Source organism: Lytechinus pictus, chromosome 9 (genome assembly GCF_037042905.1).
Source record: "Lytechinus pictus isolate F3 Inbred chromosome 9, Lp3.0, whole genome shotgun sequence".
NCBI classification, from domain to species: Eukaryota; Metazoa; Echinodermata; class Echinoidea; order Temnopleuroida; family Toxopneustidae; genus Lytechinus; species Lytechinus pictus.
Window position 1 is genome coordinate 18,787,914 of NC_087253.1, and position 121,896 is coordinate 18,909,809.

Here is a 121,896-nt window from a genome sequence, read left to right on the forward strand (position 1 = left end):
ATGAAGTAAATCCCAATATTGCATACAATCACTCTAATAATAAATTAAAACACTATTATAAAAAAATATCCCTTTAGGTAAAGTTAAAACCCAACGCAATAAACCCCAAAATCCTTGGATGACAAAAGGTCTACTAAAGTCAATACAGACACGCAATCGGCGTTTGCGCAATCCAACTGATAATTCCTTAAAAACATATAAAATATATCGTAATAAACTAACAAAATTGATTCGAATATCCCAAAAATTGCACTATACCAACAAAATAAATAATGTCAATGGAAATACAAATATAACTTGGAAAATTATTAAAGAAGTCTTGGGTACAAAAACCGACCCCACCTAACAAAAACATTACTCTTAATGGATCTAAAATACTTATTCCAGTCTTTATGCAAACTCATTCAATTTTTTTAACGAATATCGGACCCGAATTAGCAAATAAAATAGATACTCCTGATGCACATTTCACAGGTTATCTCTCAGATCCAAATCAGGAATCTTTTTTTTGTAACCCCGACAAACCCTTTTGAAATTATCAATATTGCCCGTACCCTTCACAATTCTAGATCTTCTGGTTCTGATGGCATCAGTATGTTATTATTTAAGCAAATAATTCACCCTCTTGCTAGCCCCTTGGTTCACATATTTAATAACTCCTATCTCAAGGCGTTTCCCCAGATTTATTTAAGATAGCAAAAGTCAATCCAATTTTAAGAAAGACAATCCTCACGAAATAGGTAATTACCGTCCTATCTCTTTACTTCCAACAATATCAAAAATTCTAGAGAAATAGTATACACAAGATTTTACAAATTTATCAACAAACACAATTTTTTAAATTCTAATCAATACGGTTTTAGAAAAATTATTCAACAGACTCAGCTTTACTTCAAATTTATAACAAAATAACAAATGCCATAGCAATAAAAAACACATAATTTGTATTTTTGTGATCTAAGTAAAGCATTTGATACTCTTGACCACGATATTTTACTCTCCAACTCAATCATTATGGAATACGAGGCCAACCTCTCTAATGGTTTAAAGATTACTTGAATAATCGAAGGCAATATGCCACTTTTAATAATTATGACTCTGATTCTCTTTTATTTCATTGTAGTGTTCCTCAGGGTTCGATTTAAGGTTCTCTTTTATTTTTACTCTATATTAATGATATTATAAAAACCTCCTCTTTTTGTCATTTGTCTTATTTGCTGACGATATTAATGTATTTTATTCTCATTAAGACCTTAATTCACCCAACAACGTACTAAATCGTGAAATTTACAAGGTATCTAACTGGTTCAAGGCCAACAAACTTTCCCTAAATACAAAAAGACACATTTTATGTATTTCAGACATCAGTCCCATAACATCAAAACACCGATTTACATTAACATTGGCGGTACGCCTTTAGAACAGAAAAAACAATTCTAAATTTTTGGGTGTAATTATGGATGAATATTTGTTTTGGAACCAACACATACACCATGTTCCAATATCCGTTTCAAAAAGTATTGGAATCATTTCAAAAATGAAATTCCTTCTTCCTCATAAAACTTTATTCTAATTATACAATTCGTTAGTTCTTCCATATATATCATACTGCAATGTCGTTTGGGCAAACTGTGGCTCTTCTAAACTAAACTCTATATTTAAACTACAAAAAAAGAGCTATCCGTATGTGTACAGGCTCATACTCACCCATTGTTTCACAAACTCAAAACATTAACAATATTTGATATTAATATGATTCAAGTTGCAATATTTATTTTTTATTATTTTAATAATCAACTTCCTCAGTCTTTTAATAATATTTTAGGTTCAACAGGCCTGTCCATTCCTACCCAACCCGCATATCTGGAAACCACTACCTTACCAACCCCAAATTATTGATAACCCACAAATTTATTCGACATTATGGTCCCGATAGTTGGAACAATCTTCCAGACAGTATTAAATCATGTTCAACAAATTACTCCTTGAAAGCTACTATTAAACGTAACATTATTACATCTTATGCAGCCCCCTCTTCAAGTTAATATCTCAACTGCTCTTTACCGCACCTACACCTGCACCGCACCCACTTGTTCAATGAAGAACTATTATGTACATTTTACTAGGCCTCCATCATCATCAAGCCTAATCGCTCACGATGGTGGTCTCCTGCATTCCTTTAAATAATCTTGTTTTGAAAAATGTATAATACATCTTGTTGAAATTTATTTACACTATTTATACTCTACGACTATTATTATTTTGCTGTATGTATTACCTTTGTATATTGTATATATGTATTTTGTAATTATGATACTGATATGAATGCAGAAATAAATAAAATAGAATCAATCATCCCTTAGGCAAAGCGAACAAGATATATGATGTCACAGATGTACAACTCCCCATTTGGAAGCTAAAAGTGTACCCCATACCCACTGGCGGATCCAGGGGAGGGGGCACAGCATTTTGAGAGGCACAATTAAATTTTTAATGTTATAATGCCGTTAAAACTGAAGTGTGCCCCCCTCTCCAATAGAAAGTGACGACCTTTTTTTTTCTTAATTTTCCAATTACCCTTCATAACCTTGTTTTTTTGTTAAAACCCTTGTTTGTTTTGTTTTTTTTTGCTTGTCAAATTTTTCCTCGGGAAAATGTGTCCCCCCTTTCGAAAAATCCTGGATCTGCCCAAGCCATACCTATCTTCTTGCTCAATAAGTGCAAATACTTAATCCATGATATAACGATGTGCATACTGCATACCATGGCCTCATATAAGAAAGCAGTTGATCTTACGATAGATGATTAATAATGGGGAAATTTAGGTGAAATATGTATCAAAATAATGGGTTAATTGTACATAATGTGACATCACAGGTCATGCTCTCATTGCCAATGGGTGAGTCTACAAACTAATGCTCATAACCTTTTATTATTATTAATGTATTATTTCTCAAACTTTACTGTTAAATTGACTTCTCTTTTCAAAGAAACAATTCAATGAAAATTGAATCAAATTCAACATGTTCAAAGGAGAAAAAAAATTGTTAAAACGTTTTAATTCAACCGGTTTCAAGTCTTTCTCTTTGAAATCTAAGATGCAATTCTCCTGCGCTTCCCCTATTGTATAATGGTTACGAACCTGTATGCGTTTAGTAAATCTTCCTGTATCCCGAGACATGTTGTATACACTTATATGGTATTCTTGTCTGAATTGATACAAACACAAAATACAATTCCTTTAATGGATTCAATAATTTTGGTGATTTGAGGACAAATATGAAAACTACAATTGAATTGCTATCGTGGGTCTATTAATATCAGTAGGCCTACACTGTTAGAAAATTTATCCTTAAAATAAAAGAAGTTCCTGCAGCAGAGTCTCGAGAACACCTGTAATCTTACCAGATTGCGTAATCTTACAGGAAATTTGTATTTGGTGTATGGAACCTTACAAATTTCCTTTAATAAAACACCCTTTCCCCCTTTTAAACAGACCTGTTCTGTTAAATTGCAAAGAAAATCCTGTTTTATGAATATACAGAATGATTCTGTTATACTTTTTACAAAATCTTCTCTTTTTTTCTGTAAAATCAGAGTTTTTTAACAGTGTACTTGATAATTGTACCTGTTCAGGAATGATGTGGGTTTATTTTAAAATCAAGCAATCAACGCTGATTTTTCAAGTCACCCCGCAACTCTGCCTTCATGGTCACTTATGAATATCACTCAAAATGTTATTAATTGGATACAAGGTACTCAATAATCCCCCAGTTATAAATTTCCGAGCTTTTACAAGGCAAACTCCGCAGACACACCCACAAGCTGCGCAGTTCTAATGATACTTCGCTTCTTCAAGTTCAAATCCACCGTTTTTACAGGAGCCCTTAAAGCGTATAGAATAGTATATTTACATAGTTTTTATGCTATATAAATATGTGTATCATAATGATAATCATATCAACACCTTTCCGGTTGTACACTGCAAGACCTGACCAAACCTGGCTTATTGGGTAGCTCGAAATGGAGAACTGGACATGTATAACGAGATTGGTTAAAAGGGTTAATGAGATACTAATAGATAAGATCCGTAATCCTGTTATAGCATTAACTTAGAATTTTATTCATGAATAAACCTTGCATTAAGATGTATGCAACTAAATGTATCTGTTATGGATTTCAGAATGCTTATCTACCATACGACCATCCGTGGCTTGGTGGTAACAAAGTTAAATTATTGCAAAGCAGAGGTTTTTTTGTTGCTGCATCACATGTCATAATGTTGTTACGGCTTGTCAGTGATGACTGCACCGTGACATAAACAATAAATACATAGAACATGAAAAAAACTTATCTAAACAGAGTACAATACAAAACAAGGGGGAAATCAAATGGGTCGGGGGGGGGGGTAACTTTAAATAAAATATTTCTATGTCATTTGAAACAGAAAATAAATCGTCAAACCAATCATCCCACTACTAAACTATAAAGCAAATCACAAAATTTAGGGACCAGACGTAAGTTTTAATAGTTTTATCAGGATTTTTCTTCTGATATTTATTCATCTTTATCAATAATTTACTGTGTAAATTTTACGTCTGGGAATAAGTTTAATTGTTTCTGTATTTTTATCATGTATGTTGCAATACCCTGTAAAGCATGTGTAATTCGGTTTTTTACTGCGATGCATGTATATTGAACAAACCATTAAATGAAATTTCTACATTTCTTCAATATTTCAGCAACAAAGATTAACATACTCTCTTCGTTCTATCTGATCCGTCCTATATCATTCCTAAATCTGAAAAAAAAAATCACACTAGCATTCTTTTCAACCCCCCCCCCCCCCGTCTTTGGAACAAACTCCCTCCATCTCTCCGAAACATCTCTTCTCTCAGAAGCGGATCTAGAGGGGGGGTTGGGGGGGTTGCAACCCCCCAAAAAAAAAAAAAATCCGGGGACCATTTTTTTAAATCTTATCTTTTTTTTTAACTTGTAATTTTATTTTATTCTATTTTATGCAAGAAAACGCCATTTTCACACACAGATTTTCAAATTTTTTCCCTACTGTGGCAGGGGGGACACCCCCCTCCCACACCCTCCCCCCTCGCTCGCTCCGCTCGCTTGGACTCGGTCGCTACGCTCCCTCGCATACCACCCCAACCCCCCCCCCTTTATAAAAAGCTGGATCCGCCCCTGTCTCTTGACCTTTTCAAAAAAACTTCTTAAAACACACCTTATAACTATAAACCTTAACTTGTCTTTTGCCATCAACAGCGCTTTGTATCCTCTGGAAAAAGCGCTATATAAATCCAATTATTATTATCATTATTATTATGACTATTTGAAGTTTTTAAAATATGTTGTTAAATCAGTCCAACACGAAGTATTTACATTGTCGGTAATCTTCATCCATGTACAGATATAAATGCAATTCAATGCCTTGGAATAATTGAGCTTTTGTGAAACAGAAATTCAAAGAATAATATCAGTGAGGGTTTGAGGAAATTGTACAAATGATAAAAATGATAAATATACAGCATTTTTAGAACGCTGGTTACATAGACAAATTTAAATATAAGTTGGAGAGGATTAACGAAATACAAAATTATATAAACTTAAGATACCGAAAATTCAAGAAAAATGCATGAAGGATTATTTAGAAAATTTCAAGGAATAATGTTAAAATAACAACAAAATGAAAATTATGTGCGTTTGAACATTGAGAAAATATTTATTACTCTAACTTTGAAGTAATTTCAAAACTCCCTTCCAATGTAAAAAAACACAATAATAATATCCCTACTCATATATTCTAAGTTGTCTTCGTCTTATGAATTACTTCTATCTCTGCATCGATATAACTTTCACACAAGCATGATCAAAGCACGAATAAAAAAAATTGCCTCTGCTCTGTAGAAAATGCTGTTCCCCCAAAAAAAATATTTGGCAAAAATGATCCATGAGGTTAATAATTTGTCCAACCAAGATTGAGCTTTCCTACCATTATTATTTGTCCGACCAGTGTCATGACAATTTTGCCCATTCTAAAGTCATTGCTGCTTATTTTTTAACCTAACTGGACAATATGCTTCCCGCATTGGGTAAAATACTGCCCCAAATTGGTTGGACACATAATTACCCTCGTGCTGGTTAAAAGTGTACGCAATATGTTTTTTTACAGTGATAAAGGATCTGCCATATGAAATTAACTTTAAGTTCTTTTCTGTTATAAGTTGAATGATTTGTAGTCAGAGAACATAAGTCGGGCTTTTCATATTTGCTTTTATGATGGCTGATTAAGGTTGTCCAATGATTGGTGGCAATTGAATTTAATACCTACGGCATGATAATTAAAATCATTTCTAATATTTTATTTATTATTATCTCAATTTAGAACGCTACTTACGATGGTTAAATAAATTTTTTGTAATAGAATTGATGTTCTTCTTACCTAACGCTTTATTCGGAGACGCCTTCTTGGAAACAATTACGCTTCAAAAAATATACGTCCGAAATTCGGATTTTATTCCTCAAAAATCGCAAAATTAACACGGTCCCAAAGAAGGCATTTTTTAAAATGATTTTTATTTTTGATATCACTATTCAAAAGGGACAAGTTCTTGTTTGATCTGAGTTTCAAAGAACTACTCAGGCATTGGATTCAACTGTGCCTTCATAATCGCTACCAATTCAGAGGTAAGACGGATGTGTTCACGCCCATGTGTTCACGACCTTGACGATATCTTTGTTTTTCCGTTGCAGTTATTGCACCGCCAGAATTATCAATCAATCTAAAATTGTTTAAATACTTGTATCAGCTGTTGGTTAAAACGAAAATGCATGCAAGATGCATGGATTGGGACTATGTTCTAAATCAAAAGCTGATCAATTGATATTTTAAAAAACTTTGGGGTTGGTTAAAACTAATTTTCAAAATGCTGTCACGGCCGTTTTAGCTTTAAAAAAATACTTTTGACGAGATGTTCAAATTTTGAAAAATCATGAATGGTGACTTCGCTCACTCACTACACACTGCAAAAACTCCGGTATTGATTTAACACCAGCCCGGAATCTATATATGTTCACACCAGGGAAGTGTTAAACAACACCAGTTTCGTTTTGGTCTAGGTGTTTATTAAGCCAGTTCGTAGTTCCTTTCTGCGCATGATCAAAAGATTCTACGCATGATCAGAGGAAGGTCATTTGTACTAAAGTGACATGGTGGTTTAAAATCTAATGAGATAAGCACCAACTTTGATGTCTTGATTATTCATATATTCTTTTGAATTGTGGTTTTTATTTACATCCACAAAAAACCACAACGCGTCCACGAACAACTGGTTTTCACAGTTTGCCAAGTACATTGTGCAACATGCTATGATATGCATTCAAAGTAGGAATGCAACAAATACCTTCATAAAGTGTTCATTGGTGTGCTATTCTAGTCACCTGGTCTATTCAATTTCTTCATCCTGCTATGTAAGGCAAGCTTACGTAATATTTTGCTTTGAAATCTGCCTATCATAATGAAAGAAATGAAAGGTCATTTGACCGAAAATTGTCCATGAGTAACTACGAACTGGTCTATTAATGTATTAAAACAGCATCGGTTTGATTACAATCTGGTGTTGTTTCAATACTTCTCTGGTGTGGACATAATTCCGGGCTGGTATTAAATCAACACCGGAGTTTTTGCAGTGTATTTCTTTTGTATTTTATTATATGAAATACGAAATATTATAATTTTTTCCTCATTGTCCTGTAAAACAAAGTTTTATCCCTCCCTGAACATGTGGTATTACCATTGTTATAACATTTTATGGTTCAGTTAAGTTGGTCCTCATTGTCAAATTTGTAAAAATTGAAATATTGTACAATTCAAACAATAAAAAACAAAAAGAAACAGTGAGTGATGGACATCATCGACTCTCTAATTTGCATATCACTTGACCTTTAAATTTGCTCTCGCAGTCTAAGCCTCCACAAGGAAGTGCCATATTGACATTTCGTGTGATGGGTCAAGCTGCGCAATAAAAGCGGGAAGCTAAAAGACGGTCAATATATATAAACAGCTTTTCGATTTTCGACACTGAACAGTGCACCGCTGATCATGTATGTGTTCGGTGTTTTATAATTGAGTTTTCATTCATGATTCATGTCGCTGTTTAAATTTGAAACTCAACATTGAACACACCATAAGTCGGTCTGGAGTCGGTTCGCTGGTGTAACTATATCAATCAACCTGTTTCAGACGACTCTCCCACTTTCTCTGTTACATGCAAGGATTGCAAGAGCGATAACATCCATCTATTTAGTTATTTCATCTTTAAAGGGATGGTCCGGGCTAAAAGTATTTATAGGTTAATAGACTAGAATTCACTGAGCAAAATGCCGAAAATTTCATCAAAATCGGATAACAAATGACAAAGTTATTGAATTTTAAATTTAAGTAATATGTTGTGAAAACAGTCGTCATGAATATTCATTAGGTGGGCTGATGATGTCACATCCCCACTTGCTCTTTTGTATTTAATTATATGAAATTAGGTTTATTCAATTTGTTTTCCTCCAAGAACTAGAAAAATTGGATTGACAACTGATTTAGTGCATTAGATATTTATTGATGCAACTTATTTCATTATAAGGGAGACATATCATTCGCACGTGTATGAAATAATGAAAAAAACATGTTTCAATCATTTTTGCCTGCAGCATATACATCTTTTCAATTATTCATGGGGGCTGAGCATTATAAATCACTTGCTATATCAATGAATAACCCATTTTGGGCACAGGTATTGTTGGCCTTTTCAGATCTTTCCCGCCTTATTGTTGATGACGTTGCATGTCAAGCCCTTTGGAATAATCCAAAAATTAAAATGAATAATAATGTAATATTTTTCAGGTCTTGGTGTGCTAATGGGGTGCGTTTTGTTAATGATATTTTGGGAACAGATGGAAAATTTCTCTCATATTTTGATTTTCAACGCAAATACAATGTACACGTCAATTTTCTTCAATATCATGGCCTGTGCAGCGCCATTCGATATGGTTTCAATAAACATGTAATACCAAAAGCTATGGAACCTATTATTCCAGAAGCATTATTTTTGATAATTAAAGTAAAAAAAGGTTGTGCTCACATTTACAATATTTTTTTGAAGTATAAGTTGAAAGATTGTAAAAGTCTCATCAAATGGAAACAGACGTTTGACTTTGACAACACGATATGGAGGTTCTACTATCAAATACCTTTTTATTCAACTGCAGATGTCAACATGAGATGGTTTCAGTTCAAAATAGTGAATAGAATTATTTATATGAAAGATGCTTTGTTACGATTTAAATTTGTTACAGATAACTTATGTACCTTTTGTTATAATTATGAAGAAACTATTATGCATATTTTTTGTTCTTGTGCCCACACAAACGAAATATGGTCTCAACTCGAAATTTGGTTTTCTCGTAACAATTTGAATATCAAAATTTCAAACCAGAATAAACTATTCGGTTTTTACGGAAACAACAATGGTGCTCTTAATTATATTTTTATAATCGTTAGAAAAGAAATTTTTGCAGCAAAATGCAAACACTGTCTTCCAGTTTTCGACCATATTTTGTCTGAAATAAAATCTTATTATGGTATGGAAAAGTATATATATAAAACAAATCTGAAAGAGAAGAAATTCATAAAAAGGTGGTCATCTTATACTTTATTACATTAAGTATATCAGATATCATTCTAAAATACACACATATATATATATATATATATATATATATATATATTTTGTATGGATTTTTTCTTTCCTTTGCACTTTGATTTTGCTTTTTGTATACAAATGTTACGACAATTTCATGGAATATTGTATTGTACATATTCAACTTGTGTGTCATATACTGTGTTAATTATTTAATCATGTATTGTCAAAAAATATGTATTATAGTGATTTCAATAAAGGACCCCTGTGGAAGGGTTTTAAAAAAAAAAAAAAAAAAAAAAAAAATTATGATTTTATGTAATAACATAAGAAAACGGAAAGTGGAGATGTGACATCATCAGCCCACCTAATGAATATTCATGACGACTGTTTTCACAAAATATTGCTAAATTTTAAACTTCAATTACTTTATTATTTGTTATCCGATTTTAATGAAATTTTCGGCATTTTGTTCAGTGAATTCTACTCTATGTATTAAGATATAAATATTTTCAGCCCGGACCATCCCTTTAAGGATATTTATAGCATATAATGATTAAGAATATTCCAGAATGTCTCAAGCTTAGGCATGCCTATTTAATGAGGTAGAGTAATTTTTGTTATTTCTGGAATGTACATAGTATAGATATATGGACTGCTTTGAGAGGCATGGTTGTTTCTAGAGGCTCACGGGGACCGCAACGCGACTATGCCCGAGGGCTTTGCCCGAGGGCATGGTCTGGCCGATGCGGTACCCGCGAGCCGAATTGAAACAACCATGTCTCGAATATAAAAGTAGTCCATATATATTTTATGAACCGAATTATTAAACATAAACGTTAGGGCCTGGTCTAGGTTTAGATCTAGTAAAAGTAAACTAAAACAAAAAAGCCTGCCCCTGGCCTAGGCCCAAAGCTAACGTAAGGTCTAGACTAGGCCCTTACTTAGCCCTGCCCTGAAGTTAGGTCTCAAAATCGAATATCAAAGCAGTTCCCGAGCAGTTCATACCGATAGGCCCTACTACTAGGCCTAGGCTAGATATTTTTAGGAACCAAATTAGGGTCTGATTCTGAATAGGGTCTAGGGCCTACAGTGTAGCTAGATCTAAAGTTCAGTCTTAAAATTTAGACTAGAGTATAATCTAACGTTAGATCTAGTCGACTTAACCTACGTCCTAACGTTAGATCTAGAGTCTACTCTTAACTTCTAAGCTATAACGACAATTAACATTAGATCTACCCGTCCTAACGTTGTCGTTTGTCAATACCTAACTGTCCCAGGCTAAGGTTAAGTAACGACATGAACGAGTTAAACGTTTATTGTTAGACAGTGCAGTGACCGTCTAATCTTTTCACCTGACTCACCTTTTGCGAGCATGCATTTGAGCGAACTTCCCCAAGACTTGATGATTGATATACATCCGTTATGTCCTTAATAAGCTAGTTTTTTTTTTTTTTAATAAATGCTATATATTTTAACAGGAATTAACAAGCAAAAGTCAAAGATCGGCATCGTTCCATCGATATGTCATATCGTTGCGCGCACTTGCGCAATAAGCGCGTAAATGCGCGAATTGTCTAAAACTTTCCATCAAATCGCGCGGATATTTCCGTAATCACCGCAGAAAGCAACATTTTGCATGCAATCAAATGGGGATTTCAGCCAAATTTTGCTATGCCCGTCGTTAAGGGGCGGATCAGGGGGCAACGGGCAGAAATCTTGTTAACTATGCCCGTTGCCCTTGGTTACCACCTTAGTTTGTTGTTTTGAAGGCATGGTCGTTTACATGACCTCAGTTTTGACCAATCAGAGGAACGGATTATTCGACATTCTTAAAGAGAGGTTTATAAATAGACAATATAGACTGCTAAACAATAGAGCCTGCCAGCAGTGGAAAATCACAATGGCCCGAATTCACAAAGGTCGACTAAAGTTATACCGGGGTTAAATTTAGTCGGGGGTTAACTAATACCGGGGTATAAAGTTAGTCCACCGCGCTATTCACAAACGGTGGACTAACTAATCCATGGACTAACTTTAGCATCCGGTGCTAAAGTTAACCCACGGCTGAGTTATACCCCGGTGCTAACTTTAGTCCATGGATTAAATCATGGACTGAAGCTGGCATACTATTATAACACTGCACTGAGCATGCTCAGTGTAATAAAGCAGTACTGAGCATGCTCAGTGCCGTATTTTAGAGTTTCGTCTGCTAGGGCCATATGAAACGTCGCCATTGCATCACATGAGTTAGGAAGCAGAACTCAACCCCAAAATCATGTATCAGCAGCATGAACTTGAATTTCTTAGCAATGAGGTGTTGACAACGAACATTGTCATTACTTATTTGTTAATATTGACCAACTTAGGTTCGGATCGCTAACGTTAGCGCTGCCTGCGTGCGAGCTAGCTCGACTGCGCCTGCAGCATCGTACCGTATAGTATCGAGAAGTTCAAACTCCGTCAATGTACGTTACCGTGCGGTAGGTGCACTGCAACGTGAAGAAGTTTTAACCTTTTTTAGACAGCTGCAGCAGCCGGCTTTTTCGAGGGGGTTTTCCCCTTTTTTGTTCAATTTCTTATTTCTCAATTGGTTAGTGGAGGCAACGGAGTCCAGCGGAACTATGACAGAGACCAAAGTTTTTTTTTAGTTTTGCCTTTTTGTTCTAATATGAAGTCCAGATCGATCGCCATCGTATTACAGTGCAGTTAGACGTGGATCTAGGCCTATAATAGCGTGCCGTTACTGCGTTTTAGGCCTGAGGAAGTTACTTAGATCTACGGAAAAATAAATCTAACGTTATTACATCTAGATCAAGTGCACATTTGTTTGAATTAAATCATAACCAATCTGATTGTATAATCCTTCCTACCTTATCGAAGTCCGGTGGAACTTTGCCCGGAGCTAGCTTTGATAGAAAATGGAAATATGGGATTGAATCTTTGTTTGGGTTATGTACTTGGTAAATGGTGGGGCCAGCGTCGCGTGGGGCGAAGCGACATGACCTTGATCTGATCTCGCGTCCACATGCACAAGCGTGCCTCTTTTCCTTTCCCTCAGAATTGACTTTCCCATTCGAAGTAATATTTTCAATTCATTTATTTATTCTTGTCTTTTTATATGGTGTATCTCGATAAATTGATTAAAAAAAAAAAATTAAGCGAGCAAAATTTTTTTTAGATAGACGTTAAAATCCAAGTTTGTGTTAGATTTTCACATGATATCAAAAAAATATTCTATTTCACCCTCATTTCTTTTATCTTTTTCTTGGTCGTGAATTTTTTTTTTTTTTTTTTTTTGGGGGGGGGCAAGAGCCCCAAGCCCCCCCCTTTCCTATTCTGTACGTCAGTTCTACAAACATCTCTAAAAGGAGCTGAGATACTCATTAGTAGCTCCTCCACACTCACTGGTCACTCTTGCAATCGCATTATTCCCAACCTAAGCTTAACCTATATACTCCAGTTTGCTTTGAAGGGGGGGGGGGGGTCAAGCTATTCACCATGCTTGCAGTACTTTTTTCCTTAAAAGAAAAACAATTTCCTTATCAGAAAAATAAAGACTTATCAATCCTGGATAAGTGTAAAGGGTATTTCACCCAATCATAATAATATATTTGAAATTAGGGAAATATCAGTGGGCTAAATATGGCATATCAGGTAAAATAAAAACTTGCGAGCAAGGAAAAATATTCAAAATTTTAATATCAAATATCCAATTTTGTGATAGATTTGACATAATATTCAGAAAATAATGTGTTTCACCTTTCTTTCTTTTCTTGGTAATATATATATATATATATATATATTTTTTTTTTTTTGGGGGGGGACTTTTTTCCATGGTCAGTGGTCCATGGTCCGCCCTCTATACTTTCAAACTGAAGGGACTAAATTTCCTAAAATAAAATAACTTTTAAACAAAGATTTATGCTATAAATATAACACCACTGGCAATTCTCTCAGTGACACATGTAGCTACCTTTACTCCTTTCATTTCTCATTTGCTTCAATCACATGTACATTATTGTGCATCTTAACGTGCCAAATACTTTTCTCTCAATTAAGTTCTATTATAAATAATTTTGCATTATGCCTTACAACAAGTTTCTTGAAGTATATCCTCCTGCACAAGCAAGCAATCACTTGACTTTCTTCATACACAACCTTAACCAACATACCATTACCACCACCCCTGTCTTACACATAACCTTAATCTCTCCTTAGCACATTTTTTATCTGAAAGTAAATAAAATAAGACTTTCTTATATAAATTTATTTTTTGCCTCCTGCAAGAACTATGAACCATGCAGCATATGGACAGAATTGATAAAAGAATTTCATTTTTGTTTTCTCCTGACACAATTACTTGAAAACGATATAAAAGGACAAGTCCACCCCACAAAGTTGATTTGAATAAAAAGAGAAAAACACAACAAGCGTAACACTGAAAATTTCATCAAAATCTGATGTAAAGATATGAAGTTATGACATTTTTAAAGTTTTGCTTGACTACAAACTTATATGTACATCCCAGTCGGCATGCAAACTATTTATTTTTATTATACGAGATGAAATATTCAAATTTTTCTCTTCATTGTCAAGTGAAACCAAGATTAGTCCCCCCCCCCCGAACATGTGGACATCATTGACTGTCTCATTTGCATGTCACTGATCTGTGCATATAACTGTGTTGTGAAAAATAAGCCAAACTTAAAAATGTCATAACGTTCCTATCTTACAACCGACGCGGATTTTGATGAAATTTTCAGCATTATGCTTGGTTGATTTTTTTTCTATTAATTCAAATCGATTTTTTTTTTCTGGGGAGGACTTGACCTTTAAAATCAAAACTTATATGTACATGTGTAGTAGACAGAGCAGTTTATTTAGTGCATTACTTTTTAAGGTAGATTGAAATTATTTACATAATGATACGAATGATATGTTTACGTTTTCAGAAACTCTGAATGAAAATAGATAAACAACGGATTAAATAAAGTTTAATGAAGATTTTAAACTCTACAGCTAAAGCATGGATATCACAAGTAATTTGTCAAATACCTTTCTGAAAGAAATTAAAAGATGATTCTATAAAATAGTAATATCAAACAAATGATAATAGCTTGCAATGTATTTATAGTGCTTACTACAGAAATGTATCTTAGGGCCTATGAAAATAGGTGAAAAAGGGATATTCAGCAAAAATGATATTTTATAATTTAAATTTGATAAATTAAGAAGATGCATATGCTAAGGAAAAATGAATCTTTAATTAACAAAGAGGTTTTGAAATTGAAATCATGAGACTTAAAACATTGATTGTTGATTAAAACAAAATTGGTATAAAATAGACTTGAATTATAAGAAAGACCAAGTCCATCTCATGCCAAACTTAATTAAGCATGAAAAAAATGTTGCTTATACCTCTCATGTCCCTGCTTATACATTAGCCCATCATATGTGTCATTTATATCCTGGAATTCACGTCCCAAACCTTTTGTCAAACAAGAAAAATGTTGTGAACTTGGGTTTTTAAAAAGCAAGATGGTCATTTGATCACTAATGATAAATCGGAATGCATGAATACATCCTATCAACCAAGCACTAGCGTACCTACGGGGGGGGGGGGCCCTGCCGAGCCACAACCCATGCAAAGGACGTATACCTGCCCCCCTGACGAGCTTGAACACCTTTTTTTTTGCTTGTCAATTTTTTTTCTGGTACGAAATCCTTTATTTGTGATTGAAGACCTTTTTTTTTTTTACTTGTAAAATTTTTCGGCCGAACGGTTTTGCCCTCCCTGTGGAAAATCCTAGGTACGCCACTGCAACCAAGCTACAATTTTTTATCACAAGTGTCCACTTTCATGCACAGATAATCCAATGGAATGCTTATACCCGTAGCACACCATCCTTTTCTATTGACAACAGAATGCAGGCAGGAATTCAGGGGGAGCAACGGATACCTGCAATAAGGATCAAAACAAAATGAATATTAGAAAATTTGATCTTCGGTATTCTTTCTGGAAATATATCTTCATTGATCAAGCAATTAATACCTCCTTTACCTGAATAAGCAAAATGCATTTTTTTTTTTTTTTTCATTTCTCCTGCAATAGGAAAATTAGCAGATTATCTATATTTTTTTCTTCAGTGAAATCTTTAAAATTGTCTTATTTCACATATTAAGAGTATAAAATTACAATAAAATTTGACCAACAACAAGATTGAAACTTGATAAAAGACAGTATGTAGTAGGGGCCAATATATTTTTTCTTCATTATCACATACCTCTAGTAGGTGTTGGATACAGAGAATATCACATTGAAAACTGAGTGAGTATACCAACCTATACATTTACAGAAGACCTGTTCTTCCTGTTAAGTACTGGGCTTGTTCCCCATCAGGACTCCTGATGCAGACATGGCCTTGATTGGCCCCAATCGATAGCACCTATGACTCTTGGAAACCTGTAGCAATCATCAAATTGTCGCTGGGTGGTTTGAATTTCTCGTCATCGGAAACTTCATTGACTGTTACTCCTTGCTATTGCCTCAGAAAAATCTTTGATGATTCTGCACACGGATGACTGTGATATAGTTGCTTCGTCTGCTTGCATCTTATAAAAGGTACCTTTAATTATCGAATGATAAGTGATGTTATGTAATTGGTTTATTGATATGAAAGCCAATTGATACGTTACCATTTACGTTTGCAAACATTGTGCTTCTGTTATGACCTGATGTTTATGATGCACTGGAACTGCTTAAAGAGATATTTCTTCGATTCATTAAAAAAAAACTCTACTGCAATAACAATCCATGCAAAATGGAGAATATCTCTGTTAAGCTGAAATGACATACCAATATTTATTTTTGGGTGGTTATATAAATCATCCTTCATGATAATTTCCCACTTGAATATGACATATTTGTATTAAAAAATGTTGCTACATTGTATAAAATGAGAGAAAAATAAAATCCCCACCTATTTCCAACCCAAAGGGTTACATGTTTCATTCCGACAAAAACCTTTGTGTGAAATACCCCCAACACTCCCCCTCCCCTGTAAGGGGTTACTAGTACTCCTGGCTGAAAGCAGAACCAAAAATCATACAATTTGGATGATTAATAATGAATATTAGGTTTTGCATTAATTATTTCTGTGAAACATGTGCATGTTTTCATGAATATGCAAGAAATAGCCTGATGATGTCACATCCACACATTTTCCACACATGAATGTACAAGGGTTCCATGATATTTGCTCTGGCGACAATTACTCAATGGAAAATCTGCATGCTAAGCAAAACATAAAACTTAATTTTCATGACTAGATACTTCCAATCCTTGATCCTTACATTATTCTGAACTCGCAATAACTATCTTAAATATATAATCAGCAGTCAACCCCATTTTTACATTCCTGGAGGAAAACAAATAATGATTATAATTTCAGATCACTAGAGAACAAGTGAGGATATGAATATTGCATATGAGATACACAGAACTGTTTCCCCCAAGTTATGTAAAACTTTAAAACTGAATCAATTCATAATTCTCCATCCAATATTGATGGTTTTTGCAAGTCGAATTGTTCTTTATCAAAATCTCATCATTTTTGGCCTGGAAAATCACTTTCATAGAACATAATTTGACCCCCCCCCCCCCCCCCAATTACCCTCTGCTTTATAGTTCGCACATGAAAACTCACAAATGACATAAAAGAAAGTCCTGTCAAAACCTGTAACATGACAGGCAATGTGTGATTCTCTCTGTTGGTACCCCACTCTGAGAGGTTCATCCTCGTAGTATTCAAATGGATTCTTCCTGTCTCTTAATCCATGCTGTGGTCTTTCTATGTGTTGCTGAATCTGCATGGAAGTTGAAAGATTGTGTTGAAGAGTCACCATGAATGGGCAATTTACTCTTTGAATTTCATTTAATTCAAAAGTGTTTAAAATGAGGAACAGAATGTGAAAGATTATACAGAAATCCTTAAAAAAAGATAGGATAAAAATTCTAATTGACATGAGTAGCTTTTCTATTTACCTACTTGTAAAAGTGAAGTAGAAAAACCTGCCAATTGTTGCTGATCATCATAATTGATCAAACCAGGCACGTCTTAGAGATGCTTCTATGAAAACTGATTAAATGAATCACTTTCAATTGGTTTTAATAAAGAAGGCGAGGCACTAATTTTATGGAACTTTGTTTACACAAATAGAGGTTATTGCTTGCGAGTGACTTTCGAATAACATATTTTCATGAATCTTCATCAAAGTCTCATTAAACCTTTTTTTCTACCCCCCCCCCGGCATTCATCAGACTGACAATGCTTTCTTTCTCTCTTTTAAATAAATATTCAACAAAATGTCAGGATTAATTGGAGATCAACAAGCCTAGTGACCAGTAGACAAATATATATGTTAATAACACACAAGCAAGGTCCCCCCCCCTCTTCTTTTTTGTCAATTACTATGACAAGAATGAAAAAGTAACATACATGTCACATGATACATTTACAATTACATGATGAATTCAAATCCCAGAAATAATATTTTATTTATTAGAAAAGGCCATTTTAATGACATTTAATTTTTTTTAAATATGAATTGATAAGGCATACCTCACTCTCTTGCAAGACGGCACAGCAGTTCAAAATTGTGAGCCATGTTTGCTTTGTCTTGATTGAGCACAATCTGCCGAGTATGTATGGTCTGTTGCTGATATGGAAGAAAAAAAATAATGAAAAAAATATTTATTCATCAATCATACTGCAATGTCAAGGTATATCAAAGAAAAAAATAATAAAGCAGCTACAAATGTAGATTGAAAAAATCCGCTGTTTCAGAGGAGTCTTTCAACATTTTCTGATTTTTTTTTGGTGGGACGGGATGCTGCGGAGCCACATGAAATTTCAGGGGAGCATATCCCTGACAGAAATAAACCTATTTATCGGTCTACTACAAATGTAGAGGACTGAGGATCAAATGCACTTGTCTGTGGTCTCATGTGAATATAACATTGGGACTCCTTGTGAAAAAAAATACTTGAAACAAAGAGGGTGGGGTAGAGAAAATAACCCCCAAAAGAGAGAATTTTCAAAGTTAGACCTTAGTTAGATCTACTCAAATAATCAGTTAGGCCTAGGATTTCCATTATTTTTTAATGTTTTGACGACACCGTAAATCTATAAGTGATCGCAAATGCAATGCCGAAGGTCAGTAAAACTTAGTTTTAGTAAAAGTAAAATCAGCTCATTTATAGCTGTTGGAGTAAACAGCGGTGAGTGGAACCCAATCTTTTTTTAAATATTTTTTTCAAAAAATAATTTAATCAGGGCTTAGCCTTAAGTTAGAGTTGACCCTTATTAAAATATTTTTTTTACTCCAACGATGTTGTAGGACTAACTCTAACATGGCTACCAGGTAAGCTTCATAGCTTGACCATCTATCCAAGCCAAGACAAAGCCAGCCCAGAGTAGAATGTCTAAGTTAGACCGGCTCTGTATTGTAGTGTTTAAAAAAAACTTAGGGCCTATTTGTATTGCTGCTCTCCTGGACTTGCCTTGGCCTTGCTTCAGTCTCAGACAAAATTAGATGCACAGTAGCTGTGTTGGCAGGGCCAGGAGGAGTGGCAGGGGTATCGTAGACAACAAAAATTCCATGAAAATCACACGAAATCGAAAATCACTGCCTGACATAACTAGCAAATAGTATCGACCTTTCAATCACGCCTACATGGCCTGTGTAGGCTAGTGTACGCTAATTGCGTCTCGCACTGCACTGCTCATAGATATGAACGCACACAAAAGTACATGGCTGGGACTCTGCAGCTTAGAGACGCGACGATAACAATGATTCAGATACCATTTCAAGTTTTCGACAGTGGCGTAACAGGCGGGGGGGGCAGGGGGGGCAAGTTGCCCCCCCCTGGCGGATTTCACCGGGAAAAAAAATGGAAAAAAAAAAAGGGAGGGAGTAAGAAAGGGGAAGGAAAGGGGAAAAGGAAAGGAGGAAAAGGAAAGGGAAAAGGAAAGGGAAAAGGGAAAGGGAAAAGGAAAAGTGAAAAGAAAACGAAGAAAATATATTTTTAATGGAAAAGGAAAGAAAGCGGGAAAATGAACGAAAGAACATTTGAGAAAGAACAAATCATTCCAAAATAGGCCTATGTAATGCAATAGAATGATGGGAAATAAGTTAAAAGATGACAGAGGCAAACAATAACGGGAAATGAAGGTAGAATGTAATTAGTCAAAAGCTAAATTGGAAAACAAAGAAAAGGGACAAGAAAAAAAACTTAATAACATGACCGGGCTGCCGAGGATAGAAAATAAAGAGCGGGAAGAAAGATGGATTGCATACAACATTGTGCTATAAGCTTGCTAAATTCAGTATGCAAATAAGCTACTGGGGCTTTGCCCCAGACCCCACGCAGTAGGGGCTCTTCATATTAAACATTCAAATGGCTCTATAACGCCCCCCTGTAGGGACCCTTCCTACATTAAGCGTTACGTTCAATCACTGGCGTACAGGCGGAGGGTCTTCGTTCCACACCCAAGAGGAAATAAAAGAAATTATAGGAGACAACGTATAATAAAATGAATGGAAACAATGAAATGTGTTATTTGCTGAATATAATGGATATCTATCACATAATTAAAATTTAATTTCAATAGGCATTTTTTGTCAGCTCGCTTTGCTCGCTGGCGACTTTTTAAAAACTTTCCCACATTGCTATGTTTTGCCCCCTTAAAATATCAACTGGATTAAATAAATGTGTTGTGTGAAAGCTATATTCTGTATATACCCGCGATTTTATTAGAAATAGCGGCAATCAGCGAGGTTTAAATGGCTTTGATATCATGAAGTTCCGGGGGCTCCAGACGGACCCCAACCGCAAAGCACTGCCGTATATGATTATGGAAGGGTTGGGCCATGGTCCCCAAAAGTTCTACAACCAAGAAAAAAAAGGAAAAGTGTAGGATATGATTTTATTTACTGAATAGAATGTCAAAAAATATCTCAAAGTTAAATTCTCATGAAAATGTGATTTTCTTTCTCGCTCGCTTCGCTCGTTCGGGACTTATATCAAGCAGCTTTTTATAGCACTTGTGCCATACTGCGCCTCTCGTTTTTTTTACTCTTCACGCTACTGCTGCAAAGAATCATGTTCAGAGTGGCATACAGACCACTAAAAAGGAATGGAAAGAGAGAAGAGTGAAATATATTATTCTCTGGATATCATGTCAAAATCTATCACAAAATTTGATTTTTGTATTAAAAATGTCAAAAATTTTGCTCGCTCGCTTCGCTCGCTCGCATCTTTTTTTAAAGATAAATTCTGCCTGATACACAATGTCTGGCCCTCTCAAAATCGTCGCCTCATTACACCATTACGCCTGTTCATACCATGATATGACCGGGAAATTTTTGGCTCTTGCCCCCCCTGGCCACCGACCCCTGTTACGCCGCTGGTTTTCGAGTATACTTTTTGGAAAGTTGAAGCTATCAATAATAGTTACAGATGGAACTGAAGGCTCTGTCATGATTTAAGCTCCAAAAAATTATGTGATTCACTTACAATCTCGGTCGAAGTCGTGAAATATGAAGCTTTAGATAGGCCGATCACACCGAATCTCGTCTCTGTCCAAAAAAACTTTTTTCTTGCAGCAAACTTTTCCGCAACCGCAATGCTGCTCTCTGATTGATTAAAACCGTGGACTAACTTTAATCCACCGATTTAGTCCACCCCAAAGAGCTGACTAAATCGTGACGTCAAATGACGCGTTTTATACCCCGGTATAACTTTAGTCCACCTTTGTGAATCGCAAAAGTTAGCCCCTAGGTGCTAACTTTAGTCCATGGATTAAAATGACGTCAAATGACGCGTTTTATACCCCGGGTATAACTTTAGTCGGCCTTTGTGAATTCGGGCCATTAGGATTAGCTAGTTTGTTTACATTGCTTATTTCACTGAGGTCATTCAAGTGTCTTCTAGTATTGAACTGCTCTAGTAAGAAGGAAAATGTTCTTTTTAAAGACAATACTAGAAGCTTCCATAATAGTGGACGTTTATATATATATAAGCTGGCAGTTTCTTCATCATATCAGATCAGAATTCACAGTTTAACACCAGACTTTAGGTCAGAGCATAGTTTATTTCCAACTGGAATACAACATTTATCTTCTGTGGAATTATTTGCAAGCCATTAATGAACTGTTTGCAGTTACTTTGAGAGAGGAATTCTCTGTTCTCATCGAGATCATCAACCTCTTTCAATGAACGCTTTTCAACCCATGGATTGCTGATATTGACTGTTAAATTAACAGTGTTAATCATCATCAACATCGTCTTCACAGACATTTCAACTTGTTACAGTAACCAGGACTCTTGTTATTCGTCGTGTTTCAACATCAATTTGCCAGCCAACTTGGAGAGATATATATATATATATATATATCATTTAGAATATACATTTGTGGACTAATCAGAACTGACACTTCAACAGATGTAAGATTATTATTTTTTGTTTTGTTTAGTGTATGGTTGATCTATTTCCTGTAATAAAAAAAGGGAAATCAAATTTGAAACTAAATTTTCATCGTTATTTGTTGCATTATCGTAACATCTCTAACAAGATTCCGTCTTACGATTGATCCAATCCATCTCGATTGTATGGAAGTCCATCCATACCATAATATTTTCTACAAGAAATGTGCACACATCTCCTTAGTAGGCAAAGAGAATCACACTATTTGAATGTAAATAGACCGATGAATGTATGAATATACATCATATCTAAAAAATGTTTTGTTGAACAAATTTGCATTTTAGATGTTGACGTTCCTGGCATAGTTGTGGTTGATCGGATCAATCGCAACTCTTCACGGTAAAGTTTATCCGTTTCTTTCCAATGACACCGCTTTCTTTAACTTAACCGTCAATATACAGTGCGTCCCAGAAAAAACGAAACCGAGATTTAGCGATGATTTATCATAACTTAATCGCAAATACAATAGACAAATGACCTACCATTGTAAAGCTTAGAATCTCCTCTTTCATCTGATATTACTTAGATTATTCCTCATTCACGCATGAGTGAGCAGAAACAATTTGAAGAAAGGATACCATAAACTCATTTGGCGGGGGGTATCTGAATTTTAAAAAGAAAATCACATGCCTAAAAAGTTCAATATCTGCTCTTTAATTTGATACCTTAATCACAAAAAATGGTCAAGAAGTAAAAAAGTTACGTTCTCTCGAAACAATGCTTGTATTTCCATAATTTCATTAAATAAACGTGTTTTCACCGGTTACCCACAGAAGCAATCGCATGGTTAACAAAAGACTTAATGCATGGCTGATCGTCAACAAAACGGAGTGTCGAGTGAGTTTGAACGCTAGCCTGTAAAACCTCTTCATTTTATGAAATTATTGAAATTCAAGCCTTATTTCAAATAACAAGAACTTTCTTATTTCTTGACCATTTTCTGTAATTGTGGATATCAAATGAAAGAGCAGATATTGAACTTTTTAGAAATGTGGTTTTCTTTTTGAAACCCAGATACAGCCCGCCAAATGACTTTTTGGTATCCCCTCTTCAAATTGTTTTTGCTCACTCATGCGTGAATGGGAAATAATCTAAGTAATTTCAGATGAAAGAAGAGATTCTAAGCTTTACAATGGTAGGTCATTTGTCTATTGAATTTGTGATTAAGTTATGATAAATCATCGATAAATCTCGGTTTCGTTTTTTGTGGGACGCAATGTATAATAGTAAACCTCATTTGGCACAAAATTTACTAAGCAAATAATGTTTTTTATTTTAAAAGTCGATTGGGGAAAATACCTAAGGCGATAGCGGTTATGCAGCGGTTTCAACAAAACCCGACGACGTTATTTTTTATTTGATCATCATGTTTACAGTCGACTACTAACATGATTAAAAGTCACTGATGCTCAACGAGTGGTTTGTGCAGTGAGTGGCTCCAACAAAAGCGTATTCAATCTAAATTGTTTTACCCGCTCGTGCCTTCATCATGATCCGCTGACGCAGCCTCCATTCATTATATTATTTTGTATATGAGATTTCACTCTAGGCGTGTCTCACTTTGACCCAGATGGGGTAGGGGCTGATTTTTTTTTCAACTAGAATAGTACAAGGTCTTTTTTTCCAAAAGAGGATACCAATCTAACATTCAACAAATTTGTGCCTTTTGGTGTATCATCCATCCAGCAGATCTTTCCATAATCCTTCGACTTTTTTGTATCATTCTTGCCCCCATTTTCTTTGCAATTATATAGGGATATTTCATTCCGAGATGCATGACGGATTCAATAACACAGTAAATGTATTGGAAAATGCCCGTCAAATGACAAAGAACAGCTGGGATGTCTTTGTCGAAAATTGATGCACCGGAGTAGCAGTTTCGTCCTACATTTCGGAGGTGACGAAAAATTCGTTTGTCCAGAGTCTGGGACGAAACTGCTGTTTTGATTCACCAATTTTCGACACAGATCTCATGGTTGCTCTTTGTCATGGAGTACATTTGACAATAAATTTACTATGTTCTTGAATCAGTTCTTCGACGCGGTGCAAAACTCCCTATGTTGAAACACGTGGGAATTACGTCACAAATAGGGGGCAAGGGACAGGATCTCGATTCACCGTCTATATGGTTGTTGGTAAAGCTACAGAAACACCAACGTAGCCGAATTAATAGCAAACCGATAATAGCCATTCGAATTAACCTAATAGCTTTGATTGGTCCGAGGTGGTTTTCGTAGGTGTGACCATAAAATGGTTATTAAGACTTACCAGCCCTACCACCACTAGCGTACCTACGGGGGGGGGGGCCTGACGAGCCACAACCCATACAAAGCACGTATCCCTGCCCCCCTGACGAGCTTGAAGACCTTTTTTTCTGGTACAAAATCCTTTATTTGTGAATAAAGACCTTTTTTTTTTTTTTTTTTTTTTTTTGCTTGTCAAATTTTTTGACGGACGGTTTTGCGCCCCCCCCCCTGTGGAAAATCCTAGGTACGCCACTGCCTACCACACAACCACTCACTCAGTCTCACCCACCCACACGTATCCTCACCCTCACACACGCTCACGCACACGCTCGAAATGCCCTCATGGACACACACACACACGCACAGCTTTATTGCGTCAACCATGGATGGTAAAAACAATTTTGGGACACACTTCATGCAAGCATACACGTACACGACCTCACACACGCCCACCCTCTGCCATCCATGTAACACACAATTACTCTTAAAAAGTGAAATTCTTAAAGAAAGAAAATTTAATAAATAGAGAAAAACTCAAACAAGTTAAAATACCGAAAATCAAATCCAAATATGATGCAAATACGAAAGTGTATGTCATTTACAAGTTCATATAAGTTACCCAAAACATCAGGACAACGATGAATTGCATGTCTTATACCCTTTATATTAATACTATAAGAATATCCTCCTATCTATCATTTAATCCATTTATTAAAGATATATTTGATACAAAAAATTCTAAAGAAGTAGCCAGTGTGTGCATCATTCTTCCCTATTTTTCATATCGACATGGATATGCGTGTAACTTTTATGTAAAAATGATTAAAAAAACATTGAATACCGCTATTTTCCTATTTAACATCCGAATATGAGGGAGTCTCATTCAGTGTTCTTTTTGTCTTATCTTCCTTCTTTGTATGCTTTCATCATCATGTTTGGATGGATTTGTCCTTGATGAAAACATAGTCTTGCCATTTGCTAAAGGTTATGTATACCAGTGGAAAGCTAGTTTCATCCTTTTTCAAGCAGTCTGTTTATGTCTGGGTTTTGCAAAGATTTAAAGATCACGCCAACACAACAAAATAAAAACGGATTTAAATTAATTTCAATGAATAAGAAAGGAATCAAGTATAACACTGAAAATGTCATCATTTATTAAAATTGAATGTGAAATGAAAGTTTCACATATTATGCACAGAATAATTTAATGGTCATCACGAATGTGCAGGTGAAAGAATACTGGAACATCATAACCACTATATTTTTTCTTTTGTATATTGTTATTTCAAATAACAAGTACTTCGATTCTCTCCTCCAATTATTCATTTCTTGTTTGTTTCAGTTCTCAAGGGAATATACAAGTTACCCAACCGTTTATCCAAATGATACTGCTATAATGTTAATGATAATAAAAATTATTTTAATAGAAACAACAAACGTTATTGAATTGAGCTGTTTCATTAAAAACAACATCTAAAGGTGTTGCTCGTAGGTTGGAAAGGTTCAATTTTACAATTAAAAAAGTCAGAAGAAATAGTATGTTTGTACAAAGACCCCGGGACAAAGACGAGACGCAAATTGTGAGTCAACTATTTGAAAAATATACACACATTGATGAAGTGCAAAAATACGACTTATAAATGACAATAAATAAATATTGTCGTGTTCAATATCGAAATACAGAAACAAACAAATAGGGCGAATAGAACAAGAAGATATTTACAAATAAAAGATATAAATTGTCAATATTTTGATTCTTGATTATTTATAATAAAAACAAACATTTAAAAACAAGAATATGAATGGTTTGGTAAAGAAAAAGTTAATAAAGCGATTGTCTTAAACAAATAAACCAATGCATGAATTAATAAGGAATAAATAAAGCATATTACTTCGAGTGAAGTCAAAATAAATATTTTTAATAGAAACAATTATTTCGAATCGTGAATGCAACGGTATTTATGTTGAAGGAAAACCTGATTTAGAAATCTCAACATGCCAAGGTATAGATGTGAAGACCAATACAAAAAAGTATAAAGTATTGCTGACTCAAGATATAGGCATATGATAGATTTGAAGCTGCTGAAAGGGATTACTCTTCAAGGTACATAGTTCGTAAGGCAGCCCCACCCTCAATCGGATAGAATACCCTATAATAATTATTCCTACTGCTTCTTGATTAATGTCATGCCGTACGCAGCTGGGCCAGGGGGTAGTTGCCCCCTTGGAAATTTTGAAAACTGTTATTTTGTTGCTGAAAGTTTTCACCAAACTCACCAAAAGTGTTCATAAAATCCTTCAATTTCATTTCAGAGAATGCAGAAGCGCCCCCCAAAACAAGCTCAGTCGCTCCGCTTCCTCGCTTTTGAGTTTCATCAAAAAATTTTATCGTTTCTTGTTCCCTCCTCCGGGAAAAAAATTTGCGTTTATCTGTTGTTTTATTTAAAATAAAACAACATATAAAATACAAAAAATGTACTCCAACGGATTTAAAAAAAGACTCATTAGTGTTCACACTGCATCACTATGGTTTTTTCGAATACCGAAGCTCTGACACAACTTTTTTTTTTAAATAAAACGCACATTTCGAGCCTCTTATAAATATTACTTTTCTATTGACTTTCCATTGTTATCTTTTGAATACAGCTAGCATTATTTTTTATTGCATATTATTTATTGCTTTTATTCTTCACAATTCTTTGCGTTTTGTATTCCTTAATAACAGTGGTGTCAATATCGTTTATGCTTCACCTGGTAATTTGAAAGCGCTGACCCATAAGCTCTCATTTTCATTGTGTCGTACTTTCCTAAAGTACACAATATTCATCCATGTGACCTATATTTCTGTCAGTATTTTGTATCGATTAAATTGAACTTCGAACTCCCTTTTTACAAAGCCCTGGGGCCCGTTTCATAAAGGACTTGCAACTGTTGTAACTTTGCCATTATGGCAACTACCATGGTAACCTTGATTCTGATTGGCTGCTGAGCCCCGTTGCCATGGTACTTGCCATAATGGCAAGGTTACAACAATTGTAAGTCCTTTATGAAAGAGGCCCAGAGGACATTACTTCTCCCAAGATCTTCTTCGAAGCGAGTTGAATTTTGATAATTCATTAAAAATAAAAAAATCTGTATTTCTTGATTTCAAAAATTTACTTCTTTATATTGTAATTATTGGTATCAAGATTGCATTTATAACCAATAAAGAGGAATAAATTATAAAAGGTCTTGACATACGACGGCGCCGCCGTCGCCTAGTCCGTTGCTGAGCGAAAACTCGTTATTGCCGCCAGAATGTGCGGCAGTTAATAAACCAGTTCGGAGATCCATTCCGCGCATGATCCGGAGATTCTGCGCATGATCAAAAGAAGGTCATTTGTATTACATGTGACATGGTGGTTTAATATTTAATGAGATAAGCACAAGCTTTGATGTCTTGATTTTATTTTTTTATTATGTTTTTTCATTAGATCCACTGAAAACAATAATGCGTCAACTAACGACTGGTATTTCACAGTTGGGCAAGTACATTGTGATAACAGCATGCTAATGCATTCAAAGTAGAAATGCAACAAATACCTTCATAGAGTGTTCATTGGTGTGCTATTCTAGTCACCTGGTCTAAGCAAGAAGTCTTCTTGGTCTAAGCAATTTCTGCATCCTGCTATGTAAGGAATGCTTATATCAGTAGCGGAGCCAGGGCGGGGGGCACATCCGGTCCCCTAATATTTTTTATGTAAATATGCCATTCTCACACAAGTGTGTCCCCCCCCCCTTGAAAGTCACAGCACATATTTGTTTATAATGGGAATATGTAAATCATACACAGTACAAGGACCTTTTTTGTGTTTTGCTTGTCAAATTTTTCTCAGGGAAAATGTTCCCCCTTTGGGAAATCCTGGATCCGCACCTGGCTTATATGATATCTTGCTTTGAAACCTGCCTATCATAATGACAGAATGGGCAGGTCATTTGACAAAAATTGCCTATGAGGTAACTCCAAATCTGGTCTGGAGCAAAAGGTGTTTTCGCCCTCAACGTTTCTGAATAAGACATACCAAAGTCGGTGCTCACATACATCAAATTCATAGCACTTGAATTTATGGTCACGAACCAAGGGACAAAAAACCGGGGGCTGGGGTTTCAACCACTACATTTTTGGTCAGTAGCCATGTACAAAAAGCATGAAAAATGACCATTGAAGGGCAAGTCCACCCAAGCAAAATGTTGATTTGAATAAATAGAGAAAAATCAAACTAGCATAACACTGAAAATTTCATCAAAATCGGATGTAAAATAAGAAAGTTATGCCATTTTAAAGTTTCGCTTATTTTTAACAAAACAGTGATATGCACAACTCAACGACAAGCAAATGAGTCAGTCGATGATGTCGATCACTCACTATTTCATTTGTTTTTTTATTGTTTGAATTATACAATATTTCATTTTTTTACAGATTTGACCAAAGGGACCAACTCGACTTAACCTTATAGTATTAAACAATGCTAATTCCACATGTATAGGGAGGAATTAATCACTGTTTCACTTGACAATGAGGAGAAAATTAGAATATTTCATATTTCATATAATAAAATACAAAAGAAATAGTGAGTGGATGACGTCATCAGTCTCCTCATTTGCATACCAACCAGGATGTGAATATAACTGTTTTGTGAAATTAAGCGAAACTTAAAAATTTCATAACTTTCTTATTTTACATCCGATTTTGATGAAATTTTCAGTGTTATGCTTGTTGGAATTTTCTCTTTTTATTCAAATAATTTATTTGTTGGAGTGGACTTGTCCTTTAAACAGTGATTCTTTCAAAGCCCCCCCCCCCCCCTCCCCCCACACACACACATTATCAAATTCGTTCCGCTGCCCCTCTAGACTACAGTGATTTTGTTCATCCATAAATGAAGGTATAACTTATGCTTCAATGTGATCTTTGAAAAAAATAGAATATCTTATACTTTGTTTTACTACCGGCATGTATTTAACAATTCTTTTTTTCCATTTTGGGTTTATTTCGTTAATGTATTTTATCAATGTATTATTAACGTTTTTGTGTAATTGTATACATTATTAGATTTAAAGATCACGCCAACAAAACAAAATAAAACGGCTTTAAAATGATTTCAATGAAATAAGGAAAGCCAGGCTACTTGTATGCAGCGCTTATAGAATTTGTATTAAGCGCTATATAAATGTCGGTTGTTATTATTATCAAATGAATCAAATATAGCACTGAAAGTGTCATCATTTATCAAAATGGATTATAAAATAGAAAAAGTTAGAATATTTTCAGTTTCGCATATTTTGCACAAAATAATTTAATGCTCATCATGTATGTGCAGGTAAAAGTATACCAATGCATCATAACACGCATTAATTTGTGTATATTGTTTTTTGAAATAATAAGTATTTAAATTCCCTCCTCCAAATAATTTAAATATTTTTATTTTCATTTCTCAAGGGAATATCTTTAATTCGTTATTATCATAATCATCATGATACGCTACAGATTCACTGTGTCATGTTACCTATAAAATTGGAGATAGTTCATGTTCCTTCACCCCCCCCCCCTGCCCTCCTCAATGAGTGTCTGTGTACCATGACATTTGCTCCGGCGACAATTGCTCCTTTCTAAATTTCACACACTAATTGAATGACCAACTTCAACACTAGGTTTAACACTATACCCTATCCTAAACCTAACTAAAAACCCTATTGCAACCCTAACCCTACATCTTAGACGAAAATAACCTGGAGAAATTGTCGCAGGAGCAAATGTCGTGTCACCGGTTTTCTGACATCGTCGGCTTCCACATTTGTTTTGCGAAAATAGGCGAAATTAATCACTCCAGGGGGATGTTTCACAAAGATTGAAGTTTGACTTGGGGAGTTGCAAGAAACTTGCGATCGATTGCAATTCTATTTTTGGTCCCTAAATAAATTATAACTCTTGATGTTAATTATAAATTTGTGAATGATTGCTGAACTGCTTCTTGTGACAAGGAGTGTAATATTATTTTCTATTTCTAAGATTGATCTATTGATTGTAAAATTGCAACAGAAAATTGCGTTTGATTGCAAATATTTTCTTGCAACACCCCCTTAGAGTCGCACTATAATATCGGCGCATACATGGTATGCAGCGCGCAATCTTATCGATCAAAAGTTCGCAGCGTCCTCTTGGCAAATCTGACCAATGCGGTCGACCATGCCTTTTATATCGCAGGCAACTAGGCATGTAATTGTGACTCAAAGTCATACTTAAATCTCTTTGAAACACCCTCTGATCTTCCATCAAATTATAAAAAAAAAAATCAATGGTCCGCTTGTCACGACAGACCTCAATTCTTTTATCAAAAGTTGCTAGGTGCATTTGCCTCTTGATATTTTGTAATACTACAGTCATATTTTTCCTTCAAAAATTATTTTGAAAACATTTGAAACCATTGACGAAAAAACTTAATTTTCAAAATAAGCTGTATATAATTGTTATCCTAACTGGTAAGTCACGTAGACGTCATCAATATCTATGTCATTATACTATCTTTATTTAAAACACAAACAATGTTACTTTCCCACCGTGTATGACAGAGTACAGACTGACAAATTTATGACTTCCGGTTTGCATCTCTACTTATTTCAAGAAGAAGTTATTAACGGCCCTGTGTTTACTACCCGTTATGAGAAAAAAAGCCCATTAGCAAAGAGTCAAATTTGAATGATATTGTTTGCACGTTCTAAACTACCATTAACTATGCAAACATGCGATTTATTGCCGTTTCCCTTGAAAAAAATCTCATTCGGTCATGTGGCAACTGGCATTTAACGAATACAACTTTGATGGATGTTATAACGCATTTCTAATTAACGCCTTTGCCGGAGACAGGTCGACAGAAATTATTAGTTGTATTGTTGTCGAGAAAAGAAGCTATAATCAATTGGTATATGAGAGGTAAATTATGCACACTTACAGCCAAAGGAGAAATAAATAAGTATACCTTCAATTGACGTAATAATTTAGATATAATGATAATTGCAACCTCTGTAGTTTTCCGTGGTAATTACTGTTGCCCTCTTGGCGAAAATATGTTGTTACTTGGAGTCTAAGATTTGACGGCCTTGATTAGTACAACTGATTCATGTTTTCTTTTGCCTTCATGAAAGCGTTAGAACAAACGAATAGATACTTGATTTTGCCAAAGGAACTCGTACATATTCCATCACGTTGCAGTCCGCCTTTGGAACGTTGCACATTGAAGGAATACATTAAGCCCAAGACACTTCTCTTTAACCAGAAAATGCCAGGTATTAAAATTCAGACAAGCAAAAAATAAAGGTCATACTTCATTTTGTGTTCCATTAATCATTTTCTTTTTGGTTGATCATTTTGTATTATTTTCCTTTGCAAAAACGTGTACCTAAGTTAATAAGAAAATATCGATCGAGTGTGGCAGTTGGGTAAAGATATCAGAACTCTGCGCATGCTCATACGTGTGAAAATTCGTTATTGATGCATGATAACCCCTGAAAGCCGAGAAGCAAAGTGATCTGGTATTATAAGTATGACAATTTTAGTTGTAGATAAAAAATAATCTGTTTGGAGCGTTTTACTTGCCAATATTTGAAATCAGGGGATCTTAAGCAACGTTGTGTGCAAGGCTAGAAAGCCGAATAGGCAAGGCCGGGGTGCGGCCGGGGCCAGGTTACCCGAGACCAATGACAAGGCTACGTAATGGTTGGAGTCTGGCCTCGAGGCCAAAGTAAGCCTCGAACGAGGAACAACTATCTAATCTTAAGTAACAACTAAATAAATGGGCATCGGAGATGAACTCATGTAAATGATGAACTATACTGTACATGCATTCCCAGGGAGTGGCAAGGAAATATTATATTATTTTCGAAACAAATTTGTGGCATAACTAGGAAAGATATAAGATTGTATTTGCGACGTCATAATGTGAGAGAGGGCATTCTGTGCGATGCTGGCCGACATCATAATAATGACTTTATAATTCGTATTCATAGTGGACTAGTTACCTAGATTGTGAAGGACAATCAGATGAAATGGATTTAATGCCGTTTACAGACAATGAATTATTTAACAGCGTTTTATCGACCACATCGCCAAACATCTATTTTTTTTTTATTGAGACCAGGGCCCCGTAACACAAAGGTTATAGATTACTCGCTATAATGAACTGGCCTATCAAGATCATCGTTACATGCTCATTGTACTTAGTAGACTGGCTAGGACAAATCAAAATTGTTCTTTCAAATTAGCGTTTGATCCCTAACCTTCGTGTTGCGGGGCCCAATATACCTAACTGATGAATTAATAAAGCTAGACGATAACACGCCCATCAAACGCCATATCTAATTCGCAATTGTCGTAATGAGTTTGACATGTCCACATTTTATACGTTGTGTAGAGTAAATTGCGAAAGCGGAAAAAACCGAATGGAAATTCATGCAGTCCGAAATTGTTAAATTGTGCAATTTCTTTTCTTTCATTATTTAGAAGGAAACATGGTGCCTATGCCTTGTACAGTGTAAACATTGAAACTCAACAAAATTACAAATCATTTCATCAGATCACATAATGTGTAACAGGCTATCATTAGTAACAGTGCGGGTTCAGGCAGTTTAAAATTCACAAACTTTTAACCTGTACAAGAATAAAGGAAGGAAGAATAAAAAAGTTATGAACGATCTACAATGCGCTAATACCTTTATGTTGGGGATAAATTAGCAATGGGAAATGATACTACTAGATTTTGAGGATCCAGTCGGCCTTTGATGTTCATGGCACATCATGGATTTTATATAGGCCTATATATATATATATATATATATATATATATGTATATATATATATATATACATTATGTATATGTATATATATCTTGTCAACCTGATTTCCAGGGGGTGTTGCCGTAGCACAAGCTTCCCAGGGCTTCCCAGGGCCATGGTGCGAGTACTGTGAGAGTCATTAATATTTGGTTTCTAATTTTTCTTTGGAATATCCCCATATTCTCATCCCCCCGACCTATTTGTTCTATATCCTATATATTTCTATTTGTTAAGCATTCATGCTCTTTCACCATGACACTGGCAAAATAAATGCAGGCGTCATTAATAAATCATTCTGGTGCATGAGTGTAGTTGCATTAATGAATTGATCTTTGATGTCTGAAAAGGAAAATCGTGCCTGGCACTGAAAACTGCGAATAACGTCGAATGTAATTCATTAGGTCTAGGAGATCTGGTGGGTGTTTCATAAAGCTGTTCGTAATTTAAGAGCGACTTTAAGAACAACTGGTGAACCCTTTCTTACGCGCTAAATAATCACCACTGAACATGTAATGGTGAATAACATTTACCACAAGAAAGGATCACCAGTCGTTATCAAAGTCACTCTTAACAGCTTTATGAAATGGCCCCGTGGATATTGGAATAGAAAGTGGTGTATGCACGTACATGCATTTTTGTTTTGTTTTGAATACTGTTTTTATTCTGATTTCATGAACAAATAGTTACATAACATTTCAATTTAACATTTCAAATCACATATAATACTTTACATTTCATATTTTCACTTTTTTCACTAACTTAATATAATCATGAATCATATATATTTTAAAAGAAATCAATGAAATCAGTTATTATAAAAATGCTTAAACACCAATCTCCCCTCTCCCCCCTCCCCCCCCCCGCCCCAACACACACACAAACACACCCTTACACACAACACACCACTGTCCAGAAGATCTGCTCACACTCATCATAAATAAATCGTGTTTATAAGTACAAAACAATTCGATGAACAATTTTGAATATAACAAGCTCACGGGAGAAGCATTACATATATTGGAAGTAAATAAAGACTTACAAACTTAACCTTGTCATAATTTTACTGTTTCCCATTTTTGCAAGTGCCGCCCTAATTTCCCCATTTTAATAGCTATTTTCTTTTCTTGATCCTTATATTCTAAAATACGTTTATATATATCGCCAATGGTTGGTAATACCCCCTCCTTTCTTAATATAAATAATATATATTTTACCATTTTTTATTCTATTTGTATTGCCTGACAGACCAACAAATATATCCCGCCAATTCAAGTCCTTTATTTCATCTAATTCAAATCGCTGTGTCAAAGTTTCCCATATCAGTTTAACCTTTAAGCAAGACAAAAATATATGTGAATATGTTTCCGTTTCCCGTTTACAGTACGAACAAAGATTATCTTCAACAAATCCGAATCTAAACCAATTAACTTTAGTGGAAATTGCCCCATGCAGTAGCTTAAATTCAATTCAATTCAATTCAATCATTTTATTTTCCACTTGAAATTCTCTCTGTCTCCCAATCAATAATGTTATTCTTGGTCTAAAAAAACATTCACCAATTTCTTTCTCTGTATAATTATAATTATTTTGTCCATCTCTTATCTGTTAATCATATGACTTTTGTAATTCTTTAATAAAATAATCATATATTTTTCTTGATGGTACCTCCTGAAAGCTAATTTCCCTCCCCAACAGAAGCAAGTTTATATTATAGTTAATTAAGTCTATCTCACAAAATTGTATCGAACCTAAATCATTTCTCCAATCACTTGGAATTGAATGATATATTTCACCTATTGTAAACAAATGATCACTTTCCATACCGAGGTTCAAAAAGTATGCGACTGGTTTAACATGTCCATCGTCAATGATATGCTCTAATAAATCTTTATCAAATATCATTTTATTTTCTATACAAATATTCTTATCATTGAAAATGATTGGATTTTTAGAACCATTAAAATGTCTTAAATTATCGATCTCTTGCCAAGCATCTAGCATTTCCAAATAATACGATGGAATCTTCAACTTACTTTTTATCTTTTTCATTTCATAATCACATAGAAAAATTAACCTTCCTCCTACTGATCTTAGGGAATAATAAAAAAATAATTTCCACCCCAGATTTCTTTCTCCATACAAAAGTCTTTTTACCCACATTATACGCTGCGTTCTAACAAATATTTCAAAATTTATCATTTTAACCCCACCACAATTATAATTCAGATATATAATTTTTTCTTTTAATACGATCTTTCCCTCCCCATACAAAATCAAATGATAATTTCTCGATTTCTATATACACCCATGAGGGGACAACAAGGATGGATGAAACATAGTTTAACTTTGTCAATGCATATGTTTTACTTAATATTTCTTTATAGTTCAGATCATCTTTTAATCTAAAATCAACTGAAAAGATAACTCCTAAAATTTTGACCTCCCTAACATATTTGCCAAATACAAATACAGGGTCATTTGTTTTCCATTTTTCCTTACCCATGTATATATATTTTTTTTCCTTACCCATGTACATGTATATACACACTCACCCGCCCCCCCCCCTCTCTCTCTCTCTCTCACTCTCCCTCCCGTGCGCGCGCTCTCTCCCTTTCTCTCCTATTTCTGCTTTCTTCCCTCACGCACATTGCACACATTGTATATCAGTAGCACTCACTCACACACTCACAAACATTCATTTTTCAACGTACACAGAGATACACCCTCACGCACACACACTAACGGTAATAAAACACCATTATTGTGATGGAGGAAATTACCAGCGAGTGATTAATGCATGAGCAGCGAAATTAAATTCTTTTAATAAATTACTTCCAATCGACGATATGAATAACTAGACGAATGATAATATTAATACAGAAGCCTTGCAGCACTGCAATTCAATATCTATCTGTTCCAAAAAGAGGGATGCAAGGAAAGAAATGAATGCTAAAAGGGTGAAATATGATATATATATTTCTAATGTTATGTAAAAATCTATCACAAAATTTGATTTTCATTTTAGAAGTCCATGCTTGCTTGTTACGCTGGCTCGCATTTATTTCAACACACCAAAGAGCCGTTGTGTAATCGTTCTGACTATCGCCTTGTAACTAGAGGGTAGAGCGTTCGAATCCCACTGTGGCTTGGCATCCTTTGGCAAGGCGTTAATGGAGAGAGAAAGAAACAGGGGCCGCGGAACCGGGGGGGGGGCGTGGGCTGGGTGGTCTTCAGCCCCCCCACTTTTTTCAAAACCATGTAAAAAAAACCGTCAAAATGACCATCTGAATGTGATTTTGTTGGCTTGGTCAACCCCCCCCCCCACTTTCAAAACCGTTCCGCGGCCCCTGAGAAAGAGAGAGTGATATAGATAGAGAGAGAGAGAGGGGGGGGGGGTATGTGTGTTTCTACAACTCCCGATGCTTTCAGTAGAATGATGTTCAACCAATTAGAAATACGCATTTGGGCGTTGTGTTTAGTTTTATTTAGTTGCATTTGAATACGACTCTCCCCGCAACCGGTCTTCGATACCCGGTCAGAAAGTATCATCATTTTGAAACCCTCATCATACGTGTTGTTGTTTAGCTGATGAGGATTGTTAATTTTTGGTCACCGGTGAACGCGTTCTGTTATCTATCTTTTATCAGCCACATGAGTGTATATTGCGAGATTTAATACGCAAACCGTACTTTCAGCTCTTCATATTTTCGCCACTTACTTACATCGCCTGTCCGTATTTTCGCCTCTTCACATCTTCCGCTCTGACACCATAACCCTAACTTCAAAATTCATAGTAATTACATTTCAATCAAGAAAGAAAAGAAAAAAAGTAGAAAATTTAGAACATCGGGTGACTGACGTCACAATGTATTATTGTTGAAATGTGACCAGTGATGGCCATGTTAAAACCACTTTTCAGACTTCTTTTCGGCGTCCTGGTGTGTATACTTCCACACGGTAAGTATTCTTTTTGTTCCTCATTTGAATTTGTTTTTCACTCATACAAGTTGAATTAATGATCTCGTTTCGTCCCTCATAAAATAAACTAATTTAAATAATTATATGATGATATGGAACAACAAGGACCAACGTTTTGTGTAACCAATGCTGGGAGAATAGTTTTCAGAACTGAAGTAGTTTCCCTGGGTAAATATACCTATATTATTATTAATGCTGAAAATGATCCCGTGTATACAGTGTGTTACTGTAGGTGCGATTCACATTTTTAGAATACTTAACCGCCCTTTCACACGGTAAAAAAAATTGTAATTTCAATGATGATTCCAGTTAAAAATAAGGCTAATGACGAATTTTTAGCACGTGTGAAACCAAACTAGAATCACAACGCTAATCACAATTACGAATTCAAATTTTACTCCGGAGGTGAATTTTAGTTAAGTCTCACTCAAATTACGGTACGAATTTTCCGTGCGAAACATGTGAAAGGTCCGATGATTCTCAAGACGAATTGCAAACATCATTACAATGATGATTCAAGATTCACATATGAAAACGCCCTAAATGTAATGTGAAGATAATTTCACACGCTGGACACCTCTAAACTATGTTTAAAGTGTCTTCAAAATGTTGCTCCGTGAGTTTGAGATACACTGTACTGATTTTATACAGCGTGAAGATATATCACATTGGTTCCCCACACTGTGAATACGTATGGATATACGATTCGAATATTTCGGAAATATCGTATCAAAAAAGAAGTTTACACTTTGAAAAGCCCGGGGAATTAAAAAATATACAACATGTGGGTATTTTTTCACATATAATCTTGGGGTTGGGTCTCATCTATCCAAGGGGAGGCGCGATAGCTCAGTCGGTAGAGCGGTGGATTCGTATTCCGGTGACCCGGGTTCGATTCCCACTTGGTGCGCTAGTGCCCTTTGGTAAGGCATTAATCATCATTACAAGGTCCTTCGGAGAGGACCTTAAGCCGTCGGTCCTCTGGTTGCTTGCTTACAAGCATTCATGCTTTCTTAGCAATCAGGTAAAAAAATCCCCACCAATCAATTTTGTCAAGTTTTGACAGAATGTTACTCTTGAGTGAGCACTGTCCATTTTTGTAAAGCTCGCAGAAATCTGTTTGCGCAGAAATGCTCGTTTTCACGCTGTGTCAAGGGGAAAGGGCGAAATCAAACTTACCCTGCGAAACATTTCTCACATATTTCCCTTGCCTTTTTAGTCCATTGAAATTAAACTGATACATTCAAGCATTTTGTAACAATTTGCCACTCAAATTGAAATTTCAACACTTAATAAGCAGCACAACCTTAAACCTTTTTGTGCCAGCTGGATCTGAGGACATAACTGAATCTGAACAAATTTGTTATATCATACATCTCCAGCATTTGTTACTAAGTTTTTATCATTTAAAGTGATTTTACATTTAATTTTTCATTTAATACTTGTTTTCCACACTTTTCAAAAGCTTGACAATGATTAATAAAATGAAAACCAAGCGTAAGCAATTTCATGTAAATCACAGCTCAGTGTAAAGCAAATATCATCACGATGGCCTCTGTGTGTGTGTGGGGGGGTGGGGTGGGGCGCAATGCCTTCTTCGAAGTGCTTTGGGCAAGGAAACAAGTTAAAAAGGTAAAATAAATCTTCAAATCAATTTTACTAGCTAAATTCTACGTGTTCTTCATGATTAAGGTCTACTTTTATTCACATAACTCTTTTAAAGTTCTGCGCAAATCATTTTTCACTAACTTTTCAAAAGTCAGTGGCGCTCACTCAAGCGGAAATATTTTTCGACAGTTATATCGTCATTTGCTTAAATGGATCTGTACCAATGTTAAAATGTGGATAAATCCTCAGGATATTACAAATACAATTTTACAGAATTTTTTCTAAGTGTAAACTTTTTTTTGATACGCACTGTAGAAACCTGATCTAGTTCTGAAGATAAAAGTTCAAATTATTATAAACTTTTAACGATTTATCTAAAATAACCCTTTAAATCTAGATACCTGTCTTGTTTCATGTTATCAAATTATGTTTTATTTATCGATCCAAGTTATTATACATGTCAGTTCAATGTTCATGTTACTACTAGTATCACAATGATTAGGATCATTTCCATAAAGAAAATTGATGTATTCAATATTGTTCATACTGATAAAATAACACCAAGGAATAAAAAAAGTCGTGTGGACACTTTTAAGATATATATTGACCCTAAAATATACATGAATAAACCTCCTGGGGAGATTAATTCGACACATCATAATAAATGGGAGGAAACTGGGATGATGTTTTCGGTCAATTTTTTCACTTGTGTAAGCACTAAAATAATAAGAATTTTTTTCGGGTGAATTTTTTTCCGGACATCATTTTTACAATATGTCACAGATACAGATGACAAATTGCAGCTCAGATTTTTCTTCAGTCAAATGAATGTTAACTAATGCCCTTAAGCTTAGCTATGTTTTTTTTAGTTCGGGACTAACAAAAATTGATATATTATTCGTATCCTTTACAAATCACAAGATAATCACGATTTCCTTTTAAAAGGGCTGAAATTCTCAAAAGGTCAAGCGATATGCATACTTTCTGAAGTTTGAGGTTTCTGCGATATATGTTTGCACACATCTTCTGTCATATTGATTCATGCTCTGAAACGTGAGTAAAAATTATGTCTTAGTACTGTTTACCCTAAAATTGAAACCACCCCGTCAGAGTTGACCCCCGTCTTACAAAGAATTACGGTTATATGATCAACCAAAACTAAGGAAAGCCAGGAATATCAAAATCTAAAATGTATGTTTGCTCAAAATATTTATAGATATGATGTATAATCATTCGTTGTTTTCTTTAAAATTCAGTGTACTTCTCTTTGTTTACAAAGGACATTGTGCAAATTTCCCGGAGGAAAAATTATGACATTGTTGGATTTCCATATAGTTTAAGGTGATCAGATCAATGATAACTCTTTGTAAGACGGGGACCCTGGTACATCCCTGTTGTAAGATCAGTATCGCACGCGGGTAAGTTCACAGTGAGCTGACATACATGTATATCTACGACTCCAGATTGTACGTACGTCAAAATTGTATACCTTTTTGTTAGTGCTAATCATTCTACAAGAATCGAATCGACCAAAAAAAAAAAAAAAAAGTTATCAACTAAAATTTTAGGGGGGGGGATCGTCCCCCCACCTCAAATTTAGTCCCCCCCCCCCCCCCCCCCGCTTCCACCGCCTATGGGTACAACATAAAGATAATATTCACTCGGACAACAGGCTAAAATTTAACAGTGTGAAAACAATCCAACGCTGTGGACATTCTTTCTTAGTTTTAACAATGTGTTCACGCTGTGAACTGGGTGAAAATATTCACACTGTCAATGCTCAAATTAAAAGGTGTGAAGATGAGTTCACTTTGCGTCCCACACTGCGAACACATTATGTGGGTCGGTGGGGGCACCGTTACATTCAACATGCACGGTGTAAGTTCAAATAGAAAGGGAGTCACACCATTGCATTTGATATGTAGAAGTGGCTCTACATCTGTGTATAAGGTAAGATATGAATCACCACTAAGACCATCGTGAGAATTCACCATAAATAATGCAAAAATCCCAACGTGAACTTCCCCAAAGTTTTCTTCATTTCCTTCTTCTTCTTCTGCTTCCTCTTCTTCTTCTGCTTCCTCTTCTCGGGTCACTACACAATTTATGTCCAGTGAAGGGTGCAATATCTGGCGTTCGCTTTGAAAGACTCCAGGGGTCCGTTTCATGAAATTTAATTCAATGAAAAAATTACATCAACAGTTAAAAAGCTACCTACTGAAATCCTTTAATGTGATTGGCTGATACTAAACTTGTTATAGAAATTATGCATTTGTTATTCTAACAAGTCTTTATGAAACTGGCCAGATCGTTGGTAATGTACGTCTCTGGTAGAAGGGGGCTGACCAATTTTGATTCACTTAAATAGAGAAGGTGTAATCAATCAGAAATGAATGATACATCTCATAAAGCATTAAAATAAGTCAGCGTAAGAAATAATATAGAATACAGTCAAAATTATCTTAGTAGCAACCTGATTATTATAAAATCGTGTCTTTACTGGCCACCTAAATTGTCTCCCATTTAAAGGAATATGTGTTATAGACCCTGTCTGTAATTGCTACCTCTCAACAGTCACTGACAGTGGTAACTTTTTGTGTTCCCCCCCCCCTTGTTGACCTTATCAGACAGGTTTGACTTTTTATACTAATAGAGATAAAGGTTAGGCAAAAATAAGACCGGGCCTAACACATAACCTTGAATAAATACGTTGGAGAAAGTGTGGATGTATGCTCTGCCACTATTCCGTGGTAGCACGATGGCGTCATCCAAACGAGGACGCCTATATATGATTGTAACCGTTTTACCATGCTCACAGCCTCATCATTCATCGTGATTCATATTCTGAATTATTCAGTAAAGAAAGATAATTAATAAGGATAATAACATTAATGACGATGATGATGATGGTGGTGGTGGTGGTGATGATGATGATGATGATAACGGCAAGTAGAATGGTAATAGTACCATACCAAATTAATTGAAATTAATTTAGAATAATAATGATAACAATAATGGAAATGATATTAATGATAAGAAAAAATAAAACAAAAAATGATAACAGCAATCACAATTAAAAGTGAATATCATTTCGGGGAGTAATTTATTCTGACGTACAATCATGATTCAAGAGCTTTTTAGTGAATACTTTCCCAAGCATCTTTCCATACGATACAGATTCTATATTCCATTGCTAATTTCAAAATAATTATGAGCTTTTTAAGGTTGCTACCCTTTTAGCCTAAATTCTACACCATGTTTGTACATGAATGGAACCTAAAACATTTTTAAAAGCCTGCCTTGAAAACATATAAAATCTCGTGATGATGTGAAATTAATAGTGATTGCCATTAACGTAACAAACCAACGTCAAGTGTTTAAATAATGTAACTATTACATACATCATTTCGTAGTCATTAAGGTGTTAACAATGAAAGGTCCCATTAGTAAAGAGTTAGTGCAAGGTTGTTGCTTGTAAAAGCTTTCTGAATGGCTTTCAAGGTACCTCTACTCTCATTTTCCTGTGGATTTTGTCCATGGCCTTTATCAAATGGTTGATTATATGTTTTGTTTTTTTCAAAGAGGAATGACTCTTCACGTCTGTTGAACTTTATAATTTTTTGCAAAATACTTATCATCGTTAACAGGATCAGGGTGTGTAGATAATGCTTGCACTTATAACATTGAATGATTTAGTGGGGATCTGAGCTTTGAAGTCATTTTCATGATTATTATCAATACTATATTTCTAAAAAGGTTTTCATCATTTCTCTCATAAATACATACAAGTTGTTTTCAGCAAAAGCCTACAAATTCATCATATTATGCCAATACGTTTACATACGCGTTAACATGGGTTGATGACAGGTAGCGAGAATAAAATAATAAAAAACTATTATTCAGCATCAAGCTATCACCAATGTCATAAATGCATCAAACAATACATAGTATTATAAATGAACTCAAAACAAGATCATATACAATCAGTGGCGTAACTACGGGGGTGGGGTAGTGGGGCACCTGCCCCCCCCCCATCGGATGGCCAAAAAAAACGGGGAAAAAGAGGGAGGAAGAAAGAAAAACGTAGTGGGTTAGAAAAAAATATTGTACAGTATATCATATTATGTTATATTATTATATTGTATTATATTATACAAGAAATATTTTTTCATGACTGTATGAAACATAATTTGCTTAGGGCCTATGTGTTCATCATTCCTGGTGATTGCATTGTCTGTTTAATGAGATCATGTTTTACCAAAACATCCCGTTTTCTAGTCAATATGCACCCAAATTGTATACATGTATTTCCTCGCACTTCGAGTTCTTATTGTTTTATGTAGTGACATATGCTTCTCTTTTAAGGACTACTTGAAGGAATTGCCCCCCTTTTAAGGTCTGAATATCGATTATGTTTAATGTAGTTAACATTAATAAATAAACATAAAACATTTCCAATCTTACGTTCGCATTTGTGGGTTGGTGAGATATGTCTGCTCTTCATAAATTCATTGAAATGTCACTTTTTCTGGTCTGATTATCAAATATTTTTAGCTCGCGCTTCGCGCTCACATCATTTGGTTAGTAAAATACGTATGGTCTTAGTGAATTCCTACATACGAGCTTTAGAATGCCCCTCTTCGGGTCTGAATTTCAAAAATTTTCAGCTCGCGCTAATATTTGATTAGTGAGATACTTATCATGTTCACGATTACAATGAATACAAAAAGTGCTTCAATGGTTTAGGTGTAATTCTAACAAAATCAGCAAGCGCTTGGCGCTGGTATTACTATGGTGAGATATTTATGCTCCTCATAAATTCCTAAAAAAAGTTCCTAAAATGTCCCTGTTTGGGGTCAATATATACAAAAATTTCAGCTCGCGCTTCGCGCTCTCATTTTTTTAGTGAGACAGGTACGTAATATCATGATTAAAAGATTTGCTTATAATGTCCCTTTTGGAGGTCTGAACATCATTTTTTCAGCTCGCGCTTCACGCTCTCATTATTTGATCAACGTATATATTAGGTCAACATACTTGGCAATTGAGCGCGCTTCGCGCGCCCACTAAGTGGTCGACTCAAGATTTTTGCTGGTGCCCCCCATGCCGTGACCCGCGGTACGCCATTGTGTACAATTCTTGTAAAATAAAATAAATATTTTCATATTCTCGCATTTATGCCCGGAAAAATTCAATTACAATTTAGATCGACATAGTTTTATGACATCTGTGAACTCCTTTTCATTTATTTTGTTTAAAATAAAGTTCCTTCGAGGTTTTTTTTCTTATTTTACTCATTTCCTTCATCAGTTTTCCCTTCTCATGAAATAAATATCGAATACTGTTTGTGATCTCTGCTTTATGCTGCAAACAAAAAAATTAAGAAAAATATGCCCCTCTTGGAAATAATCTTCGTCATTGATTGGTTTAAAGCGCATCATTGATTGTATATATATATATATTTGTTTATATATAATAATCACAAATGGTTTAGAAAATGCCGTAAAAATAAAATCGTAGATTTTAAAAGGAGCATAGCTCTCAAAAATGAAAGGTAAAGTTACACTCGTCGTCAGTGCCCATGATGTGACAAAAAAGAGAATTCAAAATCCGTTTCTGAAACAGTCGTGAAAAACACGTCTGTTCATGTGCATACGGATTGTGAAACTCACCTTTCAAAGAAATCAATGCGCTCAAATGGAGGAAGCGCACTGTAAAAGACGCATCTAAAGACGCGTTACCATGACTGCAAGATAACAATGGTGAATCTCCGGCTCCAAAACAGGAAAATCTGAAAAGGCCTCACCGCCAACAGTCGGAGTTTAGCAGTAAAATGTACCTGAGTAAAATAGAAATAGTCTGCTTCGGCATATGGAATAAAATAATCACAAATGGTTTAGAAAATGCCGTAGAAATAAAATCGTAGATATTAAAAGGAGCATAGCACTCAAAAATGAAAGGTAAAGTCACACTCATTCATTACCTTTCATTTTTGAGAGCTATGCTCCTTTTAATATCTACGATTTTATTTCTACGGCATTTTCTGAACTATTTGTGATTATTTTATTCCATATGCCGAAGCAGACTATTTATATTATATTATATATATATCTATATATGTATATATATATATATATATATATATATATATATATATATATATATATATATTTATTTATATATATATACATATATACATAAACAAACAAGTACAATACATATATATATATATATACATGTATATATGTATATACATATTCTCTCCCAATTAATGGTAAATTATGTCAGGAAAAAGATAACAAGCCCCCCCCCCAAAAAAAAAAAAAAAAAAAAAAAACACTTGCGTATGACATATTCCCCTTAAAAATCGTTATGACTCTTAAAGGGAGGGGCACGGGTCAGATGTGCCCCTACCTGGATTTGGGCAATTAAACATTTAACCTAATTATTCATACGGTATGCATCACATCCACTTAATGAGAGACAAGAAAGAAGCCTCCATTAGTCTTTGCTATTTACATTTTATAATCGAATGCGCAATGTCACTGTTTAAATAAGGTCAGCTTAACACGAATGAGGTTAATAACGTTCAATTTTCTTGATGAAATGGGGGCGGAGACAACCAATTTCTATGATTTATCAAGTAGTGGTTAAAGGAGGGTAATAAAAAGAAACAGAGGGAGGAAAGGAAAATAGTATCTGTCAGATAGATTTTAGTCGTCATATTCTAATGTCTGCTCATTTCGGTAGCCCTTTGTAGATAAATATTTATTTGTAAATATTGAATTGATTCTGGCCACACTTAAGTGGAAATTTCTATTTTGGAGCCCCCAACTTTTCAAAAGTGATGCTCCTCTAGAAAGCTAAAACGACTGTATTCTTATTAAGAAGTATCCTTATTCAAAATAAATGCCAGTTTTTGTAACGATTTCAAAATGAGTTCGAACTGAATCCAATAAAATGGAAACCCAAGTGTTTGTATATATAAATTTTAAAAAATATGTTCCTAATAGCTCTTGGAACAAAATATATATTTGCTGAGAAATCAGCGAAATAAGCACGGAATTCCATAAAAATGTCAGGCATTTCTCCAAGTAATATTAAGACACTGTCCCACTTATGCCTTTTTGGGTGACCAGTGATCATCGGAATTATCGGTTTTCAGCTAAAATTTCATGATTTCACAAAGATAAGTTTATTTCAATGTACCAGATCCAAATTTATATCAATAATGTGACAATTAACGTTGGTTTTAAAGACTTTCTCATGAAATAATTGTTTGCTGCAAATACTTTCTTTTACCTTTAACTGCCCGATTTTAAATAGACTCTATCTCACTTATTTTTATAATAAATTCGGCAATCAACGTGTAATTGACCGTTTTTAAGCTTCTTTATTCTCCTCCTTTTCTTCTACTTCTTCTTCTTTTTTTCTTCTTGTTCTTTATCTCTTTCTCTTCTTCTCCTCCTTTTTTCGTCTTCTTTTACTTCTTCTTCTTCCTTCTCCTCCTCCTCTTCTTCTTGTTTCCTCTTCTTCTTCCTTTACTTCTTCTTCTTCTTCTTTTCCTCTTCCTCCTCCACTTATTATTATAATTATTATCATCAATACAAATATTATTAGTGTTATCAATATCGTTATTATTATTATTATCATTATCAACTATTTTAATTCCTCTTCTATTTTTTCTCCACTTTTTTCTTCATCCTGTTTATTGTGATTTTTTGTATTTATCTACTCACAGCTTCATTTTTTGGCTCCATGCACACTTAGAATGTCGGGCAAAATACTCTCCACTGTATTGGGTTATAGGTTGGTAAACATATATATATATATATTCTGGGCAATTATTATCCAATTGAGCAAATTTATTACCCAATGATTAGTTTGTATTACCCATTGTGGACAGATTTTATCCAATAGTTCTGTGGACAGTATGTTGTCCAGGGTTTGTTAAAAGTTTGACATTTTTGCCCAATTATTTTAGGAGTCTATAATGATCACTTGTTTATCTTACTTTTCTTTTACTCTGTCATTTGCAATATCACTTAAGTGGAAAAATATCCTGTCATTTATTTATTATTCATCTGTAAATTAAGTATGATCCACTTTTAGATTTATTCTACTCTTGTCATCGACCGATCAAGAGGCTTGCTTTTAATAACGACTTTTTAATGGAAATAAATCTAATATACTCGCCAAAGCTGTATCTTATGGTATCTTTGAGTTGTCAAAACGACACCAAATATCATACATTGTCTTTTGACATATGCCCTCTAATCAAATTCATTACATCTAAATCTAATCTCGCGCTCTATTTCAGTAAATCGTGCCTATAGTTAAATCACAAAAATTAGCAATGTTGTCGTGAGTCTTATCAAACACCGTAGAAGTGATTGCTTTGAGACTAACATGAAAGGATTCTGTAATAAAATCATTTGTCTAATGAAGCCATGTGATTGACATCGAGTGATTTAATTTAATGTGTACATAATTGAGAAACCGGTTTTATGACAGCTCTACAAATAGACTCTTAATAATATAAATCTCGTGTAATGAGGGCACGGGATTGGTGGCCTGGGCATGCACAGAACAGTTTAAATAGTATCCCATGGTGAAAGCAACAATCGCTTGATTATACCAAAAATCGTAAACCTCATATTCCTCTCTTTCGGAATAGAAGGTGGTTTAACGTTTTTTCATAGTTGTATCGGTGCTCATGAAAAATAAACCTATTCCCTGGTTTAAAGTGAACAAAACCATACACCATTTTTTTATAATCCATCCATTTCATCACATTATTCATCTCCAATTTTTTTCAAGTTTGAAAAAACAAAATATAGCTAAAAAGTTATCACGATCATCTGTATCATTATTTCAAAGACATGTCAACGAAGCCGAGAGCACACCGATGTCAAATCTTTTTATATTTTTTAATGACAGTTCCACCGGTCGGCTATGTTGTTATTTTTTGTTGTTTTAGAATTCCTTTTTCGCCAGAAATGCCCAATGTAAATTTTGTGAACGTATGTTAACCTGTCTATTTGTATTTGTCGGAAATTTTATAGACCTACACACACAAACACACACAACTATCTGCTGGAAGCAACGCACCATCACAGTGAGTTCAATTAGTAAAACTCAAGTGAAATCACTCTCACACAGTCACACTCTTAGATTTGAGCAGCATCTTAACAGTAACACTTAGCCTACTCTAAGAATAGACTGTGAACACTCAAACTTTCGAGGTGTCCACAGTCTGACTGTATCTCTACACTGTTCATTTGAGAATTTTACCGTGTGAATCCCATATTTTACTATGTGAACACACTGTTACCTGCTAGAAAATACACTGCAGCCACAGTGTATTCATATAGTGGACTATGTAAAAAAAAGTCATTCGCACTGTTGAAATGCTCAAATCCAACAGTGGACACCTCGACAGTGTGACTGTTAAAAGCGTGTTAGCTTGGTGAATGTGAATATGTGATTCACAATGTTGACATGCTCAAATTCATAAGTGTAAAGTTTATTTAACATTTGAACTATATGATCACTCTGTGGCACACACTGTGGGACACTGTGTTTTTCATTATGGCAAAACACACTGTGAACACAAAGTAAAGTTAGTAAACACATTGTAATTTTGTAAATATACTTTAGGCACACTGCAAACACACCTTTGACACACTGTGAACACACTGTAAGCACACTGTTAACATACTGTAACCACACCGTTGACACACTGTGAACACACTGTAAGCACACTATTAACATACTGTAAACACACTGTGAACACACTGTAACCATACTGTTAACATACTGTAAACACACTGTGAACACACTGTTAGCATACTGTATACACACCTTTGACACACTTTGAACACACTGTAAGCACACTGTAAACACACTTGGAACACAATGTGAACACATTGTGAACATACTGTAAACACACTTTGAACACACTGAAAACATTCTGTAAACACACTGTGAACACTCTGTAAACACACTGTAAACACACTGTGAACACACTCTGAACATACTGTGAACATACTGTAAACACACTGTGATAAAATTGTGTGATAGTTTGCTCTTTATAGTAGGCTTTGTACTACTTTCCGTTAATGGGGAATACCGTCTTTTTCCTTTTACAGTCCGAGGACAATATGACTGCTACAATATTCTGAAGCCTCGTGAGTGGTATGGAGACGAGGACACGTTTTGCTTATGGGATAACAACTGCCGTACATGCCCGTCCGAGGGTGATTCTGATTATGGCAGCGACATCCTTCCATTCTATGAGGACTACTTCGTTAACCACACAGGTAGAGAGCCCTTTGCAATCCTAGCTTATACATAATAGATGTATATATTATTTATCTATGTTTTTTTTTTGACACTTAAATGAGAAGTTCACTCTGACAAAAGGTTTATGGTACAAAAAAAAGAAAAAAATTGTTTAAAAATAATGCCGACGGTTTGAGAAAAATCAATCAAAGAATTTTAAAAAAAATTGTTGAAATTTTAACTATTTGATTTGTGACGTCATATGCAAACAGCGTCCCCACCTATCGTATGGTAAAAAATAATGAAATGTCATTTTCTCAGAAAATTAAAAATGGTTTTTATTGTACCTTCATTATATCAATAGACGGATCATTTTTTCACCCGTTCTTCAAAGAAAACAACAATAGGTCATCACGAACCATTAAAAAATTGAATTTAGGCATTTTATATTACATAACATGTGGGGCAGCTGCTTGTTCATGAGCTCAAAAATTCAAAATTTTAAATTCTAATAACTCTCAATCAATAGATTTTCTTCAAACCTTCACCAGTATTTTTTTATTATTATTTTTTTTTTTAATACAAACTTTTATACAGGCCCTTTGGAGTTATTGCTTTGATGTTATTATTTTACTTAACACATAGTGTAGTAGCTTTCACGGTAACCATGTATCTTTCTTGGGTAGGTGTTGGTCTGCAACGGGCCCCTGGGGCCCGTTGCAGATAGAGTTGCGTTTAAACGCAAGTCAAAAAATCAATCGCAAGTCAAAAATACGCGCTGTTGATTGGTTGAAAATGAGGTTGCGCATGATTTTTAGAGTTGCGTTTGATTGCAACTCTTTCTGCAACGGGCCCCTGAAAAGGACCACCCAAACTCTAACTTAACACATACATATGTTTGTAGATGTATTTACTCTGTTATTTCTGGTTTATTTATTTTTTATTCAACTTAACAGATATACCGGGGCAAGTATGTAAGCTGAAATTGGAAGAAGGGTATCTCCCCCACTGCAGATATTTCGGATTCTACGTCCAGTGTGATGTTCACTACTGCAATGGTGGGTATTTTTATAGGTCATGTTCACCCCACAAGAATGCTGATTTGGATAAATAGTGAAATTTGGAATGGAAGGAACAATTGCTAAGAATTAAGATATTGATGATTATTTTCGTAATCATATCATTAATATCTGTAATTAGGATAATGATGGTAGCGATGATAATGATTGTAGCGATGATAGTTAGGGATTTGTCAAGCTTTTGTCAACAATAATAATGATCGTACAATAAGTATGACTTCTTGTCGTAATGGTGATTAATGGAGATTATATTGATGATGATGATGGTGATGATGGTGATGATGATGGTGATGATGATGGTGATGATGATGATGATGGTGATGACGATGATGATGATGACGATGATGATAATGGTGATAAAGGTGATGAGGATGATTATGATCATGATTATCATCATGATCGTGGTGATGATGAAGACGTGATGATAGTTATGATGATGATGATGGTGATGACGATGATGATGATGATGAAAATGACCGTGGTGTTGGTACTGGTGATACTTGTGAGTATTATGATGATGATAATGATGATGATTTTTGTTTTGTACTACGGCGATCATAGTTGTGTTGGTAGTGGTGATGGATGGTCAAGTATAACTTACAATTATAATTATATTATGTCCATTCTGCAGAGCATGCAGGATGTTACAACGTGGAAACCAACGGATCGGACTACATGGGCTTAGCAAGATTCACAGAAAATGGATACAGTTGTTTGACTTGGTCAGACGTAGACCATGGATTCAACGAAACAGAAATAGGTAAGACAATGTCAAATCTCTTTAGTAAGTTGATAAGTACCATAATACAAACGCAGCCTCTCACTCCATAACGCACACATGCATCCCACATTCGCACACACATCCTCCTATCCCAACCTTTATACCCACACACAAACACACATGATTATACACTTTAATTAGCACATATCATTGGCCTTACGAGGATATAATTTCATTCCTTGTCACAAAATAACGAGGCTAAAACCGTCTCTTGTCCCGCTAACGAAAGTATCTTGAAAGTATACGGTACATGTAAGTAACTGTGTGTGTGTGTGTGTGTGTGTGTGTGTGTGTGTGTGTGTGTGTGTGTGTGAGGGTGCGCGTGATTGTGTGTGTGCTAAAGTAATTGTCTAGTATATACTGGTGGGTGTTACATAAAGCTGTTCGTAAGATAAAAGCGACTTTAAGAATGACTGGTGATCCTTTTTTTGGTAAATGGTACACCATTGGCGATGGTTTAGCACGTAAGAAAGGTTCACCAGTCGTTATTAAAGTCGCTCTTAACTTACGAACAGGTTTATGAAACGGCCCCCTGATTTGATCGTTTACACCAGTATATTAATTAAACGCACCATCTCCTTTTGTATTGTTTTTTTTTCTCAAGAATTAAAGGGAAATGTTTGTCGAAATCCCGATGGAAGTGAGAGACCTTGGTGTTTCTACACCGACCAGAACTACAACATTGCAAGGGACTACTGCCCAGTGCCTGCATGTGAGTTATATGGCTTTTAGCAATCGAATTCCTTTAATGAACTTTGGTGTAAGTACTAGTATGATAATGACGAAGGTGATGATAATTATTATCATTGCTATTGCTATTATTATCAATATTATCCGCATAATCATTATTATTACTTTCATCATTATTATCACTGTTGTTTTTACAATATTAATCTATTATTGTTATCAATATTATTATTGTTATTATTATCATTACTATTAGGTGGCTACCTAATTAAGGTCTTAACATTCTTAACAATAAATATAAACTAGGCCTAATGTAACATATTTGGAGCAATTGCCATTATACATTCTTATCATTATTGTCGTTACATTTATGATGTTTATGCCGTCATGGTTATTGTTATTGTAATTACCATGATTACTCGACCTACTATTGTTTTTATAATTATCATAATTTTAAACCATCATTAGTATGACTAATATTGTCATCATCAGCAGCAGCAGCAGCAGCATGATTAAGTTTATTAGTATACTTACTATCTTTCTTTATGCTATCATTACCCATTGTCATAATTTTTTACGTAGGTGCAACGGCTGTCCTATCTGGCTTTACAAGAATACCAGATACATATCCTCTGAATCCCATGACAATGACGTCATACCATAACCTCGGTCTTCTTGTCCCGGATGTAGAGGAGAAATGTGCGCAGGTACGTACTTCAGTTATTTAGGTCCACTTCTAGGCTCGCAAAATCAAAATCTTAGGAATTATAATTTAGTGTCGACCGGGCATGTTGGCTCAGTGGTAGAGCGTCGGCCTCATGAACGGGAGGTCGTAGGTTCGATCCCCGGCCGAGTCATACCAAAGACTTATAAAATTGGGACCTTTTGCCTTCTTGCATGGCGCTCAGCATTTAGACTGGTGAATGGTAATAAAACATATTGTGTTATGCAGGGCCCGCTGGAAGAGCAGTCTTATGATTGAAGTGGCTACCCTGGGTAAATAAAACGTTATTATTATTTTATTTTATTATTAGCGTTGTAAATATTCATGATTTTTAATGATGCTTTCTTAGGCTCCGATTAAATCTATATGTTTCTATTCTTATTTCTTTGTTTTTTGGAAGATATGCATCGAAGAAGAAAACTTTGAATGTCGAAGCTTCTTTGTCGGACCAAGTGGCTTTTGTCTTGTTTCCGGAGCGGGCGCCATTCATGATGGAGAGCAGGTAGAACATTTGAAGGATTCGGGCGGTGATCTCTTCTACCGAAAATCTACTCGTAAGCATTATTTTCATTTTAAGATTTCAGGATCGTGTGGTCCAGTGGTTAGAACATTGGACTCATAATCGCAAGGTTGTGAGTTCGAATCCCAACTCTGCCATTGTCTCCACTTTGATAAACAGTCCCGAGAGTGATATATGTCGTCTATAACGTCAGCCACTATAACTGATTAACCTAGACGTAAAATGTTTCATAGGTAATTGTTTATATACCAGCTTGGCGTTTACCGGCAAAATGCTGTCTTGCCGAGTTCCTACGGGAGTTACCACAAACAGAAAAAGAAACAGGATCGTAGCAGAAATTAAACGCGGCTGCGAAATTAAAGGACAAGTCCACCCCAACAAAAATTTGATTTGAATCAAATAATGTAAATGTAAATAGAAATATAGATATGCTAAATGTGATACAAATCATGGGAGTAATAACAATGTATTTGCAGTATAATGTGATAATTGTATCATAATCCATTGAGATGAGGATATATTATTATTTCTCCTTTATGACAGAGCATCATCATAAAAAATCCCAAACCTACAAATTATTTGACGGAGAAGTTGCACAAATTTAAATGTGTTGATTTCTGAATGCACTGCATGCGGACTGGATGGAGGCACAATGAGTTTTTCTTCTATCTACCATAGAAATTTGCTTTAGCCTTTGAAAGAAAAAAACCCCAAAGTTCCAGTTTCAGAGTTGAAATTCGCAAGTGGTTTAGAAAAGTGTGTAAAGCGAACTTCATTGTCATTGCTAACTGCATTTTTCATCATTTTCAGCATAAGTGAAACGTATCTGAATACAACCTCCATTATCTTTTTTTCATTCTTATGATTTTTTTTCTTCTCTTTACATGTACTAGGATGCAATGAAGTAATTCCACACAAATATCCAGGTAACTTATTATTATTATTGTCAAAAATATTTTTACATGAACATTTTAAAATTGTCTAGATTACCGATGTAATAAAAAAGGGCACACCTAGTAACCAAGAATGCGTATAGCATTTCATTAATTTGAATGCAGGATAAAAGAGCATTGCCGATTAAAAGCCTTGCTCACGGTCATAGGTTCTGCGGCCGGGATCGAACCCCGAACTTTCCATGTGTAGTCAGGCGCCTTAGACCACTCGGCCACGGCACCATTTCTTGCATAATTGCAAGAATAAATTATTTTCTTTTTCGATAACTATCTATCATTGATCTGACCCGTAGCTTTGTATGACAGAAATCCTCCCGACACCATATTGTTTCTCGTTTGATTATTCGTGTGAGTGAGAAGAAAAAACCCCAGAAATTCAGTTCTGCATTTGTGAAGCAAAGTAGATATCTGCCTATAGCCATACATAGAATTAGTTCGGTAATGGGAGTGTGTTACCAAGATTTAAAGTTACCTTCATCGAAAAATTGACCTAGATCTATGGTCGAAAGTAGAATCGTTCGCTTCTGATGATTAGAATTACCCTTGCCTAATGTAGATTCAATCTTTATGCGTTAACGCAAAATGGACGAATCAGACTTAATGCTTTGTTAAACACCCACATACAGTTACAAATCATGTTTGTGGCCATATAAAACCGCACTGTGGACTCCTGCCTGTACATACTCAGTCACGCTCTTAAATCTTGCCTTCGACAGACCACTGCATGTTGCCCCTCGGTCTAGAAGGAAGATGGATCGAGGATGGACAGATCAGTGTTACCAGCGCCATAGATGAACTTCATGGGGCCACCAATGTCAGACTCAATAGTCCTCATTCGTGGATACCAGATGCAACCGATCATCAACCAGCAATTACTGTAAGTTTGACTGAAAAGGGGCGTAAAAGAGTATGGAAATCTTCTTGTAGAACTTTCCTACCAATTCTATCATTATTTTAGCAGCATGGTGGACACACATCTACAAGACACAACAAAGTGTGATAATGGCAGCAATAATGACAATGATGATGACGACGATGATGATGATGATGATGATAATGAAGACAATGATTAAAATGATGATGATGACAATGATTATAATGTTGATGGTGGGGATGAAAATGACCATGATGATAATATTTGATGATGATGATGATGATGATGTGACGGAAGTGATAGCGACGATGATAGGCGTATTATAATTATTCACAGACGAAAAAAGGGTTTCTTTATCAATGATAGGCCGACACCGTTTTCTTGTTGTCATATGACTTTCTGCGATCACTTGGACCAATGAAGGAAGGCATATCCAGAGTATCGGTTTAATCAAGGTTAACATGTGTTATCTGTGAGTTATGAGATATATATGAATTATAACTGAAATAGAGCTCACGGGCATGTGTCCAGTCAGGCGCCTTAGACCACTTGGCCACGGCACTTCCATATTCATGATCATAACCAACCAATAAAGGTTTTCTTCATCAATTATCGTTCACCATTTTTCTTTACATCAGATAACTTTCTACGAGAGAACTATAGTCTCTGGAATTGTCCTCCAGACCGGAAGTCACATTGGACACAGTGAAAGCCCGGTGTCCAACTTTACAATTGACTTCGACCCTCGTCCAGATTATGCGAGCGATCCTCAAATACCGTACACGGGTGAAGATACCTATCCTAAGGTAATGGAATAATGATAATTATCTATGGCATAGATCCTATATATATTTAATATGGTAATTGCACAAAATGATTATACGCTAATAAACATGACATTACTGATCGTTTAATATGTAATATTCATATAAATATGGAGAGAAAGGAGAAACGAACAAAAGACGTTATATGGACAAAACCAAGAACAAATGAAAGATGTCTTTTGATTACCAACCAGGAAGAAACACTGTCTGCTTTAGTGTATACTTATTGCCCAGGGTCCCGTAACACAAAGGTTAGTGATTGATCGTACGCTTGATTTTCACGATTAATTGTGCATTGTAGTCTATGCAATCAATCGTAGAAAAATGTTCTACGATCATTGCTAAGTTTTGTGTTACGTGCCCCAGATCGTATGTCCAGTGTCACTGACGATCAGAGGTAGACAGTTAAAGGGGAAGTTCACCCTGAAAAAAACTTTGTTGTAAAAATAGCAGAAAAAATAATAAAAAATATTGGTGAAGGTTTGAGAAAAATGCGTTAAGGAGTAAGAAAGTTATTAGAGTTCAAAGTTTTGGATTTGTGACGTCATAAACGAGCAGCTGCCCCATGTGTTATGTAATATAAAATGCATGAATTTCAAATTTTGCATGGTTCCTGATGACTTAATTTTGTTTTCTATTCATGATCGGGTGTGACATGATTTGTCTATTAATATACAAAAGGTACAGTGAAAACCATTTTCAATTTTCTGAGAAAATGACATTTCATTGATTTTTTACCATTCGCTATGTAGGAATGCTGCTCGCATATGACGTCACAAATCAAATAATTGAAATTCTAATAACTTTTTAATTATTTGATGAATTTTTCTCAAACCTTCGGCAATATTTTTTATTATTTGTTCTGCTATTTTTACAATAAACTTTTTGTCAGGGTGAACTTCCCCTTTAAGTTGCGTTACTGTTGAAGGTGAAATAATTAATGTTAACTAATATGTCACTATAAAGTGACTCCGTTGGCGGCGCTTGTATCCTCTGGAAAAATGCTATATAAATCCAATTATTAGTATCATTAGGATTATTATCATCATCATCACCATTATTATTATCATCACCATTATTATAATCATCATCACCATTATTATTATCATCACCATTATTATTATTATCATTATTATTATTATTACCATTATTATATTTATCATTATTATTATTATCATCATTATTTTTATGATTATTGATACCAATGCTATTTAGACAAATGATAGACTAGATTTATGCATACTGAATGTAAGGCGGTTACAATACTACTGGCACAAGTTATTTACTTCATAAAATCATGAATTTTTTCCCCCAAGGTATTACCAGGGATATATTACAGTGACTGTCCCCAGCCTGTGTTCCTGGACCCACCGGTCTGGACGTATGGCCTTCGAATAAAACCTCTGTCTAGCTCAACCGAGCCATTCAGTCTCAGACTAGAAATACTTGGATGCCAGGATAATGGTAGGTTCACCCTCATGTTACCACATCGTTTAAGAAAATACAGCATTTTTTTTATTTACCATTCATATCACAGACAATAACGGTCCTATGTTTTACCGCTTATGACCTTGCAGTTACGATTAGTAACTGTACAAACTGAAAACACTTATATTTAATATATTATATATATATATATTATATATTTGATATATTCATTTATTCATTCAGTCTACGCCTACTTCTTTATTTTTGTTGATTGATTAGGTTTCAGTTTCATTTGGCATAAACTTTGTTCCCCGAAATATGTTTACGATTGTTTCAAACAATAGGAACTGACATATAATGTCATATCTCCATTAAGTCGGGGTCATGTCATTTTAGTAATATCACATGTGCGGGGGCATCGTGGTCTAGTGGTTAAGACTCACGTCTTTCAATGTGAGGGACGTGGATTCGATTCCCAGCCATTGCGTGTTTTCCTCAGCAAGAAAGTTACCCACATTTTGCTGCACTAAACCCAGATGAGGACGGGAAATGGGTACGGGAAGTAATACCTCGAAAAAGCTGTGAGCACCGGAATAGGTAGACTAGCTTAGCCGGGGTAATATAGGAGCGCCTTGAGCACCCAGCAAGGTGGATACGTGGGCTATACAAATCCTATATTATTTTCATTATATTGTCTATTTTGTAATTTCATAGATTGCGATAGCGAATTTGGATTTATGCGAGGGGAGGTCGATGGAGTATGGGTGCTCGATTTAGATGATACTGGGGACTCAGAGTTTCAACTTGCCGCATTACGAGCATTTGAATACCAAGGTCCCGGATGGATCCCCGGGTCACCCGAAGCCTGGGTTCAAGTAAGTAAGAATAGGGACTTTTCACTTTACAAGTTCTATAGTGAGCAGTGTGTTCAAGTCAGTGTATTAAGGCAGTGTGATTGTGAGACACTGAGCATGCGCAAACACGTCATCATCATCATCACCATCACCATCATGATCATAATTATCGTCACCATTATCATCGCCATCTTCCTAACCATCATCGCTATCATTATTATTATCATCATCGTTATCATCATCATTGTCATCATCATCACCACCATCATTTTATCATCATCGTCATCACCGTCATTAGTATCATCAGCACCACCATCAACACCATCATAATCACCATCATCATTTTCATCATCATCATCATCATCATCGTTATCATGTTCATTGTCATCATCATCATCACTACCACCACCATTTTATCATCATCGTCATCACCATCATTAGTATCATCAGCACCACCATCAACACCATCATAATCACCATCATCATCATTGTCATCATCATAATCGTTATCATCATTATCATCATCACCACCACCACCAACATTTTATCATCATCACCACCATCATTACCACCATCAACACAATCATCATCATCATCCTAATCGATAACCCTATTATGACTTTCCTGGCCATTGTACTCATCATCCAATTGTGTTTGTATCTGTGATAGATGGCCGTCAGTGAGCCATTTCAACTGTCCGCCATGATTTTTCGAAAGTGCGTTGACCCCGACTCCAGGATTGATGCATTTCGCCTCTGGTTCGGCACACATGAGATGATTGAAGCTGGTTACCTAAACTTGACAGAGACCGTGAGTTAAAAGATACATATATATACATGTATATATATATATATATATATATTGATGAAAGACATTGGCCCGTTTTCTGAACTGGTTTTTAGACCAGATAGTAAGTGGGTAGAATGTCAAATAATTCAAAACTTATATTACACAATGAACATAAATGTGTAAGGGAAGAGTGGAATATTCTTCTGCCCATACATGTCATAGTTACACCACTAACTTTAAATGATTTTAAGAACATCTTTGTGAGTATATTAGTAGACCAAACGTTAAAAAAATAGAAAGGTCGGATTATTTCCCCTATTCCTACTGGAAAGAAAAGTGCCGCATATTGTGTTCGCAGCGTGCTAAAATGGTGAAATGCAGTGGCATAATGATGAGCCAACAAAATTGAGAGGGGTAGATATGGCGCATTGGGCAAAATTTATTGGAAAATTGCGAGCGAGCGAGCAAAAGTTTTGACATTTTTATCACAAATGTCAAATTTTGTGATTGATTTTGACATTTTATTCCGGGAATAGGGCCTAATATCATATTTCACCCTTCTCTCTTTCCTTTTCTTTTTTCTTTTCTTTCTTGGTCGTGAAAGCCCCCCCCCCCTCTATAATATGTCACTGGTGAAATGAAATGTAGTTTACACTCAAATGTAACAGTGTGAAGACAATAATGAACACACTGTGGACACCCCTATATCGCGAGATTTCACAGTGTGTTCACATAGTGGTCTATATGAAAATGTGATTCGCACTGTTTCTATGCTGAGATCTAACAGTTTGAAGATGAACACACTGTGAACACACTGTGACCTCACTGTGCACACACCTTGAACACAATGTGAGACACCATGCTATTTTCAGCAAGGAATTAGTCAAGCATCCATTATTTTGTGCGCGTGCCGAGCAATTAAGGGGTACAATTAAGTGGGCGAGTTGTACGAATGTGGGTGTGTAAATAATTATGCACTGTTAAAAAAACCCTGATTTTACAGAAAAAAAAAGATTTTGCAGAAAGCAATAACAGAATCATTATGTAAATTCATAAGACAGGAATTTTTCTGCAATTTATCACAACAGGTCTGTCTAAAAAGGGTAAAAGGGTGTTTTATTAAAGGAAATTTGTAAGGTTCCATACACCAAATACCAATTTCCTGTAAGATTACGCAATCTGGTAAGATTACAGGTTTCTCGAGACTCTGCTGAAGGAACTTCTTTTATTTTAAGGATAAATTTTTTAACAGTGTGTGAAATTCTGTTTTACATATTTGTTACATTCATAAGTGATTTATTATAATGAGCATGAACATCTTAAAACGTGACTTAGGTTTCGAACCTCAGACCTATAGGCTATATGAATTCGTAATTAAGTTACATAATCCGATAACAGTCTCATACGGCCGTTATTAACTCTTGAAATTTCAGCTTTACACATTTTGTTTGCCTCTCTAACAAAACATACACCTAGAGGTTATGATCATTGTATTTTTTGATGGTCACATAAGTTTTTTAATGGCTTTTTATAACATTTTCTTTGACAGTTTTATGTCGACTATCAAAACACCAGTCTTGCAAGGGTGAATTTTCCTGAACCCTTCGAGTTGCTGGTATTGGCGCGCTTTTACCCTGTGAATACTTCTTCAGTTACCTGTGTAAGACTCGAACTTGTTGGGTGCAACTTTTCAAGTAAGTACAAATTACTCCTAACTGCGAATTCCTCTTTGACATGGGAAATGTGATTACAAATGGAATGGGCGTCATATTAAAAAAAAGTACACAGTATGACTATGAGAGCCATTTTACACAGATCTTTGGCAAATTCCTATCTTATATAGTAGTTGTTCTTTACGTTAACATATAATTTTGAATTGTGTTTATTTCTCTTCTCTTATTTCTCCTCTCGTTGTTCTTGGTGTTGGTATTATTAGATAATAACTAGGTAATACCTTATTGAATTGTTCTTGATTTATGTTGTCTTTTATATATGTCTTTGCTTTTACTATCGAATGTTTGTATTGTTAAATGTATGTGTACTGGGGCCCGTTGCAGAAAGAGTTGCGTTTAAACGCAAGTCAAAAAATCAATCGCAAGTCAAAAATGCGCGCTGTTGATTGGTTGATAATCAAGTTGCGCATGATTTTTGGAGTTGCGATTGATTGCAACTCTTTCTGCAACGGGCCCCTGGACCCCTCAGAAGAACAGCATGTGGCTGAAGAGGGTCATCCACCCCATGAGTGGAAAATGAATAAATAAAAGTAATTAATTCAAATAAATGAATAAAAATAAAAAAATATATCCACTCTATAGACAGATTCCTTAACTGATAGCCCACTGCATCCAGTGCAGTTAATCCAAACAAGTCACCTCTAAATATGAATCTAACAAACATTGGAGTTTCATAGCCAAAGATCAGTCATGCTTGTTCGCTCGTGATAAAGACCACTATTAGCGAGAACCATTTTTGCCAGGACCATTCTCATGATTTGAGAAACGGTAATTACAAAAAAAAAATATCCACAGTTTGTGTATGGTTCACTTTTCAGTGGCGTAATGGATAAAGCAAATTGAGGGGGCACAACACGGCTTATATGTAACTTTTCTTATATATTTCAAGTTGTGAGAGAGCAAAGTGAGCGAGCATAAATTAAGAAGTTTTACAATAGAAATTATTATCAATTATGATAGATTTCAACTTTATATTAACAAAAAAAGCCTCCCCGCACCTATATCATGTCATTGTCGCTATTCATAATAGAGATTTGGGGTCTGTTTTCATCACAGGGTGCAATAAACGGCTTGGTATGGAGTCGAGAGAAATACAGAGAAGTCAACTTACTTGTAAAGGATGTAATGAAACAACCATAAATCAATCCCGTCTTCATCACTTTGACTCCACAGGTAAACATGTGCAATTCGGTTTCATTTATCATTCCAATTTGGCTTTCTAAAAGGCTGCATCAGCACTGCGAATTTATCTCTCATCCGCTATAAGAAATATGATCCAACTTGATCGATTCAAAGTAGAAATAAAAACACACATTTCATGAACGGCTAATTAAGTCAAATTATCAAGTAGCATTCAATTTCCACTTAACTTTTTTTAATACTTTTTTTCTCCGTGATCCGCCACGTCCTCACGCAAAGAGATCTTGGCCCAGTCCACAAATCTTGTTATGATAACAAATGGGAAATTTCTGTAACAAGTTATCTATTAGCCAATCACATTGAACGATTTCAATAGTTTTAAACTATTAATGCAAATCTGTTATTATCACATGTTTCATGAAACGGGTCCCTCATATTTACGTTTACGAAGAATTGTACTATTCTATCATTTATCGATTATTCATGATTAAATACACCTTGGCAGGCGTTCCCTGCCCATGATCCGAACAAAAGCGGAGATAACACTTCTCCTTGCGGAACACCCACCATGTCTTCTGTGTCTCTCTATTGTAGGATTTACTGGTTGTGTTTTACCGACGACGGAAGTCCATGATATATGGTTCCAAATTGCTTTCAAAGATGTCCACGTTTTCCATGCGATGATGAGTCAAGGGGGTTTTGTAGAAGGAAGGAGGACATTCATCGCAAGACTCAAGGTGGAGTATAAACTGCTCGACCAAGACAATTGGAGGGAGTACAAGAACGTCATGGGAGAAACAATGGTAAGCCTATGAACGTAGAGGGCATCAACACTGTTAGAATGAAAAGTGTTGACACCCTCTCTATCCGTTGGCATCTATAGGCATTTATATTTACTTAGGTTGTATTCTCATAATGGAATATAGACTTCTGGACCAAGAAAAGAGCAGGTAGTACAAGAGTACCATGGGATGAATAATGGTTTAAACCTGCGAACGAAGAGGGCGTCAGCTCTGCCAGGTTGCAAATTATTGGGATCCTGTATTTGTTTGCATAGGCCTCTATATGTAATCAGTTTCTATTTTAAAAATTAGTGGAATATGAACTTTTCGACCAGAAAAGTGGATGGAGTCAAATAATATCATGGGAGAAATTATGGTATAGACTTACTCAGTCAGACCAACGCTACCGATTCCAGTCGGATTGAAGCTCATGCGTTATTTTGACTTATATAGGACAATTTGGTTTCGTTGGTTTAGCCCGGGGGGGGGGGCACTTACATTGACGAGTGGATACCATGCGCGACCAAAAAAACACGTAAAAGGATGTCTTTTTCAAGACAGGGCACGTTAAGTATATACGTAACGTAATAAGGGTGTCAAAAACACAAAAATAATAAAAAAAAGGGTATCTATTTTGCTAGGATAGCTACGTGTTTAGGGTCAAATTTGCGAGGGTGTAAAAAAATTAAGACTAAAATGTTTTAGGATGTACTTTTTGCCCCAAGGGTCAACACTATACGTGTTTAGAGTACGATTTGCGCGAGATGTGAGAGGTGTTACTAAACCCAATGATGTAGGTACCGACGACCGCTGTACTTGTTTAGGGGGTCAATTCAGGGAATACTTGCCAAGAGTATCGTTTTGTTTCCAATACTTGTTAAGGGTAGGGTTTCACTCGCCAATACTTGTTAAGGGGTGCATTTTCAGAATATTGAAAATACGTGTTTAGGGTGCTTTTCGAGACCACATGGTCGCGCATGGTATCCACTCGTCAATGGAAGTGGCCCCCGGGGGTTTAGTTTGGGAAATAAGAGCGTCAATGCTTGAATATTGAATATTGAATATGCTAGAAAATATTTACACTCTTTTCATTCACTGGCATATGCGCTTGTATATATATATACACACACATAAATATATATATATATATATATATATATATATATATATATATATATATATATATATATTGGCGAAGAAGCTAAAAAAGCATTGAAGCTAGAGACGTAGCCTGGATTTATATATATATATATATATATATATATATATATGTGTGTAAAATTATACATGTACAACAGCTTTGGCAACTCTTTTATTTAAATATTGTAAAGAAATGGATGAAGAGAACAATGGTAGGCGTAGCTTAAATCAAGGCTCCCCAGAGCTATCTACCCTTTGGAAAAATTGGTGATGCCGAAAAAATGTCTCTGCTTGATTTAAGCTACGCCTACCATTGTTCTCTTCATCCATTTCTTTACTATATATATATATATATATGTATATATAACTTGTATTTCCATTGATATTTGCAAAGTCTTATTCATCATTAGATCCTCCAAATTGAACAGCCATAATATGTTATCCCTTGTAAAATTGTATCTAGAGTGCTGTAGAATATGATATGACCAAAAAAGACAATTGTTCCTTCTTGCATGAAATAATACTTTATACTTTCAAAACTGTTCCTCGGCCCCTCATTTGAACCAATTTTGTTTCCCTTAATTCCTCTACTTTCGATCAGTACTTCGAGAACGCACGTGACCCATATACCGTGTCTACTCATCATTTTGAAAGGGCCTTCTTCACCCGAACTGTCCGGGTCTCACCCGACTCCGATATGACCAAACCAGATGTTCTGCGACTGGAGCTTGTGGGCTGTCGTTTAGATTGTAAGTAATCAATGGTGGCGATAATGATCACGCTGACGAGAGGGAATGTGATGGTGATGAGGACGGCGATTGGGGCGAAAGGAAAGAGGAGGAAAAATAAAAGAAAACCAGTCAGTATAATTATGAAAATATAAACATGATAATCTATAATTGTGACATCAACACTAATAACTGAAGTATAAGCAATGACAATATGAAGGACGATAGGCGCAACAATAATTATGATAATGAAAATAATGATACCTATGATATATCATTATAGACAAAAACTAATAGCGGAATGGGAAGGAGAGGAAAAAATAAAGAGAAGTGTTGAAAATGGAAAAAAGAGTAATAAAAAGAGGAGGAGACATTTAATAATAGAAGAAAACAGCGACGACGACGAAGAAGAAAAAGAACATGAAAATATAAATATAAATTATCATTGTGATAACGATAGTGATAATGAAAAATGTAATTAAATTCAGGTCTATAGCTAAAAATTCCAGTCGGTTAGATTGGTACATTTACAGTTTTATTTGGACCTACTGATTAGCTTCTAAAAACAGAATAATCAATCTAAATTACTTTGATTACGGTAAATAGAACAATCACCGCTTCAATATATTTTTTATCCATGCCAGATGCTGCTAAGGTATGTGGCGATTGGGAGTTTGTACATGAGGGATTTTGCTATGGTGTCGTTGATGAGGAAGGCCCTATGGCCTGCGATAAGATTTTCATCCCTGGCAGCCACCCGGCAAACATCAAATCATCATCAATTCAGGTAGGCTAAGAGGTATATGTGTTTCGTGGAGAGTCGTGTGATTGTTTTTACTGACACGTTTCATTTCAACCCAGTCAGATGCAACAGGGGACCACCATGAGATATATGTAGGGGCTCAGACAACATGCTGATGCTATATTTTGTTCTCTACTGAACTATGGTTATTGTAGAAATATTCTCCTTTTCTTTTTTTTCGTCCCTCTTTTTCTTTTTTGTCTCTTTTTTTCACAACGCCCTGATACATGTACAGGACGTTGTTGAATAAAAAATAATCATGAAAATAATTTTTTTTTTCAACTGGTGGGTGGTTCATAAACCTATTGGTAAAGTTACGCACGACTGGAACATGTTCTTGGATACTCAATGAGATAGGGATATAGATATCGCTTGGCACAAGAAAGGATCACCAGTCGTGCGTAAAAGTTATTTAGAAAGTCAAAAAGGGGCCTAAGCTACGAGCAGCTTTATGAAACGCCGTCCTGATATTCTTTACACACGGATTCAATTCCTCTTTCGTCTGCAGACCTTTATCACCAGTAAAAGTGAAACACTGCTTCACGATAAAGCTGACCGTTTCGTCATCGGATTAAAAGTGAGTATTCAATTCATTTTTTCCTTCTGCTTTGGCATATTAATGGCAAATTTAATTATTCACTGCTGTCACTGAGATTTTACATTCAATATCAATACTCGAACTTCTCGAAGTTTTTTTTTACGTCGTCATATGAGTCTAAACGTAAGTCTCTGTATTAACATAAAGCAATTGGTATGATCAGCATAATTCACCATGAACCCTTTTCCTTACTCAAGATTTTATCCTTTAATAGATTCACCATGTCTTATTGAAATGAATGAAATTATAGAGCAATCAATCCATCAATCAATCATTAAAGTAAACCTATATCCGGTATTTGCCATTAGTCACGCCACTCACGCGTCGCAAAGACATTGTAAGTCAAAGATATGAATTCACGCTGTTCATGAATTCAAACTATTCATCGGATAAATCCTACGCATATCATTGTTGGTGGGGATCTTAATACAGATTTTAGTAGAACGTCTTATCATTCCAGGGCATTGAAAGAATTTGTGGAACTTTTTGACATGACAGTCTGTATTGATCTGAATATTGCAAAAGTGCCTTACACATTTATAGGGCCTCATAGTACTTCTAGGATTGATCATTTTTTGGTTTCTTCTGGGCTTAGTAAATTAGTGAGTAGTTGTAGTATTGTAGATGAACATCTTTTTTTCCGATCATTGTCCTTTGTTGGTTGAGTTTGATTTAAATATTGATTACTTTGACTATAGGGAGAGATCATTTAGTGTGAAATATAATTGGGAAAAAAGCAGATATGAACTGTATTAACAAGTATAAGAAACTCCTTGATGAAAGACTGAGAAATCTACAGTATGATAAATCAATCTTAACATGCAAAAATACTGCCTGTATGGAACATGTAGAAGGTATCTATACACTGTACCATGATGTTATTTGTGCTTGTAAATCAGCCTCAGAACAGTCTATTCCTAAAACCAAACCACTGAATAAGGAATGTGATTCAGGGAACAGTAGTAAAAGAATTCCTGGATGGAATGAGATTGTTGAGCCTCTTAGGCGAGAAGCATTATATTGGCATCATAATTGGAAAGCATGTGGAAGACCACACAATGGTCACATTGCTAAACAGCATAGACTGTCTAGAGCACAATACCACAAAGCTGTTAAACAGGTCATTAGAGATTCGGAATCTATAAGGACTGAAAAAATGGCTGAAGCTATCAGTAAAAATAATTATAGAGATTTGTGGAAAGAGGTTAAGAAAATAAAAGGAAGGAACAATTTTTGTACAAGTTGTGTTGATGGATTTTCAGATGATAACGATATATGTAATATTTTTCAGGTGAAATATGAGGAACTGTATAATAGTGTACCTTATAATGTGCAGGAAATGGAAAAAATAAAACTTAAAATTGATTCCAAATTAGTTAACCAAGGAGGCATTGACTTTGTAGTACAAGTTCACGACGTAAAAGAAGCTATAGAGGGATTGAAGCATGGCAAATCAGACGGTGAAGAAGGCTTAGTTTCAGATCATTTTATACATGGCACCACAACACTAAATGTGTGGCTCACATGTTTGATGAACTGTATGCTTGTGCACGGTATTTATCCTAATAGTTTGTCATGTGGTACAATGATTCCAATCCCTAAAGACAAGAGAAAACTTTTAGGGTGTTCTGATAATTATAGGGCAATTACCTTGGGAAGTATTGTGGGTAAGATATTTGATTCTGTGATTTTGCTGAAGGAAAATCTGGCATTGACTACTTCGGATTTACAATTTGGGTTTAAGAAATTTTCATCGACTACTCACTGTACACTTGCAATGTTGGAAACCATTATATATTATAATTCTTGTAAAAGTAATGTATATGTTGCTATGCTTGATGCATCTAAGGCTTTTGATAGGGTTAACTATGGTAAATTATTCGGGTTGTTAATGAAAAGAAAAATGTCTCCTCTGATTCTTAGATTTTTAATTAATATGTACACAAATCAGGAACTACAGGTAAAGTGGGGAAGTCAAAAGTCTACTAAGTTTTATGTAAGCAACGGAGTAAAACAAGGAGGAGTATTATCCCCCATTCTGTTTTCTGTTTATGTGAATGATCTTATTGTAAAACTTGAAGAAGAAGGAATTGGTTGTAGAATTGGTAATTATTTTGCGGGATGCTTAGCATATGCTGATGATATCACTCTTATGTCACCAACAAAGAAAGGATTACAAAACATGATAAAAATATGTGAGAACTTTGCCACAGATTTTGATATTACTTTCAATGGATCTAAAAGTCAATTTCTTGTCTTTCCAACTGGTGGCTACAACAATTTAAGAGAATATTCTGTTGTTATTAATTATACTAATGTGTCAAATATCAATAGTGGGGTTCACTTAGGTCACCATATTTCAACTATTGACAAGAATAGCTTGGTTTCATCAGCTACTGCTAAATTCTGGAAAAGTTTCAATATTCTCAGATCTGATTTTGGTTATATTAAATCATCAGTGCAGTATTTATTATTCAAACAATATTGTTGTAGTTTTTATGGAGCATGCTTGTGGCAATTAAGAAGTAAAGCTGTATTGAACATATGCACCTGTTGGAGGAAAGCTCTGAGAAAAATTTGGAGAATTAATAATATGACTCATTGTGATCTGGTAGCTTTACTGTCTGATTGTCAACCTCTTGATAATGCTTTAAGATATAGATTTCAACAGTTTAATAACATAATTGTGAAGACTGGTTCGGGATTCATAAGAATGGTCTTGAAATATGCCAAAAGGAACCCTTTTTCAACTTTTTGTGATAATTTAAATGAGGTGCAATATTTTCTCAGTGAATGTAATAAGAGTAAGGGCTGTGATGACCCGGCTTGTAAAGAACTGGATGTGAATGTTCTGAAAGAACTTATAGCAGTAAGAGATCAGGAAAGTATCTGCAACACATTAACAAGGGAAGAAGTGGGTCAGTTGATTGAATTCCTATGTATTTCTTAGCTTCAATTTAATCTATCTTCTCTCCCTTTATTCTATCAATTATTAATTGTGATTTATTGTGTACAATTTTTTTTTCTCTCTTTTTATAGAAGTGCCACATATATGTTACATGTATATTATTTGGCGAATAAAGATTATATATATATATTTACATAAACAGCAAACACATAGAGCTACTATCATCTCTTGCATTTTTTTTATATGAAAGAGGGAAGTCGGTGAAGAGTTTAAATGGACCGACGGGACACCTCTTGATTATTCCAATCTTGTTCCAACTACGTCGGTATGGAACCAAAGGAACAAAATGTGTGTGTACATGGATGCCTATGACTGTTTCCAATGGAAGACTTACGATTGTAACCCACAGAGGAGAGCCGTCATCTGCCAGTATGGTACGTTCCTGAGGGAGAAAATCCACAGTTTCTCACAGTATGTTCACAGTGTTCCTGGTGTGTTCTCAGTATGTTCCGAGTGTGTTCATAGTGTATTCTCAGTGTATTAACAGTATATTCACAGTGTGTTTACAGTATGTCCAAAGTGGATTCACAGTGTGTTTACAGTGTATTTACAATTTGTTCACAGTGTGTCCAAAGTGGATTCACAGTGTTTTCACAGTGTTTTCACAGTGTATTCACAGTGTATCCACGGTGATTTTTTTCCCCAGTGTATCCACAGTGATTTCCCAGTATGTTCACAGTGTATTCACATTGTGTTTGGAGTGTATTCATAGTGTATTCACAGTGTGCCCACAGTGGATTCGCAGTGTGTTTCTAGTGTGTTTACAGTGTATTATCGGTGGATAAACAGTGGTTGCAAGTGTGTCCCCAGTCTGTTCAAGGTGTATTCACAGTTTGGCCACAGTGGGTTCACAGTGTGTTTCTAGTGTGTTCACATATATTTACAGTATATTTGCAGTGGATTAAAAGCATGCTTCCCGCGCGTTCAAGGTGTATTCACATGATTTTCCTAGTGTGTCACAACGTATTCAAAATGTGTTCACAGTGTGTTCACGTGAATTCATAGTGTGTTTGCAAAGTGCACAGAATAAGTTCACATTGGATTCATGTGATCATCCTGATGAATCAATGATGTGTGTTATTTTCTTCATGATATTACGGAAAGACATACTGGTTTACAAAATCTAAGATGGCAGCCATCTAGAGAAAAAAATAGAAAAAAAAGAATGCCCTTCTTACTATTTTTGCCAAAAATTGAAGAGCCTGAACTAGATGCATGTTAGTTTTTGTTTCTATTTTAATTTGCCTCATTTATTTTTTTTTCAGACATAAATGAATGCCTAGGTTCACACCATGGATGCTCTTATCAGTGTCGAAACACACCAGGTAGTTATTACTGCTTATGTCAGCCTGGATTCAGAAGAGATGCTGGGAATAATTGCATAGGTAAATGGATTTGCTAGCAAAATTCGCGTTAGTCTATATTTTCGTTTCAATCTAAGACAATTATTTTATTTGTATAGTTTGCTTTCACTTTGTAGCAGGTGGTCTAATTTTGTCTATCAACCTGAAGACGTTACTGGCTTGGACGACTGTCTTTTGTGGTCCCCCTTGGCCTTTATAGGCAACTCTACGTGTGTATTAAACAAATGTCCTTTAAATGGAATTTGTACGATCAAGCTTGCTTTGTTTGACTTTATTTACAGGGTATGAAACCCTTCCCCCTTCTCGACCAGATATAGAACAACAAGTTAAGAAAGAATAACACAGTCATAAAGTTGAGGTATGAAATATCATACATAGGGTTAGTGGCTCTCCAACCCTAAACTAATTGGAATTGGAATGATTAATAGAATGTTTTTCCCCCATTTAACAAACAGATATGTGTAGCACAACCAATGCTACAGCAGTCAACCTAACCAGGAATGCCGGCCTGTGTATCGGTCATACTATCGGTGAAAACTCAAGTTGGAATGAAGCAAACCAACGATGCCGCATGCTGAACAAACACCTTCTGGGGGACCGAATGGTCATCGGACATGCATTGGTAAAAATTATCGCATGATGATTTGAATAAGAACCCAGCGGCACAATTGGTGCAGTTTATTGACTAATCTAAGGGTAAATGGCCCGCAGGCATTATTTTACATATATGTAACAGCGGTCAGGAAAGAAGAAAAATTTCCGACTAAATTTTCTGCACCTAATCGTTTAAAGTCACACTTTTCTATATGTTGATTCAGATTTCAGACCGTTCAGGCCCCAGGACATACTGGGCAAAAATATAAAATGACTGGAAATATAATAGTCTGACCCTGGTTTTTAAGTGTCCATTAAAAAATGATTTATGTTCTAAGTGATTACAAAACAAATTATTAATTTTCCTACTTCCATTTTTTTGTAGATTTCTCTTGTTACATGCATGTACACGGGATATCTCCACACATATGTTAAGATCAGCACGAAGCTTTCTATTCCCCCTTACAGATCACCTACTTACAGAAAAAGTCGGCAAACATTTCAAGCTGGCCGTTCATTTGGCTGCAGAACAAGACAACCGGAGTGAATCCGCTATGCCACGTTGCCAATTTGACAAATGGTGTACAGATCATCCAGGTTCCTTGCAACCGGATGTACTCGTTTCTTTGCGTAACAGGTATATGCATGAAATTATAATACTTTTAAAAGATTTCATCTAGCTGCTCTACATTATGCTACCCATTGCGTGTGAATGGATATTTTCAATGTGGAACGATCCCCACCTGATATCAGTTTGTGGTAATTGTGACAAATCGTTGACAATCTTCAACGATTCTCGTTTATTTCCTCGAAAAATAAATAGCTAAGATATAATATGCCTATGTATATCAGGAAAAGGCTTACCGCTGCAAGGCTCACTCCACAAGGTCTCACAGAGTATGCAACCTTTGTGTTACGGTTACCGATAGAGCAATTAAGCACTTGTTCCTGCCATAAGGTTCTCCAAACAAAGATATATATGTACAGTGCGTCCCACAAAAAACGAAACCGAGATTTATCGATGATTTATCATAACTTAATCACAAATACAATAGACAAATGACCTACCATTGTAAAGCTTAGAATGACCTTTTTCATCTGAAATTACTTAAATTATTTCTCATTCACGCATGAGTGAGCAAAAACAATTTGAAGAAGTGATACCAAAAAGTCATTTGGCGGCCTGTATCTGGGTTTCAAAAAGAAAACCACATTTCTAGAAAGTTCAATATCTGCTCTTTAATTTGATACCTCAATAAAAGTGAATTGTCAAGAAATGACAAAGTTCTGGTTATTTAAAATAAGGCTTGAATTTCAATAATTTCATAAAATTAAGAGGTTTCACAGGCTAGCATTCAAACTCACTCAATACTCCGTTTTGTTGACGATCAGCCATGCATTCAGTGTTTTGTTAACCATGCGATAGCTTCTGTGGGAAACCGGTGAAAACACGTTTATTTAATGAAATTATGGAAATACAAGCGTTGTTTCGAGGGAACATAACTTTTTTACTTCTTTTGTGATTAAGGTATCAAATAAAAGAGCAAATATTGAACTTTTTAGGCATGTGATTTTCTTTTTTAAATTAAAAAAAACCCCGCCAAATGAGTTTTTTGCATCCTTTCTTCAAATGGTTTTTGCTCACTCATGCGTGAAAGAGGAGATTCTAAGCTTTACATTGATAGGTCATTTGTCTATTGTTTTTGTGATTAAGTTATGATAAATCATCGCTTAATCTCGGTTTCGTTTTTTTGGGACGCACTGTATATTGGGTATTATCTTTTTATCATTCATGTTCATTTATTCAACATCAGAATATGAACTGCTGAATCTGGATGATCTATGGGAAGTCAATAGTCTGAGCAATGAACGGTCACCGATTGAGCAAGTGATCACTTCCTCCTATGGATTTATTGAATTCTTTGGTTACGCACCCTGGTTTGGAACCAACATAGCAACAACTACAACCATCAAGATCTTCACTGAGAGACCCAACACAAGCATCAGGCAAGATTACAGCATATGCCATTGTGCCTATTCAATTCAATTCATTTATTTTCCTCTTTCAATCCTTTTACATTTACAATGATAGTTCAAATTACATATGTACAGCAAATAACCGTTAAATCAATTTTCGTACAATATAATAAGAGCATATAATAAAAAGCGAATTCTAAAAAGCAGAGCTTGTCGGCGAAGACCCCCTTTTCTTAAAAAATTATATGAATTATAAAAATGAAATTAAAAAATAAATCAAATTAAATTTAGGATTAGTGGTTAGCCAAGTGTGTCAGCTTAAAGTGTTGGAATACCCGCACAATAAAAACGAAATATCATAGAGGTGTTTTGGGTGGATAAGTGTCCGGACTTTGAACCACAAGATCCATGATTCAAACTCCACCGCAGCATCCGCATCTTATGATAACACATTATCCACTACTTTCAATCCAGGTGAGTACATTTTAGGAAGAAATGCCTTGAATGCTCTAGTACCTCAGTTGATTAGCGTGCTAAGGTCTAGGTAAGAATATGGAGCACTGAAAAGCACTGCTTCCATTCATCCACTGAGCATTGGCGTAAAGAGCCAAATAATTTCAGAGGGCACGACAAAATTTTTTACAGGTCCCTAGTGAGCAAACTGAGCGAGAATTTTCTCTTTTTTTTCTTTTAATAATGAAAATCTAATCTTGTATTATATTTTGACATTACTATTTTGAAAATTAGATCAAATCTTACACTTTTCCTTTCGTATTTTCTCACTTTCTTTGTCTGTTTCTTTTTCTGTCTTGGTCCCCAGTATGTCCATCTGTACGCCAGTGCAACTGATAAATTTGATAAATGATTTGGTAAAGCGCCTTCTCATTCCGAATATAAAGGGTTCCCTTATTTGCTCAACTAGATGCATATAATAGCCAGCGAGCAAACAAACAGTCAACGTTCACGAACAAAATAAAAAGGATTCAAGAACACTATATGATCGGTGCATATTATTATTATTATCATCATCATCACCATCTTCATCATCATCATTATCATCACCATCTTTATTATCTTCATTATCATCATCATTACATTATCATTAATCTTTGCTGGCTTTTTGTCTCATCCAGATTGACATTCCACCACATATCATTGCGACAAAGTGAAGATGCATGCATCGATAAGTTTGAAATCAATCTGGGTGCGAGCAGAGGAAACTGGAGTCTGATATGCGGTGAGGTTGAAGAGGAACTTGTTCTGATCCCCAATGGTAACATGGTGGAGATGTTGATCCGACTCGGTGAGATCAAAAGCGATATGATCAAGGAGATTGGATTCAGTCTAACTTATGAAGCGATCGGTGAGTTATACCCCTCTTTGAGCAATGGAAATTTCACGTGGAAGGTTGCCTGGAGGCCTCCCTCCCCCACCTCCCCTCTCCACTCCCCGCTTCCTACCGCCCCTCATCCACCCTTAATCACTTCCATGAAATCCACTGTAACATTCTTTAGCTCGTGGTCTTCATCTGAACGAGTTGGTATGTGCATCACCTAATTTGTCTCTGTATTCTAACCTGTCTTCTGTGTGCAGTCAGTTATGTGAGTGTGTGTGGGTGTGTGGGTACATGTTTGAGGTTGCGAGTGAGGGTGTGTGTGTTTGTGACAAAATAAATAATCCGCGCGTTTTCTAATACATGTGTGAGCAACGGTGACCTCCAAGTGCAGGGAAGAATAAGGATCAGTGAGATCCCATGAAAAGTGTAGTGTTTAAGTGAGGTCTCTAATCACTTTGAACTAGAGGCATGTTGATTAATGCCTGATGTTGAACTTGTGCCGTTGACCAATCTCTATGGCGTGATTAAATGCGCAACTTGCGTGCGTGTGTTACGAAATCACAAAGCGCTGATAAAATCGATGTTCGCAATAAACCCGAAAGATTTGATATCACTTACTAATGACGTGGATTTACTCATTCTGATGAATATATCTGCAGCAGTATAGTTGTAAGACTATATTCTTTAAATTCTTGATCCTTATCCAGATTGCACCTACGAAACCTGTTCTACGGGCTGTGGGATTGGGACTACATTAATAACCTCGGATGACATGATTCAGACTTCACCGTTCCCATCCCAGTTTCAGCCATACAGCTATTGTTTTTACGATATTACTCCGCCATCTGATGACAATCGGACCCTTTATGTAGTTTTGGAATTTCTAGAGTACCGCGTAAGGATCATTATTCGTTTCTAACATTTTAAATGTTTGGGTTTTTTTTGCCAAGAGATGGCACTAGATGCCAAATTTTAGCGACTGAATTAACACTCAAGAATAATCACTCAAGACCACTACACTGTTGCAATATTTATTTCTAATGCAATAATGTATTTCTACCCCGCTTTCTAAATGGTCTGGTACTCAGGGGCCGATTGCACGAAAGGGTCTTTCCAAGGACCGTCTTTCGTGTCGCCCGTCTTTTATGATGCGCTGTATGCGGGATATTTCTGAAATGTATGATAGACAAATAAAATTTGTTAGCTAGCATTTAAATCAATTTGTATACAATTCATGATATATCACATCATTTTATAAACAAAGATTTTGTTTACTTTAACGGATGAATAAAATATGTTTGCAGGTAATTTATTTAAAATGTGTTTCACATGGCGCATCATAATAAATGGGTGACACGAAAGACGGTTCTTGCAAAGATCCTTTCGTGCAATCGGCCCCTGGTATCCCGCCAAATCTTTTCAAAAACGTAAGAGGAACGTTTACTTTGTCCACATTTGCACGTTTATTAAATTGATTCAGAACTCCGGATTTACAAAGATAAAGCGTCATGCCCAAACTATCGAATAAATCTGCATTTGTGGTATATTATATGATAAATGTTCAGCGTGTAGGGTTAGAATAAAGTCGTGTATAAGTGTTTTTCCCTATTAAATAAGTCCGATTGTTTCGTTTGTCGCTTTGTCATATAGATGTATAGTAATGGAAGGTTCTGTGAGGACTCAGTGATGCTTGAGGGCAGGTCGGCGTTCAACCCTTTTGATACGCAACGGGTCTTTCAATGTGACGTCACTCCACCCCTTCAGGTCACAACGTGGAATAGGATGAGAGTGATCGTGAAGACTGGGCTGCAGTCGACTTCTGAAGGATTCATCGCAATGTATCGATTTTCGGGTAATATTAGTAACTAAACACAATGATCGATTTATGTAGATTAATAGGATGTTGTTGCTGACGATGATTTTGGGGGAGGATTATGTTACTGTCATTCTTTTTTCTTTTTTTAAGTCGAACGTCTAAAAAGAAGGCGATCTCAGGGTGCAACTTTTTTTGGATATGACCTGCCTGCCGATGGAACCCATGACTTCTACCACAAAGACACCATCCTCTGTTTATTACCAGTCATTTTCTCTCTCTTTCATAGAGAAGCCTGGCTGTAGTGTTGGATACGATGTATACTTAGGACCTGTAGAACGCTCTGGGTATGAGGTCGAATGCAGGGAGCCGTCCGGTGTACTCGCCTCGGTGAACTACCCATCCTACGAAGACTCCACGAATAGTTGGGTCATCACTACCGGAAGTAATACCTACATCGTGGTCAACAATATCATTTTAGAACTGAAAGAGAGTGAAAGCCATGTGCAATCACAAATAGATCCTAATCAATGCCGAAGTTTCCTGAGGATCAGTGAGGTAGGTCTGTGCTTTTAATTCTTGCGTTTCTTAGTAAATGAAACACAAATCTTTTACTTCTCCATGTGATTCGACAACCTTTTTTTTTCAAAAGAGGATGCCCATCGGGAGTGAAAAATCAAACCTTGAATAAATCTTCGAATGATTATAATGATAAAAGTATTTATAATAGTATGAAATCATAGCACTCTCTTTGAAATCGGTCTGACAACTCCTCCGTCATATAAACTTAATTTTCTAAGGCATTGGATCTCCGAAACACAAGAAATACAATCGAGGAAGTATAACTCGTTTGTTTGTTTTATCAGAAGGATGACCTTGGTGATATGGAGGAAACTGAGTATTGTCCGGTCATTAATCCGATAAAAGGGGAACTGGAAACCAGAAAAAATCGTCTGGAAATCAGTATGCATCTTGACATTGGAGATCAGGGAAAATTCTATGCAGAATACCAAAGTCGACATTTTCCAGGCGTTACGGACAAATCTCAACCAGGTATCTATATATTTATTAAAATAAGTTTCAACGGGATAAAAGTTTCCAAATGCGGGACAAAAGTGTAATAATTCCCACCTTTTTCTAAGAGTACATAAACTTCGTTTCCTTCATAATGCTCATTTTCTCGACTTATTATTATCAAGAATATTTTAGACCAAGTGAATAAATTCAAGCATGGTAGATTAGGAAGAGTAGAGCGTAAAGCTTGTCAGAAATAATATTATCTAACCTCATGCATTAGTCTACTTTCAGACTCATCCCTTATCACAAATTTTTTATATCTTAACAACTTTTGGTTTCCATTTGCACTCAGGTTTGGTAAATGAATATTGTGCAGTAGTATTATTCAATATTCTGATGATCAGGCAGCAGCATCATTAAAAACTTTCCGATTCTCGAAACGTTGGTATGATGTTGATCATCAATAAGGGCTTAATTTTGTTAGGCCTATTTCTATAAATGGAGAGTTGCTACTTGCTAATAGTCTGAAGATCAGGCGTCCATTATACAAAGACCCTACGATTATCGTAGCATTGCGATGACCAGATAGATGGTGGTGGCCAGCTATCAATTAAGGCTTTAAAGACAATTGGAAAGGTTTGTGCAAAGCTGATTGATATGTAAATTGCAAAGCTAATGGAGAAAGTAGTTACAAAGCTTATTGCAAAACTAATTACAATGCTAATTGCAAAGCTAATTGAGCAAAATTAATGATTGCAAAGCTAATGGAGAAAGTACTTGCAAATCTTATTGCAAAACTAATTACAATGCTATTGCAAAGCTAATTGAGCAAAATTAATAATTGCAAAGCTAATAGAGCAAGTAGTTACAAAGCTAATTGTAAAACCAATTACAAAGCTCATTGCAAGCGGGGAATTGCAACGCTAATTTCAAAACTAATATGATTGCATAATCTTTGGTTCATCCTCACAGGTTATATTTGCCAAGACGGCTGGGATAGATACTTAAATTTCTGTTACCAGATGATCTCAGCTGAATCGGAAGTCACGTGGCATGAGGCAGAAGAGGCGTGTAAAGATAAAGGGGAGGGGTCCCATCTTGTCAGTATCAAGGGAACAGGTGGAATGGACTTTGTTCATCATAAGCTTACCTCTGGTTGGCTGTTGGAGGAGGAATATAACTGGGTATATATAGGTATGATAACTCACGTTTGACAATGGGGGATTTCAAGTCGGTGTTGAAACGTTATGTTGGTTTTGTGACAACACCAACAGTTTAATATTTAGGTTTTCTTTATTTTCTTTGTTTAGACCAGTGGTCTTTTACTTAATGTTTTGTAAATTCACCAAAGACCTCTGTTTTCTTGTGTGGTTGAAGCTTGAAGGGGGAGTGAACTGTTTGTGATCTCTCATTCATTGTGTGTATTAAAAAGCTAGTCTTAAAATATACCTTTTGAGATGAATATTAATACTTCAGATAAAAAATCAAGCTATGCCTCATTTGCATAGAGAAACTAAAATGCTTTAAGAGGAAAATTAATTACTTGTTTACCGACTTGGAAACATAATTATTGTGATATAAGTGCATTGAGTAATAGAGTCGTGCTTTATCATTTAAATGGGCCTAAAGTACAAGACTACATTCCTCAGAATGTTGCATTATGGGTTAGAAACATGGCCAGATTTGGTTGGTTAAGGACTTGAGATGGCTGCTGGTTCGTATCGGCTTTAAATAAAGTCTAAAATTTATTTTTACCAAAAAATAGTAATACAACTCATCATACATGTATTTTACTTTATAAAAGGTCTTAAGCGGATCGACGATGAAGGCAAATTCCGTTGGTCGGATGGTTCTCCAATGTCCTTTACTTCATGGTATAGATCGTAAGTATTTTACCATCAATTGCAAAATGGTTTCTTTCGACAATTGTAAATTGTATAATCTGTATCTCTTAAGGATTGTGCGATTGCAATGTACCGAATGTAAGCAGTTACGTTGTATGATCGTCATATAATGAAGATATGAAAGTAGTAATATTCTACACTAATGACTGAACACATTAATATAGTCATCCAGTGTGATCGTTTTCTACTGAAGTTAGTTATCACCCAGCATGATCGCTATTTACTAAAAATAATAAAGTAGTCATCCTGTGTGATCGTTATCTACTGAAGATCTTAAAATAGTCATCGTGTATGATTGTTATTTACCGAAGATATTAAAGTAGTCATCGTGTATGATTGTTTTCTACTGAAGATATGAAAGTAGTCATCGTGTATGATCGTTTTCTACTGAAGATATTAAAGTAGTCATCGTGTGTGATCGTTATCCACTGAAGATAGTAAAGTAGTCATCGTGTTTGATCGTCATCTACTGAAGATATTAAAGTAGTCATCGTGTATGATCGTTTTCTACTGAATATATTAAAGTAGTCGTCGTGTATGATTGCTATTTACTGAATATATTAAAGTAGTCATCGTGTATGATCGTTTTCTACTGAAGATATTAAAGTTTTCGTTGTGTACGATCGTTCTCTGCTGAAGATATTAAATTAGTCATCGTGTGTGATCGGTATCCACTGACTGAAGATAGTAAAGTAGTCATCGTGTTTGATCGTCATCTACTGAAGATATTAAAGTAGTCATCGTGTATGATTGTTATTTACTGAATATATTAAAGTAGTCATCGTGTGTGATTGGTATCCACTGACTGAAGTTAGTAAAGTAGTCATCGTGTTTGATCGTCATCTACTGAAGATATTAAAGTAGTCATCGTGTACGATTGTTATTTACTGAATATATTAAAGTAGTCATCGTGTGTGATCGTTATCCACTGAAGATAGTGAAGTAGTCATCGTGTATGATCGTTTTCTACTGAAGATATCAAAGTTTTCGTTGTGTACGATCGTTCTCTGCTGAAGATATTAAAGTAGTCATCGTGTATGATTGTTATTTACTGAAGATATTAAAGTAGTCATCATGTATGATCGTTTTCTACCGAAGATATTAAAGTAGTCATCGTGTATGATCGTTTTCTACTGAAGATATGAAAGTAGTCATCGTGTATGATTGCTATTTACTGAATATATTAAAGTAGTCATCGTGTATGATCGTTTTCTACTGAAGATATTAAAGTAGTCATCGTGTGTGATCGTTTTCTACTGAAGATATTAAAGTATTCGTTGTGTACGATCGTTCTCTGCTGAAAGTAGTCATCGTGTGTGATCGTTATCCACTGAAGATAGTAAAGTAGTCATCGTGTTTGATCGTCATCTACTGAAGATATTAAAGTAGTCATCGTGTATGATCGTTATCCACTGAAGATATGAAAGTAGTCATCGTGTATGATTGCTATTTACTGAATATATTAAAGTAGTCATCATGTATGATCGTTTTCTACTGAAGATATTAAAGTAGTCATCGTGTATGATCATTCTCTACTGAAGATATTAAAGTAGTATTTGTGTATGATTGTTGTTTACTGAAGATATTAATGTAGCCATCGTGTATAATCGTTATCCACTGAAGATATTAAAGTAGTCATCGTGTATGATCGTTTTCTACTGAAGATATTAAAGTTTTCGTTGTGTACGATCGATCTCTGCTGAAGATATTAAAGTAGTCATCGTGTGTGTTTGTTATCCACTGAAGATAGTAAAGAAGTCATCGTGTTTGATCGTCATCTACTGAAGATATTAAAGTAGTCATCGTGTATGATCGTTTTCTACTGAAGATATTAAAGTAGTCTTTGTGTATGATTGGTATTTACTGAAGATATTAATGTAGCCATCGTATATAATCGTTTTCTACTGAAGATATTATAGTAGTCATCGTGTATGATCGTTATTTAATGAAGATATGAAAGTAGTCTAAAGAAATCACAAACGTCACCTTGTAGGATCGATATTTCAGAAGATAAGAAAATAGTCACTTTGTGTGGTCGTTATAAAATGAAGATTTGAAAAAAGTCACCTTGTTTGCATCTAGTGAAGATATTACAATATTCATTGTGTTGATTACCGGCGAAGAGGAGAGCAAACCACAGTAACTGAACTAACCGATGCACTAGAAATACTGGTAAAATATAAGATGAAGACAATTAGATGACAATAAAAGATATGACAATGAAGTTTAAGGTAAGAAAAATATCAATGTAAAAAGGGAAATTGAATACTCAATAAAGACAAACATTTAAAAGATATTTAAAAGAATCAGTGTAGAAAGAAAAATATTAAATCGTAAGGGAATTGATTTTATTTTAGTTTTGTTTTCAGTACGTCGAACGAAGTACATAGCCAGCCCGATGGCAGTGAACTAGAAGAATGCACAATGATCATTATGACACGGGTCAATTCCGTTGCCCAGTGGCATGATGTGACTTGCTCCCGACCTAGCACCAGACATTACATTTGCAAACAACCGGCAGTCAATAATGGTAAAAATGGAATGGAAATTTAGGAGTGATGTGGTTGTTGATGATGATGATGATGAGGGTAATGATTATGATAAGAAGAAGAAGGAGGAGAAGAAAAGGAAGAAGATGAAGAAGAAGAAGAAAAAGAATATGCTTATGATGATAATATTAATGATGATAAAGATAATATTGATTGTGGGGAGGCTGTGACGGTGTGTGAAAGCGGTTGTGCCTGTCAGGAGCAATGCTGTGGTATCATTCAACATGATCTTATTTATCTTATGATACATTTCTTTTTCATCTGTATGAATATGTACTGTATTTGAATATTTCTTTATCATGTTTACTTTACATTTTGTTATGTTTCTACTTGTAAATGTAAACAGTCACACATTTCAGTCTTTGACTGTTTGTGATTGTATTTTGATAGTTTTATCGCAATAAAATCCAATATATGATCAGAAACCGAATGTTTTCACAATAAGTTATGAAATATTTTTGTTTTATTTTGAATGATTACAGATTTTCGTTTATCTCTTTAAAACATTACAGTGACAGGGGAAGTCTTTCACACGGATAACTACACGGTAGTTTACAATAAGCCAGGTAGGTGAAAATCTGGTGATCCTGGATGTACATTATATGGTTTGAGATGATAGAGTAAAATCAGTCAAACAAAAACATTGAAAATGCCATCAAAATTGGACGAAGAATATCAAGATAAAAAAACTCTCTTTTTTTATTTTCTTATTTTAGTGAATCGTTGGTATGCATTTCTTTATACATATGGAATGAGCGAACCAATGATGTTGTATCCCCACTTATTCTTTCATATTTTATTACATGAAATGATGTTGATTCAAGTTATATCCCCAAGAATGTAAAAGAGGATTGACTACTAATTTACCTTGTAAAATAATCATTGTCTGAACATACTTGTTGCAAGCTACACATGTTTTTACACACACCAATGAAAATATAAAGTAATTGTTATTCCATGTAAAAGAATTAGAAAAGGGAAAGCGGGGAGATCACATCAGCCTACCTCATGCATATTCAAGACGTCATGCACAACTATTTTCACAAAATATTGCCGAACTTTAACCTTTAAACGTGCATTTTTTTCTATGAACGTTTGATGTAATTTTCAGCGTCTCGCTCATTGAATTTTCTGTTTAGATATTAATATTTTCAGCCTCGAGTACCCCATTTTGTGTTGTATATTTTTTCCTTTATGTAATTGTAACCTAACCCCCCTTTGTGGGTGATCAGTTTGTTCCTTTTCATCAAAATATGCAAAGGCCTATAGCCCAAAAGTGATGATGTAACAAAACCCTTTTTGCATTTCAGTGTTTTATTTTATACCAAAGCTCGACGTGGCATGATTAAAAAAACACACACAACTCAAGTTTGGTGGGAATCAGTTAATGGATGCCCAATACGGCAGAGGTGGCTTCACTGAAGTTAATGTGTTATTCATGGTTCATAACATTTAGAACCAGACCAAGAATACATTGATTTTTTAATAGCAATAATTATGTCTTTATGAGGCCATATCCTGAGGCCACATGGACCGATTCCCACCAAATCTGGATTATGGAGCTATTTTATCATGCTCTAAACAGAAAATATGGTCTAAAAATGCTAGAATGCAAATATTGAAAATTGATGACGTCACACTTCCGTTCGGTACTCTAGTACCGAAACATAACAACACGAACAAAACACACTGAACTAGAAATATTTCTAGTTCAGTGACAAAACAGCACTGTTCTTTGTTAACGCCCTCTACGTCAGTTGATTCAAGCATGGTACCGTATTGTTATTTTCTATATAGATGAAGATACATCTTGTCCGCCATCACTATATATGTGCACAGATGGGGAGTACTATATCCAACGAATTTTCGTTTGCGACGGCATCGACCACTGCTATGACGGGTCGGATGAGTTGGATTGTAAAGCACGTAAGTCATAGCCCACTAGCCCCTCTCAGGTCCCATGTCTGCAAAGCTGTCGACAAGTGTAATATCATTATGATCTAGCGACTGATTTATAGCATACTGTGTAAACTAATAACAATACAGTAGGCCTATAAAAAAAATTCTATTCGCTATCATATGAATAAAAAATATTTAATGCTTTATTAGATGCCATTTCAGCATTCATTGTAGCATATGTTTAGTAATTTTTAATTGAATGAGCCAGCGCCAATGAATATTTTAGCAGAAATATGACATGATATAAATGCTGTGGATCATCATTGTCATTACTTACCATAAAGGAATGATACATGCACTTTCGGGGCATGATTTGAAACCGAAAACAAGGTTTGTAAGACTATGTTAATAAGAATACAATAATTTTAATAATAATAATAACAGTGATCATTAACTTTACTACTATTATTTCCATCATTACTATTATTATTATCATTACTATTAGTACTAGTATTATTATTATCAATATTATCATTATGATAATTATTGTAGGACGCATTATTCAGATGTTTCAAAGCGCGGGCTGGGCTGACAAATTAATAAAAACAATGAATTCATTAATGACAAAAACTATATATCATTCTAGTAGTGAAAATGGATGAGTTTTAATTAACGATTTGATAATGTCAACACAGGGAGCATGTTAGATATGGGTTAACAATCTGTTCCAGAAGGCGGGAGCATTTATCGCATTACCGTACAATCACCTTAATTGGGTCTCGACGTCTTGGGAAGACTACATAATAGCGTATTTCAGCATCCACTTCTCAGACACTTTCTGCAACATTCAGAATCTGTTGAAAATGCCCGTCAATTCACAATGGATAGATAAGAGGTCATTGTCGAAAGTTGGTGGACCGGGACAGCACTGCGTCTTAAGATTCGGTCCTGACGAAAAATTGTTAATATGTCGTTTGTCTCGAGTCCAGGATGACACTGCTGTTTTGATTCACCGATTTTCGACAAAGGCTGCTTTGTTTTGAAGGGCTTTGACAAACTATTTTCTGTGTTATAGAATGCGACTGCGAAGTGATTACTAAAATCCCCTAATAACAGTCTATTTTCTTCGCAGATGATGATGATGAATGTCCGAAAGATTTCTTCAGGTGCACCGAAGGACAGTGTATATCGACTTCATTCCTGTGTGATAACATAAATCATTGTGAAGACAACTCGGACGAACTGGGATGCCGTAAGATTGATAAGTTCATTATTTTTTTATACCAAAGTTATTAAAAAAAAAACATTTCAAAACTTACTCTGATCTTGTCTACACTGGAAAACGCGTAGAAAATATGTTATTGTGCATTATGCTTAGTAAAAAATAGCAATATTATAATTGATGTAATTCTCATTATCATCATATAATCACTTTTACAATCATACTACCGCTACTAATGCAACTAATGGCTGCAGTTCATACTATGCTTCCGTTGTTCTATTACTGTTACAGATATCAGACACATACCTATTATAGTACAAACATACACAATTACACACGCCCCGACAAACACACACATATAGCGGTTAAGGCACCGGTGTTAAAAACTGGGGGCTCAGGTTCCATTCCCGGCAGAGACATTTTTCACCAATTTTTCCAAAGGGCAGTTAGCTCTGAGGAACCTTGATTTAAGCTTTTCCTACCATTGTTCTCTTCATTCATTTCTTTACAACATATATACTGTATATATATATATATTAAGGAGGCAAAGTGGTAATGCATTGTAGTTAGTTCCAACAGTTTATTTTGAATTCCAAATTTTCGACGTTAAACCTACGTCTTCTTCAGGGATACAATAAAGCTCACAGTCATCCCTGAAGAAGACGTATGTTTAACGTCGAAATTTGGAATTCAAAATAAACTGTTGGAACTAAGTACAATGCATTACCACTTTGCCTCATTAATATCATCTATGTCCAACACACGGAATGTAATATCGTTATATATATATATATATATATATATATATATATATATATATATATATATATATATATATATATATATATATATATATATATATACATACATACAAACATATATGATTGTAATGATGATGATTTTCTTTGCATTATTTATTGTTGATAGATAGGATTAAATATGATCATTTCATTGATTTTATTGGAAATAGAATTGTCTCATCAAAATCTTTTATATCTTTTTATCAACTAGTGAACCTTTGATGAAGGCCCAAATGACGATATTTTGATTCATTGTTCTTTGATATTGTATGAATGACTAGATTTAAAATTAAACCAGTTCAATAATGATAAGATTAATATTACTTAGGGTCAATGATTACAAAAAAATTCATTCTTTATAGCCAAATAATTAATGTATAGGATATCATACTACCAAGTAAAGAATATACATTTTTTTTTTTCAATCTAGACTACGCGCCATGCCGTGAGGATGAAGTACCTTGTGAGTTTGATCGTAATATATGTATCGCGAGCACAAAAATATGTGATCTGATACAAGACTGCCCTTATGAAACAGATGAGACTGACTGTGGTAAGTGACCTAGGGGTATTGCAAGAAAATATTTGCGATCAATTGCAAATTGATAGATCAACGTTGGCTTTAGAAAATTAGATTAAACTTCTTGTTTCAAGGAGCAAATTAGCAATCAATCACTAATTTGCGATTAACTGCAAGACATATTGTGGCGTGTGAATACGTCGAAACTAAACAAAACCCAAGAATCAGACAGAGTCTAGTGTGTCGATGTGTGCACAATGAGACTGATTCAATGTCATTGGGCTCGTATCACGAAATTAAAGAAAGTTAACAACTATTCATGGGTGGATCCAGCCTTCGCCAATAGGGGGGGGGGCCCAGAATTTTTTTTCAGCCGTATTTTCCCCGATCGGTCGCTCGAAGATAATTTTTTTGTTCTTTGAAGGGGTAGTCCTAATAGTCGCTTTTTAGCTTTATTCTTATTAATCAACATAAATATATGATATCATAATCCTTATTTATATAATGCGAGCGCGAAGCCCGAGCTAATTTTTTTGGAAATCTTATGTATTTTTCCTAAAATTTGAACATTCTGTGCAATATTTGTTATCCTGTAAAAGATGAGTATGCAACTATATAATTACTACGAACGCGAAGCGCGAGCAGAATTGAACTGATGCAAAGGTACCTGTTAAAGATTGTATGCAGTTAGCCATGAAGACGTTACATGTTTTAAAAATCAAATAATGCGAGCGAAGCTCGAGCTGAAATTTTTTGACATTTTTACCCGAAGAATGGTAATTCTAAGCACTTTTTGTAACTTAAACAGAAGAGGTATATAACTAAACATTCAATGCGAGCGCGAAGCGTGAGCGGAAATTTCGAGATTTAGGCCTACTGAACGAGACACTCTATTCATTTTTGTAAATCATGAAAAGGATGAGTAATTGGGGATCTTCCTTAAATTAATAATGCGAGTGCAAAGCGCGAGCGGAAAATTTTCATATGCGTTTTGAACTGATCAAAAAGGTACCTGTTAAGGACTGCCACTTAGCCATGGAGACGTTACGTATTTCAACAATCAAATCATGCGAGCGCGAAGCGCGAGCTTAAATTTTTTTGACATTTCTACATAAAGAATGGAAAATTTTAATCATTTTTTATAATCGTGAACAACATAGCTATACAACTTAACAATTGATGCGAGCGCGAATCGTGAGCGGGAAAAAAAATCAAGATTTAGACCTAAAAACGTGACACTCTATTCATGTTTTGTAAATCATGAAAAGAATGAGTAATAGGGGATTAATAATGAGAGCACAAAGCGCGAGCAGAAAATTTTTGATATTGTGATCTGAAACTGGATAATGATAATGTCCTTAGGACATGTCATCATATGAAAAAGAAAACTGTCTTCCTATTCCTCTTGCTAAGCTCGAGATGAAGCAAAAGGGACAATTCAATTATTGAATTAATATCGTATTCATTAATGCCTAATGAGGGCGCGAAATCTGATGATATGATGTCCTGAAAACTGGACATTTCAATCACTTTTGTAATTATAACTAGAATGCATCAGTTAATATATTATTAACCGTTAATGCGAGCGCAAAGCCAAAATTTTTATATATTGTCATGAAAAGGGGATTTTAAGTAATTTGTTGTATAATCAATATACAATGCGTATCCCAAAAAAGTTTACACTTAGAAAAAACTCTGTAAAATGATAAATTTGTAATATGCTGAAGATTTTTCCACATTTTAACATTGGTACAGATCCATTTAAGCAAATGACGATATAACTGTCGAAAAATATTTCCGCTTGAGTGAGCACCACTTACTTTTGAAAAGTTAGTGAAAAATGATTTGCGCAGAACTTTGAAATAGTTATGCGAATAAAAGTATACCTTAATAATGAAGAACATGTGGAATTTAGCTAGTAGAATCGATTTGAAGATATATTTTACCTTTTTAAACTTGTTTCCTTGCCCAAAACACTTTGAAGAGTGCATTGCGCCCCACCCCACTCCCCCACACACCGAGGCCATCGTGACGATATTTGCTTCACACCATGTACACTGAGCTGTGATTTACATGAAACGGCTTAGGCTTGATTTTCATTTTGTTAATCATTGTCAAGCTTGGGAAAAGTGTGGAGAAACAAGTATTAAATGAACAATGAAATGTAAACCCACTTTAAATGATAAAAACTTAGTGAAAAAATGCTGGAGATGTCTGATATAAACTTTTGTTCAAATTCAGTTATGTCCTCAGATCCAGCTGGCAGAAAAAGGGTAAAGGTTGTGCTTACTAAATGTTGAAATTTCAATTTGGGTGGAAAAATTGTTCCAAAATGCTTGAATGTATTTATTTTATTTCAATTGACTAAAAGCGCAAGGGAAATGTTTGAGAAATGTTTCGCAGGGTAAGTTTGATTTCGCCCTATCCCCTTAACACAGCGTGAAAACCAGCATTTCTGCGCAAACAGATTTCTGCGAGCTTTACAAAAAATGGACAGTGCTCACTCAAATGTAACATTCTGTCAAAACTTTTATATTCATTGGATAGATGAGACCCAAACCCAAAATTATATGTGAAAAAATTACCCACATGTTGTATATTTTTTAATTCCCAGGGCTTTTTCAAAGTGTAGATATTTTTTGATACGCACTGTAGAGACATACATAACTCGCCAATCAAAATGCGAGCGTGCAGCGCTAGCTGATACGTTTTGACGATCGGACCTGAAAAGGGATATTTTGACAACTTTATGGAATACACGAAAATAATAGGTACCTGATAAATCAAAAGTTTGCGAGCGCGCAGCGCGACGGAAAATGTTGATATTCAGACCATAAAACTTCTTACCATAATTTTTACAGAGCACTTTTTAAAAATCAATTTGTAAATCACACAAAATAATTAATGAAAGTTCGATTTCCGAGATGAAATATGTTTTGTATATTATATATTGATATTTAAACTCCATATAAAACAAGATATGTAAATCACCTAAAATGCAATGAGAGCGCAAAGCGCGAGCGAAAATTTTATTTAGTGACATTAAAGATTTTCTTATTATTTTCCAAGTCTTCCCCTCATCTTATTTTATTCAGTCGTCTTCTTCCTCTTTTTTCCCCCTTCTTTTTTCTCCTCTCTCTTCCCTTCTTTTTTCTTTTTTTTTTCTTTCCCCTTTTTTTTATATTTTTTTTGCTCCGCCAATAGGGGGGGCTGGGCCCCTCGGCCCCCCTCCTGGATCCGCCTATGACTATTGACAAGCGTCACGCTTCCCAGGACTGGACAAAAAAGCAATACGCCCTCAATCGGTAAATTCAAATCTAAATAAAATCGATTTACAAAATGAAACAAAGAGAGTCATCATAAATTAGAAATTACTAAAAACTTCATCCTATGTTTTTACACGACATCCCGGCCCCCTTAAATAAGAAGCCTTTCGGAACATAACAATTCATTCTTTTACGAAATCAAAATTACATAAAAACTCACTATATTCATCATGAATTCCTATATTAACAACTGTTTTATTTGCAATTAACAACTATTTGCAATTAACAACTTGTACCTTTGAAATATTCTTTTATCAAAAACCAAAATTCACAACTTCAGTTGATTAACTAGGCCTTAACCTATCTTAAACATTTTATATTTTCACAATGAAGAGCACCTTTTAACCAACTGCATTCACTAACCAATAATTTTCAGCATTCCTAAGAACAGATGAAAAGTACCAAATCCAGAATAGCATTACGTACACTGCAATGACTGTATATCAAATATTCTTCTTAACGTCACCATGTTAACAACACCAAGTTAAGATCCTCCAACTTTCCTTGCCTGAAAAAGCATCGTTTTGGTAAACATTTGACACAAAAAAGGAAACTGATTCCTAACTATAATTTCATACACCAGGAATGACACTGTAAAATGTTCAATCAAAACGACGTCTTCCTTCTGGCTTAGGAAAATAGGACATCTGTAACACTATGAGAAAATTGCGTTGCTAAACATTCAATCATAAAACTGACTGCTTCTAAACACATTCATTTTTTTTGCACACTACAATATATATAAATAGATTGTGATATGATGGTACCAAGGTTCCTGTTTTACAAGTGAGGTAAATATTCTCTTGACTAGCATTTAACTCCAAGTCCTCTTCGAGACATCCGATCTGCCACTGTTGGTGGCAACTGTAGCTTCCTGTCTAACAAAAGTAAGAGCTTCGAATTCACGTCTTCATCATCATTGACCTCATGTGATTCTCTTGTTGGGGGCCTTCTGCTGACGATACCCGCGATCTTGGAGAAGGGCTCTATCAGACCTTCATCTTTCTCAGGAGCTGCATCAAGAACCTCTTTAGCATATGATTCTTCTAGCAAAGACTTCTGCCCTTCCTTGTAGTTTATAGCATGTAGACAATCATCCTTATCCAGTCGAGTCTTCAGGGAGTCTAGTCTGCTTGTCACTTGAAGGTAATTTGGCAGATCCTGAGTTAGCATCTGAGATGGAAGTTGGCAATTATCATCATCTCTGTCAACTCCAACAAACTTAAAAGTTTGATGAGGTTCGACTCCCAGCGGTATGTTTCCTGCAGCAGAAATGAAGTTAGATGAAGCTCGATGATTCAGTAGATTGCATCCATTTTCTAGTGGTTCATTTAACGTCCACCCAAGTGCTGTCCTGATGGCATAGACTTCACCTGGAGCACCTGCTCTGATTTCCAGTGGCATCAGAGCTTCGGGTACATCCTGTCCAATAAGCAAAGCTACCTCATTTCCTGTTGTCACTGGGAGATCAATACCAGAAAGATGTTGATATCTGGAGATATCTTCTTCAGTGGCCATGTTCACTGCACTGATATTCAAGCTTGGACGTGTAAGGAACTCAGCATCTATCTTCTTGCTTGATGTACAAGAAGACCCTTTTACACTCAGCTTCACTTCTTCGCATTCCATGGTGTGGTTAGGAGCTTCTAGTGTAGATACTGTTACGATCTTCGTTCTTCCCTTTGTCTGGATCTTCTCTGTTAATTCCTGTAGACAAAATGAGTTTGTGGAACCAGAATCCAGCAAGGCAAAGGTCTCAATAGTTCCTCCTACTTCACCTGGGACACTAACGGTGACCGGTACTATCGGAAGAGCGATTCTGCTAACTCCGGCCCCCATAGCGCCACAGCTGGAATGGGACGATACATCGCTGTCAGTTTGAGTAGACGCGTCACTTGCACTGAGAAGTGTAGGGCGCTGTGGAGATTATGTCATCATCCTTCTCCCAGTATGTAGGAACTTTGTGTGTCTTTGATCGCATCCTCTAACAGAGCAGGTTCTGTTGATGTTGCATCTAGAAGAAATATGGCCAGGTAAGAGGCAATTGAAACATGCCTGTTCTTGAAGGCAAAATCAAAGCGGTCATCAGGATTCAAGTTCTTGAACTCCTGACAGCCAAAAAGATCATGGCTGGCATTACACATGATGCAGTTCTGAGTTGATGGATTGGCTGAAGTAGTAAATACGCTCACCTGACCTCTACCTGACATGGTTCTCACTTTATCAGTACTTCCGCTCTTTGGTCCTCCAGTAAGAAGTGCACCAAATACAGGATCATTGAGCTCATCTGCTGCATCAGTGATAAAGTCAACTGCATCTTGGATGGTAGGCTGTCTTCCAATATCTCTAATGGATTTCACATGACGTACCCAGCAGCTCTTCAGGTGAAATGGCAAACGTTCAATGATCTTTACCAATTCACTCCTACAGCTTAACTCTCGGAGCATTCCTATTGCCATCAAGGTTTCTCCACAGGTCTTAAGCTGATCAGCGAAATCCCTCAGCTGTTTTGGATCATTTTTATGACTGGTCCTTCTGTGATCTTCTTGATCCAGGCATCACAGATCTTGAAGGCATTTCCAAAACAATCAGTCAGTAGCGTTCTTGCATGTAAGTATCCATCATCTGGATTCATCATTAGACAGCAATGGATGATGTCTTTGGCAGCTCCACTACACAGATGATATAACTTGAGTAGCTTGGTGTTATTGTCCAATGAAAAACTTCCAATAACGCTGTCAAATGACCGCATGAATTCATAAAAATTCAGAGGGTTACCATCAAAGAACATAATGTTGGCAGTGGAAATGGTGATAGCTTCCAACAGCTGCTATTGTTGTTTCTGTCCTTGCTGTAAGTGATGGAAAATGTCAGAATGCATCTTACCCATCATCTTATCACTTTCTTTGGTTGAATAATTGTCACATGTTGGTGTAATTTTGGTCTTAGCCGGCATTGTCGAATTGTCCTTGGAAATTTCAAGCCTAGAAGGTTCCTCAGTCATGTCCCGTTCTAAAGGATCAGTCTTCCCTTTGACTTGACATTTAACTGTTTTTTTTTATAAACAGCTTCTTCTGCCTCTGCTACCTTCAATTTCATTTTAAGAAGAAATTCAGCTTCCCTTTGTTTTAACTTGATTTCCTCAAGCTCAAGCTCTTGTTGCTCTTGCAAAGCCATGACTTCTGCTTCTAAGGCAGCTCTCCTAGCCCTAGCTCGAAGCCTCCAACTAGCTGACTTGGTACTGCTACTACCCAGATGCGTCGATCCTGGGGGGCAGGGGGGGGCGATCGCCCCACCAATGAAAATATTGGGGGGAAAACATATAGTTTTGCCCCCCCAATAATTCCGCATGTGCAACTAAAAAAAATAAGATTGTAATGCTACACTGAAATCATCTAGCGAGATTGAGATACCAACTCAATTTTGATTTAAAATCGTGCTCAAAATGTCTGCTTTTCAGATTGGAATATAAAAATTTTCAGCTCGCGCTTCGCACTCGCATCATTTCTGTGAAACCCATACTTTTCATGATTAAATAGGTGAATAGAATGTCCCGTTTTCAGTTCTAAACCTCAAAAGAACTCCCGCTTCGATTTGCAATAATCTTTTGTTGGATGTATATTTTCTGATGTTTCTCTGAAGGGTAGTGAGTGGGTACGCGACCTCGGTGTGATGATCGACAATAAACTTACTCTTCAACATCATATCAAGCATATTTGCAGGTCTGCGTCATACGGTATTTTCAAAATTGGGAAGATTAGGAAACTACTTGACCGACCCACAACTGCCAAACTAACACATGCATTTGTTTCCTGTCACCTAGATTATTGTAACGCAATATTTTCTAACCTCCCTCGTACATACCTACTTCCACTTCAACGGGTTCAAAACTCTGCTGCTAGACTGGTCTCTCTCTGTAGGAAATCTGAGCATATTACCCCAATCCTGCGTTCTCTCCACTGGCTCCCCATACATCATCGTATATCTTTCAAAGTCCTCCTCCTTACCTACAAAATTCTGAATGGTCAATCCCCCAAATATCTCACAGATCTCATTTCTTTACGTTCTAGCACCTCCTCAAGACCCCTCCGTTCATCATTTACATTGCAGTTAACTCCTGGACCGCGCACTTCTACAAAATATGGTGACCGGGCTTTTTCTTCTATTGCCCCTTCTCTTTGGAACAAGTTACCCTCTTACATGCATAGTGCCAAGTCCGTCAGTCAGTTTAAGGCCCTGCTCAAAACATACCTTTTCAATCAATGAATCCCAGTTGTGGGTCGGTCATTGGAGGTGCACACCAGTTTTAATCTGTTAGTATTTTTTTTTTCTTTTTTCATGATTTTGTTTTGTCACACCTTGTGTTAATATGCCCATTTAATATTTTTTTCCCCCATGTAAAGTTAAATTCAGAACACAGTGCGCTTAGAAACGCCCGTATTAAGCGCCCTATAAATGTTTGTATTATTATTATTATTATGTATATCTTGTTCTTTATTAAAAGCGTCCATTAAACTGTCTTTTTTTTCCAGATCGAAATATCAAAATTGTTCTTCTAGATACCAATCTTAATCATTGGTACCAAAAATGCTTAAAATATTAAGCTTTCAGGTCAGAATATAAAGAAATTTCAGCTTGCTCTCTAGTGAGATACATGTATCTATCCTCCTCATGATTTACTACAAACAAACCTAAACAGGTACATTTTTCCTGTTTTCATGTCATACTAAAAAATTTCAGCTCGCGCTTCGCGCTCGCATTGTTGGAGAGGGTGAGATATGTGTCTCTTTCTCATGAGTCATATATATGTATATATATATATATATGCAAAATTAATATATAAAATATAGGCCTATGTGTGTGTGGGTGAGTTTGTTCGTTTTGTGTGATCAAGCGCCTTTGGAACATTGATTCATGATTTTGCCCCCCCCCCCCCCCAATCTGAAAAATGGATCGACGCCCCTGCTACTACCCCTCTGACTCACAGAGTCTTCCGGGCCTGATGTCATCTCTGTTCATAAAGTCATTGTGCATCTTGACACTGTCCATCTTTACAGAATCCTCCGACTTGCTATTGACATTAAAGGTGGCTTCTTCATCTATGCTGCCTTCCATTGCAGTGACGTACTTAAAGGAGGATGACACTCTCAAGACACTCATGCTGACATTGAACTGTAGATGTGGCGTGTGATATGTCGAAACTTAACAAAACCCAAGAATCAGACCGAGTCTAGTGTGTTGATGTGTGCACAATGAGACTGATTCAATGTCATTGGGTTCGTATCACAAAATTAAAGAAATTTAACAACTATTGACAAGCGACACGCTTCCCAGGACTGGACAAAAAAGCAATACGCCCTCAATCGGTAAATTCAAATCTAAATAAAATCGATTTACAAAATGAAACAAGGAGAGTCATCATAAATTAGAAATTACTAAAAACTTCATCCTGTACACGACACATATGATTGATTTAGGGACCAAAAATTGACTTGCAATTGATCGCAAGTTAGTGCAACACCCCACTAGAATCCCTGTGCAAATGATCGATATGTGTGTATCGCGATCACAAAGATAGCAAAAGACTGCCCCTGTGGAACAAATGAGATTGACTGAGGTAATAAGTGACCTGGGTCCCGTAACACAACGCTTCGCGATTAATCGTAGAAAAATGTACTACGACCATTGCTAAGCTTTGTGTTACGGGGCCCTGGTCAGCATTTTGAATTGAAAACACGTGTAATGTTTTTGATTCGTCAGTCATTTAGCAATTGATCGTTAATCCTTCATTAATCCTTGTGTTACGGAGCTCAGGATTCCCCTTAAAAACGATACAAAGGCGTGATATAATACCCCGCCCCCCCCCCCCCAAAAAAAAAAAAAAAAACCTTTAGAGCTTGAGTCCGGATGCAATGATCGTGTTTCTAAATGTTGGTGACCGAGCACAGCGAGCGAACAAAACAATCATGCATTTTCAAGGTTGTAATTAGGTTTGGCCATTTAAATAAGTGTATGAGGTACATAGTGCCTAGCAATGAGATCAACCTCCTTTCTCTCTTTATCCCACTCTCCACCCCCCCCCCCTCTCTCTCTCTCTGTCGCCTTAGACGAGGAGCCTTCTTTATTTCCATGTTACTCAGGGAGAATGTTACCAAAAAGCGCCGTTTGTGATGGGATGGTTGATTGCATCGGTAGCTCGTACGAAGATGAATTAAAATGCGGTAAGTTCTTCAATTAATTTCAAATAATGGAGATGATTCTAAGCCACTTTAGTATATACTCATACACTGCAAAAACTCAGGTGTTGATTTAACACCTGCCCGGAATTTATATGTCCACAAGTGTTAAACAACACCAGTTTCGTTTTGTTCTAACACCAGATAGTTGTTTATACAACACCAATTTGTATTAAAACAGCATCGGTTTGATTCCAAACTGGTGTTGTTTCAATACTTCTCTGGTGTGGACATATATAGATTCCGGGCTGGTGTTAAATCAACACCGGAGTTTTTGCAGTGGTTCAAACTGCCTAGCATTTATACATCAGTAGAACTAAAATAAGAATAATAAGTATGAACATGGGGACATTACCTGGTGGGTTCTTCATAAAGCTGTTCATAAGTTAAAGGGGAATCCAATCCAAATAAAAACTTGCTTTTATAAGAAAAAGAAAAATCAGACAAGTTGATAGGTGAAAACTTGAACAATATTGGACAAACAACAAGAAAGTTATGAATTTTTAAAAGTTGTAAATATTGGTAATCACTGTACTCATGGAGACTTCAAATTGGCCGCATATGGGATGTCATGGTGATGTAAGGCAAGGACTACTCTTTCATGTACTCCAATACATATTGTGGCTAAAATGTCATTTTTCCCAAAAGTTTTATTTCAAATTGTATTTTTTTTTCATGATGACATTAAACAATATATTACCTGGGTTATATTTAGATTACTGCCCAAGGGGAATGGGTACTTAGGAGAAAACCACAAATCCCTGATATTTAAGTTCATGGCCTATGGGAAAGTTGTCCTTGCCCCTTGTCATAATTTACTTACCCAGTTGCCAATTTGAAATCTACATACTATTAGTGATCTCAATTTTGAAGCAGCTATAACTTTCTTATTGCTTGTCCAATTTCTTTCAAACTTTCACCATTCTCTTTAATTTATTTTTCTCCTTCTCAACACAACATGTTATGGCCAAGGCTGGATTCTAAGAATGACTAGTGAGCCTTTCTTACGCGCTAAATAATCACCGATGAACATGAATATCATTTCCCACAAGAAAGGATCATTGGTCATTGTTAAAGTCACTCTTAACTTACGAACAACTTTATGAAATGGCCCCCTTAATAAAATGGAGAATATCTTTTTAAAAATGTGTTCACAAATTTGATGAAATAATAATTTATTCAGATTATGTTCATAAGAATAAATGTATGACTGGATTACAAACTCAATGTTTTCATGATAAATCAAATTTCCTGTGATCCTTACAGAAGTAGAAAAAGATAAAATCAGCAGTAGTTGGTTCGAGAAGTAAATGAAATGAATTTTAAAAATATATTTTCTCATAACAATTGATGACAGGCTATGAATAAAATTTCATGGACATTTCGGAATTTTGATTGTTAAGTTGTCAGCGAATACGTTTCCATTTCACCACTTCTTTCATTTCAGATTATAACGAGCCAAATTACACTTGCGATCCGGAAACAGAACTTCAATGCGACAATGGAAAGTGTGTTGACCTAAAGACGAAATGTCTGTATGACGTGGACAGGTTGGGGTTCATCATTGGCTGCCGTGATGTGTCACATCTTCAAGATTGTTGTAAGTACTAGACTCAATGATATTTCTAAAAGCACTACAACATTATAGTTATAGTTAGATCTTTGTCACTATTATGTTCAACATGCAATATAATCATATTGACAATTCCTTTTATATCTCATTCTTCTCTCATTTTTGTTTTCTTGTCAGCGGACTTTGTTTGCCCTCCATATACCTTCGGATGTCCGTTATCGTATTGTATTCCACTGCGCATGCGCTGTAATGGAATCAAGGATTGCCCAAACGGCCAGGACGAGTTGGAATGCGATCAAGGTTTGTATGGTATGGTTAACTACCCTATACACTTTACTCAAGGAACGGATTTTGCAAACGGCACATAAGGCAATTCTGTTACGTGTCACTCACGGAGTCGGGTGATCCAGCAGTCCAACGGTTTAACTTGACATAGTTTCACTTTTTTCAAATTTTTGGCTGAAAAGTTCAAATAGTCGACATAGACATTCTAACAGTAACAATATTGATTGATTAGATATGTGATTATGTTGATTGCGAAGACAGCACTGTTGATCATGATAGACTTGATATTTATTATAACAAGGATAGTAATAATAAAAATTGAGTAATAGTTGCGTTAATTCTATTACTTTAAAAACCCCATTCCACAGAGACCAAGACCGCTGAAAGACTTTTGAAAGACCATGAATTTTGGTTGATCTTTCAGAGGTCTCTCAATGAACCTACAATTGTCTTTGAGGTCTTACACGAGTCCTGACCAATCTTTCAGTGGTCTTCATGTGCTCGAAACTTTTTGAAACCGTTCAAAACAGTCTTACAACGGTCTTACAGGAAAATGGTCTTTCAGTGGTCTTTCGACAGACTCTCAAGATTTTTGCGGAGATCACTGTAAGACTCATGAGAGATCATTGAAAGATCATTCAAAGATCACTGAAAGACCAGGCAAAGTCCATGGAAAGAATTCAGAAAGATCACTTAAAGTGATCTTTCAGAATTCTTTCCATTCACTTGTATAAAAGATCTGTGAAAGACCATTGAAATATCTCTATAGGACTAGTCTAAGACCAGTAAGACAAGAAATATCCATCAGTCTTTCAGAGTTCTTTGAGGGGTCTTTCTGAGCCATTCCACAGAGATGTCAAATTTCAGTGATCTTGAAGACCGCTGTAAGACTGCACAAATTTTAAGTCTTTCAGTAGTCTTTCAACGGTCTCCGTTCTGTGGAATGGGGGCCTACTACTTCTCTTACTAGTACTGACTGTTGTTGCTATTGAATTTCCAGTCAGGTAAATGCTATTATTTCTACTGATAAATCAGTAGCAATAATGAAAATCATTATCAAGATTGGGCCGTCATACAAAGATAGATATAGTATTGAAGATGTGTAATATCATGCTTTATCCAAAATGAGCCAAACATTATTTTGTTTATATTCTTTTATCAAGACGACATAATAGGACTTGTTATGACGAGAAATAACATGTCATTGGAGATTATTTATGTAATACACTACTCAAAAAAAGTTAAGGACCACTTTTTAATGTGTGTATACAATTTTCAAACCGGGTGTTGTATTTCTAGAAATACCCGAATATGGCTGTCTTGAATCTCCTCAAACACCCTGTAACAATTTCACACATGGGTGGTTTCAGTTGTTGCATGATGTCTCTCGCATTATTGCATATCCTGAAAAGTGGGCCCATTGTGAAGTGGTACAAATGTGGATTCAAATGCATTTTCTGTCTTTAGTCTCTACAATCAACAAATTGCTGACAACAGCAATGCCAAGATACAGCTGTCCAGGATGCCATCAAACACAATGAAATCAATTTCACACATGCAGTTCTTTCATATCTCTTGCATCATTGCAATGTGCCCGTACAAAAGTGGCTTCCAAAGCATTTTCTGTCTTTAGTCTCTACAATCAACAACTTGCTGACAATAGCAATGCCAAGATACAGCTGTCCAGAATGCCATCAAACACAATGACATCAATTTCACACATGCAGTTCTTTCATGATGTCTCTGGCATCATTGCAGTGGGCCATAAGACAAGTGTCTTCCAAAGCATTTTCCGTCTTTAGTCTGTACAATCAACAACTTGCCTACAACAGCAATGCCAAGACACCACCTAAGTGAAACAGATGTAGCCAGAGCCCTAGGGATGCTGGAAGCTGGCCTCAGTCAGCGAAGAGTAGCCAGAATGATGGGCGTGTCACACAGTGTCATTAGCAGAGCAAATCAAAGACACCGAGAGACAGGGCTATACTCCGAGAGACCCCGCAGTGGCCGACCAGTTTCGACAACCCCTAGAGATGATCGCTACTTGACGAATCTCAGCCTCCGCAACCGCTTTCACAGTGCACGCCGCCTCAACAATGACTTCGCTGCAGCAACTGGAGTGATTGTTTCCACTCAAACAATCCGTAACCGACTTCACAGAGCCAATATGCATGCCAGACGGCCAGCTCAGTGTGTCCCACTCACCCCTGCTCACAGAAGAATTCGTCTCAACTGGGCCCGGGAGCATGTCAGATGGACCAGACAGCAATGGCGTAGAGTTCTGTTCACAGATGAGAGCAGATTTTCCCTTGACCACAATGATGGACGTTCGAGAGTCTGGAGGCGACCAGGAGAGAGATTTGCAGACCCCTGTATTGCAGAACATGACCGTTATGGGGGAGGCAGCGTCATGGTGTGGGGAGGCATCACCTACGCCAACCGTACTCGTCTCTACGTGGTCCCAGGGGGAGCAATGACAGGAGTGAGGTACAGGGATGAGGTCCTTGAACCTATAGTGGTGCCATTTGCAGAAAATGTGGGACAAAACATCATTTTCATGGATGACAATGCCCGTGCCCACCGAGCTAGGGTGGTGACCGAGTTCCTTGAGGGCCAGGGGATTGAGCGTATGGAGTGGCCAGCGAGGTCCCCGGACTTAAACCCGATAGAGCACGTCTGGGACATGATGAGGAGGAGTCTCGAGCAGCTCGAAGCCCATCCACTTGGACTGCAGCAGCTGGGTGTGGCTCTGGAGGCTGCATGGGATGCACTGGACGTCAGAGACATCAATCGCCTCATCAGCTCCATGAGACAGCGCTGTGAAGCCGTTATTGCTGCAGGAGGTGGTCACACTCGTTACTGAACTGCCTGAAAGACACTCAGACATTCGTTTTTACCACTTCATGTCGGTAGCTGATACCCCTCGGGGCCCACTTTTCAGGATGTGCAGTGATGCGAGAGACATTGTGCAACAACTGAAACCACCCATGCGTAAAATTGATTACAGCGTGTTTAAGGACATTTAGGACAGTTGTACTGAGGTATTTCCAGAAATAAAACACCTTGTATAAAATCTTTATGTACGTTTTAAAAAGTGGTCCTTAACTTTTTTTGAGTAGTGTATAATGCCAAAATCGAGGATTTTCTTAACGCTAATTTGTTTATCTTCTTTTATCCCAGACCAATACAAATGCCCGAATTCGAGCTATGCTTGTCAGCAGCGATCCGTAGAAGCGATCGAAGGCCAGAGAATATGCCTTGCCCCCGATCAGATATGTGATGGTCAGACGCAGTGCCCCCAAGGAGATGACGAATTGTATTGTGGTCAGTTGATATAGATTGATTAGTTTACTTGAGTAGGAGTATGGGACATAAAAAGATTGAAAGAATCGAAGAAGGATGACAGTAACAGTCTGGGCTCCATTTCATTAAATGATTAGTCTTCTGACTTTGAAACAGAGGGTCGTGGGTTCGAATCCCAGCCATGGCGTAATTTCCTTCAGCAAGAAATTGTCCACACTGTGCCGCACTCAACCCAGGTGAGGTGAATGGGTACCCGATAGGAAGAAATTACTAGAAAGCTTTGAGCGCCTAGGCAGCCCAGCTAAAGCCGGGTAATAATAGCATGGGCCCGCTGGGAGAACAGTTTTCATAACTGAAGTGGCTTCCCTGGGTAAATATACTTAATTAGTATCATAATTATTAAAAAAGTTACTATATAAAAGCCAACTACCATGACAACAGTGGAACTTCTGCTTCCTGATTGGCTCTTGCAATTATCGATAGCTAATATTAATGCAGAATTAAGCTCTAATTTTGTATTTTATTATATTGTATCTGAAACACTGGGATTATTTAAGGAATTCTTAAAAAGAGTCCTTTTTTACATTCTTGAGAGAAGAAAACCTTAAGTCGGGGTGATAATTAAAGCGGGGCCCACTGGGAGAACAGTTTTCAGAACTGAAGTGGCTTCCCTGGGTAAATATACCTTATTATTATTATTATCATTTAAAAAAGTTACTATAAAAGCCAACTACCATGACAACAGTGGAACTTCTGCTTCCTGATTGGCTCTTGCAATTATCGAGAGCTAATATTCATGCAGAATTAAGCTCTAATTTTGTATTTTATTATATGGTATCTGAAACACTGGGATTATTTAAGGAATTCTTAAAAAGAGTCATTTTTTTACATTCTTGAGAGAAGAAAACCTTAAGCCGGGGTGATAATTAAAGCGGGGCCCACTGGGAGAACAGTTTTCAGAACTGAAGTGGCTTCCCTGGGTAAATATACCTAATTATTATTATTATTATTAAAAAAATTACTATAAAAGCCAACTACCATAACAAGAGTTGGACTTCTGCTTCCTGATTGGCTCTTGTAATTATTGAGAGCTAATATTCCAGCAGAATTAAGCTTTACTTTTGTATTTTAGTATATGGCATCTGAAACACTGGGATTATTTAAGGAATTCTTAAAAAGAGTCCTTTTTTACATTCTTGAGAGAAGAAAACCTTAAGCCGGGATAATAATTAAAGCGGGGCCCGCTGGGAGAACAGTTATCAGAACTGAAGTGGCTACCCTGGTAAATATACCTAATTATTATTATTGTTGTTGTTATTATCATCATAATTCTGTACGAGTAAATTATAGTACAAAATGATGAAGCCGACTCATTACATCATCGCATTTACTTGGACATACTTACATCGGTCATTGGACTTAGTATTACAGTATTACATGCGAAATTCAAAACCTGGTAACATTTATGTATAATGTTCACTGTTTTCCCTTTTTGCTTCACCTTTCTTATCACTGGATATCATTAGAGATATGTTTCATTGTGTTTTGTTTCATAGATTTTACCTGCCCAATCAATTGCACATGTTTTGGTTTATCAGTCACGTGTGAAAGACCCTCGTGGAAAAGCCACAATCCACCAGTCCTTCACAGAGATATACGCGTACTGTAAGTATCCCTTTTACATCTGTAAACTATTTTTACTGCTAAATTATTTTGATACCTGTGTTTGATCGCCCCCTATTAGTATTCCTTGACGTCAGATTTTCAATTAATTGCTTATAATAAGCATTATTTAATTCATTTAATAATTTGCCAATAGATTTATGCACTAAATGGCAGTTATTTTATTCCTAACAAACTAGTGTTTATTTTATTTATTTCCATTTATTTCTACATGTATATTCTTTCGCGTTCACTGTACCTTTTTCATATTTTTTTTATATTTATGTCAACGAAATTGAAGTAGCTGCGGGTAACAATAGTTTTAAGAATTTTTTTTTTTTAATGTTATAACTTTAAACTAAATTACGCCGAGAATTATTAACCCGAATATGCACATGTGAGAATATGACGTATATACAATAACATAATTATATCCTTTTCTTACAGACGCATTTCTGACGTACAACTTGTTCTGGAACCTACTGATGAGGGCACTCTTTACCGAAATGACAATCGTACAGAGTCGGATGAAGACGAGCCTATCTCTATATCGCTGACTAACCTGCCTTATCTTGCTGAATTGTATGTATGGGTGTAAAACCGTTGGTGCTAGACGGGACAACAGATTGCCCCTCCCCCTCTTATAGATTTTGATGATAAAGATGAAGAGAGGTGTAGACAAGATATAATAATGAGCAGTAAAAAGCGGAAAAAGGAGGAAGGGAAGCAAAAAAGCAAGACCATATACTTCACGATACAATGTTTGGTCATGTAACTATACAGTACCCATATTCTTCTTTCCAAATGAAACTCAAATTTATGTCACCCCACATAAACACACACACACCCACCATCACACACACACTCACACATTTGCAACATTACTGCTCGAAAATGTCGTACTTGATCGCATACATTCGTAATTCCGAAGCTTCGTTATTCCGAAGGTTCGGTTATTCCGAAGGTTCGTATTTCCGAAGGTTCGTAATTTCGAAGGTACGTAATTCCGAACACGAAATAAGGTTCGTAATTCCGAAGGTTCGTTAGTCCGAAAACGATATGAGGTTCGTAATTCCGAAGGTTCGTTAATCCGAAAACGAAATGAGGTTCGTAATTCCGAAGGTTCGTTAGTCCGAAAACGAAATGATTAACGAACCTTATTTCGTTTTCGGACTAACGAACCTTCGGAACATCGAACCTTATCTCGTTTTCGGATTAACGTACCTTCGGAACAACGAACCTTATTTCTTTTTCGGATTAACGAACCTTCGGAACATCGAACCTTATTTCGTTTTCGGATTATCGAACCTTCGGAAAAACGAACCTTACGCCACAAATGTTCAGATTAACGAACCCTTTTACGTTTTCGGATTAACGAACATCGAGGTATAGGCAATTTACGTGTTTCGGAATTACGAACCTTCGGAATAAAGAACATTCGGAATTACGAACCTTCCGAATTACGAAGTGTAACCGTATTTGATTTTTTGTTAATACTTGATAATTAAGTTCCGTTAGACAAGTCATGAAATATCTAGACATTACTTGCATGATGACTGATAAAGTTAGCAATAATACTAAATAGGTTCATAATTGCGGAATGAAATATTCGCTAGAGGGTATTCATTTGTCTCGCAATTTACTATGGTCAACAAGGAAATTCGTGATCACTCTCGCAAAAAGTGTTCACTAGCTTACAAGTTCACGAGCTTTCGAGTGCCGCTGCAACTCTTTATCAAGTGACGAAAATTATCTGATACGGTAGTCAATTTATACCAATCCCCAGGACCGTACGCACGAACGCGGGAACAATAGGTGGGCACTGATCCGTTATATTTCAATATGATTGTTTTGCCATCTACGTCTTGTTAGATGCTGATGAAAGGTATGAAATATAACCTAATGCTCTCACATTGATTTGAAATGACGGTCTTATATCTCAGTCTAGTTTCTTCATTTTCATACCTCGCAATTATTTCATCTGTAGAAATTGTCTGTGTCATTTATGTTTTCGAAGAATGTTATAGACTTTTTAAAAATATATTTCAATTACCATATTTCTACAAAAACACACCCTCAGTCGTCAAGATGCTATAATGTTCTTAATATAGTAGGTATTTCTGGCATGTAAAAGGACCATTTTCATTCGGAAAGCATATATATTGTCGAAATATCAATTATACTCATTTACAGGGAGCTGACATCTACTGGAATCAAACGTCTTACTCCCAGTGTATTCCTAAACAATACGAATCTTTATAAGATGTAAGTATGATTTTTCATAGTCTTTGTAACATGGCTATAATCATCTACCCTAACAAAAAGTTTGTTTGAATAAAAAGAGAAAATTTCATCAAAATCGGATGTAAAATAAGAAAGTTATGACATTTTAAAGTTTCGCTTAATTTCACAAAACAGTTATATGCTTATCCTAGTCGGTATGCAAATCAGGAGACTGATGACGTCATCCGCTCACTATTTCTTTTGTATTTTATTATATGATATATGAAATATTCTAATTTTCTCTTCATTGTCAAGTGAAACAATTATTAAATCTTCCCGGAACATGTGGAATCAGCATTGTTTAATACTATGTGGCTCAGTCAAGGTTTTCCTCATTGTCAAATCTGTGAAAAATGAAATATTGTATAATTCAAACAATAAAAAACAAAAGTAATAGTGAGTGATGGACATCATCAACTCTGTCATTTGCATGTCACTGAGTTGTGCATATCACTGTTTTGTGAAAAATAGCGAAACTTTAAAATACCATAACTTTCTTATTTTACATCTGATTTTGATGAAACTTTCAGTGTTATGCTAGTTTTAATTTTCTCTATTCAAATCAACATTTTCCTGGGGTGGGCTTGACCTTTAAGAAAACAATTTTCATGGTTGAAGTTTATTAATAAATTATATTGAAGAGAACATTGAAATGAAACTCTTGAAACTCTCCATTCTGTTCTTTCCCAAATGCCTACCACCCCCCCCCCCCTCCATTTCCGGGCTGTTCATTCTGGCGATTGCACCCGATAGAATATTCAAAACGTTTTTTTTTTGTGTGTGTGCGTGTGTGGGTGTGTGTGCGTGTGTATGAACCAAATTTTATTTTGATACGAAGATCGATTTCCATATGTTAATTATTTTTTAATTAGGCCTATCTTTGACGACTAAGATTAATCCATCCATATTGATTTTATGTGAACTCAAATTACTAAAAAAAAATGTATAACAGTTTCACTTATATTATTGTTGGTTCCTTTATCTTTTTTTTTTTTACTTTTGATATATTTCGTTCATTCACCACAGGAATCTCTCGGGGAATGAGTTAGATGATATTGCGGCTGGGGCTCTGTATCCTCTGAAAAGTTTGAGAAATTTGTAAGTAATGCAAACGACTTATATACACACACTATATATTCTCCACAATGCGTTATGTGTGGGAATAGGATAGGTGATAATGCTCGGTGACGACACCAAATGATACAGTTTAAGTTCTGTACATTTATTGCAGGTAAAACATTTTGATAAAAAGTAACCAGTCTAATTCTAGTGGTAACTATACTTTAACAACGTAATATATAATTGATGTTTATAATATTTGTATGTATTTTTCATTTATTTGTATATTGTACAATTAAAGAGATTTTTTTCACAAAACATCTGTGTTCAAGAGACGAAGAGAAATATTTATATGGACAAACGGAGTCGTGAAATGGGAAGAATAGGAAAATATATTAAAATATAATAAATTTTAATGAATTGATTGGTACGTTATAATTGCCACGAAAATAGAAGAAATATTATGAAGCCCAGTATTCCGTAGGAGCTTGGTTTAAAATCCCAGTTTAAACTAGGGTTTAAAGCCCCTCACACCTGACCAAATGTAGGCAGACGAAGGGTGACGAATGGAAAAAATGCACGAAATGCACGCGAATTCAACGAATTCAAATAAAATTTCCGTCAAATCATTTTTCACCTCTTTGAGTAACTTGCAGCTGAAGGCGAGCGAAGGGTTGATATATCCCAATAAGACGAACGAACAGTGAGCAATGGTTTGATATGGCGTGCGATTAGAAACATAGACGAGGGAATAGATCGGGCGTTCTTGTGCGTTTGTGTCATCGTGTTGCTTCGTTAAGGGTTCTTTCGAGATCGGTCCACTTTGGAAAAAGCGCGATGAGGGACTATGCGCGACAAAAACACTCTAACGATAAACGAACGATTACCGCAGACTAAATAACAGATGCGAATTCAAACAGATGACCAACGATTTCTCAATTCGTCGAAAAATTTTTAAAATGTTCAAAATTTCCGCGCGAATTTGAATAATCGCAGCTGTTAGCTCAGAAGGTGTACAAACCCAAACACGAAGGGTAAATATGATTTACTATCAGTTACCATTGAAAACGATTTTTAAAAATGCCTCTCGCCAGCCATCGCAAGGCATATTTCAGGCAATTCAGTTAGGTGTGAGGGGGCCTTAAACCTAGTTTTGATTATCAGAATGTCATCATTTGTAATTATCATGAAACGAGTCCCCTGGTTGTTTATTTTCCACAGAGATATCACCAATACATCAGTGGATGCTGGACCTAAGAACAAAGATCTCTTCTTGGGAGTCAACAATACACTGACAGAATTGTGAGTAGGAAATGGTATTTGATAAAAAATATAAGGCTGATGTCATTGGTTTGGCAAAGAATTGTGTGTCTGGTACAAAAAAATTGATGAAAATAGGAGTCCATTATAGAATAGAAGTAGTAGAAATGGAAATAGTAGTAGTAATAGTAATAGTTATTATAAGTATTTGGCTATAACCTATAAGGCGTCTAAATAATCGGGTTCTAATTCGTCAGTTCTAACTTACAGTTGTGTCTTTCTTTACAGGATTGCCGTAGCTAGGCCGATACACAGATTGCCATGTTATGTTGTCCTCGATAGCTGGCGCTATATCATTACAGTAGTAGTAGTAGTAGAAGTAGTATTGGCTGAATAAGATGTAGCAGTGTAAGTACTAGTTTGGCGGTAATAGCAGTACATTAGAATTACTGCTAGATCTAGAAGAACTAAATGTCGTATCAGTAGTAGCAGCAAGAAATTGATCCACATTGTTCTGCACTTAACCCAGGTGAGGCACAATGGTAGGCTCCCTATTTGGAATTTGTTCCTCGAAATGCTTGTGTGCTGTAAAAAGTTTTCCGAGTTAGATCGAGCCAAGGCAATAATATCCAAAGTCTCTTTGGAAGCGCACCAAGACGTCAAATGGTAGTGATATGCGCTAAAAGGCTGAAGATGTGATAAACTTTTAGCTTGCAGATGCTCTAGAGAGCCAAGAGGAATGCAATGACAGCCTCTGCCTCTGTGCCAAGCCAACCTTCTATATCTGCACAAAGTGCTCCAAAGACTCCAAAGACCGACAGCTTGGAGTAGGATGTGCAGCCACTCAAGTACTGACATCCAACCCATTCATAGAATGTGTCTGCTCAACTCACTTCTTTATTTTTGTTCATCAATTATATGTAATTCTTTTAAAAGTATATACACTTTTCGAATTGGTTTTGTTTTCATCGCTTTGTTCAGGCACGCTGATAATTTTGTATTTTGCTGCTTACTTGATCCAAACGTCGAGTGCCAGACAGAGAAAGATCGCTTCTCCTCATGTGATAACCTTCTCAACAATGAACTGCTTCGCATACTGATGTGGGTTTTGGGTATCAGTGCTCTGATAGGAAACACCTTTGTGGTCTCCTATCGCATCCTCCAACGCAAGCGAGTGGAGAATAGTCAGGTAGGTCTGGGATTAGTCAAAAAATGTCTGTCTGTTAGTTTGTATCGAGACTATAAATACTCTTGAGTGAAAAGTGGTCCGTGAAGGATATGTCTCCAAATACTGATTTTATGTGATGTGCTTACATATCCAGCCGAACTGCATTGCATTTAATACTGCTCAAGTAACTTCCTTGTCACTACTGTCGGTTCAATAGTTTTACCCGGGGGTTTTCATTTTCTTTCTTGATCAATCAGGTCCAGTCCCACTTGATTTCAAATCTGGCGGTTTCCGACCTGATGATGGGAGTCTACATGATGATCATTGCCGCCAAAGACGAGAATTACCGTGGACACTACTACCTACACTCTGAGTCATGGAGAAGCAGTGTTCTCTGCAAGACCGCAGGGTTCTTATCGATGCTCTCCAGCGAGGTCTCTGTGTTCCTTGTCATGATCATCAGCTTGGATCGGCTCTTCTGCGTCGTCTTTCCCTTCAGGCAGAGGCTTCACCTAACACCACATAAGGCTCTGGTCCTTATCGTCGCGACCTGGATCTTTTCGTTCCTGCTTAGTCTAGTCCCACTCCTGGTGCCAGACTATGCAGGGCATTTCTATGGGCAGTCCAGCGTATGCCTTGCCATTCCCCTAACACCGGAAACAGAACCTGGTTGGGAGTACTCCGTCTTTATCTTCTTGGGCATAAACTTCTTCAGTTTCATGGTAACGCTCATCTGCTATGTCGTCATTTTCGCTGAGGTGTACAGGTCGTCTGCACGAATGGCTGGGCGGAAGCAGCAAACATCACATAGCAGACGGTTGAACAGTCAGATCAAATTGGCGTCCAAGATGGCGCTTATTGTAGGCACAGATTTCTGCTGTTGGATGCCTGTTATCATCATGGGTAATTATTAAAAGGCCTTTTGTAAATGAATAAAGACGTACGAAAAAAATGCACAATCAATAAAATGAAAGGAAAGATGGATATACAGTTCATTAAAATGCAAAGTCCATATTAACTCGAATTGTTTGGCTGCTGTGTCTTATCCCAATTTAGAACAGCTAGTATAATAAAAAAACCCTCCTTTATATGGTAACCAAATTTCATCTTCACTCAAGGCGGTTAATCTTACATATTGGACCAGTTTGTTAAGATATAGAAATTGGGTAACTTTGCTATTATGGTAACCACAATAATACGAGGGCATAATGGAAACAATCATTTAGTTGTAAAAAAATATGAAATGGGCACCTGAACATGTTGTTTTTCCATAATCTTACTCACAGGAATTCTAGCAAAAACCGGTGCTGCCGAAATACCTGCCGACATGTATGCCTGGTCAGCTGTAGTTCTTCTCCCCATCAACTCCGCTATAAACCCTTACCTCTACACTCTATCAAGCCTTCGGCAGCGCAGGAAACAGAGACTAAGAACCAAGGCACTGGCAACGAATATGAGCATGCAAGATGTCAATACGAGTAACTATGAATGATGATTGTTATGATTGTTCAAATACTACGGTGTAATCTTAATACCTCAGGGTGTGGTTCTCTATAGGGACGCAACGTTTCTTTACAGTATCTTTCGTCGGAAGGCAGCTGTCGTCCCATTGTTAGTAACTGTGGAAGAATAGTTGTTTGATATCAAAAGCTCGTTTGAAGATGTAATTATGATTAGATACGAAAAGAAAACATGTGAAATAATGACATCAGAGTTGGTTGAGGAAAATCTAGTGAACGTTGTGTTCATATAATGAATTAGAATTTTTAGAATGATCTACGTTTTAAGTCTAATCACTAATATCATTCCGTTTTTTTACATTCAGAAACTGAGATCTCAGTTGATGATAATCTGGACAACAGCAGTTCGGAAGAACCTTGTCAAGTAAACATCAACCCTCTGTATGCCAGCCTGGCCAAACATTGCATACTGACTCCTTTCACCCACTTTGGCAGAACCACCCATATCCAGACCTTGACAGAGTATATCAATCAACGTGGGACAATGCCTTCCATGGTGGACAGCGCCCTCATTCGACGGGATATCTCCAAGGCATTGTCATACCTGAAGTCCAAGGGGGTGGTGGACATGGAGCCGGGAGAAGAGAAGATTGCGGTGCAGCTGGTAAGTTAAGATTTCACTTCTTCATTATGAAGCATTGGACACAGTGACAATGTTCAAACTTTTCCCAGGACCAAAATCCAATTGAAACCAGTTGGATTTCCAACTGGTTTCAATTGGTTTTAACTGGGATTTAACAATTTCCAGTTGAAACCAATTGAAACCAGTTGGGCAACTGGAAATCCTAACTGGAACAAGTTGAGTAACTGGAAATGATTTACAATTGGAAATGATTTCTAACAGGAACAAGTTGGGTAACTGGAAATCCTAACTGGAACCAGTTGGGCAACTGGAAATCCTAACTGGAACCAGTTGGGTAACTGGAAATGACTTCTAACTGGAAATTATTTCTAACTGGAACTAGTTGGGTAACTGGAATTCCTAACTGGGACCAGTTGGGCAACTGGGAATCCTACCTGGAACCAGTTGGGTAACTGGAAATCCTAACTGAACCAGTTGGGTAACTGGAGATTACTTCTAATTGGAACCAGTTGGGTAACTGGAAATCCTAACTGGATCCAGTTGGGTAACTGAAAATGATTTCCAGTTGGTTTCCAACTGGAAATTTTCCAGTTACCCAACTGGATCTAATTTAAACCAGTTAATTTGCATATTATCTGCCAGTGTGCACAGATTAATGTTTTTTGAGATTCATCATCGTTTACAATGTATCTATTTAATTCTTTTCAATTTCAAGTACCGCACTTTTTCAAATAAGTAACTGGTTTCAACTGGTTCCAGTTGAAACCAACTGCCTCCAATTGGTTTCAACTGGAACCAATTGAAACCAGTTGCCTCCAATTGGATTCAACTGGTTTTAATAGGGAAATTGGAACAACTGGAACCAATTGAAACCAATTGCCAACTGGTTCCAGTTGCCCTATTGGTTTTAACTGGAACCAATTGGCAACTTGTTTTAATTGAAACCAGTTGTTCCAATTTCCCTATTATTTTTTTTCTCTTGAATCCTCATAAGAGGGACTTTATTTGTTCATATGATATTTACAATCGTTTTTACAACAGTCACATACAAAAATATACGTTGATAAAATAACGAAACAGGAAATAAAGGATTGAAAGAACCTTTGAGACCTGTTTTAAATCAAGTCTCTTCTGATTACAATTTCTTCTTAAATAATTTCGAATTTCTACCTTTAGATCTTTCATAAAATAAAAAGTATGAGTCATATGCTTGTCGTTTCCAGAACATTTTCTAATATAATTCCTATAGATTACAAATTGAGAAAAATTTAAAATAAGGTTAACCACATTCATTTCTGTTCTTTCTATTTCATGACCTATCACGATATTTTTTTCGTTCAAAACAATCTTTACATCGAACAAAGCATTTATTAATTTAGAAACAATTTTCCAAAATACTGTTACCACTTGACAGGTAAAAAGAATATGAATACTGGTTTCTGGAACTTTACAAATATTACATAAAATATCATTTTTAATTTTCCATTTGCAAAGATTGTCTTTACTTGGTAGTATTTTATGAATTAATTTAAAATTAAATTGTTTAATCCTGTTGTCGTTTATAAAATCAAGTTTAAACTCTAATAATCGTTTCCAATTAAATTCAAGAGGCAAGCTAAAGAAATCGTTCCAAAAATGAATACAAGGGAGGTCTCTTTTCTCCTTATCGATCATCAAATGATAAAAATGTCTGGCTTTCATGCCATTGATTTCTATACAGTCACCTGTTGATATTTCAATTGTGCTGGATTTCGGTGACATTTTATTTACATTTCGTGCACTATTACGTAATTTGTCAAGCTAGAACTTCGGGAACGCATTTTTTATTTTCAACAATTCAAAGGTAGAAAGTAATTCTCTTTCTTTAAAAATAGTGCATATTGAATCCGTCTTCTTCCATTCACCACCTGTTAGGATTTGTTTAACTTTCAAAATATTGTTTTTTATCCAGTTAGGAAAATATCATACATCTTTTTTATACTTTATGTAACTATTGTACCAAATAATTTCGTTTTCAATATTTGTTACTTTAAACATATCAACATACTTTAAATCAGCCCATGAACAGAACATGTCAACATAAAATATGGGCAAATGTTTTTTCATACAAATACGATACATATCACTCTTTTTGCAATTACAAGTCAAACAAAGAGGCAAATCCCCGCCGATTTTCTGAGTCCAATATTCAAACAGGGTTTTCCAAGCACTGTCTTCACCTGTCAAATATTTATTGATCCATGATAGACGTAGTGATCGACATTTTGTCTTTAAGTCAACCATTCCTAATGCCCCTTCTTTTTCAGGATTATGACAAACATTACGTTTCACCATTTCTTTTTTGGAATTCCACAAAAAATTGTAAACTAGTTTATTAATATCTTTGTTTATTTTAGAAGGGATTGGTACTGCCGTAGCAGTATGTACTATCTGTGACATTACTAAAAATTTTATTACCACCACTTTTCCATGTAATGATAGTTTTCTCATTTTTCATGAGTCAAGTGTATTTTTTATTTTTTGAACTTTATTTTCCCAATTGAGAGATTGGACAACAGAATATTTTTTTCCAACAAAAACACCAAGACATTTTATAGAATCTTCAGTAAAAAGAAGATTGTTAGTTTCACTGTTGTTTATATTCATTTTCATAAGATTTGATTAAGTCCAATTGATTTTTGGCCCAGCATATTTTCCAAACGTCTCGACTTCTTTCATTATCTTTTTGATGCATTGTATAGAATCAGTAAAAATGGTTGTATCGTCTGCATATTGTACGATACGTATATCTCTATCGTTCAATCTATGTGGAATTTTGATCCCTTGTATTTGATTATTTTGTCTAATTTTCTGAGCTAAAACCTCTGCAACAATAATAAATAAATATGCCGAAAGTGGGCAACCTTGCCTTACACCTCTCTCTATTGCAAATGTATCTGATATCCAACCAAAATTTAAAACACGTCCACATGCACCGTTATATAACGTTTCTATTCATCTTAAAAACGAATCTTTAAAATTGAGTTCTTTTAACAAAAAGAATAGGAAATCATGATTAATGGTATCGAAACCTTTTTTCAAATCCAAAAACATCACAACACCTTGTTTCTTCGTAAACACACAATAGTCAATAGTATATTGAATCAATCTAATACATTCAGAAGCAGATCGATTTTTTAAAAATCCAGCTTGATCTTGTGATATCAGTTTATTTATCACTTTCTGTAATCGTAAAAAAAGGATACGGGCAGCAAGTTTATAATCAATGTTTAGCAACGAAATAGGGCGCCAATTATCTAAGAGTTTTTTTTATCACCCTTCTTATACAATAAGGTAAGTATGCCCTGTCTCTGTGTACAAGACAACTGTTTCTTTTCATGACCATCATTGAGACTATCAATTACCATATATTTGATTTCCTCCCAAAAGCATTTATAAAATTCGACGCTGAGACCATCACTCCCTGGTGATTTGTTCAGCTTCATTGACTTTAAGGCCTCAAGACATTTATTTTCTGTATTCTTTCCTTCACATAATTTTGCATCTTCTTCATTCAGAACATTTAAATTGACATCAGATATATAATCTTTAAACCCATCTTTAATATCACTTCTTTTATAAAGTGCATTGTAAAAATCCTGTATACCTTTCAAAATATTCTGTTCATCTCTAATAACTTTTCCATTAATCTGAAGACAATCTATTTCTTTCTTTTTACCTTTTGCTTTTTCAAGTTGAAGAAAATATTTTGTTGACTTTTCACCAAATTCAAGCCACTTTGCCCGAGATCTCACAAAAGCACCTTTGCACTGATATTCATACCATTTGTCTATCTTTTGTCTTATTTTCTTCATTTTATCTATATCTTCTACACTCAAGACATCTATATTCTTACATAAACTCTCATATTCATTTTCCATATGAACAATAATTTTTTTTTTTTCTCTCTTAAGATCAACTGCATATTTCATACTAAATTCTTTTATTCTAATTTTACACATTTCCCATCTAAGTTGTTTATCATATCTATTATTAAAATCCATATCAACCTTGTGAATAATACGCTTAATATGCTCTTTAAACGATTCTTCTTTGAGCAACGAGTTGTTTAGTTTCCAACAACCTTTTCCCCTGTCATGTATTAAGATATTAAGTTTCATTGACACTGCATTATGGTCACATTTTAACACAGGTTTAATATCTATGGAATGTGTATATGGAAAGTGCTCTTTTGACATGAGCCAATAATCTAATCTTGAATGAACGTTAAGTGACAATTGTCTCCATGTATACTGTCTCCTCTCTGGAAACATTTTTCTCCATACATCTACTAAGTAATTTTCTTTTCGAAATTTGACAAAGTTTTGTTTTGGTAAATATGCGTATGAAACTCCACTCTTGTCCTTACTTTTGTTTTGAACACAGTTCCAATCTCCACCCGCAATTATAACGTCATTTTGTTTTTTAATATTTTGTACCCAATTACATAATGACGAGTAAAAATGCTCTTTCTCTGTATTTTTAGCAGGTGCATATACATTTAAACACAAATAAAAGCGATCTAGAACAATCTAACAGCAACTGACCGACCATCACCTTTGTAATATGTGTCGATGACAGTTATAGGTAACCTTTCTTTAATAAAAATAGCTACACCTTTGGAATGATTTGTCCCATGATCAAATAGACATGTTCCTTTCCATTCTTTAGAAACTGTATTTTCTATGTTTCGTGACAAGAATGTTTCCTGCAAAAAAGCTATGTCACACTTTTGACGGTGGAGCCAAATAAATATTTTCTTTCTCTTCATTGAATCACGTATCCCTCTTACATTCAATGTTATAAAATGAACGTGATCATGTTTACCCCAGTTCCTAGTTCTTTCAAATTTATAAGTCTTTTGTCCTTCGTTTACATTGGTTTCCATGTTGATTTATCTATGTTTATACTCACATCGTTGTGGAAATTGTATTTCTTTTTTCTTTGTAGCTTTCTTCTTCCGTTTCACAGGCTTTATTGCTTTATTCGTCGACGATTTCGGGGGAGTCTCGGGTGACATGGATGTGTCATCATCTACATCGCTTTCACTTCGATTGTTTTCAGCTTCGCTCTCCGATGCTTCCACTTGATCATCGTAATCGCGGATGTTGTTACGCGAAGTCGCGTAGTGCATCGCTCCGTCTGAAGCGTACGCGGATCGCGGATGAACCTTCTTTAGGGCGTGACGTTGATCGCGTTCTTCTAGGTGATTGGAGATCTAAAGCTACGGCTGTTGCAGTGTCGACATTGGTATTCTGCGTCTGCGATGGCTGTTGTACCAGTTCCGATACGAATTCAGCAAGACGAGTTTGTCGTGTCTTGTTGGTTGATCGAGATATTTCATCCTGTACGTTGATTCCCTCGCTCGAAGTAGGCATTTGCGTTTGCGATTGAAACGAAGAAGCGTCGTACGTTGCTAGGTTCCCTGTCGCTTGTCGGGTGTTCGGGCATCCTTCCTCATATGTCCGGGTTGCTTGCATACTTGGCACCTTACTTCGTTTACACATCTCGAGACGTGGTGTCCTATTTGTAAGCACCTGGAACAGGTTGCATGGGCGCCACTGGCATTCTCAGGTTGTCCGGAATGGTAAATGCGAGCCATAAATGTGTTCCCAAAAACAAGTTTCCTGGGAAGAGGTTGCGATAGTGGAGAAATGTAGATAACACGATCACCGTTCAAACAGTTAGTTAGCTGACCATTTACCCTTAGTTTTTGGCGGTATATTTCGCCATGCATCTCATACTTCATCTCCTGTAGTTTAGCTCTTATCACTTCATCACTAACGGATAAGGGTATATCCTTGATGGTAACTCTCGTAAGGTTTTCATCTCTTGACTGAGTGAATGGGCTCACGTCATAAACAGGGACACTTGCCCCACGTAGCAGTAATCCGTTCGATATCAGCTCAACACGGTCGGTATGGGAAGTTAAATAGATCCGCCAAAGACGTCGAATCTGTTGAATTCCGGCAACAACATCACTCTTGAACACCTTCACAAGACTAACATAGATTTCCTCACCCGTAATTGGTTTTTTGTCCTCATTTCTTACGTTATCTGTCCGGATGAAAACGGGTTTTGGTCCTCGGGGAAGGTGCGATTCAGGGTGTGGCGTTGCTTTCTCAGCATACATGTTGATCCAATTACCAAATAAACGTTCGAAATGTGGAATTAAACAGCAATATGTGAAAAATGATCTCCAAATCTTGAAAAGTTGATATAAGAATATTAATATCCTGATTACTGAAAACGGATGGTTATTTCTCTCGTTGATATTTCCAGATATCTTAGTTCCAAAACAGAGGATGCAAAAATACGTCTTAACGCAGCTGTTGCGCCCTCTATCCTATTTCCCTATTATGAAACCAGTTGGCCAACTTGCCTTTTTTTAATTGGTTTTGCTCTAAATGGTTTTAACTGGATTTTGGTCCTGGGTTGCTATCTTGTGTTGCAGTCTTCAGACAAAACGGGAAGTCCTTTAATTGAACACACTGTGAGGAACAAAGAACTCCAGGAAATAGAGATTACCTTGGAGGAGGCAGAATTAGAGATCTTCAGAGACAAAGGACTCTCACTCTTGCCAGATGACATTCGTCTGATTTATATATCTGGTCACCGTCCTTTTCCGTGTGTTTATGGGCCTAACCATTCTTTTCTCACTATATGAGGAGTCTACTTTCTGGTCCAGGATCCGTAGTCGTTATGGCATCTGGGATTTCCTGAAGCTTTGACTTCTTTATCTTGACAAATCCTCTTGATAATGAAAACCAATGCGAAATAAGAGGATTAAAATTCTTCACAAAAAGCTCTGCACAGCACAAGTCTTAAAAGGCACTGATAGCACATGATTTTGCGACGCTGCCTACGCAGTATATCCATTCCGATCTATGACAGAATTGCCTACCTATTTTTCTAATTATTTCATTGATGATTTTTTTTTCTTCATGTTTTGCAAATTTGATTTTATCTCTTGGCTGACCAACTTTTCTTGTCAATATGCAGAGCTCTGGAGGTGACGTCCGCCAGGCCTTCTTTGTTGTTTACAATGCCAAGGACGTACAGCGGTTGCTGCAACCAAACAGCAAATCCTCGAACCTCAACAACCACCTGTCGGATCAGAGAGAGTATGTGAAGACCATGCTGGAAGACCTGCGGGAGAAGGACGAGAATCTTAAACCCAAGGATGATAATCTTAAAGCATCCAAAGTTGGATATTAGCCCTATTGTGTCAATGAGTCATGGACTTCTATCTTGAAAAGAGTTCAGTTTAATCCGATCAATCACAACTATGAAAGGCCAGCATGCCAACAACTAATAAACAGATTTTCCTTCAAAATGTTTTAACTATGATGTATATTCGTGCATACATATCACTAACATGACCAATAGTGTGTTTCCAACAAATGTTGTGAATTATGAATTATGACATTATTCAGATCAATCACAACTCTCATGCATACATCATTGATACGACCAAACAATGTGTTTCCAAAGGGATGTTATATATATATTTCTCAATGAAGAATAATGACATACATGCATTTCCATAGTTCAGATTGATAATCAATCAACATCTCTTTGCAAGACGGGACCATGATGTAGCTTGAGGAAAGCATCAAATGTATCTTGGATTTCCTTGTGCCACTATATCAATAACAAATGACGTGCATTATTTTTTTAGAGAATTGTGTCAACATGTTATTACTTCACTTGTAGTTTTGTAGCGTCTTTCAAATGTGATATATACGAATGATTGCAGAAAACGTATTCCACTGCGCTTGAAATCTTTGAAATTAGACATGATTCCCAAACAGTTGGGATATGAGGAGATTTACAAAGGGTTTTGATTTCTTTAAGGTATGACATAATGACATAATGACATAATACTCCCCAGGGAGTGGAGGATGTGCACACATTGTGTGCGGGAATGACTGATTGAATCCGACGACCGGGGTAATAATATATCTGTAATGCGCTTGGACACGTCGTTCCGATGTATTAAGCGCTATATAAAAAAGCGGATTATTATTATTATTATTAATGAGACAAGTTAATGTAAAATGGGCTCAGGTTTTCAGCTTCAAACTAAATTTATATCGAATAATGATCATTTATCTTTGAATAAATACAAAGGGACAAATTACCATGAGAAAGTTATGTGGGAGACCTTGCTTCATTACGAAGAAGTCTTTAAATATTCATGTACTAAACATATATAGTTTCAGAAAATATATGCTCCAGTACTTTAAATATCAAAGCCAGATTTTAGATCAATTTAAATGGATGTGAAAGGGATATATTAAAATCAGATTCAGAAAATAGTAGAAAAGATATTAAAAGCTCTTTATCCTTATCATGAAGACTTTTCGATTTCGTTGTACGGGGGTATTACAGTTTATCAATGAAATTTAAAAATCGAATTGATTTAGTGTATTTTCCAATGATCCTTATTCATATCGTGTTGTAAATACAAGTAGTAGTCCCCATGATTCACTATAAGATATGGGCAGGTTTTTCAGACATATACAATTGAACATGAAAACATGATAAAGGAATCATTGTAGAAGTGAATGTAGATATTTAATAAATATTTTATTACTAAAACTTTGCCTTAATGATTGATTGTATAGAGGCAAAAAAAATTACCAATAGTTTGCTGAAAGGAAGATGATACTAGATTGCAATGATGAATTGTTGTTTCAGGCAGCTTTGATGTATAGGATCAATCCATTATTTCTGAAGGGTTGCATATCATTAAGCTAAGGCGACACCGCAGCCTACCCCATGATTCTCAAGTATTGAAAAAAAAATTATAAAAGAGGAAGAATATGGACAAAGGAAGAAAGAAGAGTTTGTAACAAAATTAGGTCATATTTTCCAATTAATTGTCTACACTAAAAGCATAATCTTTTAATAATGAAGATTCATTTCAATTACTTGACACTTCCGGCTGGAGATTTTTACAGAATGTAAAATAAAACATTGGTTGTTGCTCTAAATAAAAACTTTTTACTAGACCATTTGGTACAAGTACTGTGTTTTTCAATGATGAATAGGTCATCCCACCTAGGACATAAGGTATTTTCTAAACTTTTCTTGCTTCTCTTCAAGCCACAGTAAAGCATAAAGTGGCAATTTATGGAGACGTTTATGGAACTTACAAGGGAATATATTTTGATATTTTGCGGCTAATATCACCCTTTGCCAATGTGAAAATCGTTTTATGTGGTTTTGTTTTGTTGAATAAATATCTTATTGATATTACTTTCACATTTCATCCATTCCATGTGTATCAGCCCCGCACCTTGTTACAACATTTTAAAATTCATCTAAATGACCCATTCTGGTTGGTTGTTGAGAAGTCAAATAATGCTACAATTACAGGAAAAGATAGAGATGTGGCATTTTTTGTTGAGTAAATATCTTACTGAATTCGCTTCTTCTCTTTCATCCATTCCATTTGTACTAGCGCCATACTTTGTTACAGCATATATTTATGTAAATGCACTTTTGCGGTTGGTTCAAATCTGTAATGCTATAGTTATACAGGTTAAGCCGATCCCACTTCGACACACATTTTATCGAATGGTGTATATACATGGGACAGTTTGGGGTAAGTTTCGTCGTTGTGACTAGTGCTTTACATTTCCTTTTTAAGTTACGTGTGTTGGCAAAGGCCCCCAAAGTAATCTGATGGATAATATTTTTGTTATCAGGTTATATTATGATGTCGCAGTGAATCTATTTTTTCTTGTTTTGCTTATCCCATTATTGTGTATTTCTTTCAGAAATGTTTTCTTTTGCCTAGCCAATGGTATAGACCAAGTCTTTCAGAATTTCACCTTGCTTTAAATGTGCTGTCTTTCTATTACGATGAATAAACTCACTATATAATGAGATTAATGTGTATGAATCTGCAGTTTTGTTTTGTTTTTCATTTTACAATTTTTATTTTATGTCTTTCGTTTTGATTAACAGTCTATACACATTTCCTTATTTGAAACACCATTTATGTTGACAAAAGCAATATACCGTGTGTTTAAAAAAAAAGCTTGACACCTCACAGATCCACAATTTAAGGAAAAACTATGTCATCAAAGCATTATCTTCTATGAATTAATTTGATACCATATTTATGTGGTAAGTCTTCACGCTTAGACATTCAGTAGGTATTCCTTGCAGGGATGTAAAGTTTGATTTGCGCCAAAGTAAGGCATGACTGCAATGAATGAATCCAGATGCCAATGATGTCATAATCCTACATGAGTTGGTAAACGTATATATTTGCAAATCTCTTTTTAATCAAATTAATTTGAGGATTGATACTCAAAAGTGTTCATTAAACAATTATAATGTAAATTATTGTAAAGGTGTTTTGAAACGGATTTTAATGCAACCCTTGTAGGATTTGTCTAAATTGTACAAATGTCATTGTTGTTTTTACTCTATTGCATTAATTCACTATGTATTGTACCCTGTTTTTTAAGAGATGTGACATAAATGAATTTGAATTTGAATTATGATATCATTGACATCTGAATTTATTAACTGCAGTCATGTCTGTCTAGTGCAAATCCAAATTTACATCACATCAAAGAATACCTCCTGATTAACCAAGTGTTAACACAAACCACATAAATATTGTATCAAATTATTTGGAAGGAAATAGTCTTTGAGGTCATATATAATAATTATGTGTTCATGACATATTTTTCCTTAAATTGGGGATTTGTGAGGTGTCAAGTCTTCTTTTACTCACACGGTAGATACACATAAACCCTGCATAAACCCCTTGCGATTAAATATCAAACAAAGATAATGCTGAAAACATAATAAAAATAGAAAGTAAAATAATACATTTCATATATTCACTTATTTTTATTAAACATATTCACATTCTGGTAAATATGTAAATGAGAATGCCGATATGTCATAGACTCTCTTTTTTTCTTGTATTATCTGTAAATTCCTTTAAGAATCGGCTTGATAATCACTGGAAGGGTGTTGCTTTTGTGTACGACTTTGAGTAATGGTATCTTGTCACATGCAACTAATTGAAACTGATAGTGTGGAGCATACAGTTTATTCCCTTCGACCGATGAATAGGCATAGTTCTACAAGCATCGTTGAATAAAAGTAAAAGTAAGTAAATATAAATTGTATTACAATATTTTGTAGATATGACCGTGAAGTGGGTCTTGATTTATTCACTACAGTTAATAGCAATGAAATTCCACATGTTAACATTAAATGTTTTTTATTATTATTTAGAGGGTACTCCAGGCTGAAATTAAACTGAATTGAACAGATAAAGTAAAATAACACAAGCAAAACACTTAAAATCATCAAAGTGGATAATTAGTAATAACAAACTCATGACCCTTTAAAATATTCTGTTATTTCGATGAAAAAGTTCTGCGAATATATTCATGAAGAGTGCCTATGCAATGAGCAAGCTGATCGTGTCGTATCCCACTAATTGTTTTATATTTCATTATATGGAAACGTACTTACTGAAATTTTGTTCTAAAACAATAACAAAAACTGCATTGATAACTGGTTTAAAGAATGCTGCTGCAACGTATTTAGTTACAACGGAGACATATTTTCCTCCGATCACATGCATGAACATTCAAAATAATTATGATTTTATAATTTGTATAACAACAAAAAGCTGGCTCTGGTGAAGGGGAGGGGGCTTGGCTTTGATGCGAGGCCTTTTCCGAATCTTTATTAAACTCACTTTTCCTTCTTTTTCCCAGGAAAGGTTGTTGTGCTTCCCCCTCCCAACCGTCTTCTTCTTTTTGCTCACTTTTGTTCGTAGACCAAAAGCTTCATTCTTGATACATTGGTTTTCACTCGCCCCCCCCCCCCCCTGCTCTCTCTCTCACACACAAACTCACTTTTTTTAAAACAAGTTCACACCTAGTGACCAATAATGCATATATCATTTCCATTTAT

General features: G+C 35.8%; 3 protein-coding genes and 1 long non-coding RNA gene across 4 annotated transcripts; 3 read left to right on the forward strand and 1 right to left on the reverse strand.

The window, feature by feature from the left end:
• Positions 1 to 17,474: 17,474 nt before the first annotated feature.
• LOC135155418 (uncharacterized) lies at positions 17,475 to 21,361 on the reverse strand. The gene is made up of 3 exons (XR_010294610.1): positions 21,286 to 21,361; positions 18,329 to 18,425; positions 17,475 to 17,573 (listed from the first exon to the last, which is right to left on the reverse strand). It is a non-coding gene; the product is annotated as an uncharacterized LOC135155418 (long non-coding RNA).
• Positions 21,362 to 50,547: 29,186 nt separating this feature from the next.
• On the forward strand, positions 50,548 to 70,647 carry LOC129267610 (uncharacterized). Its single transcript, XM_064104378.1, has 20 exons — positions 50,548 to 50,617; positions 50,950 to 51,078; positions 51,704 to 51,811; positions 52,369 to 52,493; positions 52,911 to 53,064; positions 53,924 to 53,956; positions 54,700 to 54,860; positions 55,496 to 55,663; positions 56,998 to 57,145; positions 57,824 to 57,984; positions 58,633 to 58,773; positions 60,302 to 60,446; positions 61,542 to 61,658; positions 62,220 to 62,428; positions 64,149 to 64,296; positions 64,920 to 65,062; positions 65,586 to 65,654; positions 68,834 to 69,017; positions 69,909 to 70,028; positions 70,463 to 70,647. The coding sequence occupies exons 1-20, from the start codon at positions 50,548 to 50,550 to the stop codon at positions 70,645 to 70,647; spliced, it is 2,718 nt and encodes a 905-aa protein (XP_063960448.1).
• Positions 70,648 to 73,714: 3,067 nt separating this feature from the next.
• Positions 73,715 to 76,303, forward strand: LOC135155429 (uncharacterized). The gene is made up of 4 exons (XM_064104379.1): positions 73,715 to 73,941; positions 74,622 to 74,809; positions 75,565 to 75,766; positions 76,017 to 76,303. Exons 1-4 carry the CDS (start codon positions 73,857 to 73,859, stop codon positions 76,301 to 76,303), a joined length of 762 nt encoding a protein of 253 aa, XP_063960449.1. The 5' UTR covers positions 73,715 to 73,856.
• LOC129267607 (G-protein coupled receptor GRL101-like) lies at positions 76,028 to 119,834 on the forward strand. Its single transcript, XM_064104861.1, has 23 exons — positions 76,028 to 76,285; positions 76,594 to 76,780; positions 77,717 to 77,938; positions 78,549 to 78,627; positions 81,006 to 81,178; positions 81,710 to 81,763; positions 82,995 to 83,123; positions 84,229 to 84,348; positions 85,549 to 85,671; positions 95,072 to 95,185; positions 96,648 to 96,800; positions 96,951 to 97,073; positions 100,239 to 100,382; positions 101,918 to 102,026; positions 102,471 to 102,605; positions 104,217 to 104,288; positions 105,333 to 105,404; positions 106,587 to 106,667; positions 107,607 to 107,814; positions 108,051 to 108,696; positions 109,080 to 109,271; positions 109,619 to 109,917; positions 116,938 to 119,834. Exons 2-23 carry the CDS (start codon positions 76,612 to 76,614, stop codon positions 117,151 to 117,153), a joined length of 3,633 nt encoding a protein of 1,210 aa, XP_063960931.1. The 5' UTR covers positions 76,028 to 76,285; positions 76,594 to 76,611; the 3' UTR covers positions 117,154 to 119,834.
• Positions 119,835 to 121,896: the final 2,062 nt, after the last annotated feature.

Bases quoted from the DNA above. Each gene is read 5' to 3' on its own strand.
- LOC129267610 (XM_064104378.1), top strand. From the start codon at position 50,548: ATGGTGATTAATGGAGATTATATTGATGATGATGATGGTGATGATGGT. The intron at 51,812-52,368 runs GTGAGTTATATG...TTTTTTACGTAG, and splicing joins CTACTGCCCAGTGCCTGCAT to GTGCAACGGCTGTCCTATCT. The intron at 52,494-52,910 runs GTACGTACTTCA...GTTTTTTGGAAG, and splicing joins TAGAGGAGAAATGTGCGCAG to ATATGCATCGAAGAAGAAAA.
- LOC135155429 (XM_064104379.1), top strand. From the start codon at position 73,857: ATGGTGGAGATGTTGATCCGACTCGGTGAGATCAAAAGCGATATGATC. The intron at 73,942-74,621 runs GTGAGTTATACC...ATCCTTATCCAG, and splicing joins TCTAACTTATGAAGCGATCG to ATTGCACCTACGAAACCTGT. The intron at 74,810-75,564 runs GTAAGGATCATT...TTTGTCATATAG, and splicing joins TGGAATTTCTAGAGTACCGC to ATGTATAGTAATGGAAGGTT.
- LOC129267607 (XM_064104861.1), top strand. From the start codon at position 76,612: ATGGAGGAAACTGAGTATTGTCCGGTCATTAATCCGATAAAAGGGGAA. The intron at 83,124-84,228 runs GTAAGTCATAGC...TTTTCTTCGCAG, and splicing joins TGAGTTGGATTGTAAAGCAC to ATGATGATGATGAATGTCCG. The intron at 107,815-108,050 runs GTAGGTCTGGGA...TTGATCAATCAG, and splicing joins AGCGAGTGGAGAATAGTCAG to GTCCAGTCCCACTTGATTTC.